The sequence below is a fragment of the Glycine soja genome, chromosome 2, assembly GCF_004193775.1.
Source record: "Glycine soja cultivar W05 chromosome 2, ASM419377v2, whole genome shotgun sequence".
Classification (NCBI taxonomy): Eukaryota; Viridiplantae; Streptophyta; class Magnoliopsida; order Fabales; family Fabaceae; genus Glycine; species Glycine soja.
The window spans coordinates 47,173,403-47,296,229 of NC_041003.1; the positions used below are offsets into that span (position 1 = coordinate 47,173,403).

The following is a 122,827-nucleotide window of genomic DNA, read 5'->3' on the forward strand; positions in this document are numbered from 1 at the left end:
GAAATATTCTTCTTTTAACCTTAGCTAATCAACAACTACAAAGAGATTAATTTCTTTATTATTTTAATAAAAATAACAGTAAAATAAAAAAATTACAATCATTTTTAACCAAAATTAATTATATATCCAATTAACTCAAATTCATAATTATCAATGATAATTCATAAATTATTTGTATAATAGATATTTGAGTTTACTCTTGAGCAATGTACAAACACCAATTTATTTTAAATATTTTATCAACATATTTTTTTCTATCTCTTTCCTATGACATCATAAACTCTATTTAACACTTATATTTTTCTTTTCTTTTTTCTTCTCTTTTTAAGTGTCTTATACAATTGGTGTTTATGAAACATTTTTCTTTATTGTTAATCTTTGTTCTTAAACTTGTTATTCGTCACACTGGCACAATGACGTACAAATTGATCAACAATGATTGTTGTTGTCACAGGCCAGTTCTAGGGCGCGCGTTGACGACGAACTTCTGGGCAGCAGTATTTGCAACCTCCCAACTCTGGGATCCGTAAACAACAGCCACAACGGCAATTTCCAAATTCTTTCTTTGGAGGAAAATCGTAAACCTCAAGACTACTGATAGGTGGACAAATTATCTTATCATCAAGCTCAAGCTTATCCCCACCACCAACTAATTAATATGGCATCACCTGCAAACACATCAGCTCTTAACACATGCATGAACCACATTTACCATAAAGAAAGAAAATCATACATTTGATTTAAGATACAAAATGATAATAATTAATTAAAGTGAACATAAAAATTTAAGTTTATATGAAAAGGTTTAATGATAATAAATTGGGAAAAAGATATAAAATGCCGACAGGGTCGGGGATGTAGTACTACCTTTATTATCAAATGAATAGGATTAAGAAACCCCTTAAATATGTTGTTAGTTTTTTCAATCAGACGTGTCTTTTTTTGTTTCTGAATTTTTTTTATGAATAGGATTAAGAAACCCCTTAAATATGTTGTTAGTTTTTTCAATTAGAAGTGTTTTTTTTTTTTGTTTCTGCAATTTTTTTCGCTTTTGGTACTCATTTTTTTGACAAAGCATATCATTTTAGTACTTTCCTTTAAAATTCTCTTTTTTTTTTCTTAATTTGGTTCTTAAAAATTTGTTCTAGACCTCCAAATATGTCTAGCTTTCCATTTTGTTGTTGTAATTAATACCTGAAAATTTTCCTTTTAATTTTTAATATCCGATTTAATCTTAATTTTAGTACATTAACTACTTGCATCTAATTATTTGATTATCGGGCATACGGATTGAATTGTATGTGAGCTATGATATTATTCATAATTTATTAGGCATTTTTAATTAGGTGGAAAATGAATGCAGCATTGACCTTGTTACTTAGCTTGGGCTTTCTAATTAAGTCTTCTGGTTTCTGAATAAATAGAAACGATTTGTAAGGATCGTGGATCATCTCTCTCTATATATATAATAGAATGAATGATAAAAAAAAGATGATGACATATACTAACATATAAGTAAGTCACGAGCATGACAAACTATTACAGTATATATTTGAGTTTGGTCTTAAACTTGTCACACCGGCACAATCGTATTATTCAACATTATTTCTGTTTTTGAAATATATCTCTAGTGGTAAGAAAGACAGGCCTTGCTGTCTATGCATGCCTCTCACATACAACACCAGATTTTATTCATGAAATATATTATTTAGTACGTAGAACTGTATACATTGTCTCAATTGTGGTGCATTACTGTACAGCAATCTATGCAAACTTCCGGCTCTGTGGTCCACTGACAACAGCCACAACGGCAACGTCCTATCCACTTTCTAATGGTGTCGTAACCCGGACAATAATCAAGGTCACCACCACCACTACCGGCTAATCTGGCATCACTCTCCTCATTAGTCTCTTTGACAACCTCACCTAGCTCTTAATTAACACATGAACCATTTACAAAACAAAGAAAATGGTAAATGCAATTGAAGATGAGATCAGAAAGAAAAATAGCGATAGGAAAAAGATAAAGTGAACATCAAAATTTAAGTATGAAAAGGTTATATCATAATAAATCGGAAAAAAAATACAAAATGTTTTAAAATGAATTATGTGAGAGACTTAACTGAAAGAATAAAGGTTGTTCTTTACTTATATATTTTAATTTGATTTTATTTTTAGACGATAAGAGATTTGATATTTCTCATTAAAATGTCTGCCAAGGATGTAGCTCTTTATGATCGAATGAATAGGATTACTTAAGAAACCCCTCGTGTTTATGTAAACATCCTTTAAATTTAAATTTCCAAAAACTTATGTATCATGATTCGTGCCTTTATATAGGGAGAAAACGTATGACTCTACTAATAAACTCCTACACAATTATATATATGATAAAGGGGATGGAAGGAAAAGAAAACGATAAAAGTGTTTGAGGATGAGATGAAATAGAAAAAAGATATAACTGAAGTATAATAATATTCCATTACTTTAAAATATTCATGATCAAAATACATATATAAGGCAAAACGATGTATAGCTCACCCTCTTTGAAATCCCTGCATGCCACCTCTTGGGAGATGAAAAGGAGCACGGCGAACAAGGCTACGATCACTATTGCCATCTTCGAACCCATCTTTCAAATAGATATGTTTGGTAATACGATGGATGAGAAAATTACTGGGAATATTTACACTATCAATGCAATATATATATATATATATGCGGGCAAGCAGGAAGTAGGGACCTTTCTCTTAATTGGACCGCTGCATATTAGTTCAGTCTTTCCAACAACTAAGAACCGATTTATTCTTATCAAAGAGTATCAAAGGTGTTATATAATAAATTTGTTTTGAATGGCGGTGTTATATAATAATTATAACCTACAATTCTACGATATCCAAATTATATATAATCGTATCATTTACTAGGGAACCGTTAACGATAGAAAAATGAATTTTGCAACTCATTAGGTGCATATAATGAGGGTATTAGGCTATTAGATATATAAGGGTGTGTTTGATTTATATTAAATTATTTTCATTTTCAAAGAATTCATAAAATATGTTTGACTTGATTTCTTATTTTCTACTTTCAAGAAATAAAAATATTGAAAATACGTTTTCAAAGTAAAATGTATTTTTAGATTTGCTTAAAATTACATTCTTTATCATCGCGTTTTCATTTTACTTAAAATGAGGTTCCTGATTTCAATTGAAAACATTGAAAATGAGATTTTATTGTTTCCAGTTTTTGATTCGTTTGGAAAAATATTTTCACTGAAAATGTTTTCAAATATCCAACCAAACGCATTTTCATCATTATTTTTTATTTTCAATTAAAATGAAAACAAAAAATAATCAAACCAAACAGCCCCTAATTGTTTACGGATTAGGATTCGTTTACACCATATGGAAAAATATTATATTTACACCAATTCTCAACCACTCAATTTAAATTATTTAAAGCTTAAAATTGATTTACTTAAAAAATAAAAAAGTTAACTAACAAGTCACATGAGTTGAATTTATCATTTCTAATTAAACTAATTGATCAAAATCAATTAATAATAACTCCAGATAGTATTTGTCATGAGATTTGTTAATTTTATCATTATCAAAATGATATTTTGAATTCCATAAAAAAAAAAAAACATCTCTAGACAATTTTTTTCTCTTCTGAAAATCGTGGCTAAAAGCCTCTAATTTCTAACTGAACGGGCCAAAGGTTTGCCACAAGACATTCACACAACTAGGGGGTTGTTCATTGAAATACAATAAAGACTTTTACGATAAGAAAGCATCACCATTGAAAAGGCTTGAATCAATCTTGAATTGCCAAGAATCTCAATTGGGTAATAATAATTGATTTCAATTCACTAATATCAGATTGACAGTGTAAAATTGTTAAGAATTTCTTAAAAAAAATATTGTAACAAAGGAAGACATCGAGAGATGGTTATTTTTTTTATTGATTTCAAAATATCATTTAATTAGTGTTTTTAATCTAACAACTAAAATTAATGTTTTCAACTTAATAACTCATCTCAGGGAATGTAATCATACATATATAATGTGAATGACCAAGGACTTTTTAAACTTGTAACATGATCAGACTAATAAAAAATTTATGATTTTTTTTATTTAAAGTTAGATTCTAAAAGAGAACACACTTGTATTTTCCTGATAATTTACAGCCCATATCTTAAAGCCCAACTTATTGCAAACATCTCTTTGACAACCTCACCCACAAGCACATTAATTAACTCTTAACAAATGAGCCATTTATGATTTTTTTTAAAAAGGGATAAATGCAATTGACGATGAGATGAGAAAAAAAAACTTTGAAAAAAGATAAAAATGAACATAAACATTGAAGCATATCGAATAGTTGACATATCCCTTTTAAACACTTCATTTAACACCCATCATTTTTTGAAATTGATTTCTTTGTTGTCTCTTTTCAAGTTATCTCCATGCTGTCCTTTCAAAATGACCTTGTTGTGAAGGGACAACAAGAAGACAACTTGAAAAGAAACAATTGAAAAGTCAGGTCCTCAATTTTTTCTATCATTCTATACCTATCAAATCTTATCAACAACTATTCTATTATACCTGGGTTTAATTATAGTTTTACCTTCAATTTTTACTTTGTGATAAATTTTATTGTAAACAAAATAATTTGTCATATTTTACCTTTGATTTTTTAAAATAAAACTTAAGAATTAAGGATAAAATTCACCACAAAATATATAAAATTGGGTTAAAAATCAGTAAAAAAAATGAAAAGTTTAGAATAAAATTTGTCATAAAAGTTTAAAAAAATTGAATAAAAATTACAATCAAGTCTTATAGTTATATGTACATCTTATCTTATCTCTTCTCTATCTCTTTTTCGTACGTACTAGATATCAAGTAGATTTATGCTATCCACAAATTATTTTTGGTAGTTTTTTTAGTATTATCTAAGCTTCGTGGAGTTAGGATTGATTTGTATGTGTAACTGTGAGTCTGGGATATTATTCACTTTATTAGGAAATTTTAAATAGGGGAATTATATGCAGCACTGACCTTGCTAACTAATTAGGGGAAATTATACGTACTAGATATTTTCAATTTTTTAAAAATAAAAAACTTGCTTGAGTGTTAGTTCTTAAAAAACTGTTCTCTAATTTTAGTTTTTAAAACTAAAGAGCAAAAACAACGTTTCCATGTTTTGTTTTTATGATTTTTCTTCTCTGAATGAGAATTGTCCATTCCAAAACCCTAATAACACTTTTACCATTAGTGTTGGGTCCCTGAAGTGTCGCACGTAAGCTCAGATATGAAGGGGAAAGCGGAGCGCAATGTCAATCTGCTGGTCGCAGGTGGCGGTGCAACTGCGACGTTGGGGCCTAGTTTGGTGTGCACGGAGGTCGATGGTGGTCAGGGCGGTGATGGCGCAGTGTGCGCGCGGATCTGGGAGAAAGAACGACGCGCGATGGTGGAGGAGCTGGGAGGGGATGTCACTCGCAGAGGAGAGAGAAAGAGAGAGAGGTAGGTGGCGGCACACAACAGTGACGGTGGTTGTCGGAGGTGATGGCGGTTTTGGTTGGTGAGGAAGGAAGTGTTGGGATCCCTCCTTATTTGGTGAGGTTCTAGAAAATTCTGGAGCTTTCTGGAAAAGTGTAAAATTTTCTAGAACGTTCTGGAGAACTCTAGAGTAGTGTAGAACTCTCTAGAAGCTTGTGGAAGAATGTGGAAACCTCTGGAATATTCTAGAGATGTGTGAAACCTTCTGGAACCTTATGAAAAAGTATGGAAGAGAGTAGAAGAGTGTAGAGACTCCTAGAATGTGTGGAGCATTAGTCTCCACCCTTGGATACAAGTAATCTCCACCATTCATTGTGGAGGTGGAGTAGTATAAATAAGGGTAGAGTGAGAAGATAAATAGCTTGAGAAGTCTCTATCCTTAAGCTTGAGTGAGCTACCGTAGAGTGAGTCAATCCAAGTAGAGAGTCTCTCTAAGAGAGAAGATAAATAGCTTGGGAAGTCTCTATCCTCAAACTTGAGTAAGCCTCTCTGAGAGAGAAGATAAATAGCTTGAGAAGTCTCTATCCTCAAGCTTGAGTGAGCCACCATAGGATGACTCAATCCAAGTAGAGAGCCTCTCTGAGAGAGAAGATAAATTGCTTGGGAAGTCTCTATCCTCAAGCTTGAGTGAGTCACCGTAGAATGAGTCAATCCAAGTAGAGAGCCTCTCTGAGAGAGAAGATAAATAGCTTGGGAAGTCTCTATCCTCAAGCTTGAGTAAGCCTCTCTGAGAGAGAAGATAAATAACTTGGGAAGTCTCTATCCTCAAGCTTGAGTGAGCCACCATAGAGTGAGTCGATCCAAGTAGAGAGCCTCTTTGAGAGAGAAGATAAATAGCTTGGGAAGTTTCTATCCTCAAGGTTGAGTAAGCCTTTCTAAGAGAGGAGATAAATAGCTTGGGAAGTCTCTATCCTCAAGCTTGAGTGAGCCACCATAGAGTGAGTCAATTTTGTAAACACATCCTTGTAACCCTACTATCTTTTTGTATAGTGGAAGAATCTCCATATTAGAGAATTATAATCGTGTGCTCCCATTACTACCTTTAATTACTAAGTGTCTATCTTAACTTCACGAAGCGGGAAAGTCTGAGTTTTTCCAACAGTGGTATCAGAGCCAGATGATTCGACTTGGTGACCGGCTCTGACGAGTAAGATGGCGGTGATGGATCTCAGCCTTGAAGATCCCTTGTATCGAAAGTCTTCCTGGTGGTGAGTTCAGGCAGCGTGTCCCGCAGATGGAGCGGCGGTGCAAGTACCGCATGTAGCTAGAGCATGTAGGCTCTAATGGCTATACTCGTGGATGATGACTTTCGCTCGAAGGGGGAGGCTACCATGTGGAAGAGACTCACACTTGAGGGGGAGATGTGTTGGATTACAAGTGTGAGGTGAAGTCCCATATTAGGAATCTCTCCGGTATTTCCTCCCATCGAGTTTTTCCCAACAGTGGTATCAAGAGTTAGGTTCATCCGGAGCCGTCATTAGCTCGTGCAGTTCAAGATAGAGGATAACGTCGCTCATGATGGAGACATGTTCAAGGATGTGTTTAGAAAATTGAAGAATGGAGAAGAGCCATGCAAGAAGAGATGCAATCCTTGCATGAGAATAACACCTATGAATTAGTGGAGTGGAGAATAGCCATGCAAGAAGAGATGAAATCCTTGCATGAGAATAACAGTTATGAATTGGTGGTGGAGAAGATCCATGCAAGAAGATATGCAATCCTTGCATGAGAATAACACCTATGAATTGGTGGAGTGGAGAATAGCCATGCAAGAAGAGATGAAATCCTTGCATGAGAATAATACCTATGAATTGGTGGAGTGGAGAAGAGCCATGCAAGAGGAGAAGCAATCCTTGCATGATGACCAAAGCACATTGACATAAGGTATCCAAGGAGTCGATTTGCTACTACCCCCCAATTAAGTCGGGAGGGGGAGATTTGTTGGGATCCCTCCTTAATTGGAGAGGTTCTAGAAAATTCTGGAGCTTTCTGGAAAAGTGTAGAATTTTCTAGAACGTTCTGGAGAACTCTAAAGTAGTGTAGAACTCTCTAGAAGCTTGTGGAAGAATGTGGAAACCTCTGGAATATTCTAGAGATGTGTGAAACCTTTTAGAACCTTATGAAAAAGTATGGAAGAGAGTAGAAGAGTGTAGAGACTCCTAGAATGTGTGGAGCATTCTAGAGAATTAGTCTCCACCCTAGGATACAAGTAATCTCCACCATTTATTGTGGAGGTGGAGTAGTATAAATAAGGGTAGGAGCCTTCATTCCTATCCATCCAAGACAAGAGTGAATCCACTTCTTAGAGTGAGAAAAAGCCTCTCTGAGAGAGAAGATAAATAGTTTGGGAAGTCTTTATCCTCAAGCTTGAGTGAGCCACCGTAGAGTGAGTCAATCCAAGTAGAGAGCCTCTCTGAGAGAGAAGATAAATAGCTTGAAAAGTTTCTATCCTCAAGCTTGAGTAAGTCTCTCTGAGAGAGAAGATAAATAGCTTGAGAAGTCTCTATCCTCAAGCTTGAGTGAGCCACCATAGGGTGACTCAATCCAAGTAGAGAGCCTCTCTGAGAGAGAAGATAAATAGCTTGAGAAGTCTCTATCCTCAAGCTTGAGTGAGCCACCATAGAATGACTCAATCCAAGTAGAGAGCCTCTCTGAGAGAGAAGATAAATTGCTTGGGAAGTCTCTATCCTCAAGCTTGAGTGAGCCACCGTAGAGTGAGTCAATCCAAGTATAGAGTCTCTCTGAGAGAGAAGATAAATAGCTTAGGAAGTCTCTATCCTCAAACTTGAGTAAGCCTATCTGAGAGAGAAGGTAAATAGCTTGAGAAGTCTCTATCCTCAAGCTTGAGTGAGCCACCATAGGGTGACTCAATCCAAGTAGAGAGCCTCTCTGAGAGAGAAGATAAATTGCTTGGGAAGTCTCTATCCTCAAGCTTGAGTGAGCTACCGTAGAATGAGTCAATCCAAGTAGAAAGCCTCTCTGAGAGAGAAAATAAATAGCTTGGAAAATCTCTATCCTTAAGCTTGAGTGAGCCACCATAGAGTGAGTCAATTTTGTAAACACATCCTTGTAACCCTACTATCTTTTTATATAGTGGAAGAATCTCCATATTAGAGAATTATAATCGTGTGCTTTCATTACTACCTTTAATTATTAAGTGTCTATCTTAACTTCACGAAACGGAAAAGTGTGACTTTTCCCAACATGAAGAACCTAAGAAAAAGGTGCAATATTGAACTGACTTGAAAACTATTTGGTATCATCTATAATGACATGATGATAATTATAGAGATGAACAAACTTAACAACTGAGAGGATAATAAAAAAGATGATGATATATAGTAACAACAGAAGTAAAAGTCACGATTTATAAAAACTATTTGTGCAGTATATATTTGATATATATATATATATATATATATATTTTATTGTTAAACTTATCACACGGGCACATTAGGACATATTATTGAACATTTATTTGTAATTGTGAAATATCTCTAGTGGTAAGAAAAAGGTCCTCCGAAAAGACACGATTTAAATCACTTGTCCCAAAAATTTGTCTTTTTTTCTATCCTACCACTTATATTATCTATACTTGATTTTTTAATTGACATAATGTAATATGAATGTTGTGATAAAAAACACATAATTTGAATCCGAAAAGACGTGTCTCTTTATTGTTTATCCATGTCTCTCAAGCTTTATTCATGCACGAAATATATTGTGCTTAGTAATAATATTTAAATATCACAATATTTTAGATACTTCATAAATAACCTTAGATTGTGCAGCAACTGGAGCAAACTCCCCCAAGTGCCCAAACACAACAGCTATAAGGGCAATATGGTCCTCCTCCATATCCTCCTTGGCCTGCATAGCCACCACCCAAGAAGCCACCATATCTAGGAGGGATGCCACCAACACCTCCAGGGATGCTACCAATAGTGCCTGGAATACTACCAACAATGCCTGGGATGTTACCAATAATGCCTGGAATGTTAACACCACCAACTAATTGGGCATTATTACCCACTTCATTTGTCTCTTTAACAACCTCACCTGCAAACACATGAACCATTTACTATGGAAAAATGAATTTTGCACAAAGATTTGGTAACATACTTTGTGAGGGAGGAGAAAGAAATTAAGTGATAAATTTGATGAGTGATGATGAGATGAAAAAGATTAAAAAAAAAGTGAACATAAAATTGAAGTATAAAAATGTTAAATGATACTAATTAATAAATTGGAAAGGGGAGTTCGGATGATCGAATGAATAGGATCAAGGGCAAAAATAAAATAAAATTGTAAGGACTGAAACAAATATAATGACTATTTAAATAAATACAAAGCATAAAAAGCACGTAATTATAAGCACAAAAGATATTTAATTAAGCCAATTAAAAAATTTAAATGTTTATAACAAAAAAATATTAATATATATAATATATCTCTTTTCCTTCAGCAAAAGAAAAATAATAATTCATCTTTTCCAAAATTTATTATGTTTTTAAATTATTGAAAACATTTATTAAGATTATCTTACATTAAATACTCATGAGAATATCAGGCAAAATGATCGATATATAGCTCACCCTTTTCGAAAGTCCTAGCTGCCATTGTCACCTCTGAGGAGATCAAAAGGAACATGACCAGCAGGCATGAGATAAGTAATTCCATATTTCAGTAGTAAACTACAAACAACCGATTTACTCAAATGAGATTAATTATATGTTTGGTAATAAAGGGATGAGAAAATAGTGATAATGTATACTCTTTATATATATGAGGGGAGGATGGAGAAGTATGGATTTTTCTGCCGTAGCGCATTGATTGAGTCTTTTCTAGAGCGTTAAAAATTGATTTGTTTTTATTTATTTATTTATTTATTTATCTCTAGCTCAATTTCATTCTCAACTTTCAATGGTAAAAAGTTGTACACTATGAAATTGAAGTACATCAATTATTGTACGTGACTAAGTGTATATGCTATGTAATGAAAATTAGAGAAGTAGACACCTCCTACTAGCTAGTTTTGATATCATTATACTAGTTTATTTTATTTACCATAAAGTATATAGAAAATAATTATTTTAAAGGAAAAAATTAGATGCAGTTTTTAAGTATTTTTAATATTGTTTTCATCAAATAAAAATGAAAATTTTATTTTACTAAACTACATATATTAAAAAAATAACAAAAAAATATTTTAAAACTATAAGTTTGACCAAATTTAAACTATACGTCAAATACTGAAATTAATTGCCACTGAATTGGTAGATGGAAGTAAAATGCTGTGGTCTTGTGGAAGATAAAAGATAACACTATAATCGATTAATTTTACTAGTTACAATATTTTTCTCTCTCAAAAAGATCATTTTATACAGTAAAACTTCAAAACTAATTGAGTTTAATTTTATGTATTAAGAATATAAAATTTATATGCTAGCAACCAAAAAGTATGATACGTATATATGATTGAGGTAGTTATTATAAAAATAAAAAACTTATTTTTTTAGGTTAATTTAAGATTGAATAACAATGTAAAAGCTCATTCCATTATTGGTGTATCAAGTATTCTTTCATTCATTTTTAGAGCAATAACTTTAATAAAGTCATATATATATTCGGGGGGGCGGGGGGTACTCATTCCCTATATTACAAGGCTTTCAAAACAAACCATAATTAGCCACGAGATATAAATTTTGTTAGGCCAATCAGTTGATGTGCGGTTGTAGTGTCTCCTCCGAAGATAATGTTATTGCATGTAAGTAAAGACTGAGACAGTATAAAGGATATAAATCAGTTGAAAATATAAGTTGAATATGTGGAAAATGATAAGCATGTGTTCAATCATCACAAAATATACTTTTAGGGAGAAAGGAATAATGAGTCTTAAATTTGATTAAACTCGATCTCAATCGAATGATTATCATTATAAAATACTTCACAAAAGAAAAAGGACCGAGATGAGACTGTACTACCAATTATTATCATTTTTACAAATTTTATCACTAAGTTATTTTTTCATGCGTTTTATTAATATGTTTTTAAACTTTTTTCTATTTTACCAATTCGTTAAATGTGTAATTAGGTGTTGAAGTGTTCAGAAGAATTGACATTATTTTGTTATAAACTTATGCAAAATGACATTGTTTGATACCAATATAATGATAAAATGAGGAAAAAAAACATGGGGTGATAAAATATGAGAAAATTAAAGAAATATGATGGTAAAATAAGCGGGGGAAAACCTTAATTTGTAAAATTCACAAATCATCATTATTGTGTAATAAAATACACAATATTTTCAATACTAAAATTTTCGAAACGATGATCGTTGAGTACTAAAATGCACAATTATGTCTTGTATTTTAAAACACGCATCTTCTCTTAGCATCAACGATCTAATTAAGAAGGCTCCTATATATCTGAAAAAGAAGCCTACAATATATAGAGTATAGACTAAGCACCCTTGTTCTTAGTTGATTACACCGTTTTAGTTAGGGGAAATTAAATGCAGAATAAGCACCCTTGTTCAAATTAAGCTTGGGCTTGTTAATTAATTAAGTTCTCTGCTTTCTGAATAAATAGATATGGTTGTAAGAATCATCTATAATGACAAGACATGATAAAAAAGGTGATAATATATATGTAGTAAAAGTAAAAGTCAGGATTTTATGAAAGATGATGTTACACAAGACAGAAAATCAAATCTACTTAGAATACACTCAATTAGACATTCTCTCTTCTCTTTTGTATGTGCATTTTACATACTAGCCCAAGAACTAGCCAAAAAAATGATCTTAAAACCATTTCAAACTATTATTTTTTAAAAAAGTTATTTATATCTCTTAATTGAATTTCAATAGTTTTATTTTAATTTCAATTATTCATTGTAAAACTATTTATTATAAATCTAAACTATAATTATATTTAAATATATTAATTTATTATGGATTTTAATTATAATATAATTAATATATAAAAATGTTTATTTATTATAAATTTCAATTATATAAAAATAAACATTTAACTTATACAATACTGATACTAAAATATTATTAATACTGATTCGCTGAACAAGGTTTTCTTATGAATTCTGAGTATATTCTAATGACCGCTTATGATTGAACTGAATCTATATAAATTTTTTCATGCTTGAACCTGTTCTTGCAGATTTATATTTTCATGTTTATAATAAGTGCTTGGTTTCAGAATAGATTATTTCTACAACAATTAAGGTTGTAAAAATTGAGATCCCTCTTAGATCAGAAAGGGGATGGGGAAGATCCATGTAATCATAAGTTTGTATGACAGCTCTAAGATGCCTAAACTGATGTATATGGAAGCTAGGAAAAAATTTCTTGACTCTTGAGTTGAGATGTCTCATTCTTCCAACTGAATTTAAATTGGTTTTCCTAGAATGCCATGTTAAAATTATTTCTCTTTTAAAGTTTAATTTCATATTACTTAACTAAACTAATTTCATATAACAAATTTTCTTGATTTTTCATTTGTGTAGATTGCATTCAGCAGGGCATTTGCTTAATATTTTTTTTGCCAAGAATAAGATTGGGAAATTTAGAGCCTGGCAAAGCCTACCATTTTCCTGATGAGTATATCATATTCCTGTTTTTTAAATCTTTTTATGTGTACTGCACTAATGGCTTAGCTATGAACGCTTAATCTGAACAGGTTGAGTCTTAAAAGTGATCTATTTAATACCCAAGCTGACTGGCAATGTGGTATTTATCAAATCATTGCTGATGTAGGATAATATTAATCATGATTGAGTGGGTTTACTAGAAGTCTAACCCTTATATTCGTCACCCAAAGATTAGCGTGGTGACACCTTAGTCTTGTAATGATTTTTTCACTGGTCCTTTATAAGGATGAATTTGGTGATGTTTAATTAGATCTTTGAGGGGACTTGCACGGTTAAAATAATCTTTAGAAGACTAATATAATGAATAATATATGGAAGACCAAATTAATTAGGGGTTTACTCAAAGAAAGATCTAACCTTCACTAATCAATCTCCTGCTGTTATACTCCCATGAGTATTCCATTGAAATGTGTTCAGAAGTTCTAAAGTTTGCTCCGTACTTGCTATTGTATTGTAACTATTGTTTCCTGGCCTTGGATTGAATATAAAGGTACAATTTTACAAAATGAAATGCAGAGTAAGCTAAAGGATTTAGAGCTCGAGGCCAATGCATTAATTTTCGTGGGAGGAAAAGTAAGTGACCATGTTGACAGATTGCTTTTTATATGTAGCATCAGGTTCTGAAAATCTTCACCTTGCCATGTAGGTTTCCGTTGATATATTACCGTTGATGAAGCTGTTAAGCTTTGCGGTGGGTGTTCTTCCTGATCATGTTCCCAAGGTCAGTCTATAAATGATATAAAGATATAACCTTACAGCTTACTGCAAATAATTTCCTTTGTGTTCTTTATACTGAACTAGTTGTTGGCTTTGCTATCACCATAATGCCTGTGACATTGTTATCTGACAAGGTGCCTTCCAGTGTTTGTACAGAACTTTTTTATTTTATTTTGGATAAATAAATAAACTTCTATTAGATTTTCTGTCAAAGGTCCAGTGACAACATTACAGTACTTTATTTTGTATCCCTTAGTGTAGCATCTAAATGGTGAAGTGGCACAGTTTCTGATGCCAGTGTTATCCTTTTTCTTTTCTTTTTTTCTTTCTCTTGACCAATTTAAGTTAAGAATTTTCCAATATGTTTGTATTATTAACTATTTCAGGTCTGGAGATTCAACAACTCGATTTTGGAAAATTGCTGATGGAGCTTGTGACTCTAGTGTGCAAAATGAACCAGTAAATGTTGTGGTGCTGCAGCACTTCAAAGAAGGCACCAATGAGAAAAGCAAGGAACTCTCAACGGTGTTGACGTCATCACCGATATAGAAATATCATATTTCAACATCGTTTCTTTTTGAAAAATAACTTAGAAAGCGCAACATATTACATCAGTGCGTACATCAACACCGATGTAGAAAATAGGGGATCAACATTGTTTCTTAATTAAAAAATGATGTAAAAACTAATTTTATTACATCGGTACCTACGTCAGCACCAATGTATAAAATAGGGGATCAACATCGTTTCTTAATTAAAAAACGATGTAGAAACTAATCTTACTACATCGGTGCTTACATCAGCACCGATGTAGAAAAAAAATAACTTACTACAATGTTTGCTTATGGACTGATGTTGAAATTTTTAAGTTTTAATATTATTATAATAAAAAATGGTCAAACACCGTTGTTGAATCACAATTTTGACCGATGTAGAATACACGTTTTCTAATAGTGGTGCAGTGGATATTTGAGTTTGCTCTTAAACATATCGCACAGCCACACTGACATGTTATATTTTCAACATTATTTATAGTTACGAATCTCTAGTGGTGAGAAAGGTTAGGAGAAAAGACAGTCCTCTTTATATCCACGCCTATTACCAGAGAGATTGGTGGTAAAAGTACGAGGAACGATACCTTCACTAATAAAAATGAACATATTAATAATTAATATTTACTAATAAAAAATAATACAATATTTTATTATATTTTTAAAATTTAGGGGGTGGTTCATTGAAATACAATAAAGACTCAAACAATAAGAAAGCAATATCATTGAAAAGGCTTTAATAGCAAAGAATCTCAATTGGGTAATAATAATTTATTTTAAATTAACAGTGTAAAATTGTCAAAAATTTCTATAAAAAAACTATTATAGCAAAAGAAAGACATTCAAAGATGGTTATTTTTTTATTGAATTCAAAATATCATTTAACGAAGATTGACCAATATCATAAGAAATATTATTTGTGTTGTCATTAATTTTTTTATGAAAAATTATTAATTGGTTTTGATCAATTAGTTTAATTAAAAATGATAAATGTTAGAAATTTTATAATTTCTAATTAATTAATGTGAGCTACATATTACATTATAACCTTTATATTAGTTATTTATATTTTTTATGGATACAAAAAATTGATATGAATTTAATGAGCGGAAATCAATTTCACCCATTAGGGGATAATAAGAACCCTAATAAGTTTAAAATCTGAGATACGGTTATGGTCCCTAATATATCAAAGCATAAACAGCCTTTTATTCTCCCATTTGAAGAAAAAACAAAGGTCTCAAAAGAAATAAAGAGATTTGATCGAGGAAGGTCATCAAACCAATTATTTATAATTGTTCTTTGGATTCTGCTGCATCTATTTCATTAATCATTACTAAAACTTTTTTTGATAATCTAACATAATTTATTCCTAGTAATTATTAGTATTTTATTACCATCCCTAAAATTCTAACAATAAAATCATCTCACTTTAGTTTAGTTGATAGTTAACATTTTTAATTTTTAAGTAAGTCTTTAGACTATTTAATTTGAATGACTGACATTTGGTATGAGTATAATATTTTATATATGCTGTTAACGAATCATAACCCTTGTTTAGGAGATTATGTAGAGTGCTATTAGTTTGTTACCTATATAAAAGCACTATATATTCCTTTTCTATTCTCGTAATTATCAATGCAAACTTTGAGTTCTATCTTGAGAGACTTTAAACTTGTTTCAGGGTTGAAAGTAATTTTTTTCAGAAGTAGCTTGGCAGGTATTGGAATTGAACATGAGGAGTTGCATAGGTACACCTCGATCCTTTTGATGAATTTACCATTCTCTTATTTAGGTATGCCTGTTGGGGGTAATTCTAGGAGGGAGTGTTTTTGGGAGCCCATTCTAAATAAATTGAGAGGGAGGTTGGCTAAGTAGAAACATAAATCACTTTCATTGGGTGGCCGGATCACACTTATCAATTCAGTCTTGTCTTCTCTCCCCTTGTTCTTTTTGTCCTTTTTTTTAAAAGAAAAATCATCTTGTGTTGAGAAAAAAAAATCATTAGTATCGAAAGGAATGAGAGGTGGGGGTAGAGGGTGGGAGAAAGATTGTTTGGGTGAAGTGGAATGAGGTGTATTTACCTGAGGCACAAGGAGGTTTGAGGATTAAAAAAAATAGATTATTCAATATGGTTTTACTTGGCAAATGGAGATGGAGGTTAGCTTCTTATCAAAATGATTTATGGCTAATAGTGCTGAAATCGAAGTTTGTTAAGAGGAGATCCGGGAGAGATTCTACTTGATGGAAAGATTTAGTTGATGTTTGTGGGGTTGATGTCCGTAGGCAATAAATGGTTTGATAATAATATTGTATGGAAGGTGCGGGACGGTAAAAAATTGAAGTTTTGGGATTTTATTTAGCAGCGACAAATGGAAGAATTTGATCAATCCTAATCTGTATATCCTGATGAATTGAATTAAAATAATTCATTAATTCATTTTGATCCATTAACACTATTTTCATAGATTGTATTTATCCATTCCATTTACACAAAAAAAAAAATCTAAAATTTAATTATTTTTAATTTAAAAATTTAAAACATAATTGTTTTGGTTGACCTTGATCAAGATTAATCTTTTGTTGATATCAGTCAAAACTATTTTTTAGTCAATTCTCGTCTCATAACATTTTTTTGCCGATGTTGACTCAAATTATTTTTTTGTTGAAGTCGACTAAGAATATTTTGTTAGTCGATATCAACAAAAAATAATCTCAACTAATGTCGATAGAAAAATCCTAATTAGTATTAACGGTAAAAAAGTCTCAACTAACATCAACAAAAAATAACCTTGTGAATGTGAACAAAAATTAGACATAATTAATGTTGATCAAAAATCCTAATCTATGTCACCAAAAAATAACCATGACCAATGTTACAAAAAATTTTAGTCCATGTTTGCAAAAAATAACCACAACCAATGTTGGCAAAAATATAGCCTTCAAAGACATCGACCAAAAAAGTTCAATTAAGCTTGGGATTGCTAGTTAAGTTCTCCGCTTTTAAAATAAATAGATCGATATGGTTGTAAGGATCTTATTATATAAGACAAACCTAACAACAGAATGATAAAAAAAATATATTATGAGAGTATGATATATAGTAATAGATTAAGTAAAAGTGATCCAGATTTATGACATATTTAAATGTGGATATTTTATTTGTGAGAAGCTTAATTTTTAACAATTTGCTACTTGTGAAATATCTCTAGTGGTAAGAAAGACACCGTCATTGTTGTCTATCATGCATGCATCTCACGTACAACATGAGATTAGTTTTATTGATGGACTACACCGTCTCAATTCCGAGTTTTTGGGCAGCAATGTACGCAAACTAACTGCAGTACTATATACAACTTACAACAGCCACAGGGGCAACCAATGGTCGGGTTTAAATCCACAAATTTGTAACGCTCACAATTGATATTTTCATAGATGTCATCCCCACCACCAACTAATTTGGCATCATTCTCTTCATTAGTCTCTTTGACAACCTCACCTGCGAACACATGCATTAACTCTTAATTAACACATGAACCATTTATGATACAAATAAAATGGTAAATGCGATTGAGGATTAGATGAGAAAGAAATAATAATTAAAGTGAACATAAAAATTGAAGTATGAAAAATGGTTATATGATAATAAATTGGAAAAAAGATACAAAATGCCGGCAGGGGGATGGAGCCCTTTAAGATCGAACAAATAGGATTAGGAAACCCCTTGGATTAATGTAAACATCAATTTAAGGATATTAATTATCAATAATAAATAAAAAGGATTTAATATCTTGTTAGTTTCTTCAGTCAGGCTTTTTTTCCCTACAATTTTCTTTTTTCAAAGTGGTGCATAAATTAAGCAACAAAAAAAGAAGAAAATTTTAAAGGGATCATCTTAAAAATAATACACGGATAAATTTTTTAAAAAAATGTATAACTACATGGACAAAAAATATTTAAGTCTTGAAAAAAAATTAGATGAACATTTGTTACAAAAATATAATAGTAATATACATTTTTTTATAAATTTAATATATTTTTAAGTGTTTAACTAGTGATTTGAAAGAATTTATAGATATTCTCTATTTGAAATATTCGTGAGTAAAATGATATATAGCGCACCCTCTTTTAAATCCCTGGCTGCCACCTCTGAGGAGATAAGAAGGATCACGGCCAACATTCCTAGGATAACCCTTGCTATCTTCGTCTTTGAACCCATCTTTCAATGGCAAACTACGACAGATTAACTCAATTCGGATATATTTGGTATGAAAGATGAGAAAATTAGTGGGGATGTATTCTCTATATATAGGAGGGGAGGAGGGGCAGTGCCAATTACGCGTATAGCACATATATTAATTTAGTGTCTTTTAAAGAGTTAAGGAATCAATTTATTGGTAACAAAGACTCAAAGAGTATCAAAAGGTGTTATACTAATTGTAACCAATTATTCAATGATATCCAATTTTTACCAGAAAATAATCTTATTATATTAGTTCATGGGCTTAAAATATTGTTAAGGCATGAACAAATCTTGTACGTCTTTGTTGTAATAGCAGTCGCAATATAAAAGCTAATAATGTTTTCCAGGCGACGTGATTATGACTATTAATATATTATTAATAGTGATCTTTCAACAGCCAGTTCTCTCTCTCTTTATATATATATATATATATATATATATATATATATATATATATATATATATATATATATATATATATATATATATATATATATATATATATATATATTTATATAATTGGGGCGTTGCATATTAGTTCAGCCTATCCAACTGCTAAGAACCGATTTATTCTTAACGAAGAGTATCAAAGGTGTTTTATAATAAATTTGTTTTGAACGGCGGTGTTATATAATAATTGTAACCTACCATTCTACGACATCCAAATTACATATAATCGTATCATTTACTCGGGAACCATTAACGATAGAAAAATGAATTTTGCACACCCATTAGATGCATATATAACGAGGGTATTAGGCTATTAGATATATAAGTAATTGTTTACGGATTAGGATTCGTTTGCACCATATGAAAAATATTATGCTTACGCCAAATCTCAACCACTTAAGTTAAATAATCTAAAGGTTGAAATTAATTTACTAAAAACATAAAAAATGTTAATTAGCAAGTCATGTGAGTTAATTTTATCATTTTCAATTAAACTAATTGATCAAAATCAATTAACAATAATACCAGATAATATTTCTCATGAGATTTGTTAATTTTATCTTTATCAAAATGATATTTTGAATTCCATAAAAAAAAAACCATCTCTAGACAGATTTCTTTTTTTCTCTTATGAAAATCGTGGCTAAAAGCCTCTAATTTCTAACTGAACGGGGCAAAGTGACCCCTACAGATTGTCTTGCCACAAGACATTCACATAACTAGGGGGTGGTTCATTGAAATATAACAAAGACTCTAACAATAAAAAAGCAACACCATTGAAAAGGCTTGAATCAATCTTGAATGGCCAAGAATCTCAATTGGGTAATAATTAATAATTGATTTCAATTCACTAATATCAGATTAACAATGTAAAATTGTCAAGAATTTCTTAAAAAATTTATTGTAGCAAAGAAAGACATCCAGAGATGGTTTTTTTTATTGAATTCAAAATATCATTAAGTGAAGATAAGATTGACAAATATCATAAGAAATATTATGAGGTGTTGTCGTTAATTTATTTTTTTTATGGAAAATTATTAATTGATTTTGATCTATTAGTTTAATTAAAAATGATAAAATCATCTCACGTTACTTAATAGTTAACATTTTTAATTTTTAAGTAAATTTATTTCAGCCTTTAAAATATTTAAGTTGAATGGCTGAGATTTGGTATGAGTCTAATATTTTATATCTGATGTTAACGAATCATAACCCTTGTTTAGGAGATTACGTACGTAGAGAGCTATTAGTTTGTTGCCTATATAAAAGCACGATATATTCCTTTTGTACTCTCGTAATTATCAATGCAAGCTTACTATGACTTCTATAAAAAAAGTGATAATGAGAAAAGTCGAGTACAAAAGGATTATATCATGCCTTAATTATATATAGGAAACAAACTAATGACTCGTTACTGATAAACTTCTAAACAATTATATATCTAATAGAGGTGATGGAAGAGAAAGAAAATAATAAATGTGTTTGAGGATGAGATGAGATAAAAAAAAAAAAATAGAACTAAAGTGGACATAAAAATTGAAGTATGAAATTAAAACCTTCAATAATAATAATTAAGTTGGAGAAATATACAAAATGCCAGAAGGGGAGTCTTTTATTATCGAACGAATAGGATTAAGAAACCCAAGTACTGTAAATATATTTTAAATTTAATATTTCTAATTTTCTGTCGAATAACATTTTAAGGATATTAATTAAAAATTAATAAATAAAAGGAGCTTAAATATCTTGTTTGTTCCATTAAAGCTATCTTGAGAGACTTTGAACTTATTTTGGGGTTGAAAGTTTATTTATTTTTTTTCAAAAGTAGCTTGGCAGGTATTGGAGTTGAACATGAGGAGTTGCATAGGTAGGCCCTCGATCTTAAATTGGCATTTTGATGAATTTACCATTCTCTTATTTAGGTATTCCGTTGGGGGTAATTCTAGGAGGGAGCGTTTTTGGGAACCCATTCTAAATAAATTGAGAGGAAGGTTGGCTAAGTGGAAACATAAATCACTTTGATTGGGTGGCCGGATCACACTTATCAACTCAGTCTTGTCTTCTCTCCCCTTGTTCTTTTTGTCCTTTCTTAAAATTTCATCTTGTGTTGAAAAAAAATTATTAGTATCGAAAGGAATTTCTTGAGAGGTGGGGGTGGAGGCTGGGAGAAAGATTGCTCGGGTGAAGTGGAATAAGGTGTATTTACCTAAGCCACAAGGAGGTTTGGGGATAAAAATTGTTAGATTATTTGGTATGGCTTTACTTGGCAAAAAATATTCTTAATATGACTTTTTCTTAAAAAAATTAAAAATTAATGGTTCTAAAATGATTTTCTCTAAAACTGTTTTAGAATGTAAATCATTTAAGATAATTTTTTAAAGAATCGTTTAACAATATTATTTATTGAAAAAAAATATTAAAAAAAATGAGGATTCTATAATGGTTTTTCCAAAAATTATTTTAAAATGTAATTTTTTTAAGTTGATTTTTCAAAGAATTATATTAGAATATTTTAAAAAAATTGACTAGAAATTAATTACAACTATCCAAACATATTTGCACGTATATTTATGTTTATTTCTTTATTTAAATAATATAATTTTACTGAAAATGAATAATAATAAACAATTAGCCTGAAAAGGTCTATGACAAAATGCTTCCATAATAATAATAAACTATGCTACCATAGTGAATCCCCACTGAACCTAATTAGCAATATACAAAGTTTTGAAATTAACTTCCATAGGTTTATAGATATGACGGAACAAATCTTCAGTCAAATAGCTAATTATTTTATACAATAATTAATAAAAATCAACCAGTTACAGCAAAGTGACACTAACAGTTGGTGTGCTAAAATTTTCATATAAGCATCATATGGAGGAAGTCATACTTGCCAGTTGTTCTCAGATGACTGATCATCCGATCGAAAAATGATGAATCTTCCATTTCACAGAGTAGTGCAACAGGTTAAACCATCCAGTCCCTGCAACATAAACAAACGTTATATCTAAGTGTTGGTTACATTAATACTATCTACCTTCTTATCCATAGAAAAGTACTAACCAACAAATTGGTCAAAATGTCATACTTCACTCCGTATCATAACTAGCTCAGGGAACTAATTCCTTAAGTTGATTACATTAAGCACACGATAATTCTAACAGTGCTGCAATATTCTACCTAAAGTGAGAGAGTAAGGTAGGTTGGTACATTTAAAAAGACCAAAGCATTCTTACTTCTTTATAATTCAGTTTTTGTTAAAGATATTTATGTTATTTTATAATTTATATATAATACAGGTAAATATTTTTTCCTTTCATTCATTTTCTTTTCTATATATCAAACACCCTACCAAAATCACTTGGTTTGACACTAACTTGGTTTTCCTTTTTTGTCCTTTCCCTGTCTTTTCTTTAGCTGTCTAAAACGCATAATAATTAGTATATCACAAAAGGTAATGGTTGAAGGAAGAGGGAGGAAAAAAGAGCATGCCTTTCAACCAAAAAAGGATTCATAGGTGGAGGCCAATTCTTGAAAGTAAGGATTCATAACTATAGAAGGCACACACCAGAAAGCAGAGAAATGAACCACAACTGCAAATGGACCAAAAAAACATAGTTTATAAATGATCTTTGAATTTCTTAGCTAACTAATTATAATAATATATGAAACCAAAGAGATTTAAACTAATTGAATTCATATAAAGAAAAGAGACTCGCTGGGTACTTTTTATTGGTGGCATGAGAGATGTGGTGTTCCCATGATTTTTGAGAGTCTATTTTGATAACCTTAGACTTTTGAGCTCTTTTTTCTCCTCCATTTCTTTCTGCTTCTGCTGCTTCTTTAAAAGGGTCTACGCATACAAAAATGCTTCGGAGAAAATGTGACTGTTTGAGCAAGATAGCACAAACAAATGCTGATTTATCATTTTCTAATTAATTGTTTTTGTTGTTTTGAATAAGACATTTTTTAGCTTGATATATACGGGATACAATAAAAATAATCTAGCGGGGCATCTAGATTAGCCAATCCAATGGTCATGGTTCACACATGTGGTTCATACAAATATAACATAAGTCCAACTTTTTTTTCTACGAAAATAATAGTATTAATATTTAGAAATTTTCCAAATTAAGGTAAATGGCAATTTTCCTAAGTTGTCAGCTTTTCTTGATGCCTCGTGGTATAAAAACAATCAATGCTAGTTATGGCTTAGCCTCCAAGTTTAGGAGGATGGATATGCTCTTAATTGGTAATTTGATAGAGTAAGAAAAAGTGTATATCATTTTAGTCATGACATAAAAATTTATAATTAAAGTAAGATATATTTGTGGCCCATAAGTAACAGTAAAACACGTTGAATAATAGTAAGAATACTAAGATCCCAAAAGAACAGAACTAGAGGTTGTGAGAGAAGACATCTCTATGTTCATCACTCCCTCTCTCACACAAAAACAAGCTTTTGAAATGACAAAGAGACCGAAGGATAATTAATTACTATTTCCTAACAATTTTTTTTTATGGATTCAAATATTTTTAACGAGTTAACTGCTTTCTTTTTCTTTTTCTTTTTTTGAACAAGGAGGAATCATTAGAATTCAGTAATTTTTTTATTGAAAAAGAGATCATTATTATGTACACAGTAACGTTTAAAAATCTGGAAAAGAAAACACAAATTACATAATGCAATGGCCGGAAAAAATTAATAGTATAACAGAACAAAAATTTAACGGTTGGAAAGGGGTTTGCACATTATAAATTTGTGCAAATAGTAACAATTTGAACAACTAATTGACATTCTCATTTTTCATTTGTGACCTCTAGTATCCAATTTCAAGTTCAGTTAATTTTATTTTCCAGATTCAAGGTAAAAAAAATATTCAAATTCAATCTTAATTAATTTTTTTTAAAAAAATTCAAGCTTAGTTTTTTTTATATTCAATCTTAGTTAATTTTTTTTTCATATTCATTCTCAAATTTTTTCTGGATCAATTTTTTTTACCGATGAATCCAAATCAATTTAATTGGCAAAGTTATATGAAATTTTTATAAAATTGCAACATGTCTCTTTCAACTCAAAATTTATAAAATCTTCAACTTCACAAGATTTGTGGATTTGACATGTATATTTTTGAGTTACAAATTCAAACAATGATATTAATATGTTAAACCAGTCACTTATGTCTGATGACATTTTGCAAGGTTGAACTCCTCCAATACAATTTACAATTAATGAAACTCCATATAATATGGGATACTATCTTGCAGATGATATTTATCTGGATTGGTCAACATTTGTGAAGACCATAACAATGTCACAAGATCCTAGAAAAAAATTATTTACAAAATGTCAAGAAGCAGCCAGAAAGGATGTGGGACGAGCATTTGATGTGCTCAAGTCTTGATTTGTAATTATATGTGGTCCATCACGTGCCTGAAACATAGATATAATGAAGGGTATAATGTTGACATGCATAATATTACATAACGTAATTGTCAAAGACAAACAAGATATGTTCAATGGGAAGGTAGATGTTGATTATGATCACGTAGAAAATGACATTTCAAATGTTAAAATATCTTGTAGTATTCCTCCTAACATTGTTACATACTTGCAAATAAGACGTGTTATGCATAAAAGAGGAATTCATCAACTTGAAGTCGATTTTGTGTAGCATATTTGGAAACGTTACCGTTATAACAATAATGAATTTTTTTTACATTAATGTTTTTTAATTTTTTATTATCTAATTTATGCATTTTTCATTTCTTTAACATTTAGTCATAAATAAAAATTAAACTTATGTCCATTCTCCTATTTCTTAATATTTATTAATTTTAATTGGTTAATTTAACTTAACAAATAATTAAATAAAATATTAAAATATAGGGTCCACAAAAAATTGTCTAAGATCCCAAATTGAGATCTACCACTAAAGATGGTCTTAGTATTCTCTCTAAATTGATATATTAACAATAATACAATATCTGTTATTATAAAATTATAGTAATGTTGTAATATTGTTAATTGGAAATTAAATTATAATATTATTTACAATTAATAAAAAAATATTTAAATAATATATCAATAATATTTTTATTACGTCAGCTAATATACATATTTAAATAATCCTGATTTGCAAAGGCATTTTCATTAGTAAATTTCTCCTAATGGGGTTCATTACACTTCAGCGAATGTACAAATTAACGAGTATAGGTTGCATTTTTATTACGTCAAGCATATAAACGAAAGCTTGAAATTGTTACTTTGGTGCAAACCCTAGTTCTTTACTTGGATGTTTATTGAATCGTGTACTTATCAGTAGTAAAATGATCAGGATCCAAGTAGCAAATTTGATCAGGTTCGCCATTGTTCCCGGTAAAATGGACAGGCATTTCTAAATTACTCAATATAGGTCCTCACACACACGTGTGTGTGTGGATATAACAAATTACATATCATACGACATGGTTCGGCCGACAGTGTTTCCACCTTACAATTTACTGGTCCACTATGTAACAATTTGGGGCCAACATTATCTGTCATAAGTTCCAACTTCCAACTCCCTTCCTCGCACGCAATCTCGATCCCTAAACCAGCCACTCAAATCCTATACCCTATAATAGGTGAGATGCAAGACACGCTCCCACGTACCCTCATTCACCTCAAACCCTATAGCAACAAATTAATGCTATTCTCCTTACAATCCTAAAATCTCCCTCAAAAACAATAATAGAGAATGGAGGTAATTTTGTACAGCATCACTTAATAATATATATATATATATATATATATATATATATATAAGAGGTGTTTCTGTAATTGCCACAGATGCAGGAATATTATCAGGTATAATGTAACAAATATTAGGGAATGTTGAAGGAATTTATTTTAATAAATAATAATGAATATTCAGTTTTTGTATTGGAGATTAAAATCAATTTGATCATTTGGGTAATATTAAATAATTGATATTAATTTACCCCGTGTCTCATGATATGAAAATAAAATATAACAAAAAAGATGATTTTGTTTTGTTACTTAATTAACAACCACACTATTAATTACGGAAAGACTTTTAGAATCAGTCATATATTTGACAGACTAGGATATTTATGGATCATACTCGGACTAAGTGAATAATTCATTTCCAATGAACATTTTACATGTCAATTACATTATAATTTGTTAATTGATTGACCCTTCATGTGTACGAGAAAGTTTTGAGTTTTATAATAGTACATATTTCCTTATAGTTAATGCTTTAATTTAGTATCTTTCTTATTTTATTTATAAAAAAATTTACAAGCTATATACGTCATTAATGCAGTAGAGGGTCTAATACCACGGGAGGAATAATGTGAAAATTCAAATTTTTTTTATATAGATCACGTATATTTTTTGAGACATAATCTCATTCGAGTTGGATAGTAACCCGCCGGCTGACCTCAATATGGAGGTGTATTTTAATTATATCAATAAAATTTTTATCAATCAATCATGAAATCATAAAAATAAATTTAATATTATATTTTAACTTAAATTCTTAAAATTTATATTTATGAGTCTTATTAATGTTTAACTTTCTCATCTCTTTATATGATGAGGTTTCATCCTACACTTAAATTTCAACAATTATCAACAATAAACTTCAAACTTAAACTTACGCGTTTCAAGATCAGATTTAACTGTATATTTAAAGGTTATTGGTCAATCATACATCATATTTTATTCATCATCACGAATTCCACTTGTGAAATGTTTCTAGTGGTATGGAATGTCGGGAGAAAAGACAGGCATCGTCGCTAAATATCTATTCATGCCTCTCATAACATGAGATTTTATTCATGAAATATATTGTAACATTATTAAGTACGTAGAACTACATTGCCTCATTATTTATTTGTGATTCTTAATTATGTTGAGATTGAGCAGCACCTTAAGCATCTTCCCAGTGCATTCTGAAACGCTTGACCTTGGAAGCCACCACCAATATTAGGGAATCCACTACCACCAATGCCTGGGATTGCACCACCGAGGTAAACCCCACCAATGACTAGGTAGGATGGAACCACACCAATATAACCACCACCAATATTGCCTGGGACAACACCACCAATGAAATTCCCACCAATGCCTGGGATGCTAAGTTTGTTAACATCATGAATACCACCAACTAATTTGGCATCACATGCAAACACATCAACTCTTCACACATTAACTAACCATTTTGAATAGAAAAATGAATCTTGCACTGTTATGACTTTGGCAAGTGCACCAAATCGTGACAAGTAGTAAAGCTCGGAAGTCCGAGTATCGTGTCCACAGGGATTTTATTGCACTTTTTCAATACCTCTCAATTTGTAAGTGGGAGTAAAGTAGTAAAGTAGGAATAGTAAAGAGTGCTATTACTAAAACAAATAAGTAAAAGGAAAAACAATTGATAGAAATGCCAAGACCAGACAAACCCAATTGGCCTATGATGCATGTAAGTATGATATTCATTACCAATGAAATGGTGTTAGTTCTACCCACATCTGTTGACTACTTGCCCCTGATGCCTCACGTTAGCAAGCCTATTTTAACTACCTATCTCCCAAATGCCTTTGCGAAGATTCAATAATTAAAATGCGTTAAGATTAAGTTCTAGATGTTGCTTAGATGCATGGGCAGTGAGTTATCATTCTATGCCTAGCAATGCTAACCCAATGATTCTTTTCTTTAGATGTTCTATTAGGTGTTACCCTTTCCCAAGCGTATAACCCCTAAAACTGATGCATGCATTGAATCTTAAATATTATTGAGAATTACCCTCTCCCGAGCGATTAAAACCCAAAAAAAGATCTAAGAATGAATGCAAGAATAAAAGAAAAGAAATAGAACAGAAAAACCTGGAATAAATTCCTTTGCATTGATAACTCTTTAAAGCTCATTGTACATCGTTGGCTTTTTAGGCCTGCCAGGCCCTAGCTAGGGGTTTAGCCACTCATGGCCATTGAGGGCTTACAACTGGGGATGAAAGAAAGGCTAGGCTAACAAAACAAAGAATGTAGAGAGGGAAGAAAACTCAGGCTTGGAGTACTGAGAGTGATGTTCTGAGATGGGATGATCTTTCCTTGGGACTGCCTCTCTATTTATAGTGGCTGAAGTGGGCTTACGGGCCTTCGTAGTTGCGCTCAGCGCCACACCTCGCGCTTAGCGCGTTCAGATCGCGCGCTGGGCGCGCCATGCACGCTGGGCCTGTGCTTCTGTTGGATCGGGCGCTGGGCGCCTGTGCGTCTGTTGGATCGGGCGCTGGGCGCCTAGCTGGGCTTAGCGCGCGTAACGGTTTCTGCCACGCTCAGCGCCTCCAGTTAGTTGCTCGCTTAGCGCCTGATGCGCGCTGAGCGCCCCTATTGGATTGGGCCTGCTTCAGAATTTTTTCTTTTTTTCTTCCTTTCTGTGCCACTTTTGCTAAATGCAACCTTATTTTTCGTATCTGCAACCAGAAATTCAATTTAAATTAATTTTCTCACTTTTAATTATAAATAACTGCTAAATAATTAATTTTAAGCCAAAATTTGACTATTTAACTCTATAAATTCACAATTATTTAGCAGTTATCATGCACACCCACTATATTAGGTGTATATACTTTGTTAGGAAAGAGAAAGATAAGAGAGGAAAAAAAAGAAAATGATAAATGAGATTGATGAGAAAGAAAAAAGAATTCAAGTTTAAAGTAGATAAATAATATTCAGTTTAGGGATATAGAAAAAAAAATTTGAAGGTGCCACATGCTAATATAACACCACATATATATACTAATGAGCGTCAATTGACCATCTGTCAAACAAATAAGTAATTAGCATATAAGTGACACATGCACGACAATAAGGACAAAAAGTAATAATATTGTATAACTTTTTAGAGATTAAAATAAAGGAAATTATTTTAAAGGGAAAAAAAATCCAATTTCTGGATTATGTAGGAACTAAAAACATATTAGACATGAAAATTAATAAAGAAAAAAAACTTAAATATTTTGTAGCTTATGTAATTATATTTTTTTTATTCTTTGTAATTTATTTTTGAATGGTCATTGTAATTTTATTCTTTTTCTCATTATTTCGTTTTAACTCCTCAAGTATATCTGTTTTCTCATTATTTTGTTTTAACTCCTCTAGTATATCTATTTTTTTCTAGTCCCTATAATATATTTAGTTTATTTTCAATTAGTCCTTGAGAAAAAGAAACAAAAAAGGAAGTAAAAAATAGTTAACAACTTAAAACATAATACATAACATAATAAACTAAATAATAATAATAATAATAATAATAATAATAATAATAATAATAATAATAAAATAAACTAAATAAAACAAAACATGTAATATGATAAACTAAAAAAGAATAAAATTTAAATTAGCATGTTTTACAGTGAAATTATATTAACTTGTGATATGATTTTTGGACCATTTTTAAAGTAGGTCATTAAATTTTATTTTTTATATATATACCATATTAAATTGGGTCAAATAGTAATTTCCTGGTTGGACTAGGTCAATGATCAGACAAATTTTTACTACATTGTATTGTATAGGAGAGAAAAAGAAAAATTAAAATTAAAAAATCTAATTGAGAAAAACAAATAAGCAAAATAGGATTTTTCATTCAATATTTGCTAAAATTCATTCTAGTGGTGGATCCTATTTTTAGCTTTGCACATAAAATTAATAATAATATTTTTTATAAACTTAGTTATCATTAATTAAATAACTATTTATTAGAAGTTAAATATTAAAATAATTGTATAAAACAAAATCCATCCCTTTTAATACATGGGAGGCTCTGTCAATTACTATTCTGGAAGAAGAAAACAAGGTAGGTCTAGAGAGATGTAAGAACAATCTCCATGGTAGGTTGTTGCTCTCCAAAGGGGATTCTTCTCCCAAGATATAGGTTTTGCGCGAACAACTTTCCAAGTTATGGGTGCATCTTGGTCGGTGGCGAATGATCCCTCTTGGCAAGGGATTCTTTGAGTTCTCTTTTGCTTTTGTGGAGGATTTACGTAAAGTCTTGGCGATGGGTGTTGGGTGAATTGGAGGGGAGTAAACCTTTTATACCAATGAGTCATGAGTAATTATATAAGAGAACTTAACACCACACTTTAACTTAAAATCTTAAGATTCAGATCATCTCCTCACTCATATGGTGCTCAACTTTTCCACTTCGGACTTCACCTCACACTTGTATTCCAACAATCTCCCCTTCAAGTGTGAGTTTCTTCCACATGATAATCTTCTCCTAGGGCGGAAGTCATTATTATCCACGAGTATAGCTATTAGAGCTCACATACACTAGGTACTTGCGGTACTTGCACTCTATCCACGGGACACACCATATGGGTCTACCACCAGAAAGACTTTTGATACAAGGGATCCCCAAGGAAGTAAAGGATCCATCGTCATTGTCTTACTCGTCTGAACTGATCACCTAATCAAACCATCAACTCTGATACCAGTTGTTGGGTAATTGAGGGAAGTAAATACCAAAAAAATTTACACTAATGAGTCATGAACAACCACATAAGGAAACTTGACACCATACTTTAATCCAAAATCTTAAGGCTCAGGTTTATGAGTTTTCTTCTCACTTATATGATGTTCAACTTTTCCATTTCAGACTTCACGTACTCCAAGTCTTGGACTTTTAATCGTGGAGCACTTCGTCTTTTCTTGTGGACTCCAAATTTTCAACACGACTGTGCGACAATCCAATGTAAAATGTTGGTTGAGGATCCATGGCCCTCCTCAAGAATATTGGAGAGACAATATTTTGTTTGCCATTGCCAGAGGCGTGGGTGTGCCCCTAGCCCTTGATGTGGCCACCACCAATAGAGATTACGGTCACTTTGCTAGAGTTTTGGTGGAGGTTGACCTAACTCTCCCTTTACGTGAGCATTCTCTGGATAAATGTAGACATAAGCACGGGGTTATTCTTATCCAGCCTAGAGTAAGCAATAAAGAAGGTAAAGAACAGGGTACGCGAAACTCCTCGAGGGGGGAGAAGCAGATTGCTAAACAATACGTGCCTAAGGGCAGCCATATCATGACTTGCCTATTCCTATCCTGGAGCCAGTGCTTTGATCACTCTATCTTTGTTCAAAGTCAACAGAAGGGTGGATACATGGGCAGCTCCCTTATCCTCCTGTGATGAATCGCTCCACCCGGAGTCGCCTTCTGGAGATGAATTGGTGATGGATTCCATCAATGAGGCCGTGCAAGTCCAGCAAGATTTGCATGTCCTGGCTAAGACCTGGGGCGATATGGCTCAAGAGGATAGCTGCTTTACTCCTTATCAGAGTCACAGCACACAAAACTTAACAGGAAAAAGGGCAAGAAGGTTTTCTCTTTGCGGGATATCAAAGCCCAAGGTCGGCGCTGTTTCACACTCGTTGGTATGATGAAAGCTTTATTTTGGAACGCTAGGGGTGTGGCCAACCAGCTCAGGATTTTCTTAAAAAGCTCTGTACTCACAATCTAGATTTTATGGTTATTGTGGAATGCTAGCCATAGTGAGAGCAATGACGAATATCATGTTAGTGACCATGACACTATTCATAACACAATTATAATGATAATGATGGAAGTATCGATAACAGTGATTATATTGTTGGTAACGGTTTATAATAGTGATTACTAAGTTAGAAGTATATTAAAATGATATAAATTAAATTTTTAATAACTCAACAAAAAAAAAACCACAAGTAGGTTTTTATAAATTTTTTAGATATTTTACCGTTAAATAAAGTTTTTATTTAAATTTAAAATATTTTAATTTTAATCTTTCATTTTAATTAATGTAATAATTGAGATTGATTATATATATATATATATATATATATATATAAAATTTTATTCGTGTAACTTCAACAATTACTACACTCATTTAGTAATTTGATATATAATATGATTTATATAAATTCAATCATTGTATTATATTTATATATTATTAAAATTATTTATTAAATTTTATCAAAATTAAACATTGATAAATAAATAATCAAATGATTCATATTTTTTAATATTTTAAAAATTTATACTATATTAATTTTAATTTATATAAATAAGATAACAAATAAATTTCAATTTAAAAATAAATTTTAATAAAATATTACTCAATTCAAATTATTAAATGTTATAATAATTACTTAAATTATGCCAGTACCATCTAATCCATATATATAGATAGTAACATTAGAAGTAATAGGCAAGATTTATTATGTGACAAATTATTTTACAGTAGATAATTGAGTTTACTCTTAATCTTAATGAGGCAATTAAGCGCAACGAACGACAAAATATATATCCAACAGTAATTCTAGTAGTATCCCTGGCGGTAAGAAAGGTCAGAAGAAAAGACAGGACTTGCTGTCTATCCATATGTGCCTCTCATAACACGTACCGGATTTTATTCATGAAATATGTTATTATGATAAGTACGTTATGTATCCTCTGATAGCTAGGGCATCAGCCCATTAATAAAGCAACATCTCTCACTGCAACTCACAACAGCTTGCCTTTACGGCTATCCTCCTCCTCAGATGCCACCACCAACACCACCAAAGCCAGGGTTGTTGAAGCCACCGCCCAAGCCAGGGTTGTTGAAGCCACCGCCCAAGCCAGGGTTGTTGAAGCCACCGCCACCAAAGCCAGGGAAGCCGCCGCCACCAAAGCCAGGGAAGCCGCCGCCACCAAAGCCAGGGAAGCCGCCGCCACCACCAAAGCCAGGGAAGCCGCCGCCACCAAAGCCAGGGAAGCCGCCGCCACCAAAGCCAGGGAAGCCGCCGCCACCACCAAAGCCAGGGAAGCCGCCGCCACCACCAAAGCCAGGGAAGCTACCAACACCAAAGCCAGGGAAGCCACCACCAAAGCCAGGGGAGCCACCACCAAAGCCACCATAGTTGACCCCACGACCACCAGACAAGCCAGCACCAGTGACTGGAAAGCCACCACCAAGGTAACAATTATTATTATGATCAAAAGAATAACATTAAGAAAACCCTTATATTGTAAACGTAACATCCTTTAAATTCAAAGGCTCGGTTAATGAATGTTTTAAGGATATCAAATAAAAATTAATCAATACAAAAGTCTTAAATAATAGAATTTTGTTAATTAGTATATGTAACTACACTTCTTTTTGTTTTTCATTCCTGACTTTTTTTTTAAATGGTCATCCTATTTTTTTTTTCATTTTGATTCTTTATATTTGGTTTTAGCCCTTAATATGTATTATTTTACTTTTTTATTATATTTCCTGTAATTTTTAATTGGTTGGTAATATTTAGTGTATTTTGAATTGGTCTCTTTGATAAAAAAAAATGGATAGAATTGCAAAAGGATAGTTTAGGGGGGGGAAATAAGAACAAAATTAAAGAAAAAAAAGAAAAGAACATATAATTATAGGACAAAAAACCATATTCAAGCGAATAAAGAAATTAAATCATTAAACGTTTATAACAAAAATATATTAGTAATATCTTTAGATAAATTTATTATAGTTTAATTACTAACATTCTCTTAATTTAAAATACTGAAGAGAATATGATGCAAAATGATATATAGCTCACCCTCTTTCAATTCTCTGGCTGCCACATCTGAGGAGATTAAAATGAGCATGGCCAGAAGGCCTGAAATAAGTAATGCTATCTTCCTCTTCGAGTCCATCTTAGTTGAGTAGTAAACTATAATAGATATACTCAAATGAAATATATTTGGTAATGAGAAGATTAGTGGGCATGTATACTCTATATATAGGAGGGGGAGGGAGAAGTTGGGACCTTTCTCTTAATTTGCGCCGTAATGTATTAATTCAGTTTTTTCTAGAGTTAAGAACCGCCTTGTTTTTAATCATCTCCAGCTCGATATGCATCTCCATTTTCAATGGTAAAAAGTTGTAGGCTATGAAATTGAAGCACACAGCAATTATTGTACGTAACTACTTGTATCAACTTGGTATGTGAGTAGACACCTACATACTGTAGTTTGCTGTCATATATAATATCATTTTTTTATATATATACCATAAGTATAAAATAATTTAAAGGACTAAATTAAATACATTTTTTAAGTATTTTCGATTTTTTTTTCTAATTAAGATTAAAATTTTGTTTTAATAATCTATATATATTAGCCTTTCATTAATACGAAGTCTTTAAAAGGTGGATTACCAAAGTTAAATTTTAATTTTAACAAAAATACGTAAAGAAAACACTTTAAAAACTGTAAGTTTATTAATGAGGTTTAGCCCAACTAGTTAAATAATGTCAAAAATGTACCTAAATTATCATTATGATAAATTTATTACTTTTTATAATAATTATTTTAAGAATCATATCAATCGTAATTTATAATTATTAAAAGATAATATAAAAAAATTACACTACCAATATACAATTACTAAACTCTTGTTATAAATCCTCGACACTTGAGTTTAATTTCTACAAATAAAAAAATTGTAATTTTTTTCCAATTTAAATTAGATTTTAATATATATTTTGTCTTTGTAAAATAAGAAAATTTTAGTTTTGATCCTTGTAAAAAAAACTATTTGATTTTTATTTCTTAAAAAAATCATTATTTTTCCCTATTGTCATGTTCAATTTGTTAAATGTTTATATTTTAATGTAATGTTAGGTGACTATCTTGTGGTGAATTTTGGATCCTTAATTAATGGAATAATTTAATTAAATAATAATAATAAAGATAAAAACATATAGGTTAAAATCAAAATTTTAATGTATCTAACCAAATAACTTAGATATCTTATAATTATGATCTAGTCATCTCTTGTTTTGAAATTGCTGACTCATTGTCATTGTTGTTGAACTAACCACTTGCCAATTTGCCAAATTCATTAAATCAAGATGGACAACATTTTCTTAAAAGAATTTTAAACTTTTCTTTGAGGAAATTAAGTTGTGTACGTTGGCATGATCTTCTTTGTAAATATGTTTTAGATATCTTACTTTGATCCTTTGGATGATATGTTGAAATTTTAAAATGGATAAAACACTATTTTAATTTCTGAAAGTGTAAAATATGAATAATTTAGTCTCTGAAATTTTTAAAAAATCAAAATAAATCTCTAAGATGTAAAATAAACCCTAAACTTAATTACATATTATTACCTTAGTTCTTAAATATAGGTTAATATTATCACCTAACCACAAGATTTTTAAAATTTTGGAGTAAAATTATTGAGATGCACTATGAGGTACGTTTTTTTTATATATATAATTTTATTACTTTTGAAGATCTAATGTGATAACACTAAACTTTTAGGGACTCGAATTTAAATTCCTAACATATATAATATTTATCTACCTTAAATAGTGTACGTTAGGGATCAAACTTAGTGGTTTTATATTTTAAATAGATTAAAATCAAGGAATTTGTATTTTACCACAATAAAAATTCACTAATTTTACGTAGACTAAAAATAAATATTTCAAATTTTAGGGGAATAAAAACAAAGATAATTAATAAAATCAAAATAATATATAATTCTTTCAATTATATGTAAAAGGCTGTTGTTAATTACCACCGAATGGATAGATGATGTGGTGTGGGCAATCAAAACAAAGAAAAACAATTGGGCTTGCAAATACTTATATTGGCTTTTTTTAGGGGACTTATATTGGTTCTTAAGAGTATGAAACACTGTCATTTTAATCCAGGAAAACAATAACATTAAAAAATCCAAAAATACAATTTGCTATTTATTTTAGTTTAAAATATTTAAGTAGTTAAGTTTAAGGACAAAATAATAGCACATACACTTATTTTGAATTTTTTTACTTTCAAAGACTAATTTGATTATTTTTTATTTTTTTTAGGAATTAAAATCGTGGTTCATCCAAATATAAAATCAATTAAACTTACGCACGTTGCAATATATTTTCTTCAAAGGTTGTTTTTCCATATTCTTCATTGTGATTCCTCTTAAATATTTTATACAGTACAACTTCAAAATTCATTTTAGAGCTGCTACTTTAATAAAGTCGTCATTTACGTATACGACTCAAACTAGTTTTTTAACGCACAAAAAACTAATTATTTAACACAAAATCATATATGGTCTTGAATAATGAATATTACAGGTAAATTATTTTTCATTAGAAATTTCTCAATCCTAATCAACATTAATTAGTAAATAATTTTTATTATTTTACATGAAGTCCAGTACGGAAAATACTTGTCTCAGTGTGTGTGTATATATATAAGAACCCAAGTTAAATTTTCATTTTTTTAAGACAAAATTGTGGCTGAGTCGTTTGATAGATTCTGATATAAATTCAACCGCGTCCTATATTTATTCTTGGCAATTACCTCGCTCTTCCTCCAACAGACTCCTCTGACATGCCACAATATTGTCAACTCGATAGATTTCATCAACCAACTTGTTAATTTGTGTGTCCCCAGGTTCCCGAAGACCTCCACTCCACATTCCACTTCCTTTCCTTTAACTTAATTGAAGCCATCCCAACGGCCAAAGTTTTTAAAGATGGAAGCATGTCTAGGCTTATTGTCTGTCTTCACCCTAAATTGGAACCTACAGTAGAAAAATGTGGAATGTGGTGAAATTTCATAGTAGAATACATATACCTAAGTCCTAATATAAGAAACTTCTTCGATTTAGTTAATTACTCTTTACAAAAGGACACAATTTTTAAAAGGAAAATACCATTTGCATGCAGCGTTGTCTATCTTCACCCTAAATTGAAACCTATAGTAGAAAAATGTGGTGAAAATTCTATATATAATAATAATATATTTAATTTATGATCTCTAATTGAGAAATTATATAGTCGTGATGGCAACTGGATTGAAGTCAATGTTCTTTGGCAACATGTTAAATCTATTTAAAACATCTGGTGAGAAACTTCTATGGTTTAGTAAATACCTCTTCACCTTTGAAATATATTTAGAAAGGTTATGATATTAATAACTAGTTGTAGTTTGAAAAATTGGAACAATGAGTCAAGGAATTACAATTGGCTCTCTTGCTTGCAACAAGCTTAAGCGTATATAGTGGTCCTAGAGGATGTTACTTCTAACGAAAATAATGGAAACTGCAAACTAAATGGTCATGGAAGCGCAAATAAGAGTAATAGGAAGAGAACTAATTTAAAAAGTTGGTTAATATCATTTAATTTTATTAATTACAGTTAAAAGTTAATTTTTTTTTCCTAAAGTTTATTTGAAACTTGATATCAAAAATAAATAAAATCATTAAAAATAGAATCTCAATTAATTGAAAAAAAAAATTAAAATGAAATCATTAAATATAACTAGTAAAAATAATTAAAATTTATTTATAATTAAGTTCGTTATAACTTTTTCTGCTGTTGCTTGTAATTGAGTCCAGAGAGTATGTTTTGAATGACGGACGAGTTTTGTAAATGCTTGCTCAAAGTTTACTGCAAGAGAATGCTAACTCTTAACTAGAAATATAAAAAGGCTCTTATACATAGACTAAAGGTTAGGATTGACTTGTACGTGTGGCTGTTATATATATTATTCATAGTTTATTAACTTGGTATTGTTAATTAGGGAAAATTAAATATAATAATGCAGCATTGACCTTGTTCAATTAAGCTTCGGTTTCTGCTTTCTGAATAAATAGATATGGTTGTACGGATATATTATTTATAATAACAATAATTATATAGAGAAGTAAAAGCTTAACAACGGAGAGGATGATATAAATGATGATGATAATGTATTGTAACAATACAAGTAAAACCCACGATATATGACAAACTATTTGTACAGTACATATTTGATATTTCAGTTTTCTATAAAACTTATCACACTGCAGGCACAATATGACTTATTATTCAAATTTTGAAATATCTCTAGTGCTAAGAAAGGTCGGAAGAAAAGATGGGCTTCCTTGCTTATCCATGCCTCTCATGACATGAGATTTTATTGATGAAATATATAATATTACTAAATACGTAGAAATTCTACAGTCTCATTTTGTGGGTCTTATCTTCAGAATATAGGGCAACACCTAAGGCAACCTCTGAATGGATTCCCAAAACAACATCCTCTGAAGCAAAACCTTGGGTTGAAGAATCCACGACCAGGGAGGAATCCACCACCACCAATGCCACCACCAGGGAAGAATCCACCACCACCACCACCACCAATGCCACCACCAGGGAAGTATCCAGCACCACCACCAATGCCACCACCAGGGAAGAAGCTACCACCGCCAAATAGTTTGGCATCACCCCCATTATTAGCCTCTTGAACAACGTTTCCTGCAAACGCCATTAACTCTTAACACACGAAATATTTATGATAGAAAAATGAATTTTTCTCACCCATTATCTGTATCTACTTTGTGAGAGAAGATAGGGAATAAGAGGGAAAGAGAAAGAAAATGATATATTAGATTCACAATGAGCTGAGAAAGAAAAGGATATAAAGTGATCATAAAACTTAAAATAAGAAAAGGTTAAGTGATAATAAATTGGAAAAAGACACAATGCAGGAAGGGGAGTCCATTATGATAGAATGAATAAGATTAAAAGAAGAAAAAAAACTTCTATTCTAAGCATCTTTTAAGTTTAAAGGTTAGGATGACGAATGATATTAGGATATTGATTTAAATTTAATAAATAGAAAAGGCTTGCATATTTTGTTTGTTTTGTAATTATGCATATTTTTTAAATGATATTGGTAACTTTAATTTTCTTCATTTTCATCCTTTAATTTATTTTGTTGTAATCCCTATTAACGTATCTATTTCTTATTATAGTTTCTATATTCGTTGGCTTAATTTAAATTTGATGGTGTGAAAAATGCTAGAAAATAAAACAAATTATTCATATATTATAAGGATAAAAGAAAAGAAAATGGGCATATTACATAAACTAAAACAAAATTACAAAAACTAAAAATAAGATAGAAGAAACATTTCAAAATAAATATAGGGATGCAAAAAAGAGTAATTGCAACGATTAAAAAAATGTTATTGATGCAAAAATATTTACTAACTTTATCAATAATTAATTTTTATCAAAAATATGTTTTAAAATCTTTAATGAAATCTGTTGTTTTAAATATTCAAGGCTGAAGACAAGACCTTGATGATAAAATCCGAACTCAGTTATACTTGAACTAACGTCTTAGTAATAAAAAAATATATTTAAGTTAATAAAAAAATATAACACAAGTTTATAAAAAAAACATTAGTAATATCTTTTCAAACATTTATTAATATTCTCTTATTTTAAATTACTCATGAGAGCATGAGTATAAGGCAAATTATATTGCTCACCCTCTTGAAAATCCCTGGCTGACACCTCTGAGGAAACAAAAAGGAGCATGGCTAATGGAATAATAAGTAATGTTATCTTCGTCTTCAAACCCATCTTTCAGTAGTAAACTAGAACAAAATCCACTCAAATAAGATATATTTGGTAATGGAGGATGAGAAAAATTAGATGGAATGTATAGTCTATATATAGGAGGGGATGAGGGAATAGTTGGGACCTTTCTCTTAATTGGCGCCGTATAGCGTACTAACTCGGTCTTTTTTAATCGACTTCTTCTTCATCTCCTTCTACATTTTCAATCGTAAAAAATTGTAGGCTGTGAAATTGAACCACTGCAATTATTGTACCAGACCACGTGTGTGTATATATATATATATATATATACAAGTGACTACGTGTATATGCTATGTAATGAAAAGTAGAGATGTAGATACCTACCGCTATTTTGATATCATAATATTATTTTATTTATACCATAAAGAATAAAAAAACTTAAAGGACAAAGTAGATTGATTTTCTTAAATTTTTTATTTTCTAATTAAAATTAGTAACATTTATATTAATCCTTTCTTCAACAAAAAAAATTATATTAGTTTTTAATACAACTTTTTATAAGATGGATTATCAAGATAAAATATCAATTATAATTAAAATAACCAGAAAAAAACTATAAATTTTGCAGTAATTTAACCTATACGTACGTCAAATACGGCAATTGATTACAGCCGCTGAATGGGTACGTAGAAGCAAATGTAGTGGAAAACAAAACAAGAAAACATAAAGTCAATTAATTTTACTCGTTACAATTTATTTTGTTCAAAGGTTGTCTTTTCACTCCATTGTGATCCCTTTTGAATTTTTTTGTTACAGTATATAACCTTAAAATTAATTTTTAGAGCAGTAACTTTAATAATTTTTTTAGAAGGGACTTTAATAATTTCATGAATTATATATAGTAACTTTTTAACGTAAAACCATGGTTATGAACAATGAATATTATAGGTAAATTATTTTTTATATGAAAATTTCACAATCTTAATCAAGATTAATCAGTAAATAGTTTTTATTAATTTCTACAAAGTCCAGTACGGGAAATACTTATGTCGGGTCTTTCATCCACTAATTAATTTTATATTTGTACTCTCAATGGAAGTCTTACCTCCGCCATTTTAAAGATTTTTTTAAAAAAGAAAAAGAAAAAAAGAAAAAGTCAAGAACACAACTACACAAGTTTTATTTTTCGTAGAAAATTGTGGCTGAGTTGCTCTGTTTGCCAAAGTGGCGGTGCTAACCTCAAATGACATTACAATATGTGGCTGTTAATTAATTTTCATAATGGTTGCTATGCCCCATCCTCCACGGCTTTGCCAACGCTGTATCTCTTTTAATTAAAAAAGCTATTCTTATTAAAGTTTGTTTTTTAGGAAAAATATTGGATTTTTTTTTTTAAAAAAAGGGTCTTTGAAACTAAATTTTACATTCAGAAATAAATTACGTATAGATATGTGTTGCATCTAATTAAATATGCACAAGTAAAATAACTTTAAAACATTTATTTTACCTATTTTTATAAATACATAAAATAAAAAAATAAAAAACTAAAGACAAAAGTCACTACAAGAAAAACTCAATTTAGCAACCGGATTTAGCCACCATTTCTTTTTCAAGAAAAAATTATTTTAGCGATCGTATTAACGACCTATATATATGTCTCAAAAGAATTAAATTAACTAACATTTGTCGCTAATTTGTTGGCAAAAAAAATTAAAATTAACATTTATGATACTTTGCGATTAAAAAAAATGGTCTCTAATTCTATACAATATTTCAATACGGATCTAATCGGTGGCTAAAGTTTATTTATAGAGGGGACAATAAACCAGTGAAAGTAACTATATAGTATTAATTATATAACACTTTGCAACCGCCTTTATCAGTTGCTAAAGTCTTAAAAAAATCAATGTCACAAATATAAAATTGGAAATGTTAATATTATAAATAATAATAACATGTTAAATAAACAATTATTGTACTATATTTTCTTATATTATACTGTATTTTTTACATTTTTATTTAAATAGAAAAAAATCATAATTAATGACGTTATGGTGTTCACCACCGGATACAAAAATGTAGTGCGTGACTCCATTTGTTGTTGTTACTTGTCATTTCTACTTAGAGTTTTATGATCGCGTTGGATACCCTGTATTTTGGATTAATCCTACCGGCTAGAATGATGCTCTTTATGTTGAAATTAGGTTAAGTGTTGATGCCGGAGTAATCCCAGAACAGGTATTAATATATAATTACATGTATATGTTGTAAAGCGTCGCATGATTCCACTTAGAATATTTCATCATTTATTGATTACACAAGGTATGTACTCCTACGATTCTTATAAACATATGAAGATCGATAGTACAGACTACACATCAACGTTGAAAGATCATTGCAAGAACTGTTAAATAGAACATTTTTATTATTCGTTATTTTTGGTGGAAGTCATTCAATTTAATTAATAATCTAACAATTAAACCTATATTAACAAAATAATGAGCGGTTAAGCATGTAGATCAAAAACCGACAAAAAAATCAATTAATACTAACGTTTATTTTACAAAGAAGGATGTCAATAAATAACGCAACAAAACAATAGTAAAAACAAAATGAAAACTTCAAAAAAGGGAGAACATGTTAATATTATTTTTGCATGAATGGACTTTTAGTTTTTGGGATTAATTCACATTATTAATCTATTTTAATAAAAAAAAACTAAGAAAAAAATAATAAGCACAAAAGATTAGTAAGAAAAACAAAATAATATTAGTGTTTCAGTTCAGAAGAAGAAAAGAATTTATCAAACTCTTTATTAAAAACAAGTGGGATCCACATATAAACCAAAACATGAAGGGAAGAAAACAAAGCTCTGGGCCGAGCCCAACGTGACAAAAGCATCAGACTAGTACACAATATAAGCAAGAATAGGCCTTTTCTTCCTGTAGCCCTAGTTTTGCTATTTGCGCCTCCTAAAATTTTAAAATATCAAAATTATCCTTCTTTATTATAAATTGCTCTCTCTCTTTCTCCTCAAACCTACTCTCTCACTTTCTTTATCCGTCAGTCTCCCTCCTTTTGTCTTCCTTCTCCTTCTATTGAAGGTGAAGCTATTGATAAGGATTTTTTCCTGCTTATATTTATGGATTGCCTAATCTGTAAGAAAAAAATTACTTGGTCCTGTATGTATCAGCCATTCTAGAATTATGTTAGCATATATCCAGATTGAGTAATATGAAATGCATGTTGTGTTTTAGATTATTCAATCTAAAATAATGCTAATATAATTTCAAAACTGTAGATCTAGAAGTGATATAACATAATTATGGATTGAGTATTCTGAAATACAACATGAATTTTGGATTACTCAATCCAAAATTATGTCGCATCACTTTTGGATCAACTGTTCCAAAATTATGCTAACATACTTTCAAATTGAGTAATTGTTAGCATAATTCTAGAATTTTTGATCTAAAAATGATGTAACATAATTTCATATTGAGTCATTTGAAATGCATGCTCTGTTCTACAATACTTAATTCGAATTGAAAAAAATAAAACACCTTACCCAAAATGGAGGGGACAAATTTCAACACAATGCTCCTCTACCTTCAATGTAGTGGTCCTCCTCTACCTTCAATGACGTTGACGACAATGCAAAGGAGCAAATGGAAAAGGAAAATGGAGGGCAAGAGGAGAAGGGGAATGAGGGAAGAGAAGGATAATGGGAGAGGTGCTTCGGCAACATAGAATTAGAAAAAAGGAAAGAGGCCATGTTAGGGTTGTGGGGGTGCCTAATGAGTTTAAGAGAGACCAATGGCATTTTTGTTCATTTTGGGTGTTTTAACTTTTCCTATTGGGTATAGAAAGAAAAACTAGGATGTGCAGGAAACAACAATCCCGCTTAAATAAACCATCAGTTCCATAAAATAGGATTTATTATTTTAATTCTTTAAAGTTTTTATTTTAGTCCTTTAAATATTTAAAATTCTTTGTCTTAGTTTGTGATAAGTAATAACATTAATTCAGGTCATAATAATAATAATAATGTTGACAGTCCATTGAGTTGGCACATCATGAAAAAATATAATAGAACAATCACTTACAATTATTATTCAAACAACACATGATATTTACAAGCTTTTTTTGTATTTTAATTTTTAGAAATATTTATTTTTTATAAAACACAATTCAAACAGCTCCTATATCTCAGTGATTTGGTTTTGCTAAGGATTATGTCAAGCTAGGAAGTCTCCTATATATATAGACCAGACTAGACTAAAGGATAATATGTACAGGTTTGGGTTAGGGTCGAGTAGTTGTAAGTCGTGTAGCCAAGATATTATCCAGAGTTTGTTATCCATATTTTAGTTAGGGTTTAATTACGCTTTAGATTCCCTTGTGCTCTATACTTTCTGAAAAAACAAAAAAGATATGGCTATAAGAGTCAATGGGTCCGTCATCTATAGTGGAGTAATATTGTAATAATTATAAAAAAACCAAATTTAACAATTGTGAATTATATATATTAAGAAAAAACAGTGGATATGGTATCTATAAAGACAATTGAATGCTTTTTGTGTATATATTTTTATACTTATTTTATTTTTATTAGTGAAAACATAGGCATTGGTGTATTTATATGTTCGTATTTTTATTATGTTGTTGTATTTTTTTTTGGGGTTAAAATTGATATATTTTTTTTAAAAAAAGTATTATAAATTGACATATGTATTCTTGCATTATGCTTTCCGAATACATATTTATATATAGGATGAGGAATCAAACCTAGTTTAATATACTGGACTTCTACTGTTTTAATTTTTATGTCAGGACAGACTTTAAATCAATAAAAAATTAAATTTATTAATTATTTTTTTGGTGAAGGTTAAACTAAATAATTATGAATTTAATTTAAACTTCCAATTCCTTATCTGTTCGCATTATTATTTTTTTGTATTAAATGTGAAATATCATATCAGTACTTCTTACTATATATTGTGCATGTTAGTTTTAATTTATTAATTGTTTTCCTACTCTATATATATGTGATTGTGTTTTTCAATTTTTTTAGTAAAATTTAAAATTTGATATATATTTTGTAATAATTTCTTATTATATATTGATGTATGTGTTAGTTCAAATTAATTTTTTTTGTCAATATGTACAACTTCATATTTTTTTTTATAGTTATTATATACAGGAATTTCATTTTTTTACACGTGAAGATTTAAAAAGATATCTCTCTGTTTGTTTATTTTTTGGTAAAAAGACGGTAAAGATGAAGAATCTCATTTTTTCTTCAAGATCTAAAATTATAACTGAATATGCTAATATAGAAAAATTGTGTGCTTAGACAAAACTTGGATACAAATTTATACTTTTAGGAGATTAATTTTTAAAAAATATAAAGAATTAATATGAATATACCTATATTTTTAAGAGACCAATATAGTAAAAAAAATTGAAGTATTAACATGCATACTTAATTTTTAAATGAAATCGTGGGTTTATTCTTAAGCAAAAAAAAAAACTGTTATTTTGATGTTTTTTTCCCTTCTGAATATATTGTGAATTTAATAAAAATTATTCATGAATGATATTCAATATAATTTCAAGGTTAAAGGTCCTGTTTTGCATCAAGAGATTCCAAAACAAAAAAAAATGACAAAGAATCACTAATTACATGGCTTACATTCCATTTTGTACTATCTGGCACCAAGGTAACAAAAAGGGGATATCATGAGGTTTTTGAGAGTTGAGTGTTCATAGGTGCCTTCCTTTCCATTTTATCATTTGGCAATTGGTAGACGTAATGCAAACCTCAATAGTCTCATCTGATTAATAACAGATGTGGACACAGTAACAAAAGCTTTAGATACAAATCTTATTTAGATATATGAAAGGTGATAAAGTTGAAATTCAATCTAAAGGGTCAATATCGATTTTGAGTAAAAACCAACATTAATATAGCATTTCACAATATCAATTTTCAGAATATCAATGTTAACTTAATTCTTACAATATTGATTTTTTAAAATGAATATTAACATCATGATAGCAATACTAGTTTTCAGAAAAAGATAGTGTAGTTTTACGCATTTCAATTTAAGGGTATTCATGTTTAACATTTGGCAAGATGATTAGAAACAACTAATAGTTGAGATTGCCAATGCCACCCTCTTTTAATTTCCATTATTTTATTTTCAGAAAAAGAATAAATTAAACTCTGGGAACAGAAACCAAAAAGAATGTAGCGGCAAGCAGTTATGCTCAATTTCGTCCAATAGATTTTAGCCATGATGCAAGATGAATTTTTGTCCCTAAGCAACAAAATACGAATAAACCAAAGCATATACTTTCCTTAATCTTTGAGCATTCAGTACCCTTAATTATTATTATAGTGAAACATAAATGAGTGAAAATAATCGGCGGGTACCCTAGTTTTGGACTACGGCATATCGTTTATGTGCTCCTAGTTCCACAAATTAAACTCGTTTCGTTCCGCGTTTCACTCTTGAATTTGCCCACGCTTTTCTCCGAAGACTAAGGGTCCTTTTTTTATATTTAGAAGACTTCCAACAAAGTTCAACTATGCGTTGGCCAACCGTTTTGAAGAAAACCACTGACTCAGAAATAGTCTTTGCCATTTGACTGTTTTGGTAATACAGTGCCTATTATAAGCTTGAATGGTTTATTTGTGCTTGACAATTTCTGATTGATTAATACTTTTAGTATGCATATACTATTTTCTTTTAGTTATTATTATATTCATGCAACTGTATTGTTATTTACATTCAAGGAAGGAGGATCATAATTCATAAACCATGGTCATAAGCACAATTAATTAAATACTTGAAGTTGACCAGTTGAACTTATTAGGAGTATTTAAAATTTGATCTAATTATTTTTTTTTTTGTTTTTTTTACAATAACAGGATATAAAAATTAAGTTTATTCTGTTACAAAGACTTATTTTATATTTTTGTAAATGATATATCAATTGTTAGTTGATTTATCATAAATTACAGAAATCGTGTATGCTGAAGCACACAATAATCTATCCACAATTTAAATGAATAATAAAATATACATACACTTATACACATGCATATTATTCTATTGTAAGCAGTATATACCTAAAATTTAATGTTAAAGCAATATGAATCCTAGTGTTCTAGAATAAACATTTTCCTATTGGCATGCGTGCCAAATAAAAGAACCCATTATTCAACTTCATAAAGACCACATAAATTACCAACAAACCAACTTGGTTGGCAAGCATTTGAATTCAAAATCTACGACTGAAAAGCAAACAACTGTCACAAAAAGCGAAAGAAATTAAACCATTTCTCACTCATTCAAAATAAACAACCACTACCCATTGCTATATATAAACCCTAATTAACCAACACAAGTCTCATCGATCCAAAACCAATCACATCAAATTCCACTCAGTACTACTAATTTCTCTTTCCGTTGTTGTTTGTCCCCTTAAGAGAAGAAAACATGAGTGTGGAAATTCTTGACGGTGCAACCATCGTAGGTTTCGTGGAGGACGAGGAAGTCTTCAACGTGTGCGTGAGCGACCTCTTTTCTCAACTGGACACCGACAAGGACGGTCTTCTCTCTTACGCGGAGATGCTGAAGGAGTTGCAGAGGCTGAGGGTGTTCGAGACCCACTTCGGCGTCGACGTGAAGCGTGACCCAGATGAACTTGCACGTGTGTACGAGTCCCTGTTTGTGCAATTCGACCACGACTTGAATGGAAGGGTTGATCTCCAAGAATTTAAAGAGGAAACGAAGCAGATAATGCTTGCCATGGCGAATGGACTTGGATCTCTCCCTGTTCAAATGGCCCTTGAACATGATAGCCTCCTCATGAAAGCCGTTCAACGAGAGTACTTTCCCAAAATTGCCGCTTAATTAAGAATTAATAGAAGATAATTATTACTATTCATCATTTATACGCTTTGTTACGTTTTAATTTTGTGTCATTAATTCAGTGGTTTATTGTAAGTTTGTGTTTTGATTATTAGTTTTATTTTATTGTAGTTGTTGGCCAGTTGGGTCAATGTCATCGATCAATTAGAAATGAGAAACTAAAATCCCCTGGAATATTATTTTTGTTGGTTCTTTCTTCTTCTTTTTTTGTCATGGAGAGGAGAGAGTTTAAGCCATGCATGCACGCGAATTAAACAGAAAAGGAACTTTGTTATATATCGTGTCCGTGTCTTCTATCAATTTGGGAGTCACTTCTCAAGTGAACTTGACCTATCATTTTTTCTTGTTTTTCAACCCACATCGCACTACCATCCTTGCCAATATTACATTTTGAATTAATAAAAGTACATTATAAATCATCAAATTTTAGACAGAAAATTAAATTGTAAAGAGAAAAAAAAAGTCATCTGAAGTCAAAGTTGACTTAAACATGATTTTTTAGTGCTGACATAATACTAGGGGTGGACCTAGCATAAGAAGTAAGGGAGCCAAAATATATTTTATATATTTATACTTAAAAAAATTAAATCGAATATAAAACATGAGGTTAAGTCTTTCAAAGAGAGTATAGTCAGTCCACGCGCGTTCTTCGGTTTCACCTATCTACTTTTCAGTCATTTGCTTTCCTTACGTTTAAATACTATTTTCAATTTCTAACCAAGCACAATATTTTAACGCTAAACGTAACCTAATTCCCCATCACAAGCGTAAAATGGAAGAAGGATTTCAAACTAAAAATATAGAAATTAGCTAGTTTCCATGGCATGGTGCACAAGACATCTACTTTGAGTCAACAAAATTATACAGAAAAAATAAAAATAAAAATTTCATGTATGCATGGTCGGTGTAAAGATTGCACCTTGCCTGAGGTGGATAGAGATATTCTGAACCAAGCTATAACACGGCAATTCTGAACCAAGTCTATCATTATTGAGTATATATAGAGATAAATTGATTGATTATTATATTTTTTTGGGCAATTGCTTCCTGCACCTCCAATCTTTCTTTCTGCATCCTAATCTGAAACATATTTCAGATTAGCCATTTCAAAATGTAAAAATTTACATTCCAGATTACATTCCGAAAAGCCTAATCCTTAATTTAAAATTATATTCCAAATTAAAATTTCTGGAAGGTTAAAATAGTGCAAGAAACACTGGCCTCATTTTGGGTGTGCCAATGTCAACAAAAAATTAAGAAATGGGAAATTGAAACGCTTGTGTAAATGTGATGTGACTGTGAGAATGCATTAAAACTTCCTTAAGGTAAACCATAATTGACACAAGTGGTAAGAAATTATATCTCTTAATCAATTATTTTAGGATTTGAATCTTGATTAGTTGTTGAATATAAAATAAATCATTGAGAGAAAAATATTCATATTTTGTGCTCATGATTTTCAACGAAAATTAATCATCACTTTTCATGAGAATTACTTCATACCAATGTTAAGAAAAAAAAATATTCTAAACGTCTCAACATAGAAACTTTTCTATACTAAACGTGATAAAATTACAAAATTATCATTATCTCATAATTGAAAGCATAACTTCTTGTTCATAGAACTTTTTTTAATTTCTTCTTCTTGTAAACACAGCGTTGTGCTCTATTCAATTTTTTACTTCTAATATTATATAAAATAATCATCATAACTTTTAATAGAGATCCCTTCACATCCCTCCATCCTCCCAATCCCTGACTTTGTCCCTCCAAATTCCCTGTTGCGATGCTTTTCCTATGCTTAATACTCACATAATAGGTCAATATTTCATCATCATTTCCTTGGTTAGCCCTATCCATCAATTTTCCAACCTGCCACTCCTTCAACGTTGCCTCTATAAGTCTTTTTATTCGTCCAATTCCTCCTATTCACGGTGCTATCAGAAATTCAAGTCTCAAATAGTGAACTAGGTATCTTCATGTGTAACATCCTACCGAGTGTTTCTAGATAAACGGACCACAGCCACTTTCTTCTTCTTGTCTCTTTGACAGCTTTTTTTTTTTTCTTCTTCTTCTTTTCAGCCCTTCTTCGTACACATTGTAAGTTGTAACACTATGTCCCCGCGGTTTCAACGGGGACCACATCACTTTCGCCAACGTTGGGCCAATGTTATGCAAACCAACTCATGCATGAAAAAAAGGTGTACATTAAGGCTTCTAACCCATTTACCCAATGCAAGCTGTATTTGATATAATGAATTAACATAATTCAAATTCCCTTAATTACACTCATCAAAGACTCAAAGTCAGCAATTTTCGCAATCATTAACAGTGCTTCTATATATTTCCTCCCCATTAGAGCCGCAATCACCCTCATTATTCCTTCCATCCACACACATCTATATCAATATGCTAATCCCAGCCAATTTCAACTACAATATGTTCGATATGAACACGATCACTTACATGCTTTGGAATCATAGGATTAGTATAGAAAAGTGAAATTAGTTAGAGCCGAGAACATCCAAGAGGCATTTAGATATCGAGTTGAAAGGTGTGCTATGCACATTGCGTTAATTTCAAGAAGATGTCTCTGAAATTTATGCTAAAGCACACTTTTTATATATATATATATATATATATATATATATATATATATATATATATATGTATGTGTGTGTGTATTTTTTTAAGAATGAATGAATGTGTTTTTAATAGTTATTTATTTTTAAACTTATAGAAATCAGGGAAGTAGAAAAAATAAAGGTTAGTAACATTTAATAACATAATACATGAAAGGTTTTCTTGGTTTGTGTAGCAAGGCAAAGGTTTTATCTGAAGAATGTCCAAAAGTTATATTCAATTCAATCAAACCTCTGTTACTAAATTTTGAATAAATGAAAAACATTTTTTCTCACATCATCGTCACGCTTGAGCTCCATACGATCGTATTCAACACAACCATCACCTACGTAAATTGGTTGATGGTAAAAAAGATTAAGTAAAATTATGCAACCTCCGTTGGCGTTAAAAATTATTTTCCTTAAGGCATTAAGTGTCAAAAACTATCATTTCATATGATGAAATCATGTCACCATCATAATACACAAGAGTGGATATACTTTGCATGTTTTAAGCAATATGTTGTGGGATTTCACCTCACAGTTGTACTCCAACAATCTCCCTCTCAAGTATGAGTCTCTTTCATATGGTAGTCTCCCCTTTGAACAGAAGCTACGAGTATTCCATGATGGCCATCAGAGCCCACATGCTCTAGATACTTTCATCGCTGCTCCAACCACGGGACACACCGCTTGAACCCACCGTCAAGAAGACTTTCGATACAAGGGATCCACTACTCTGATACCAATTGTTGTGTAATGCAAGGAGAGTAAATATTGGAGAGATTTATACCAATGGGTTATGAGCAACCACATAAGTGAACTTGATATCATACTTTAACCCAAAACCTTAAGGCTCTGGTTTATGGGTCTTGTCTTCACTTATATGATGCTCAACCTTTTCATTAATATTCTTACACGATATGAAACTTCACCTCATACTAGTATTTCAATAGATGCAAATAAAGGTATGTGCATACTTTGCATGTATGCATAAATAGATTCCTATGTTCGAAGATTTGTACCTACGAGATTGCTCATAAAATCTTCTCTGATAGCATTGAAGAACTACGGATTGTACCCATAATCTTAATGAGGATGTTGTTGTGGCATGAATTCATATGATTGAGGAGGTGTTTGTAGTCATTCAGCATACATGTTGGCAACAATTGATGAGCTTTGTTGTGGAAGATGTTGTTCAGTTTCCATCCCTAGAGTTGAGCAAGATGTGTCAGTAACATTTGGATGAGTTGTAAACTGTGTTAGACAAACTTTTGAATTTGGTCAATACTAGTTCATGTAATGACTCATATGTTCAAGATGTCATTGAATATGTTGGTTGAATAACACATATTTACGTCTTTTCTTTCAAATTTCAACCCATTATTGATGATCCTTTATCCAATTTGTGTCATTGAGTCCTCTCATATCAATATGATGGAGTTTGTCAAGATTATGCAATGAATTTGGTATGTCTTGACAAAGTCTAAATTGGAGCATGACCATGTCAGTTTGCCGTCATAGCACCATTAGGAAACAAATTAAAGTGACACAAACACTCCATATTTTAAAATTTTTGAATGCATGTTTTGGTAGAAAATGACTCAAGCCCTCTATAAAGACACCTAATGGAATTGAAAAAATAATTTTGTGTGAATAATTTTAAAAACAATGTAATTAAAGATTGAATAAATAAAACAAAAATAAATGGTTCAACCTCCTTGTTACGCACATTATTGAATCTTAATCTATAGCTTATAACATCACTGTGTGAGATTCCAGAAAATCGTAGCCCTCCGCCACTTCATATAGTGAAATGTAATATGTTAGTGTCAAATACATTATAAAAAATGGTCTTTGATTAAGTGAGAAATTTTTGTTTACTTAATTGCAAATAGATATGACAGTTGGCGCTCAACCCTTGATTGAATAAAAGACATGAGATACCATGCCCAAAATTGTAACAACACTATACATCCTTCCATTTTTTGAATGATAGATAAATTGTCCTACACATTTCTCTGTACTAATGTGGTAAACATGCCAAATCCCAGCTATACCGTCCAGCCCATTCAAGATCTTCTAACATAGGTAAATACATCAAATGAACTTTATTTCCTAACTTTTCTGGCATCAAAACCCCACCAATCAACCTTAAAATGTATGTTCAGCAATGTATTGCTAATTGTAGTTGTGTGGGTTCCACTAGGAGAGTCAACATGTTACCTTTTAACCATTTTAGTTTCAGGATTAATCTCACTAGTGTATTCTTTTAGGGAACAACACCTATATATTATGTGCAAGTTTGTTTCCAAACATAATATGTTGAGTTGGTAACTGGTTTTCCATCAATGCGTAAACCCACTTGAAGAGCAACATTTTACAAAGTGATTGTGCATTCACCAACTGAAAAATCAAATGTGTGTGATTCAAGTCTTCACCTTTCAACCAAAGCAATCACTAAAGTGTTGTTGATTTTAATCAGTTTGAGATTTATAACATTTGAAAACTCAACTTAAACTAACAAAGATTTTGCCTATTGAAAAATATTTGAATTTATTCTCGCATAAATGATAAGAATCTTTCCACACATTTTTTTTTTATCAGCTAACATGTTTCAACACATATGTTCGAGCTCTCCAATGGCCAATGAAAGTATAAATATTTTTTAGCACCCTCTCCCACTTCCTAATTTCATTATGCTTATTTATTGTGTTTTATTCCTAACTTTGGACAACATAATATTATATATATACTTAATGATTTTTATTTTATTTTATATGGGGTGGGGGTAGGAAAGAATTAATGGCTGAAGAACATAATCAAGTTGAAAATAGTATGAAAGTCAACTCAAGGTGAAGAAAGTGATCCATTAACTTCATACAACTACTGTCATGTAATATATCAACTTGACGCTTTTTGCATGAACAGTTTCAGTCACAAATTTTAAAAGAATAAAATTTACCTGAAGTTGTTGTACCTAGAAAAAATTAATGGCTGAAGAACATGATCAAGTTGAAAATATATGGAAGTCAACCAAGCTGAAGAAACTGCTCCATTATACAACTAATGGCTACTGTCATGTAATATCAACTCGACGCTTTACGAACAACAGTTTCAGTTACAATTTTTTTTTCTTGAGAAGCGTTTCAGTCCCAAATTTTAAAAGAATAAAACTTACATGAAGCTGTTGCACCTTGAAAAAATATTATATTTAGTACAAAATCTTTATGTATATTTTTATACTTATACATATATACATATATATATATATATATATATATATATATATATATATATATATATATATATATATATATATATATATATATATATATGTTATCAAACATTATTCACAAAGCAATGACAACTTGTACAAAAAAAATGAAAATGAAAAGTCAAATTAAAGATAGGCTAAAAGATAGCTAGCCAAGCAAAAAATGGATGAATGAAGCACTTCTAATATTAATCATGTACGAGGGTTTCTTGACGCTGTTTAGCTAAGCCTAAAAGCCTCTAACCCTAAAAGGGAAAACAACTACAAAGTCCACGCTCTTTAGTGGGCTGCACATGCTCATCACCACTTTTATATGTAGCGATTAAGTATTTAAATAATAGTAACTATTAATTCAACCATCCCTTCGAAAATGGATTGGCACAACATATTGCATGGTCTCTTATGTGTTGCCCACATGCATGTGTTCAGAAATAATCATTAAGGCATGTGTCAATAGAATGAATTGTTTGCCACACAATTATACAAGTACTTCAATTCTACACACAATATAATACAAGTACATGTATTTTTCAACCTTTTTTCACTCGTGTAAAATATATAATCAACGGTTCACCATTTCCATGCCAAAGTATACACTTGCAGATAGAGTATGATAGCTAGCTACGTATTGTAAATCTCTTCTACTGGTAGAAAATTTGGGTTTCATTCACTCTAAAATTAAAAGTATGAATTTAATGAAAATTTTAAAAAAATAAAATAAAGTGCCATATACTCTAATATGTGAGAAAAGGAAGTATAAAGTTTAACACAAGAGAAGAAAAGAATGTATTATTTACATCTTTAAGAAATGAGAGTGTAATTTACTCAAGATTATAACATGACTAGTTAAATATGAGTTTGAAGTTTTTTTTTTTGTCAATTTACATAAAATTCTCAATAGTTGATATTCTCTTTTATGACCTTTTTCATATATAGATTGATATTCTCTCTTATGACTATCATACTTTTAATCAATTAGAAATGGGTAAAATATGTTTGGAGTTTATGTAAAATTTAAAAAGTATTAATTTTATCTTTTATAATTTTTTTGTATTAATTTGATTCATGTAAAAATAAAATATATATTTTTTGATTCTCGATGGTAATTTTGTTCAACGATTTCCTGATGTAGTTAATAGATTTAATTATTATTTTTATACTTTTTCAAACACACTCCGAAGACTCCAAAACACATTTATGCTTCATCTTCTCTCAATCTCATCTAAAAGTATGAAAAAATCATCTATGAAATGACAAAAAATTATAATTTTTTTTTTTGGGGGGGGGGGAGAATTAGCCGTAAGAAATTGTTTAATTTATTTTGGAGGATTTTAGTTACTAAATTCATTTGTAATCAAATCACACATGTAAGTCTGTTAGTTATGTGAAATTGTTGTCTAACGGAATTATCACTGAAAATAAAAAAAAAACTATTTTACTTTTTATAAGTACCAAATTAATAAAAAAAAATTATGAGAACAAAATTAATATTTTTCAAATTTTACATAAACTCCAACAATATTTTACCTATTAGAAAATTATTGTTGATATAACTTTTAATATAATATTATAAGTTAAAGAACATATCACGATGATTTGTAATTGTGTCACTTATGTAAATAATTATTGGTAATTAAATTTTTAGTCATCAATCTTTCCCAAAAGCTTCGGAAAAAATCCGTTATTTTTGGTAGAGCAAGAGATGGGGAAGCAGGGGAGCAATACCTGATTCTCCAATTACCATGTAGATCTGATGGGTACTATATAATTTCCGGGGATTTTCACTAAAGACGGTCATGACAATTTTTATTTTCATTTTTATAGGCTTTCCATCAACTTCCTCATAAAGGCACCCCGCATTAAAAAAAAAAATTGACTAGTGAATTATGACTTAGGAGTTATCACTTATTACTTATTAGCATGTCATATTTTTCTTTATGCAGGGCCAGAAGATATGAATGTGTATTAACTCGTTAGATTAAAGACTAATTTTATTTTTTATTTGTTATGCGTGATTATTATTTAATTAAGAAAATTTTATATTTAGAGAAAATTAAATGTAATTTTTTCATTAAATAAATTATTTATCTTCATATGACTATAATAAAATTTTATATTATTATGTGAGTTAGCATGTGTGTCACATATTGCACCTTTGCCATTTCATGAGATCATCTAAAATAAAGAAACACACCTCACCTGCAAAAGCGCACTACAAAATTGATAGGGAAGAATCCTTGGAAAAAATTTCTAGGCTTCCTAACCTGTCCCCAAAGCTACTGGCATCAAACTAAAGTGATAAAAAAAATAATTAAAAAGAAAAGCCAGCCTTAGGACAGGAAGCAGTAACCAGAAAGGAATAATAGACATAACCCCAGCAACAAGTAAGCTTTATGATAGCCTATCATCTGCAAGCCATGTGCCAAAAGTATATACAAAAGCAATAAAAAATATGCACTCAACTCCATTCCCCCCCTTTTTTTATCTTTCTTTTACTTTTGCACAGCTTCTATTATTTTCTGATTTAGAGGGTACCCTTACAGCTCTGCACACAGATCATCATGATCAAGCTTATTTCTAGCTAACATGTGGTCTCTCCCTATATGTAAAAAGTTAGCAGTTTCGTGTAACGTTTAAAATAACACCACCAATATTATTTTTATTTAATGTCTAATATTGTTGATCAAGTAAGAATGTATCACTTTCCTTTTTATACTTTATCCAATCCTAATAATAATGTAGCTTACTACTCCACCTACGTGCATTGGCATATATTAATATGGTTGAGGACATCTCGTGGGGAATTTGTGAAGGCTTTTACTTGTGGAACTTAGAAAACAGAAGATGGGTTTCACTGGGGAGTTGGTAAGAAGTGTCTTCTCCAAAAATCGTTCTGATGGGTCTCATGAAAACAAAGTGAGCCTCTATTCTCTATATGCTGCACTTGTTATCTAGTTAGTATCTACAAATTTACAATAGAAAAAGAATGAATGCATAATACAATTGTCTTGGCTCAATTTAAGTTGCAATAATGTTCTTCATTCATTGGTCTTAATTTTTTATTATATCCAAGAGTGTGAGAAGGTTTACATTTACTCGCGCACCCTATTCAACCAACTGAATTAGACTTCCTTAACATTTGTTGGTCTTAATTAGTGTCAGAGAAGAGTCCATTGGTTAGTATTGCATTAACCAGCTTTGAATCATGCCATGCTAATTAACAGGTGAGGCGCAATAGTGCTGAAAATAGAAGATGGTTATCTGTGAGGTCATACTTGTGTGGCGATGAATTCAACTCAGTGCTTGCAGAGAATGATTCAGCTTCAGTTAAGAGCTCTGAAGTCACGGTTTCACAGTCCGTAAATGAGGACTTGTTGAATGATAAAGGAGACACCAGTTGTGAAGAAACTGTGGAGAATGTAACACAGAACAGAACAGATTCAAACTCCAAAAAATCATTGAATGAGGAAGAAGCAGCTATTCTTATTCAATCAGCATTTAGAGGCTTCCTGGTTAGCTCCCCAAGCTTTAATTGCATCATTTTTTCTTATTCATGTAATATATATATATATATCTTAGTCTAAGGAAAGATTGTATTTTAAGTGAAGGGAATAGTTAAAAACATATTCATGTGTTTATCTTAATAGTTGTTTGTACCAAGTTCAAGGAGTGCATGAGATGAGTGAAAATTGCAACACTGAACAGAGAATTGAGGAAAATTAAATGACCATTTATCTACAATGTAAATTTTCACCCTTCCAATTTGATAATTTCTCCCATTTCCATTACTGAACCCTTTTTAAATTTTTAATGAAAAAATGCCAATGGTTACTTTTTAGAATCTTAGCATATAATGGTATGTTATGCTTAATATATGATTCATAGTTTGTTTATTAATCATAGCATATAATCTGGCTTATTAGCATCACTAATATGCTGCACGTTACAGTTGAGGCATCAAAATGGAGAAATCAAATCACAAACTCGAAAAGATGAGTTCAATTTAGCAACAGAAAGTCCAGACAGAAAGTCCATGGGCACATCAATTGAAGTCCAAACCGCAAACTCCACAGAAGTTTTCTCTTTTGAAGGAGAAAAAAAGGGCATTTGCCACCGTATTCAGCACAGGACCAGAACTCAAGCAATAAAACAAAAGGTACAACAGAAGACAATGATGCACTGTGAAGTACTAGCACTCCATGATTTTGTTTAAAAGAGAAAAAAAATTAAAATTGAGATATGCTCAAGAGAATAATAAATTCAGAAGAAAAGGACAAAGAAATTAGACAGAAGTACCATTTAAGACATCTTCCAGAACATATTTTAAAATTTCAGATGATTAACTAAAAGAGTGATTAATATTTAATCAAAAATTTCTTCTCAAAAAAAGAAAAACAAGAACCAGAAGAGTGATAAGAAGGGTGTAAAGAAGATCAACATGTTAACTTAATAAATAATCTTTTTAGGTTAATTTGTTCCACATTATAAATGTGTCTAGGGTCTAGGCCAACTAAGTCACTAGCTCAATTGGTAGTACCACAAGACTGAGTGTGATATTGATGTTGAAATTTAATCTTCCACCTGGCCACTTTTTTCCCATTTCTTGTTTGCATTCTCCAACATAGCCAAAAGTTAAATATATCAGGATACACCTTAATTGGTAATTCTCACTTCTCAGCAAGGTATTTCTAGTCCGTACAACCAGTTTTCTGGCACACATGGTTTTTTCTTGTTTTTAATTTAAAGTCACAACTAAAGCAAGCAAGGTTCGCTAATTTTATACATAGCACATATTGTTGGAGCATTTCTAAGAGTTTGAACTTTAACTGGTACCCATTAAATTGGCTATAGTTTACAAGTTCAAACCAATCAAAATTCTGTTAAGCTGCATAGTAACATAGACATTTTCAGGAAGATTGGGATGACAGCACAGTAAGTAGCTATGTTTCAAAAATGAGGATGCAGAATAGAATGGAGGCATCAACCAGAAGGGAAAGAGCATTGGCTTATGCTTTCTCACAACAGGTAAACACTAAAGAGTAAATAGTATATATATGCACGGATAAAGTGAACAGTATAAACAAACTTTACACTACCATCCAATTACAAACAATTACGCATGATAAGTTTGTTGATTTTTACGATAATTAACTTAAAGTCATCATAACAATAATTTTTAATTAGTTGACAGTGTAAAATTCTTTACCTGGATGGTACATAGACATTAAATGTAGATAAAGGATACAAGGCTGGTAACAAACACTCCTGATTGTTGCAGCTAAGAATCTGTTCAAAGAGAAGATCTCCAAAATTTGATAGAATGGAGTCAAATATGAGTTGGAGCTGGCTTGAACGATGGATGGCAACACGCCTTCCTGAGACCTCATCAGTTGAAAGCCATGCCATGAAGCAGTATGACCCTTCTAATGGTAGTCACAAATTCACAATCATGACAAGATTTTTGGATGCTGCTGGGGAAGAAAAGGAGAGCTGCGGGTCAAATGAAGTGCCCCTTCATTTTGATAACTATTCCATCAATTCACGAGAAGAAAAATTTAGCTTCAAACCACATACACCAAAGACCAACTTCAAAGCTAGGAGAACTGTTTCAAGGAGGAAAACAGTGCCAAGTTATCAATTCCATGAAGAGCAGCCAAAGGTCAGAACTCAGAATCTCTTCATTAGTTCACATGCCATCCAAGCCAAGCATAACATATTCATGATCATGTCTCAGTGATTTTACACGAGTAAACAAACTACTATTTTAGCCTCTGTTGTTAATTTGTTATATTAGTTCCTGAAACATATGTTTATTGACTAAAATGACAGTAACCTAGTAAGTTTAGAGACTTGGATATAACAAATACAAATTTCATGAACTTATCCGCAATTTTCTTAATTTTAGAGACTAATGTGATAGTTCTTTACGTTTTTAAGGACGAAAATAATGATTTACTTTTTTATATTATATAATGTCATGATCACGAAAGATATGATTAGAATGCATGAACATGTTGCTTGTGTATCTCTACCATCTTCTAAATATAGATTTCTTATGCTTCCACAGGTAAGCAAGAGAGATGGTTCAGGCAATGCTAGCAAGGATATTAAGCAAAAACAAAAGCAAGTGGGAAACAGGGATGAAATTACATTAAGCACCTCGAAAGCTTCTAATGTGTAACTTGTAACCAAATAAAGTCAAATTATGTGTCTAGTATTGAGATGTAATGGTTGGATTCTCTAGTAGATTGTTGATTCCATAAATCATATGTGTACATTGTACATAATATCAAGTGCAAGATTGAGATGGTTGTTCTGATGATTTGCTTTCCAAAAATTCATTCATTATTAAGCAGAACCAATACAGTGCTGATTTTTTGGCCAACCTGATGGAGTAAAAAAATCTTTAAAAAACTAAAAACAAAAAAATAAGATTTTTTTAAATGGATTAAATTGTTATTTAAGCCTAATGAATATAATTGTACGTATGGCAACTAAGTATTTATTTAATTTAGAAGCATCATATATTATATTAACTTCATTTTTGAAAATTACTCCTGAATAATACAAGAACCATGCGAACCTGCTTTATTCAGTATAACTTAGACCAACTTAATCATTTTTTCGGTTTTTCCAATCACTCAATTTTTTACAATATAAAACGTTAAAAATAATAATCATAATTCAAAATGAAAATCATATGTCTATAAAAACATAGTTAATGTTAATGGCCAGTGAGGATGTAGACAAGTTGAGTATAACTCAAGTTTTTCTTGAAAAAAATTATATTTCTTTATGCTTAAGTTTAAATCACTAGAAGAAAATGTTAAAGACTATGAATTTGTGAAACGGCACATAGAAACAATTACCCTTGAATTCCTCGTATACTTATCTCTTACAATTATTCTTTTCATTTTTAAATTCTAAAATAAATTTTAATATTTTATTTTAAAAAATAATTTTATAACACAATATAGATATTTATAACAAAATCTAAAATACAAATTCAAGAATAATCATTTAATACAATTTTTAATTATGATATAATTTAATATAATTTTAATTATATAAAATAAACATTTATCCTTATACTTATACTAATCTCTTACAAATTAAAAATTTACACTCACCTCCTTTTTTATTTTTCTTGAAAGCCTTATTCCCAAACATACTAAGTTCCACATTTTTCTTTTCATTTATTTTTTTTATATCTATAAATATTAGTTTTTAATTTGTTAATTTTTATAAATAAAAAATTCGAACACAGTTCCTTTCTTTTTCCTAAACCACCGAGCCTTATAAACCCTTATCCGTTTGTTGTTAGTCTATTTAATTTCAAGTGGTAAGCATTTTCTATAGGCATGCCGTCTAAAATATAAATAAAATAGTTGTATTTTATTATGATAATATAATTCATGAATTGGTTTCTTTTGGAATGAGAATATTGGTACAGCAGTAATGTTAAAAAAAATATTTTATAAATTCATTCTATAAATAAATGCATATTTTTTTTCCAGTTTGCTATCTAATTTTTTTATATTTATTTTACTACTTATATTTATAAATTTTTACTTTTAATATTATTAATCTTGATCCATTAAGTTAAATAATGACACGACAAGGATATCAGCTTATCGGTTAAGCGATAATACAATGAATTAACAGAATATTAAGTTAGTTAGCGAACTTAAACTAATATCATGTATTAAAGGTAAAAGTTTGAGATGTCGGATAAAATGAAAAAATAAATAAATAACAAACTAAAAAAAATATTATAAATATGAAAATTATATTTAAGTCATAAAAAAATATTTTTTTTTAAAGAATAAATCATGTTTTTTAAATTAGCCGGCGTTTATTTTTCTACTGGATAAACTCCCAATCAAAATGGACACTTTGGACTTTTCACTTCCCTCACCAGTGTTTGAGTCCTGGGAAAGATTTTCTCCCTGTCTTTGCTTTCCCTATGTTCTCTTTGTCCCAGCAGCAGCAACAGATGATCAACTCCAATTTTCGCGAACCCTAAACCAAAATGGCACTTTTCTTTGTTCTGTTTCTATTAGCCTCTTCATTGACTCAAGGGTATGCTCAATTTCAACTCAAAAACGAAGCTTTTATATCCCTGTTGATTACCCAAAATGGCCTTGACTTTATGAAGGAGTTGCTGGTGAACAAGGCGATTTCCTCACTGGCCTCACTTGGATTGCCGAATATTGAAAAGACTGTGAAAATCCCAGTAGTGGGTAGTGTCTACATGGTGCTCTCTAACATCTCAAGTTATCATATTGATGTTCCTTCCTCGCATGTCAAGCCAGGGGAGACTGGAATTTCCATAATAGCTTCTGGGGTTACTTGTAATTTGAGCATCAATTGGTATTACTCTTATAGTACATGGTTTGTGCCTGTTAAGACATCTGACAGAGATAGGGCAGAAGTTCAGGCATGAAATTGATCCTTTATTTTTTTTTTATTTGTTCAGGACGTTTTTATTTATAAGATTTAAATTTAAAATAGGGATGATTCTTTTTATAAAAACCTAATTTATAACATTCCTTCAATTAATCATTTTTAGACTAAAAATATTTTTTATTAAAAGACCAAGAAAAAAGAAATGTATCAACAAATCATTAAAAAAAAAGAAAAATATTAATAACAATGATAATTTTAAAAAAATTATAAATTTAAGATAAATTTATTTTATCAACTAAATTAATTATTTTTCTTTACTTTAATAAATTAGATAATTCAATTTTATATACATGAATATGGAAAGGACTATATGTACAGAGAATTTAATTAGAATGTATTTTAAAAGTTATTACCCGATTTTCATGTCTTTTAATGTTTACGTTTAAAGTTATTACCTACAAAATTAAGAAATATGAAACTAAAAATTCTTATATTTAAACTAAAATGATTTTATTTAATACCTTTATTTTTTAAACTTGTACTAGTGGTAGGTATTAAATAATAATATATTTGAGAAAAAAACACATTAATTAGACTTTGAAATTCTAAAACAACAAATATTGTGGAGAAAAAATAAAAAGTTAAAACATTAAAAAATATGAAAAAAGGTAGTATTTTATACCATTTCAATTATAGATTGTTATAGTGATTTTATTGATTTCTATTATAATTAATTTAAAAGTCATAATCAAGATGATTTCTCATGAGTTGACAATGACATGCATTAAAATTAAATTCAGATGTATGTGTGTGTGCAGAATTATGTTTAGTTAAGTTGCAAATTTGTGTTGTTAGTTGTTGTTTGAAACATAATCTCTTTATGGGGGAGGGCTAGTTTCTTTGGTTCACTTGTTGCTTGTTGTTTCATTGGAATTTTAAGAGGTGTTTGTTGTAAATGGGATTGTTAATAAGTGATAACTAGTTTTCTGGTATGCTTTGTGATTTGAAGGATACTATGTCATTGTCAGTTGTGGGTTTTGGTATATCTAACAATGTTAACTTGTTTAATTATAAACCTCACTATGGCATTTATATGTGGTATTCTTGTTTTACTTATTTTATGGAATGTAAATACTCTTATTTTGATATATGATTATTCTTGTCTGCATGGGATCAAAATGATATCTTCTTTTTTTAATTATTATTTCTCTTTCTGTCTGTTCATCTTCTTCACGACTGTAATCAGAAAGGAATTTGATTAGTGCTCCTGCTGGAAAGGTTGTAGGCATGGAAGTAGCACTTACATTGGGTTTGGAGAACCAGGAAGAGTCTTTGAAGCTGAAACTCAAGGACTGTGGGTCTAATGTTAAAGATATTTCAATAAAATTGGATGGAGGTGCATCTTGGCTTTATCAAGGGTATGGAAATATCCGTATTAGATTCTCATGAAGGATCATTGAGAAAGAGGATATTGAGAAGACCACCTTTTGGAAACTTGCTGAGTATCATAATTTTATTGAAAGCCCTATATAGTCCACACAACATCTCCGCTCTTCATCCTTTTTTCTTAACTAAAAATTGTACAAGAAATACCCAAATCATGACATGAACTGGAATTTATCTTTATCTTCTCCTCCAGTTGTGGAGATTTCAAAATCAGAAAGCAGGTGCCAACATATTTGCATACATGACAATTGATGTTTTGGAAGAAGATGAAGTAATACCAATGGCATGCATATCATTGGTAAGATCATTAGTATTTAAATTAACTACATTTATTATTATAGTTTATTTATGTGTATGTTTTATTCATCACCATTCTGAATATTACTTGGTGTACTAGATATTATTTTATGATAAATTCTACGGGCTGGTGTGGATGTAAAATGGAGTTCAGCAAGCTTAATTGTACAACTTTGAGAAGCTCTCTTTCATACTCTCTTTTTTCTATAAGGAAGCTAATCCATATCAGTCTTTGTTAGTACTGTCATTTATCTTAAAAAAATACTTGGCTAATCAATCTTCCAGTCCAGTGGATTGGCTTGTTGGTCAAGTGGTCAACAGTCCTTGCTAGGATAGTAGGTTGTTTTGGCTGCAGACTATTTGTGTTTGCCCTGTATGTCAGACTCGTGAATATTTATCAGTTTAAGGGATTGCTATCAATGATTGCTTCAACTCAATAATATATTTTTGAGTATTCAACTACAATGATTGCTTGGTAAGAAATAGGCAAATTTTGGTTTCCTCTACCTTACACTAGCATCAGGAAAAGCTGAGTTTAAAGAACCAATCATTTTAGCAGTTTAGTTTTGTAGTGATGTTGCAACTGATTGTTATTCAAATGAATTACTGAAGTTTGTCACGATTAGTGTTAGTAAGGTGCTACTTTGTTTTTGTATATTTGTGCAAGGTATATTTTATCCAGATACTATGTGTATCTACTCAACCACTGGTGGATAGGGGGAACATAATTGAAGAATAGTCAGCTTAAAAATAATTAAAGCTAACATTGTGTGGTAGACTATGTTAGAATATTAGGAAACTCATTGTGTTGGGAATCTTATGATGTAAGTATTGATGAATTATTAAGTATAAATAGGTATTGGTGCTTGCTTTGCATCACGTATGACATAACATGCCTATATTTTCATCAGATGCCAATTATTCAGAATCTCTTACTCTCCTTTTCCTTCTAACCCCCATAATCTAAAATTGGCATTGGAGCAGTGCCACCCTCCATGACCAAATCCTGCCACTAACAGAGCTGCCGAATTCCCAAAATTTATCAGATCATGTATTGCCCCTGTTTGTTGTTGTAATGTATTGCTCCTTTACAATGAATGACTGCTATTGTTATATTGCATCCTGTTTACACAGGTAATTCAAGGTACTGGCCTGGTCAAAATCAAAGGAAACAACTTCGTAGGTTCTATCAGATTGAATGACTTTCAAATGTCATCGAAATGGAGCAACATTGGAAATCTGCGGATGTACCTCATTCAGGTGTCTTTCTGTTTCATGTTTGTACAAGAAGCGTGATAAAAAATACTAAAATTTTAATTCTAAAGTTTCTCACGAATGATGGCTGTTCTCTTTTCCTACTGCAGCCAGTTGTGTGGACACTTATTGAAACCATCTTCTTGCCATATGCAAATGCACGCCTCAGTAGGGGGTTACCTTTGCCCATCATTCATGGTTTCATCTTACAAAACGCAGAGATAATCTTGTCAACTTCAGGACTTGCAGTTTGCAGTGATGTAGCTTTTGCAGATTCAAACAAGCGTTTTCTTCAATTAAACTGAGTACATAAAAAGAGTGTATGGTTATTGATCATGGAATGTAAATAGTTCAAATCAGAAATCAAGATGATGCATCTACTTGTGCATTCTTATTTCATTTGTTAATTGCTACTTGCTAGGAAATTGGGCAACCATCTGTACAAACTTTGATTCAAATACTTGCACCGCCAGTTATCATGTAAGAAGTAGAGGTTTATCAAACCTTACAAAAGAGCATGTGCACATTTGGATTAGAGTTAGTATTTGAATAAATTTGATGTTACAAACTTGGTTTTGATTATGACTGAGTAGATTAAAATCATTCTAGAAAGCACAAAATTTAAAGAAAAAATCATAATACACCATATTATTGCAACATTAATATGGGTCCATAAAAGAAGGAGGCAGGCATCTCCGATGGCAAAGTGAAGGTTCTTATGTAACAAAAAAAAAAGTGAAGGTCTTATTACACTCTTTGGTAAAGTGGAATGGAAGTGAATTGATGAATATAGAGCGTAAAAGTGTAACTCTTTTTTTTTATTATTGTTTACTTCACTTGTTTTCGGCTCCCTTTACTATAGGAATATATAAGGAGTTTAACATATATGTAAAATAATTTTACATCGTTATTTAATTATAAATTATTATTTAAATTATTTTAATATAATTATTTTAAAAATTAACAAATTTATTTTATATTAAAAATTTTAATTGAATTATGTGTAAAAAAATTATATTATAAGTACAAAATCCTTCTTCTCTTAAGAATTTTAATAACTTTTATTGTAATGATATAATCATTTAATAACTTAAAATAGATTTAGCATACTATGTTGCAAAATAATTTTAATCATAGGAACTAGTTACTTATATAAGAACTAATTCTTCTATTTAAAAGCCGTATCAAACTCCTTCATCGGTAATTTCTTACAACATTGTGCAACAGTATTAATTATCTATTTAAAAAAATTATTTATTTCTAAAATAAAAAGCTAAAAGAAAGTAATAACCATATATAAAAAAAGTAATAGAATATGTAACTTGACCTTTAAACAATATCACTATTCATAAATTATAATAATAACTATATCAAGTTATTCCAGAAGAAAAATCATATCAAATTATCAACTTTATCTCAACTCAAAAAGATTAAGAGCATCTTATGTTCACCAAGGAAACATCTATCTGACGGGAGAATCCTATTTAATTTTCTCTCTATGCAAAAGTAGTACTAAATAAATACATTGTCAAAATTTGAAAATGAATACAAAAAATGTTCTTCAGAAGTTAAACGACAGTGTTTTGCAAGTTAACCTTATCCTCCAATTCCATCAAAAACGTACACAAGGTTCAGGCAGACACCAACGTTGTTAAAACCCAGATTAAACCCTCCATTTTCTCTCCCTCTCTTTCTATCTCTCTCTGCTCCAATTCACAGATAACAATGCAAATTTCTCTTAGCAATTTAGCTTTCAAGACCCCTCAACTCTTCCCAATTCAGCACCCCATTTTCCCTCCAAAGGCACCACTGTACCACCACCAAGTTTCAACGCAGAGCCATGTCAACAATGTCCTGAAAGGGTCGTCGGGGTATTTGTCAGAAATCAGCAAAGCGATTGATCACGAAGAACAGTACCGGTTAGCCCGGTCGCAGGTTAACCGGAAAGTTTTGGACTTGGAAGGTTATTCCATAGAGGGTCTTTCAGTTGGAGGCCAAGAGACATGTATCATAATCCCTGAGTTCAAGTGCACTTTTGACATTGGGAGGTGCCCTAGTAGGGCTATTCAACAAAACTTCCTTTTTATTACTCATGCTCATCTTGATCACATTGTAAGGTTCTCCACTTTTGTCACCAATAACGTTTTCTGTGTTGGTGTTTTTGTTTTGTTTTGTTTTGGATTAGTAAATGAGAAAAAAAGTTATGCGCTATGGAAAAAGCTTTACATATTCATTCAATCACAACTCATATTGTATGATAAGTTTGTTGAATTTAAAATAATTATCTTAAAATAATTTAAACGGTGATTTGTGATTGAATGATTGTGTAAAATTGGTTTACACTGGCAGTGCATAGACATTAAACTCAAAGTCAATTCATAGTTGATTGACATGGCCTGAAGGCTGTTTGGTATGAAAAAAAAGAGTCTTGTTTTTGTTTTCTGTTTTAAGTATATATAGGAAATAATGAAAACAAATTAATAAAAAGCTATTTTCGCTGTTTCTTACAGTAACTTTTGAAAAGAGAAAATAAAGTCAAGACACTGACATTTTTTTGTAATTAGGTGTGAAAGTAGAAAGTGAAAGCAGAAAATGAAAATAGAAAATGTTTTCTCAAACCAAACAGCACCTTAAGTTTTTTATGTTAGAACTTAGGCCTATTTGTGAGGGATAACTTAGATGGCATACATAGGCATGTTGAATGCCAATTCAATGTGAGAGGAGGTTTGGGTTTAAGATGCATTGGAAAACGGGATTTTACTAAGCCAGACACACTCTAAAATCAACTTACGTAATCTAATGCTGGCCTTTCTTTTTGGGAGGCATCAAATACCTGTGAATGTGCTTTTGCATCCTAGTAATGTGTTTGTAAGTTATACGCATTCTGTGTATCCTGTAAATTAGATGTTAAGTTAAATTAGCCTAAGGGTGTGATGATTTTGAATGATTTAGGGAGGGCTGCCAATGTATGTAGCTAGCCGTGGTTTGTTCAATTTGAAACCTCCCACTGTGTTTGTACCTCCTTGCATCAAAGAGGATGTTGAGAAGCTGCTTGATATTCACAGAACAATGGGCCAAGTTGAATTGAACGCTGAAGTGGTCGCTTTGGATGTGGGTATGTGTCATTTGTATATCTTTGATGATCAGGATATATCTTCAAGGAAATGATGTGTGAAGCTTCATTTCAGGGGAGACGTATGAGATACGGAATAACCTTGTTGTCCGACCATTCAGAACACAACATGTTATACCCAGCCAGGTATCTTTTGATCAGCATTCTGTAGCCCTTGTCTTTTAAATGAAGGGTAAATTAAATTATATCAGTGTTAGTAGTTACCTCATTCCTTGTACAAAAACTTGTCCAAAAAATTAACTGGTTTCAGCTTACCATACTTTTGTTGCCATCTATAGTATTGTCTTCTGTTTCTAGATATTTTCAGTATGAATTCTTTTGAAGAAATGCCATCTGGCCATTCCCATGCTTTGTTTGCTGAAAACACATACTTATTTTATGCAGGGTTATGTAGTCTACTCAATCAGGAAGAAGTTGAGGAAACAGTATGCCCACCTGAATGGGAAACAAATTGAGAAATTGAAAAAGTCAGGCATTGAGGTCTGTAATATCTGTAACTCAATTCTGATTTATATCTTCTTTGATCTTTACCTTTAATGAACTCTCCTTTCTAGATTACAGACATGATATTGTCGCCTGAGGTGGCCTTCACTGGTGATACAACATCAGATTTTATGCTTGACCCATGTAATGCTGATGCATTGAGAGCAAAAATTCTTATAACTGAGGTATGGTACAATATTTTAATGAAATGGGTACAATTATTTCATCTCCCAAGTTCAGCGGACTTTGAGAATTGACAGCATGATCAGCTGAAATCCTTAGAAATAGAGAATAGCTATAGAGGTTCAGATCTCAAGTATGGGACAATGTCTTAAAATATATATATGCAAGAAGTTTAGCATAAAATTATAAAAACTGCCTTCAAGTGTATTTCATTCCATGAATTAAATGGACCTTTAATTCAACCGTTCCTTAACTTGTTCTTTAAGATGATCATGTTTACAACTTGAGATATTATAATGGGAATTTTCAGTTAATTCTTTTGTGCTTGGTTAGAATGAAATTGGAAGGAATGAAAACAAATAGTGAAAAGGATGAGATTATAATTTTTTATGGTTTTCAGTTTATGAATTGAGGTGGTTTCTTCCTTCCTGCTTGCCATCCTTTCCTCTCATATATATATATATATATATATATATATATATATATATATATATATATATATATTCAAGAAAGCAATTTTTGCTTGCCTATGCAAATGTGAAGATGAGAGAATGGGTAGAGGCTACAACTAAAACTTCTTGAAGATATTATTACCATTCTTTGTAGTGTGCGCTGACTTCTTTATTGCTATCTTAACTTTATCTTTGTTGTTTGATCGCTTTTCTTGTTGAAACTCTCTTAATAGGCAACTTTCCTAGATGATTCATTCAGCATTGATCATGCTCGGCAACATGGTCATACACATTTATTTGAGGTATATGACATGTTTCATCCTTTCATGGCTACTTTATAGTTAGCTTGACAAAATCAAATATGCTCAAAGGTCAACTTTTGCAGCTTTGTGCTTGTCCTTCCTCTTTTGTGTTACTGTTTTTTTTGTAAGACTGATGCAGTGTTCATGTTTATCATAATCTTTTTATCATCAACAGCTTTTTTGTGGCCAAATGTTACAGAATAGTTCCACCAAGTACATAACTGATTACACGCATATGCCATGTTGCATTTATGATTCAATCTCATGCCATTTCAAAATGAAAATCTAGAGTCTCTATGGCTCTACCTTCTCAGTCAAATTCACTCCACTTATTCTTGTATTTGACTGATTCTCAGAATGATGACTCTACCGCATATTATATTGAAGAGTTCCTGATTAGTAAGCTTTGTTAATTATGTAGATCATTGCAAATGCACAGTGGATTCGCAACAAAGCAGTTCTGTTGACTCATTTTTCACCAAGATATACTATAGAGGTAATGTTATAGTTTTCCTTTTAGTTTTTTGAACCTGCAAGTTGCATTACCCAAGGGTTCATATTTTCATGAATTCCAATTAGAAGCAAAACTCCAAGATTTGTGAATTGTCTTGACCTTCCACTTGGAGGAACATATATGCATTTTATAATAAAGCCAAATTTAGTTGCAACTCCCTAAGTGTTTTTGTTGGTGTTGTTCAATCAGAATTGAAGTTTTACCTTGATAATTTGCATAATAAACATCTGCGTTGAAGGACATCACAGATTATTGAAATGAAATTCCAATTCTGATCAGACAACACCACCAAAATCTCTTAAGAAATCACATCTAAGTTTTGTTCTTGTAGTAATGTTAAGAAATTTGTGCCTCTTTCATAAGTCAGTGAATAAAATAGGCATTTACAATTTTTTATCCTCAGGATATTCGTCAAGCTGCATCAAAATTGCAGTCCAGGTTGTCTGCTAAAGTGGTTCCTCTCACAGAAGGCTTCAAATCTATGTACTCTTAAGTGTTAAAAAAATGTCACTAGTTGTATCTCCGTTTCATTTTTTTTTATGCATTGTATCTCCGTTTCATAGTTTCTTGTAAATTAGGTATATTTGTTTTCAGTTTTTTTTTTATTAATTAACTTGTAAGCTTTCCATACATTACTAAGAAACGAAGTAGCACGAATGAGTAGTCAGTACCCTTATGTAACTTACAATTTAGTAAAGCCTTAAAAATTATGTTTCGCCCAACATTAAAATCTGCTTCATATGTATATGGCTATAAAGCATTGGTTTAATTGAGTGTTTTTGGACTAATAATAAGTTTGATTTGGATATCTAAATTGTCTTTGATTAACTCATTAAAGTGATGATTTAGTTCGGTCCCTGTTAAAATATTAATTTTTATTTTTAACTAACACCTAAAATTACTTATTATTCACACAAATTATTTTATTCATATTTATTTTAGAGAAACCATTTTTGTGTTTGTGATAAATCCAAACTCGACTTACGCAATTAAAGTGTGTATGGAGAAAGTTATCATAATCTCTTCCCTTTGAAAAAAGGGAAGTCATAATCATGTCTTCGTTACTTTCCAATCATCTAGGCTTATATTTCAGAAGTTATTTTACTCTATTAAAAAAAGATTGATATTCATTTTACACGGTGAGAATTAAATATGTATTTTTTATTAAATAAATTATTTTTACTTTCAAGTTTGATACTTGTTAATTTAATATGTAAAATTAGAATGTAGGTAAAGTTAATTACATAGTTTTGAACTAAATTTGGAAATTAATATCCAAAATTTAGAAAAGCTCGACTGCTCTTGGTCCACTGCATTAATTTCATTCATATTTTTTATAGTTTTTTTTATAAAAAAAAAAACATTTTTTTATTTTATTTTTTATGAAACTGTAAAATTAGTTTGACTATGATTTATGTTAAAAAGCGCTTTTGAACCCTGTCGATTCCACTGCAATAATTCCATCATTTATATATGTATGAAATCATAACTTATTTTTTGGTGAGTATTTGTAAAATTAATTTTAAATAAAAATAATTTAGTAACACTAATTTTGAAGTTATATAATTTATGTTTGAATATATTTTATAAATAAGTTAATGACAAATTCAGTATAGCTTTTTTATTTAACAAAAAACTATTTAAAGTTATTTTAATATAAAATTCGTTTTAGAATTAAAAGTAATACTCAACTTATAATCAAACAAGTGAATATGCGCTAAAAATCGTAATTCCGGAAAATTCAATTTTCAACCTAACAAGCACTTTCAAAATTCATATTGAAGAAAATCATCATAATTTGACAAAAATGTTTTTATTTATCTATATAAGCTGCGCCAAACTCGTGTAGACATCCGCATCTAATCTAAGGAGTCATTTTTGTGGGCCAAAGGCACCGAACTTGACCCCTCAATGAACAGATAATTGACTATGATATGCCAAAAAACAACACCACATCACAAATGGATAAACCTCTCCACAAAGTCGGTTTGATAGATAACCCAATATCTTATGTGAATTGATTAACATTTTACTATGACTATGTATGTAAAAAGGATTTTTTTTAGGAGAGACAAAATACCTATTTGGAAAAGAAACTTTTCTATCAAGTTAAAATTAATTTATATATATATATATATATATATATATATATATATATATATATATAAGGAATTTTTATCTAAAATAAAATCTACTTTTAGGAAATTTAAATATATATTTTTAAATTAGAACTTGTATAAGTCAAATTTCTTGGTACTATATTTTTCTTTTTGTGCTATATTTAAGAGGTTGTCATATCTAACATATATTTTTTTATATACATGAATTTAGAGACTGAATCACTCATTATATGCTTATTATCTATTAACTATATTAATTCATATGTATTATTATTAGATTAATGGTTTTAAATTAAATTAAACAGAAAATGTGATTATATTACTGATGTCATAAGTTTTCTTTTTCTTTGACTAAAATACACATAGACATAATCTTTGAAATAGCGATGTTAGGATTTACAAATTCTAATCGATGACGTTACATGTAAAGTTTACCTGGAATACTAATTCGCTTTACCAAACATATTAGGTAAATAACTTGTTTGTTTAGCTTAACTAATTGCCAAGATGCTTTTATAATATAATAATAGTATAAAACAAAATGAGCTTGCTCGTGCTTCAAATTAAATTATTCTAACATTGACTTAACGTGTATTTGGATCTATTTTTTAAAAAAAAATTACAACTATCTTACGTAATTATTTTAAAAATATATTATTTTCTACTTCAACTATATTTCTAAAGATACATAAAAGAATTTAACTGTCACGCAGTTACAATTAAAAAAAATTCATTGATATGACTTCTAACTTTATTATTATAAAATTCAACAAACTTATCTGAATAACAATATATAAATTATTAATATTATCAAACTATTACCTATTTCTTTTCAAACTTAAAAGACTTTTTACATTAAAATTAAGCATAATACAAATCTCAAACAAAGTTAGAGGTACAAAAGTAGTTTAACTTTATTAAAATGCTCAAAACGAAAGTATCATTGCTTAAGAACCAAATCACAAATAATTTGTTTTTTCTAATAAAAAGTACAAACAGTTTTTTTTAAAAAAAAAACAATAAAAATTGGGGAGACTTTTCTTTCAGCCCCGTGAAAACTTTCTTGAAGGAGAGAATTTCTTTCCAGCATAATTGTTAATATGGATTGGGCACATCAACCTAGCTAATCTGATTTCACTAAAATGGTAGTTAGGTTAAAAAATGACTCACCAAAAATAGGTAATATTGATTTAACTCACTTAACATGCATATTAATTAGATCTGAATTGGGTTAATACGATTGAAAGAAATTGTAAAAAATAAAAATAGATTAAAACTATTTGGGAAGACAATAATCCTAATACTCTTTTGTCTTTCTAGAATGGTGCACGTTGGTGTAATGAAATGAGATGTTAGTTGGCTTCAAAGTTGACTCTCTCACAATGATAACCCCATGCAAACACTCTGATAATTAAGTTAGTAGTGATTTTATCATATAAAGTTTTGCTTTAATTTGGATGGGAAAAAATGTATTCATATGAAGTCTTGGGTGAAGATACTTATGGGGAAAGGGAAGTGACATGAATAGATAGATCATTAGATCATATTGTTAGTCTTTTATTGCTTTTCCATTAGCTTTTGAGTCAAAAGTAGACCATCAATGCATGTATGTGCAAGAGAAAATGCTATATATAAATTATATTGCCAAGTCCATTCTTAAAAAATTGTACAATTTGGTGTCTCGGATGATTTAGTCATGCACCAACAAGATTAACTACAGATATGCTATCCAGGGTGTTGAGATGAAAGTGAACCCTCTTTGATTAGGCTAGGTCCTTAGACCATTTTTTGGCCTAAGATGGTACCATAACATATATTTTTTCCACTTAATTACTAATATTTCCTTCTTTTTTTTCCTCCCAGTTCACTATTCATTGATCATCCATCATGTTTCATTCATCATCAATGAGAGGCAAGAGCTACTTGAAGAGAGGTGAAAACAATTATTATATTTCAATTTGAGTGTTAGTTATATGGTGTTTAAAGATTTGAAATTCTGGTAACAATATGTAGGATTTGAGTTTTGATGGAACCATGAGATTTGAACTAAAGATAGAGGATCTCTCTCAAAAAAACTAAAGATAGAAGATGAATGAAATAATAGAAGAAATAAAGAAAATTCCTAAATACTTACCCGTTATATCTTACATTGATTTCAATCTTATCCCTTATCCAATATTAATATTATTAATTAATTAATTAAATGTTAACAATTCTTTCCTACTTACAGCAAGACCTTTTCTATATTTTTTAAAGAAAAATCCAATTTTGTTAACTCGTATATACTTCATACCATTATCACTTACCACACAATACACTTTATATACGAAAATACATGAATCTATATCATTTTGTAGTATACGATACTATTTTTTTAACTGGAAAGGATCCAAGGCTTCTATTGAACCAATCCATTTTAGAGTAAAGAAATATCTTTATTCACTGTGCAAGCCAAAATCGAATCTTAAATTTTGATTAAAAGAATTAAGTATTGAATCCCTTGTATCAATTGTGTTGAATTACTTATTTACATATAATATCTTTAATACTTTCCGTCTTTCACTATAAGAACTTTTTTGAGAAATTTATTTGTCCATTTTTTATAAGATTTTTTTAATAATTTTAAGATGCATTAATATTTTTTTACATATTTTTATTTAATTTTTTTTCAAACATTAATGAAAAATAAGTAAATCGATAAAAAAAATTAAAATGATAATAGAAATAATTAATAGATCGAATATAATTAATTAAATTAATTATTTTTTCTAAAGACATGAATTAATTGAAAAAAAAGATGGAAGAGAGTAAGATCTAAACAAATCCCTTGTTGATTGTGTTATACACAATTTACTAAGAGCATGTTTGAATAGAGAATTTTAATTAAGGAATGTAATTTATTAAAGAATTTAAATTTCTTTAATCTAAAATTCATTTGTTTGGATGTTTTTTTAAGAAAAATTTAAATTTTTGGAATTTTAAAACAGAATTTTAAATAATTAAAAATGAGAAATTTTAATTTCCTTCTAAAAGTTGAGAAATTGAAATTCTTTTCCAAAATATCCGTTTATTTCATTTATAACATTCATCCTCTCTTCTACTTGAAAGTTTCTAAATTTCATTTTCGAACTCGCAACTCTTCTCTCAGGTATATCCTTTTCTTCAAGAAACATAATCCGAGCTCGCGAAGCGTCGATTGAGTGCAGATGTAAGGGGACACGCAGCACTGTATCTGTCAAGTCAGGGGAGCAGTTGTCGCTACCTATCACAACCCGAAGGGCTTGGGTCAAGCGCACGACTGAATGATGTGCTCGGATGTGGTGGTGTACGCTGCCGTATCTGGGTTATCACGTGAGACTACTCATGCCGCATCAATATTATTTATTTAGTTTTGAAAACACACAAATCATATTTTCTCTTCTCTTTGTATTCATTTTCTTTCACCCTCACAATTTTAATTTATTTTATCGAAACATAAAAAATTAAAAATAAAAAATTTCAATTAAAATTTTTAAAATTTAAAATTCCTAAATTCCTTCCTCCAAACCCATTCTTAAAAGGAAAGTAGAAGAGAGAGAGAGAGAGGCGAGAAAAGGCTTTTGAGTTATGATGATGAAAGAAATCATGATTATTTATCTGAAACTAAGGGGGTTGAGTGTGAGGCAAGTTGTGCTTTTACGAGATTTAGTCTAGGAGAATAAGAAACCCGGATTGTTCACGTGCCAACCAAGAATCTCGAAGCTCCCAAAATCCAACAGCTAAAAAATTCACAGCTGTGTCATCCATGACCATGATTCAATCCCATCCAAATCCCTCTCTATAATGCCTTCATCAAGATCCAGTAGTAGGAACGAAACAACGATTGAGTAATCCTCACTTGATGATACTACTAGTCCTGAGATGATAACATCAAACTTCGCAATAACAACGAAACTTCCTTATAATTTATCTTTCTCTCTTTCTTTCTTTCTTCCTTCCCTCTCTTCTATTCTCTTCTTGTCTTTACATCACACCCTCTTTCCCCCTTTGCCAAAGCTCTGATCTTTTCCCTCTCCAATCCCCGTTTCTCCACTTTTCTTGATCAGGGTGCCTCGTTTTCTCAGTTTCTGAATCATTTTTTGTTCTGGGCCTCTCTCCACTTCGGAAAAAGATCTGATTTTTCGCCCCCTTTTTTTTGTTTCGAATCCCTCGTGAACCCTCTTTTCTCGATCTGGGGTGTGAAGGAAACCGCTTTTTATCGTTTCAATTATGAGGAAAAGGGAGAGGGAGAATCCTTGTGGCGTGTGTGGCCACTATCACAAATACGAAGAAGGGGAAGTGTGTTCAATTTGCGGTCACCGGATTCCGGTTGGATCGGAGAAAACTTCGATACAAGTCAGTGCTTTTCCTTCCGTTGTCCTGCCGGAATTTCTTTACCTAGGAAGCTACGACAATGCGTCCCGCTCCGAGCTTCTCAAGACTCAGGGGATTTCTCGTATCCTCAATGTAAGAGGGGTGTTATTGTCTTTTGAATCTGGCATCTTTGCAATTTCATTTTTTCAATGATCATCTATGAATGTACGGATGCCGGTTGGTTAAATGTTGTGTGGGGGGGTGGGGTTGTTGTTTGTGGGTTATTACGTGTTGTTGTTTGAGGTTTCGGTTTTTTATTGGGTAATTGTAGTTGGTGTGGTTTAGGTTATTAAGGGTTTCTTCCTTAACAATACTCTAATAGGTTTCTTAGTGGCAAATGTTGTTTGAGTGTTTATTTTCTTATACTAATACCTTTGAATTTTCTGTCTGTGCAGACTGTTCCTTCTTGTCAAAATCTCTACAAGAACTCGTTTACCTATCACTGCCTTCCAGATGACAAAACTTTGCCATTTGATGAAGCAATTCAGTTTCTAGGTATGTTCTTTTTTGTCCATTCAAAATTTATACTGCTTATAAATTCACTTGCTTAGGTGCTTCTTTAACATGGATTTGCATTTTTTTTATTAATACCTCTCAAACATGATACTTGCACATTCTATTGGAACTATTGGAATGTCAGTCTACTCTTCATGCTTTAATACAAATAAATGATCTGCTTTGTGGTCTTTTTACCTTTATTGCATTTGGTATTTCTTATTTTTCTAAAAAATAAAGGTACAGGATATGTTGTATTTCTGTCATAGTGATTGATTGTTCTTCTAAAAGAATGGAATGGACACATTTTCTTTTACGATGATTTTTGCACTTCTACTTTATATATTGCTCTATGAACCATCTAGTCAATTTATGTACTATTAATAAGCTGTAAATGGGAAAGAAAAGGCAATTGAATCACATAGACCTGGGAATCTTGGATGTTTGTTCTTCTGTGAGTATATGATTTCAATTTCCCTTTCCGTCCACTTTTACCTATAGACTTAGGTGGTTTGGGCATGTAGAGAGAAGACCGGTAGACTCTGTAGTGAGGAGAGTAGACCAGATGGAGAGAAGGCAAACAATTCGAGGCAGAGGAAGACCCAAAAAGACTATAAGAGAGGTTATCAAGAAGGATCTCGAACTTAATGATTTGGATAGAAGTATGGTACTTGATAGAACATTATGGTGGAAGTTGATCCATGTAGCCGACCCCACCTAGTGGGATAAGGCGTTGTTGTTGTTGTTGTCCACTTTTACCTATCTGTGAGTGTTTTCAAAAGAACCTGCTTAAAGTTAATGTTGAAGAAAGCTTCTTCAGCAATTTGATTATTTGAGAGCATCCGTGTCATCTATCAGTGTATCACGATGATTTGTTATATTTTTTTCCCCTCATCATCATCAGCATCTATACCCATGACTTCAGGTTCTTGACATATTAAAGATTCTTTCAGGGGCTTAAACTTTCCCAACAGTGCATTATTGAGTTGGAGTAAAGGAGAAAGCTCTAATCTATTTTTCTTATCAGTGAGCACCATACTGGTTGTTGTACTGAGATAAGTACCATGTTGAATAGTGGTGTGGAGCCCCCCCCCAGATAGGAGCACCATACTGGTTCTTCTACTTGATAGGAGGTGAATTACACCCTAGAAATATATAGTAATTAATGAGAGAGAAAATTATGGAGCCCCAAAAATTAATGTTCATGAAAAGGAAATAAAGATATTATTTATTTTACATACATAATTTTACAAATTTCTGTTGTTAACTGTATATTTTTTATGTTGATCACGAATCTTATGGTTTGTGATATGTTTTGATTCATGATTCCAAGATAGGTCTTTTTATTCACAATTTGATAACCAGTACCTGGAGGCAATTGTTATGCTATCCTAAATTATCTTTCAAAATGTCTAAGCCTTAGATTGTGATAAAATTGGTAATTTTTTGTGGTTTTTCACCTTTTCCCTAACCATGTTCTGCTCCTGCTTTCTGCTAATCTGCTCCCATCTTTTCTCCTCCAATATTGTTAATCGTGGATGGGGAGACATGTTTGTGTGGACTTGTATTGTAATGTATTTCCATCATTGGATAGTTAATCTCTGAAAAAATTCTCTAGTGTATTAAGCTTTATTTGAAGTTGCTAGCTCTCTAAATTTTTTTCTCATTTGGTTTAGTTTAAATGACTGTCATTTATTATAACATTCCCTGTTGAAGTTTAGTTTTATATTCTATTTTGCATATATTTGTTTTCCACAATATAATCAGCCTAAAATGTTGACAACATTAACGCACTATTAAATGAGTAAATGCTGTTATTCCCTGCATTGAATTATAACATTTGATTTGGCTAATTAAAACTAACTAGTAATCAATAGTTTGATTAGTTTCTTCATTTTACTATTGGCAATACTTTTTTCTCCAATATGTCTTCCTATTACCCTTGATAATGAAGTGAGTGCTGTGTGCTTCCTTTGCAGAGCAATGTGAGAAGGACAAGGAGCGTGTTCTGGTTCATTGCATGTCAGGAAAGAGTAGGTAAGATATTGCTGCAACATGCTATCATAAGCATGACGGTGACATTTGGCAGTGATTAGTTTCATTTGAATTAGTTAGTGATAACCATCATAAAATAAAAGGGAATTGATATAGGTTATTGTACTGCAGCCTTTCAAATGAGGAATGCAGTATATAAATGTTATTATTTTCTCTGAATCACATGTATTCTACGGCAGGTCTCCAGCTATTGTGATTGCATACTTGATGAAGTTCAAAGGGTGGAGACTTGCACAGAGTTATCAGTGGGTAAAAGAACGGAGACCTTCTGTTGAATTAACTCAAGGTATGTTTGTTTACTGTTTTCATTTTTGCTTTCAGTCTCCAATAAAGCCATCAGATTGAAGTGTGGGTAAGTTTATGACTTTTATCTGGCCAAGTTATTTATTTGAAGACCATTATGGAAAACTTGATCAAATTTAAAAGGAAAACATTTGCACTTCCATCTGTCCACTTGTTCCACCATCAATTCACTAGTATTTTTCCTTTGTTAAGCCATGTGTTTTCCGGCGACCCACTAATGCTGTTGGTTTGGTTCCAACAAATCTTATTCTTTGTGCCCATTTCTGTGATATGTCTGATTTATGCACATCACTGTTTCAGTGTTTCTGTTTCTCTTTTTTTGCTGTGTTATGTACTGCACTTCACAGCTCACAAGCTCACATTGCATGAGTCTGGTCTTATTGTTCCATTTTGTTTTTCTATTAATTTCCATCAACTTTGTTTCTTTCCCTTATTGATCCCTTATACTTCTTGACTTTTGCCATTATATTATGCTCTTTAGATAAATGGTGTCCGTGTGTGTGTCTGGAGTCGGGGCTATGTCTTTTTTTGACTATTAATTTGGATTGCTTTTTACAATTAAAAAGGAGCATTTATATGTGTGTAGTATAATGGTAATCCTGATATTTGTTTTCCCAGTCCCACTATATTGTTTTTGGAATCATCCAGGATTGACAAATGACAACTATGTTTTCACATGCATGATGATTGTTTCTTCAAAATGAAGCTGCCATCTTCAGTTTGTTGTTACAGTAATAGAATACAAGGTTTTTGCCCTTTGGTAATAAACACACCATTCTGAATAGTTTCTGTTAGAATTGGTGTGATATTACTCGTTTCCACTTATTTATGTTTTTCTGTATCAAGTAGTGAATAATTTCAGGGTTTGGTTGCCTTTCACGAGGCTAATTATCATCTTTCTAACATGCATACTTCCTCTCTTAATGTAGGTGTGTACCAGCAACTGCAGGAGTTTGAGCAAAAGATCTATGGACCGATTGATAGTGGCAGCTCTGTGCCGCCTGGTTTCTTGCCTACAGCACCTTCAATTAGCTTTGGTTTCCCAAAGATCAATGATCCAGCTCAGCTTCCTTCCTTCAGCACTGCTGGAACTCCTTCAATCTTTGCGCGAGCACCCCTAGATATTGCTCCAACCGAGTTTACATTCGGTGCCGGTCAGACTCAGAAGAATGTGGCTGGAAACCCCTATAATGCAAATCCAGCAAATCCAAATGGCACTGATATCCAAATGGATGGTTCTTGATCCTTCACCAGCCACATGTGTGATTAAGCTGCTTGACAATTTGGCTTGTGGTGAAGCTTGCAAGGTACCAGGCTGCCATATTTCAAGTCAAGTTTGCAATAATCATAAGTGACTTGTCTATTCTACACCAACTTCTTTTTTCCCTTGTATTTCTCAAATCTTTTCATAGTTATCTCTGGTTGTAGTATTGAGTTACAGCATAATATTCTTACTGGCCTCAGTAGATCTGCGCGACAATATCCAGTTTTTAATATTACAAGCAAAATCTTGTCTATAAAGTCTACAAAATAGTAAACAATCGAGCTGTGGAACCGCTGTTCTGAAATATAGAAAAATTCATGGATAAGCTTTTGAAATTCACTATCAAGTTTTTCACCAAAACCATAAGATGCTTGTTATCTGGCGACTGAATGTGATTTTCTGATCGTGCTTTCTGTCCTATTACGTAAGCATATTAAGTTATTCACGTGGAACTGTCAACATTTCACCACTTATGTCTCAGTCTCATCTCACCCTCAACATCAACATTATTATGTACTCTATCATTCACTTATGCTTAATCAGGCCCAGCTCAATAATTTATGGTCGCATTAAAGTCATGTTATACCTGAGTTCCATGCAAAAGCCTTGCCAATTCATTTAATAGTACTTAGCAATCACCATTTTTCTGTGGTTTCCCTCCTCTCATCTCTAATGTTCGATGAACAGTAAAATTCTGTGATATTTTTACTTTTTATTTTAATTTAAAACTTTTTTTTTCACTTTCACATTTTTTTTTCTTTCTACTTTACCAAACATACACTAAAGCTTGAACAGATATTTCTTGTCCTTTCAGCCTTTACTCATTCAGTCATTCTAGTGTCCACATAGCTTTTCAAAATTAGACCAAATTGAAGTGTGTTTTCTTTCTCCTCTAATACTAAATTTGCATTTCTCTGTTTTCTTTCAAGGGAGGATGACCCTTGATACAATGATTGAGTGTGTTTGGTTTTACATTGAGAGGTTTTTAAATAGTCATTGAATTAAAAGTTTTGAATTTTTATTTCTCATAAAATATGTATGAAAATGTGTAGCTGTTCTAATATTAAACCAAACTAATCCTAATCCTAAGTTGTTATCTTATGATTTGAATCTCATTTGTTTAAATCTTGAAAATAACCTTCCGGTTTATAAGAATAATAATAAGGTTGTGTACATTTGTTTTCTCCAAATCTTAGTAATCTTTTGGCTCATAAGAAATAACCCTAAGTTGATAGTTTTTTTTTTATGATCATTGATAAAAAAAAAAAGTTGTATGAAAACTTCTTTGCTCTTATTGTTTTTATAAAATTGTGAAAATGCAAAATAAAAATATAGCTCCTTATCAAATAAGTTCATTAAAATAAACTTGTTTTTGCTATCATTTTTTAGTTGGAAGCTAATATATACTTGTCGAGGTTGTCTATCTTCGCAAAAAGTCTTTCCATTTTGAGAATAGGAGAAAACATTTATGAAGGGAGTGGGGAACCGTGCATATAAATAGAGTCTTATATCTAAAATAATAGAGGAAAATCTAGTATGATTAAATATGAAAAAGAGTGAGGATCATTAAAAACAATTTTGTTATTTGTATGGTACATTACGTGTTGCATATCATTTCTAGTTAGAACAATCTTATCTCAATTTATTTATATATTTAATGTTTTTTTTCCTTTTATAAGCAAATGATATGTATATCAGTACTGACTTGTCCCCATTAAGATTTTACACCAACACTAGGGGAGTGACTCAATATAATGGCTAACCTTAAGCTCACTTGAAGCACAAAGATTTTTTTAATTGACAATGTTAGTTGTTAATATTGTTAGTATGATGATAATGACAATCATAAAAAGAAGCATAGAAGCCTTTTAATTTTGCTGCCAGCCAAGACCATGATGAAAATTTGATAGAATCTAGAAGTCATTGTGTATTTATGTGGCGTGACCTTTTCAAACCCAATCATCACTAATTCCTTGTGTGTCAGACGTACACCCTCCAATCATTATTACATGAAATAACTTTAATAATATTGGTTCCCAAGGATTTCAACATCAATTTAGGATCGATATTAAATCGACCATTATTGAAAGTATGTATTTTTCAACATTAATTTTAAAATTGATGTTATAAATCATTATCTATATCGATTGCTGGTTAAAATCGATATAAAAATGTGACCAAAATTTTATATTTTGAAATGTTTTTTATAATGATTTTAAAATGTTAATGTTTAAAGGCGTATACAATATTAATTTTTGACAAAATTAATATTATTTTTATAATTTTTTAAAATATTTTGTTTGCTTTTACAATGAATAAATTAAAACCAGAATTAGTCGAGATAATTTTTACAATAATGATATATATATATATATATATATATATACTCAAATTATTATGGAATAAATAGCTTGCAAATTAACAAAGACTACCACGATGGTGATGCGAGTCATCTATTCTATCACGCCCTTCCTTTGGAAATTTAACCTGCAAAGGAGTTCTTTGGTCATACCCAAATTGAGATCATGAGCAAAATCATATATATGTTGCGGGTACAAATGGGACTGTGCCATACATTGTTTTTCACATTCAATGTTAATAGGTGTGAAAGTTGGGACTGTTATAGATAGAATAATTAACTTAACAATTACAACAAATACAAAAATGGAACTGAATGCTACAAACTCCATGGTAGTTTGATTCAAAACTTTGCTTACAATGAAGGTTGCAAGGATCTTCGTTATATTTACAAAAACCATACAAATTTTACCTAGACATCTATTAGGTACTACCATTTGCACGATTTCCTACAACAAATTATATATCAACTAGTCACATAAATAATTAATCTCGTAAAATTCAATGCACACAAATTAGAATTGAACATCTAGAATTTGTGGAAAGTAATGCTCATCATCAGAAACAGTGTGGCTGCGAGTGTTGTAGCTCTTTATGTTGCTTCTCAGCCTATAGTGGTTCACAATCATGGCCGAGAGAGATGGTGTTGGGTTGAACAAACCACAATTCACCACCGGAATGTCAATGTCCTTCGGATCAATCCCCGTTTTGGCCAAAAGAGCATCCAGGGCATTGAACATGACGATGTTTTCCTCTAGATGCACTTCGTTCATGCAAAGCTTGGGCGGGCAAGAAGTGATTCCTCTGGGAAGGTAGGTCTTGTCGCCCAAACCCGTCCTTGTGGAAATCTTCCTCTGGAATTGGAGAGACTCTTCCTCGAACCCCTCACTCTCTTTGGTCATCTTTAGAAATCCTTCCATCGATATTTTGTGTTCTTTCTTCGGCTTGTAGCACGCGAAGTCCACCAGGTACACCGTCGGGGAGCGTTTCCACCGGTACAAAGCGCCCAAGGAGAGGAGCACCGTCGAAGCCACCGCCATAGTCTCAGCGTCGAGAAGGTGGTTGTGGATGGGAGTAGAGTTTGGAGAGCTTGAGACAACCGGTTAGAGAACATAATGCTGGCTGCAAGTGAGAAGAAGCTCTATGAGCAAATCTTCAACGGAGTCGAAACTTCCATTGACGATGCTGGCTTCATGAAGACGGTGAAAGGTCCCAAATCGTGAATGGTTAGGGTTGGGGTTGCGATGAGTGGTTAGATTTGAGGTAGAGGTGAGGGGTTAGGATTATTAGAAATGTACGGTTCACATGTTAAGGGATCAATTATAATATTAATTTTTATAAAATCGATATTAACCAATACTAATAACATCATGAGTTTATAACAACTGATGTTAAATTATTAAAATTATTGCTAAGGACATCAGTTACCTAACTAATGTTAAAAATGATATTTTATTTATAAAAATGTTAATATATATTTTTTTAAAGTTGATTTTTTTAAAATCAATATTAAATAGGTGATGTTCTAGCAGTGAATTTTGCTTGTAAATTTTTTAACAAATCCTCCTCCCAAACACGTTCCATGGTACACGATGCATATAATTAAGTAGTCTTATACCTATAATATTTCCCAAAATTAAAGGAACAACTTTTCTTATTTTATTTTTGTTGTCCTTAATAAAACCCACATATATAATATAACAAAGGTTTCATCCCCAACAAAGGTTACCCATTACCCACACAATCTTGTTGGTTGCTGTTATCTTAACAATTCCACATATATTCACTTTCTCCCTTGCCAAATAAACTATAAATAGTATAAATGATATAAAACTATATATAGCTAATGAGTGGGAAGCTATATAACTTCATGTAGTATGCTCAAAAAACGAAAAAACGTATCACAGCAATCCTGCCACTTTCACAATGCACTGTAAAGTACACTGTTTATCAACTATGAATTTTTATATTAAAATTAAATCGATGATTTTTTTAACAATCATTTTAAAAATCATACTTAAAACGTCACCTAATTAATATTGTAAAAATGTTTCCAATAACATTGTCTTAAAATGAAAATCTATAATTGTTGCATATGAATGAGAACAAAAAAAAAAGTAACAAAAATTGGACTCTAGACTTGGCAAGAACTTGAAAACAAATACTTACTCTAGCTAGCATGTTTGGAAATTCGATGGAAACAACAAATTAATCACATTTAGGACGTGAAAGCTACAACTATTAGCTTTGGAAAAACACATCTGGAAACATGGATCTGAGACATGAAATCAAACAGGCTAGAATCATATCAATGTCCCAAGACATTGACATTGTTGTGTGCAACATCTGGAGAGTCATCACCATGGCCATCATCATCATGATGATGGAAACTAGAAGCAACTTTCCTCACTGCAGCCTTGAAAGTGTCATCAATATCACCATACAATCCAAGAGAGTCATCTTCCTCTGTGCATTCTTCCACTCCTCCTTCCGAGTGGTGGGATCCGCACCCTTCAGGCGGCTCTTCGCGCCTCACGGCATGAATGGTTGGACCATCGTCGTCGTCGCCGCTGGCCTCAGTGCCCTTCATGCACCACATGCTAACAATGAGAACTCCAAGACCAAACACGAGCATTCCTTTGGTATATTCGGCCATTGCTAGCACAAGATATTGGTTTTAGTTAGTTTAGTCTTTGAGAGTGATGCACAAAGCTAGGTAGAAAAGAGAATGTGGGGCAATTTAAAGGCAATGTTGTTTACAATTATGGGAGCAATATTTAAGGTTGTGGTTTAGAGAGTTAGAACTGGTCTTAAGGTAGATCCACTTGAAGCTGGAAACATGTTATGGTGTGCGTAGTACAATTCTCACTACAAACGTGGGAAGTGAAGATCGGCTATTTTTAGTTGAAACGTACGTGTAATAATTATGATGGTTAACATTGTAAAAATTGCAACAATATGCAGAAGAAGTTGCATCGAACTAAGGACTGTGTCACTGTGTGCATGTTGAGCCACTTGCATATTTGTTTCAACGTGTTTGGGAAAATTTATTTGAGAAAAATAATGTTTTATTTCGGAACTTTAAAATTTGTTTAGAAGATTGATAAATATAAATTATTTTTTTTCAAAATAAACTAAATTAAATGATACGCGTTGAGGATGTAAACGAATATATAGTCTCACAGAAAACAATGCTTATCGCCATTGGTACATCCATACTATTATTTTGATGCACAGCTCTTACATATATATATATTACCGATCATGATTTTTTCCCTGTAGAATATGATACTAAGAATTTGCAACATTTGCATATTCTGTTCAAATAAACTATTTGAGTTAAACACTCTTAGTCCGTAATCATAATTGTGATGATATTTTTCAAAATTTAAACTTTAAGTATATGTCTTATATGTTGAAAAGAATTAAATTGCAACATAATGGTTTTCATTAATTATTTTATAAAATAAATTCACCTCATTTAATTTTTATTTTAATAGAATAACAAACGGGTGCCAGAGATTTTGTCCTTGCAACCTCTATATCACATCGATCACAAAGTTAGATATAAATACTACCTATACCCAACTTAGGTTCCACCGTTCCAGCATCAATTTTACTCAAAATTTGGTCAAATTTGAACCCCCTTCCATAAACATATAGCAGCTAAGTGAGCAAACTGAAAGTCACAACGAATTGAATCGCTGACCCCATCTCATTTATATATTTGTTATTATTACTTGGTTAAGTTAGGATAGAAGAATAGTGGCTTGGTAGGTAGAAAGTTGAACTTTGGCCCTTGGCCCTCGTTTTGCATTTTCTGTTGGGCCTTTGGCCCTCATTTACACCCCAAAAAAGAATGGGAAACTTTATTAATTTATGTTTCATTATATTTTGACCCAAAAGCTTTTCAATGCCACTTATATTGTAGGATATAACCAATTTAGAAGAGACCGGGGAGTTGGTTTGGTTAATACTTAATACTTACTACTAAGTAGGTGGAAGCTACTGCATATATTTAATAATTTTTCATATCCATGCCCCTACAAGCTGTAGGAGGCAGTTGGTATATCTATCTGATAGTTGACACCAAAGTACCTACCCAGTTGTGTGCCATATATGGTGACCACACCCAGCTGGCTGGGTCTTCCATCAACCTCATGATTTTGTTGCATCTATTATGCTTTAATGTTGGCAGTTGGAATTCAGTATAATGTAATGGCCTCTCTAACATGGCTTTAAATTTGCACAACATTTACCATTAATTAGCACCATTTGTAACCGCCACATGCTCACATAATTAATTGACTAATGATATGTGATCCATCATAATATCAAACATTTCATTAACACTTTTTTTTTCATATTTTATTAATATGATGTGATATAATTTATAAATAATTTTGTTATGAGTATGTATAATTAAGAATTTTATATTCAGATTTCTCGGTAAGAAAAAATATTTAATGAGAAAAATCAATTTTTATTGATATCAGTATCTAAAAAAATTAATCATTGATTTTTGGTCAATAAATATTCTAAAATTACAAGATAAAAAATATGTCATCTTTTTTCTATTTTCTTCTATCTCAGACCATATTATCAATTATGATGAATTCTAAGATGGACTATCATCATAGGTAATTCACCATGTACCACTATTTATAGTCCTTAGATTGATGTACGATGTACATTGTAAAAGCTTGTTGTAGACCTAGCTCATTAGCTCCCTTACTCGCAAATTCACATACTTAGACTCCACTCTCTAACCTAGGTGAACCCAACCTAGAGGATAATTAAGAAGTTTAGAAGTTGAAGTAGTGACAAAACAACAAATCATACTTGCTAAGACATTGGGTCAAGGACAGAAATGAAATTCCATTCATTAGACTGCGAGATTTTATCACTCATACAATTCAGGAGATGAACTCATCTAACCATTTACCTTCTTCGTTGCCATCATCAACTACACCTTACCCAATATCACACTGTTCATTTTGTCAATTTTTCCTTAGCACATATTATGCTTTTCTTGCAATTCTTGATTGTGATAAAGAACAGATACCACTTATGTTGAGAAAGTAAATGACCTTAAATGAAACGGAGGCTATAGGGTGGGAAACTTCCTTAGGTCTACCACCATGGATAAGTTTATTTAGACTGTTAGATCTTATGAATTTAAAATTAAGGGTGCGATTTTTCTTTTTTTTTTTTTTTTTTGAGTCTCTTTTTGAAATTATCCCTTGATGTCCACCTTTTGTGTCATCTCCCTGGACTCTCCACCGCTTCCTATTCCAGGCCAACCAACCAAAAAAATCCTTGAATCCCCAGCGACCCAGATTCAAGAAAATCATGTACATGCTATTGGGCGTTGCAGCCAAAGAAATGATGGTCAATACTATAACATCTTCGACGAAAAATGCAGATCCAAAAAAAGAGAGAATTTTCTACGTGCGGACTGTCACTCACCACTTCAATTCGTTCACATGATGCTACCACTCGTTACTTCGTTCGCATGACACTAGTGTGACCTCAGAGAAAAAGGGACCTATTTTTTCTCTTATTTTTATTTTGTCTATATCTATCCATCTATTTATCCATTGGTTTTAAAAATTAATTGACCTAACAATCTAAATAAACTTTCCCATGGTGAAAAACCTAATCCTAGTAGCATTCATCCCTTAGTCTAAAGGGAAAATGAATAAGAAAAATAGAAACTTGTAACCCAACATAAGGAAGCTTGACACCACGAGCCACCACATAAGGAAGTTTGACACCACACTCTAACCCAAAACCTTAAGGCTCAGGTTTATGGTGCTCAATCTTTCCACTTCTACCCGATGTGGGACTTCACCTCACACTTGTAACCCAACAACATTAACCTCCAATGGAAACCTCGAAATTATTATTCATCTAATGAAATATTATTTTAACTATTGCGAACAATAACTAGGATCTTTAATTTTTTTTGGTTTTAAAAAAATCTTTAACTTTTCGATGAGACATCAATATATTTCCAAAAATTGTTTGTATTAATTATGATTAATCTTCAAGCAAGTGTTCGATCCTCTCCAAGATTTTTTTTTTAAATCGAATTCAGGTCTATTTTCACAAACTTATATAGTGGAACCAATTGAGCTACAATTGGTGGGTCGATCTTATGACATACGTTCTTGTCATTCCAACCAATTTAATTTCAAAATTATCTCTAACGATAAGATCATCATTAATTTAAACACCTATATATATATATATATATATATATATATATATATATATATATATATATATATATATATATATATATATATCTTAAATCGGACAGAAAAGGAAATTTTATTTAAATTTTTAGGTAAAATCCTTAAATTTATCCAAGTAAGAATAAAAAATTTAACCTATAGATCATAGTTATTATTGTTTTCTTTTTTAGGCATAATTGCATGATGATATTAATAAATAAAAATTAATTATAAAAAATTTATAATAACTCATATTTTACTGAATGGATTAAACTCTTGTAATATGATCATCCTAGTATAATTTAGTAATTGCAATATCTAACTCAGTTATATCTAACTTATAAATGATGTGAACAAAGCATTTAATTTAGAATCAGTAGCAGATTGACTCTCACCTCTAAGTACAGATTTAGATATCCATGCCCCCTTCTTAATTAGAACAATACAAACAATTTAACTACTATGAACATAATAAATATGATACTGATTGGGCACATATCGCACTCACGCTATTACTATCATATAAAAATGTAACTATATTGACACGACAAATTTTAATTTTGCCGGTGAACTGTCTCGATAGTCTGAATTATGAAAGGAATTTCTTAAAAGCACCAGGTGCATGTATCATGTATGAGTAGACTAATACCTGCAAATTACAATATTAATCAAAATGGAAAACGGACTTCTAAAATAAATGAAAATGGCGATCATGTCAAGATCGATAAAACCTAAACAAAAACACTAACGGACTGTTTGATACGAGGGTAACAGTAAAATAGGTAGAAATATTAGGAAAGAGAAAAATAAGATGAATGAAAATAAATGAAAGACAAAATAAATTTTAGAAATATTTGATTTGGGAGAAATTAAAAATAAAGAATAGAGAAATAAAAAGGATAAAGAAAAATAATTTGTTAATAATTTTTTGTTCAAAAAGTGGATTGTTATTTCTGAAGATCAATTTTTTTAAAATAAATTATTATACATTTATGACAAATTTAAAACATTAGTAATGCCTAGTCATAAATGTGCAACTTTTCACGGTTATCAAACTAACATAAGTAAAACTGCTAAAAATGTGCAACACACACCCTTTCTTTGGGGATTATTTATTATTATCATAGAAAATAATTTAAGATTTAGTAGAAACAATAAAATTTAAAATAGAATTATTTACTATGATAGAAAAATCATAATTAACATAATTATAAAAAGATGTATTAATGTTAATTAAATTTAAATTAGAATAAAGATATATTTATGTTATTTATTAATTTGAATTAAAAATTATAATTATTTATTAGTTAGAATATTTTAATCATAATGAGTTACTATAATTAGAATAATTACTTTAATTTGAATAAAAATGTATATTGATGTTATTATTTTATTTTAATTATAATATATAATTATATTATTAATTTAGTGGGAATTATTATGGTGTTGCCACTTGACATTTGCCAATGTGACAAAGTCTTATTTTATATAATAGTAATAATAAATTTGTAAAATAAAAATTAATCAAAAAAATTATGAATTAATATCTAATTAATAAATAATTTATTGACATGAATCTATTAATTAATTAATTAACATGAATTTACTATATAAATGTTAATTGATTGAAAAATTAGACAATTTGTCATCCAAAAACTAAAATGAATGTATTATACTAACTAATTATTGAACTAAGAGCAATGATTTTAATAAAGGATTTTTGAAAAAAAAAATATTAATCCACGTAAAGCATTTTATATTCAACCTTATAGAGAGAATCAAATTATACTTTTAATTTAAGCCTTAAGAACCGGAGAGAAATATTATTTTTTATGATATATTATAAAATATAAAATGATTAATAATATGTCCTTACTCCATAAAAGCTTTTTGAAATATGGTAGATAAAAAAATGTGCATAAACCCACAAACATGGAAAGTGGAAACCCATGCAAAAAAGCGTTCATTAAAATCCGCAACCAAACTTTCTCAGCCAATTAATCACATACATCTAAACTCGAGCTACTACTATAAAGCTTGATCTGTTGTGTATCCAAGCTTCTCCACTTATTACCCAAAAGCTTCTGCACAGTATCATGAGTCCCGCATGGCTATTATTGTTGACCCAAAGTCTTCTGGTGGCGGTGACTACTTCGGAGGCCAAGAACAATGTCCCAGCCGTGATTGTTTTCGGAGACTCCTCGGTGGATTCTGGGAACAACAACGTCATAGCCACTGTTTTGAAGAGCAATTTCAAGCCTTATGGTCGTGACTTCGAAGGTGGTCGTCCCACGGGACGGTTCTGCAATGGTCGTGTCCCTCCAGATTTCATTGCTGAGGCTTTTGGCATTAAACGTACGGTTCCTGCATACTTGGATCCTGCTTATACCATTCAGGATTTCGCCACTGGGGTTTGCTTTGCCTCTGCTGGAACTGGATATGATAATGCTACTTCTGCTGTACTAGTAAGTGTAGCTTCTTAGTTGGTTACTTTTTCATCTTGCCTTTGACCCTTGACTGTTTTTCTATCATCGCCAAATAGAGTAATCTTATAACGTTTCAGGACCTGTGGGGGATTTATAAATAATCACTTCTTTTTTTTTCCAAATGTTGCAGGAAATTGTAAAAGTTATTTGATTTTTTTTCCCAAAATAATCAACAAGTCATTAATTTTGAGTAATACTGAATTCGATACTTAAAGTAAAGTCTAATGTAACAGTCGTTTTGTCAAAAACAACATCCTTGTTACGTCTATGTTCATGCTTAAGAAAGTGTGTTTTTTTTTTTTTTCAGTTGAATGGAGTTTCTACGGATATACAAACAACCACTTAATTGTTTATTAGAATGTGTCAGTAAACTTTGTTGTACATCTTGTTTTTCACCGTTTAAACTTCTCTCTACCCAGATACTTACATTTAGTATTTGACTGTTTTAAACAGGGTTGTGTTTTATAAATTAGGAGTTGTTAGGAGGAATCTCAAAGTGAATATACATCTACCTTAATATTTTTGTCGTTTTTGTGCCGGAGAAACAGACACGGCTGGAGACAATCCAATATGTATTTTTCTTATTTTCTGTAAAGTAATTGACACATGTGTTGTTTCATCTTACACAGAATGTGATACCACTGTGGAAGGAGATAGAGTATTACAAGGAGTATCAAGCCAAATTAAGAACCCATCTTGGTGTAGAAAAAGCCAATAAGATCATAAGCGAAGCCTTGTACTTGATGAGTTTAGGAACCAACGATTTCCTCGAAAACTATTACGTGTTCCCAACGCGAAGACTCCACTTCACCGTGTCACAATATCAGGATTTTCTACTGCGTATTGCGGAGAATTTCGTTAGGGAATTGTACGCACTTGGAGTTAGGAAATTGTCCATAACTGGTCTTGTTCCCGTAGGATGTCTCCCCTTAGAGAGGGCCACGAACATCTTAGGCGACCACGGTTGCAATCAGGAATACAACGACGTGGCTTTGAGCTTCAATAGGAAGTTGGAGAATGTGATCACGAAGCTTAATAGGGAGCTTCCACGGTTGAAAGCGTTGTCGGCAAATGCATATTCCATCGTCAATGATATCATCACAAAACCTTCCACATATGGTACATACGCTATCTAATTTTCTTGTTCTTTTAACTTCTATGCATGATGATATTATGATGCTTTGTGCTGCTCATTTCTTTAATTTCTTCCTCTTGGTGTGCCTATTTCCTATACTATTTTCGTTTTGCCATCAATTTTTAGAACTTACAACTTTTTTTTAGAGTAGAAAAAGTTGAAACCAAGACTTCTACAAAAATATTCCACAAAATAACTGAAAGGATAGACATCGTATAAGATCCTTGTGTCTTCGTATAAGTAAAAATAATCTATTTATCACATGAAGAATTTGTGTTCAATGAATTATATGTAAAATATTTTAACCTAACGATAATTACGTATTACAAATAAGATTAATCTTTAATCCAATAAATAAGTTAAAAAACATTGGTGCTTTCATAAAAAAAAATCTCACAATGGTTGAAACTAATAGGTGAAATATGATCAATAAAAATAATACTAGTAGGTCAAATACCACGACCAAAGACAAGAAAACAGAAATCCGTAGAAAATTGATAATATCTTACTTAAATTACCCGTCTCATTTTTTATCTTTATAATTAAAAATGGCATCTAATTCATAACTTTTTTTTTATATTAAAAAAACACTTTTTTTTTCCTTTTATTGTGTAGTAGCTTCCTTTTTTAAGAAATGTGTAGTAGCTTTTAAATTAATGAAATTTACGCATCATACATGTGATGTGCTTTAACTTCCGTATCTACCTGTGCGAATAACATAAAGCACTGCAGTTAATTGCATAATTAATGCATGTACCAAACAAGGGGTACGGTGACGTTCTCCTTATTGAGACAATGCATGTCAAAACGGTATGCATGTTTGCAGCAGATGTTCCCCTTCTTCAAACTCCATTTTGACTCTTCAAACAAAAAAATATAAAAAATAAATAAAAATTCCCACTATATCTCATAAGCATTTGGTCGAGTTCAAATTTTATTGTTGTTGATGTGAGAACACTTAACTTTATTAGTGGATAACACTGTAAATATTTTTAAAAGCATTCTTAAAATCTTGAGAACTGATCATGATGAGCTCTAGGAGTACTCATCTAATTATCTAAAGTTTTATTAAAAGAAAACATAACATTTAATTCTAAATCTTTAATTTTTTATGGCCGCCGAAGCTCATCCAGTACATATTTCGTGCTTTAACTGGTGGAAGTTCATAAGAGTGACCAGTAATGGACCTCGTGTGTAATACACAACTTTTAGGTTTGCTTTTACTTCTCATCATTAATACTAATTTATGGAGGCAGAAAAGCTCCAATACACAAGGACAGTGTGTCAGTGAGGCATATCAACCAACCAGAGTGGCGAATTCCGCAGGTTTAATTTTGTACCCAGAGTTCACACAACATTTATTAACAGAGTTACTATACATGCATATTTTTTTTCAAGAGAACATAGATATGCACTAACAATATGTAAAATGTTGTTCCTCTTTCAATTTATATAAATTTCGTGATTTAATTCAATTTGAAATTGCTACCACAAAAACTGCATGAAATCTTGACCTTGATGTGGATATTATTAATTTCAGGATTTGAGGTTGTAGAGAAGGCGTGTTGTTCGACAGGAACATTTGAGATGAGCTACTTGTGCAGTGACAAGAATCCACTTACATGCACAGACGCCGAAAAGTACGTGTTTTGGGATGCATTTCATCCTACGGAGAAGACAAATCGCATTGTCTCAAGTTATTTGATTCCAAAGCTTCTAGAAACCTTTAGATGATGATTATCCATTATTTTCCATTTGAAAAATCACATAGTCTTGCCTAGGGCGACATGAAAAAAAAATACATTTAGCGAGATTTAATGTCGGGTTGCCATGCTTGATATGGATACTTTTTTTGTGTGTTCAATTGTTATAACAAATAAATTTACACCTGAAATCATGTAGTCATGTACACCCACATTTGACCTTTTGTACCTTCCCATGCTATACTGTGCTTGGGTTTTTTCTTCCATTGATTCTTGTTTAGCTTTGCCAACTATTGTCTATTGATGTTTGGCTTTTTTTTATATGTGGATAATTAGTGGGTAGTAATTAAGAAAAGTTTTGAAGGAACTTTAATTTACTAAGAAAATACTAAGTTTTATAATTTTAGTATTATTATTTAATAAATGTAATTTGTGAGTTGATTTTATTTATATAATGTTGAATAATTTACCTTTTTATCTAGCATTAAGTTAAAAACAAATTTTATGAGAATGTACGTATTCAGCATAACTTTTGATGATATAAGTATTTTTTTGTTTTTTCTAGGCAAATTACTAAATTAGTTATATTACGAGAGTGGAAGGGGGTATTACAATCTTAATATAAAAGAAGAGAACCATAGGAACCTGCATAAAAAACAACATAAATCAAATTTGTGGTTAACCTAAGAAATTAACCAGAAAAGGGAAATTAAATTAACCGGTGTGAGCCTAACACATAGAATACTAATGAACGAAAAAATAAATAAATATCTGGCCAATTTACCAAACAACCATGACCATGATCTGACCTATATTAGTCTCAAAAGCGTAAAAAAGTGGATCGCAATCAAAGACAAAGAGATCAACTAACTGCATGCCAAAGCATTTGTCCAGCTTGTTTTGCAACCCAATCAAGGAAAAAAAAATGGTCACATGCACCCAATATTGTAACCCTAACACTTGACCTTGAGAATACCAAACTTCATATATGAAACAAGGTACGTGTATGTTAGCAATTTAGCATGATGAGATTGATGTGTATTGTGTAGTACTTTATTATGAAAGGCAAAAACAAAACACAAGATCAATCCTGCTAGACAATCGTCACATTCCTTTTTGAGTAAATTACTTCTAGTCAGGATTTGATTCCAAATGATTTGCCAAGAGAAAGCTTATAATTAAGACTCAAGAAGGGGCATAGCATTTCTAAGACTTTCTAAATATGGTAAACTCAGAATTAGAAAAAAAAAAAAAAAAAAAGCTGAACAAGTATGAAAACCCATTTCGCAACCACATATATGTGCATACATTTAGATGGAAATTTCCCACAGATTTCCAAGATCACACCCACATTTCATATCATACTTATCCCTGGCTATAGGACCACATACCTCAATATGTAAAGCAATTCAGACATCGAGATTTCCTCCTATAAAAGATGGAGCCTGCCTCTTCCAATTAAGCAACCAAACTCAATATTCAACAAACCACGTACCTCTCATTACCTTGCATCTAAAATCAGAAATACGATGCAATCTAGGGAAAAGATCTTCAAAGTAAGCATTTCCGATCCCAATCAAATATCATCTTAGAATCTAACATAGGTACCGCAACCATTCCTTTTCAAGCAAGAGGAAAACTAATTACCAAATAAATTAAATTTCATAACTGTTCAGCTTGCATACATACATACATACATATATCCCACCATCAAATGGACAGGCTACTGATCAACACAAAATTATAAGACACAATGTACCACCAGAAAAGAGACGTTTACTATTCCAAAACCAACATTTACCTCAAATTAAGCATGAATAACAGGCTTCTCCAAGACCTCAAGAAACCATCATCCACATTCATATGAATTAAATTACTTTTATATTATGTTAAATTTTAGATATAAAACTGGCTCAAAGCACCTCAAAATAGAAATCTACCTAAGACATCTATAAGTGAGTGTTTCCTGTGTCATCATGAACATGTATAAGAAAAACTCTACCTAAGACAAAGTATAGATTAAGGGGTTTAAGTCCTACCATTCTTTTCGTGGAAGCAACATAAAAATAAGGACCTCGATCGTGAGTTTAAGGAATTTTTTTACGTTGGCAGCATAATTTACACTATCACTATCTAAGGATCGATTCGCTAGCTAGCAATACCTGCAGGTTGTTGACAAGAACAGCATACATTATTTTCGTTGAAAAAAGCTAGTTAGTTCCTCTCCTATAAATTACCTTAAATTTTCACTGTAAGGTGAAATATGTCAAAAAGGTCCCCTATATCTTGTGAAACAAAACATTCTTCAAGCCAACACATTTCACTTAGATTCAATTTGGCGCATGGAGTTTTAATTGTAATTTAAAATTATAATGTCAATTCCAATTCTCTGAGAATTTGAATTAGTTTAGAATAATAATTCGTATTATTGAGTTATGCAAAAAGAAAAATAATTATGATTAAATTTAGAGTTAAATTTTAATTTCCCTTTAACATCTCAGTAGTCATACATAGGGGTACATTACATTGGAAATGGCAGTAATGCGCAGCCCAAACAAGACCCATTTAATATTTAGTAGGCCCAAAGTTCAAAATAGGTACAATTACACGCAATTGCTTCCTGCATTTCCCAAATTTCTTACTGTACTAGCCATATTGCATGCACTTCCCATATTACTTTCAGAATGATGAAAAGTGCAGGATGCAATTCCATAAGTGCAGAAAAAAACACCCACAATTACAACCAGTGCTCTGGGTTTGAGGCCCAAAAAAGAAAACGCAAAAAGGTAGCGACATATGGTCCTAAAATGTAACGACATAAACGGAACTTATATTACATAATAGTGTAAAGAATATTTGCACTAGTCATTTTTTTAAATATTCACAGATTAGTTAATTTATAATTATAAAATTTCAGAAGATAGTTTTTTGATAAAATAATAAATTTTAAGTCTTGAAATTTTTTTAAGAGCATTTAGGTTTTTTAATGTAGGTTCATTCATCTTAACTCGAATTAAATAGAGATAACTACTAGATAGATAGGAATAAAAAAAACTCTAAATTACTATTGTTAATTTATCTATTAATTTCTTTCATTTCTTTAATGAAAACCTATAGCCTTGCCTAAGTGTGTAATGACTTATCACTAAATCTAATTATGAAAATTAAATATGAATTTGGAGGTATCTGTTGACTTGTCTTGACTTTGACAAAAAAAAGTTAGTTTTAATCAGGTTGGATTTGGTTTTTTTCCTAACATGTAAACGGAAGGTTGGAGTCGAGAGTGTAAACTCTGCCCTCGAACCCTATTCGTTGTGCATGTGTGTATTAGAGTTAGGATTTTTTTTTATAATTACTAAAAGTATAAATTAATTATTTTATAGTTGAATGATTATAATAATTGAGTGACAAAGTTAAATGTATATACATTTGACTAAAAAAATAATTTGATATTTAATTTTTTTATTTATTAATTTTTATAAATTGTTTAAACTAAAATGTGTTTGTTAAATTTATATATATAATTTATTTTAAAAACATATAACCTTTTTTAAAAAGTATATAAGATTAATTTCTTACGAATTTTCCTGTATGCGATCAAACCCAATGACAATGACGTTGGGTTTAAATTTATTATTCCCTCTTTTTATAAACCCAACCCAATCTCATTGTACATTTCATAAGTACAAGAGTGGAAAGAGTCAAATCATCATGGGAAATTAAATGGATAGAAAGGAACACACCCTTAAGTGAATGAATTTAGAAAAATGTTAGGAATAAACTCCCATATATTCTTTTTTCTTAATTAAAATTTATTAAAAATGATAAAAAAAAATTGATTTTCACGTCTTATTTAATAATTAATTTTCTTAATTTTATAATTTCAACTAAATAGTATTCCACTAACAATAATCATGAATTTAATAGCATTGATAAAATTGATCGATCGGGTATCAGTTTACCTATCTTTGGCCTGGTTGTTCAATGCATTTCCTGATTTGTCTAATAATTAATTCAATTTATGATCCTCTAAAATAATATTTTCTTACAAAGACTCTGGTCGTTATATGATGTCTGAATTATATGGATAGTGATAGATTCCTATACATATAAATGTTATCTAGAAGGCCATGTGCAACTAGATGGGGTTGTTGACATTTTCGTGCATATGAATGACATATCTCTTTTTGTTTTTTCAAATGTTAAATTAATATTGAGGTGCTTATATTTGGCAATTTTGAATTAAGTCTGAATATTTTAAAAATTTGTGATTGAGACAATGTTATAATATTTTTAACGTGCTCTAACTATTAATTTTCCTTTTTTTTTCCGCGATCAACTATTTTAATTTCCAATAGTATGCTACCCGTGTGTATACACAGGTTATCTAAGAATTGAGATCTGCTAGAAATGCAAAGCAAGTAGGGATCGTGTACAAGATATATTAAACATTTTACCAACTAACCATAGAATCTTTTTCATCAACACGACTAGATATTTTTAAAAGAAATCAACACAAGTATTTAAGCAAGTTTTGATTTGAAAATTCTGCATAATCCCCCAAAAGGAAAAGCAAATTACTCCTTTAATGATATTTCAGTCCTATAAAATTTAGTCCATTAAATTTAAAAATGTGTAAAGTAATGGTGTAATACTTAATATTTATGAACAATATATAAAACAAACCTTCGAATACAAAATAAAATAACAGTTAATACATAAAAATACCTTTACATATGTAAAGGTGCATCATTCTTCCACCCGTTCTTTTAACTTTGGTTCCTGCAATAGTAAGTAAATGCTTCACAATCATAAGTTTGCTTTATAAGTTAACGTGAATTTCATCATAAATCCTACGTCAATAACTCACTGCTAATAAAATTTAGAAGAATAGAGAGATAAGTTTTTTTTTTTACTGAATATAGAGAGATAAGTTGTAATGTCAAGTAAAAGTGCATCATATTTTGTAATAATATGGATTAAAAACAAAAATTATTATATTTACCGATGCTAAAAATAAAAATTAATAACTAAATTTTGCAGAAGAAAAATATTATATTTACAAGACGAAAAACATATTACTAACTAGAAAAGTGATAATGAAGATTGTAGGAATAAAAAAATGGAAAGATTAAAAAAAATCCTTATATTTAGATGAGACGAAAAAAAAGACAATGTATTCTAATGGTTCAAAAGGTCAACTCCAATCCCCGAAGTGTCCCTATTATTCACCCTCGTTGTCTTCTAAAAGGCTAAAACAAAGCTATGGTTGAGAATTATTATGACAACGGTAAATTAACATATAGCACCTTCTAGTAGCAAGGTAGGGTCCGTACTGTTTGGCCATTCAAGTAAAAATATAATTTGACATTTGAACAATGTTAAAAACTTTTTAAACAAAAAATTATTCATACGAACTGGATTACAAATTAAGGATGCTTGATTCAGACCTGATCCCACTATGGAGAAGAATGTTTTCAGCTTAATCATATATAATCTTTTATTATACAAACATGATAGCATTCAATTATAGTATATTGATATTATAAATATATATATATATATATATATATATAAAATTATGTATGATAAATTTATTAATTTTTATAATATAATTATTCTAAAAATTATATTTAGATTACTTTTAATTGATTTGTATTATAAAAAAATAAATGATCTTTATAATGATACATGTAAATTAAACTCTTAAAAAATTAAAATTTTCCTAATCTTATTCTTATCATGTACCTTATCAAGGAGTTTTCTATTAGTAATATAAATCATGTCAAAAATTCTTTTTTTTTTCTCGTTCTTTACATGCATGTTCTTTACATGCAGATGATGGTGAAGACTTTTCTATCTATATTACCAATGGCCAAATAACTAATGAGAAAGTCCACTCTAAATATTAAAAGTGACATTGATGAAATCATGGAAAGACTTTCATGCAATTCTTTATACATGTAATATATTTACGAATTTATTAACTGTAGTCACTCTTGAGAATATATATATAGAGAGAGAGATTGAGGAAAGGATTGTGCATAATTGCTGAGTACGTAATACTAGTATGTACTTGAGTTATGCATGATTTATGATACTCACTAGCTTACTGTTAGTGGTTTCTTTAGTGAAAAGAAAGAGCAAGCAAGGTCTCATTTATTGAGAGCAATGTATACATAAATCTTGTGACCTCCTTTCTCGTTGAGTAGCATTGAATTAATGGCATATATAGGCCAAGAGCGGATCAGGAACTAACTTGTCCCTTGGGCAGTTGCAACTACACATGGCTGCCTAATTAATAATGCCGTCGCGTCTCTCTCTCTTTCGGTGGTAGTTGGTGCTGGAATCAGTCAAACATTCATTCCTAATGTGGAATGTGAGATTGGAACAATGTCTCTTGTATGAATGAACAGGTGGGATTTTTTTAGTAAATTATCAATTTTATGATGAGCTGAATGATTTTTTGAGTAAATATCAATTTTGATCCCTCAAAGTGTGAGAGAATAATAGATTAGTTCCCTAAAAGATGAAAATTTTGAATTTAATCTATAAATACCTAAAAAGTGTAACAAGTTATTAATCATGTCATTAATTCTTTTTTGTTATTCCTAACATGCATACCTACATGACACATTCAATGATGACTTAATAATTATAAGTTGTCAGTGTGATTGTCACATGTCTAAAAATTGATTTTTCAATTTAATCTCTAAATTTAAAAACTTGTTATCATTTTATTACATAAATTTAATCATTTACAAACATGTTAATCTCGGAATTTAATTACTTAATGTGAGTTTGTTTAAGTTTAAAAAATACTCTAAAATATGTGTTTTTTATATAATTTTTTTTAAGAAACATATAAGATTTGTTTTTTAAAATAAGCAGAATTTTTTTTAAGTAGTTTAGGAAACACACTAAATGTCTTTTTGGTCCCTGGAAGTATTTTTGAATTTTGAATCAAATCTCACAATGCAGGTAAATTACTATAATAGACATTGTCATATTTTTGTACTTTCATTCTATATCTCTTATATTTTTCCATTTCATAGTCGTCACACAAAAAGTCTTGAATTTAATTGCTAATTACTGCTATGTATATAATCACTCATAAATTAATTAATTTTATATTTATAGTATAATTTAAATGATATAATTGATACGAGGAAAGTGAAAAAATATGAGGAATAAAAAATAGAAGTAAGTGAATATTTATCCATAAAGTTACTTCCTTTATCTCATCTTATATATGGCTTTAAGTATTTTATTTTGTTCTAAATATTTATAATTTTAAAATATATAAAAGTAGTTTTTTTCTAAACATATATTCATTTGTTAATATCTCTCTTCAATTACAATTACTTTTAAATTTCTTAACAAGAAATCCATTTTATCATATAATTTGCGATGTATATTAACTTAAAGATGTTTTTAATCTATACAAACATATTTAAATTTAGATTTAGTCTTTTAATTATTTGACTTAATTCTACTTTTAATTAGTCCATTAACTATAACGGATGTGCAAAATTGATTCCCCATTTTCAATTGTATAAATTGAGTCCTAGTTACTTCATTAATATACAGTAGGAATAACGAGATGAGTAAATTAAGGATAGGTTTGGTTTGAATATCCACATACTTGACCTAGAGTGGACCAGTTCGAGAGTAATTTTAAAAGAGACAAAAATCGAAAATCAAATCAAATCATGTAGTCAAGAAACTTACAAGCAATCTCCCCATTTTTAATTTTTATAAAAAAAATACTTATATATAATTATAAATAAAAAATATATTAAGTTATTAATTACTTTTTAATTCAAATAATATACACAAATTAATAAGCAACACGAATCATGAAAAATACGATATTTAAAAATATATAAAAATTTAAGATTTTCCTTTGTCAGGAGACGAGTTATAATATAATTACAAATAGCTGCAGAGTTTTCTGATACATCATGACCTTGAAATTAACAAGAAAAGACTCTTGTCGATCACCTGAAAATTTTATAGAAGAATATAAAAATGTGGTGATTGCGGTCTCGTGCAGCTACTACCATTTATTTCCCACCATTTTATTAATGTACGAATTTGGTTGAATGTAATTCATCAATCCACATGCAATGGAAGTGGACAACTCGAACTCACAAACTTATTTATGGTTTTGCATGGTGAGTCATGCATAAATGTTCAGCTTTACACCAATTCAGAATGACTCTCCTTTGTAAGAAGGCTCTCCCTCTTTCTGACTAGGTGACACAATCTAGAAGGATGACCAAAAAGAAAATAAATTTTGATATGTGACAAATAAATGAAATAATTCATTTTTTAAGAAAATATTTCTAAATATGTTGTAAATATGTGTAGGAACATGCTTGCGACTGTGCCATTGCTTTTTAACCCTCTTCTCCTTAGGTCTTGGAGGATCGTTTTGAAGATATATATTAATTAGCTATTATTTCTTGAAATATTTGTATTCCAAGAATCTTTTTCACTGCACTAGATCTTTTATGACAAATAATTTGCTCGATGTTTTCTCGAGAACAAGTGACCTCATTTTTATTTTTCTCAACAATCAACGTATTACCAACATGTAAATACTGGTTCGATGGACTCACCACTTTTATAGATTTTCACAAAAGTAGTGGTAAAGTCTTCTAAAAATTATGTTAGACCATAGAAAGTTCGAAATTTTTGTAGCATTATTTTAGAGCTTGTTTCATACCATAAAAGTTTTACTTCACATAACACACCAAATGCTGTTGGCCATGATACTATGAAACCTTCCTGTTGTTCTATATAAATACAGATGTGATAATTAAGTATAGTGTCTTAAAATAATGATAGATATATAATTTAATTGTTCCCCAATAGAGATCTCTATAATATTTTAGCTCTATCATGCATATTTCTCTAACAAAATTGTGACATGTATATAGTGTATATAAATGGACTCTCTAAGTAAATTTTGTACGTTGGGTGGTCATCCTCGTGCATCTAGATAGTTCTATTCTCTGCGGAATTAAGACTTTTTCGTGTGAATTGAACGTTATACGTAAGTCTTGTACATGGTGTCATGAGAGAAATACCAATACATTGTAGGATCTAGTGAGAATTTGTAAGATCTGTTCATTTAATATGTTTGTATTTATTTTTCCACTCACATAAATTCATCACGTAAAATCCCGCACTATAAGATTTATGATATACGTTGCACAAGTCCATCTTTTCTCCGGGTCATTCACATGATGGCACGCGTCATATTTAGCATAGGTAGGTGGTATTCAGCTCTTTTGCTTAATATATTTTTAATGCTTATAAAAATATATTATTTTCACCTGTTTCTTAATTTTTTTTAAGAATTTAGTAATAACAAAATTTTATTTGCACAATTTCTTTTATAAATTTTCTAAGTTGGAAAAATAAAAAAATTAAGTGATGTTTTTTATATATAAAAAAATTAAGATGAATTGAATTCTAGAACCTCGATAGAGTCAAAATAAACATCAAGACTCAATGACAAATGTATTTATAGATTATTTACTTTTTTACATCAATAACAAAAATTAAACTTATGAGATATATATGAGTATCTTCCTTACCAACTATGCTAACATTAACATTTATTGAAAAAATGATTTTTTGTTTGTCAAATTTTCTATTTCGAAAACTGTATTATTTAATTCATAAGCAGATAAGTTAATTAAGTTCTCCACTCTTTACTTAGGACATCTAAATCTTTTTATGTTTGTCCTCAATTTTTTTATCAACGTCTTTTACGTATCAATTGTATCTTAATTTCATTCAGTATGATTTAATATAATTATCTCTTCTTTGAAAAAAAGGTTTTATTTTGTTATATATATTTACAAAAATACGTCAACTGTTTTTCCAAAAAAAGAAATGTAAAATTTAAACAACCATTAATTACCCCACTTTGAATGCTCGTCCCATCCCTAGATATCTGTGGTCTTGTCTTGGCAATTATGGTTTCCAACAACTTCTTCACCCAAACACCAAAAGATCAAAGTTCCATAAATAGTCCTAACCAATATTTATTTTGTCACAAGCTCACTTCCCTAGCACACTCCGAAGTCACCCTACAACAACACATACACTCACACAATAATGGAAAAAGGGCAAAGAAAAACAACACCACTACTACTATGCTCTCACATTGTGGTTCTCCATTTGCTCTCCCTAGTGGCCGAGACTAGTGCCAAGGTTTCCGCGGTGATCGTCTTCGGTGACTCCTCCGTCGACGCCGGCAACAACAACTTCATCCCCACCATTGCACGGAGCAATTTCCAGCCATATGGGCGTGACTTTGAAGGTGGAAAAGCCACTGGGAGGTTCTGCAATGGGAGAATACCTACGGATTTTATATCAGAGTCTTTTGGGCTGAAACCTTATGTGCCAGCATACTTGGATCCTAAGTATAATATTTCAGATTTTGCAAGTGGGGTCACTTTTGCTTCTGCAGCAACTGGTTATGATAATGCAACTTCAGATGTGCTGGTAACTCGTGTTCTTTTCAAGAATGAAACCATGCATGTTTTACTTTTTCAATAATATCTCTCTTTTCTTTTTCTTGGTGGCTGGGATATTGCCGTGTTTCAAATTTATTATTTTTGAAAAGTAATGATCTGTAGACACTCCATTCTCCTTAATTTTATTTTGTTTTTTAGGATCATTCTCCTTAAAATATTAGTCAATATCTTTCATTTTTTTATTATTTTTTATCACATAATATCATCTTTTTATGTTTTTCTCTCTGTGAATAACATGATGGTTATTATTGTTATGGATCTCTATTTAGAAAATAATATTTTGTTTGCTTTGAATAAATGAGCAAGACACGAAGTTTTTTTAAGAGACATATAAAATTAATTCAAATTACATAATTTTTTCCCTTGTTTTGCTTCAAAGGAAAAGAAAGAGAGATAGATAAATTTTGAAATTTAAATTAAAACAATTTTTTTATAGAAATTAACTTTATTTTTTGTTATTTTACTTCCTTTTTAATAAAAAAAAATATCATCACCTATATTTTTTTCTTTCCTCTCATCGATCCAAATAGATCACAACATTTTTATGATAAAAAATTATAACATATGTTATTAAAATTTTGACCGTTTATTAAAAAAATCAACCATTATAATTATCATTTTTTTAGAGGAATTATTATTTATTCACTGAAATGCCTTATCCATAATTTAGAGAAGCTAAACCCCTTATTTCCATTTTATTAGATATAGCTATTTTTATGTTTGTTTAAATTATTTATCTATATTCTATATAAGCATGTTTAGTTTAACTTAATTTTAGTGAATAAATAAAATATATATTTTAAAGTTAAGTCAAATTTAAAATTATAAACTAAAAGTGTTAAAAAAATCAATTACGATTAAAATATGCATTTTAGATTAGAAAAATCTAAAACAAATAATATAGATTAAAAAATTAACATTTTAAGAAAGATGTTTAAAATTTATGTAAAATATTTAAATTTAAGAATGAATTCTAATATAAAAAAATTAATTTTTGAGTAAAATTAATCTAAAAAAATAATGTCACTTTCAAAAGAATATATTTAAATTTGATATACAAGATTGTACATATGTAGAGTTACATCACATATAATTTTTTCTCGATCTTTTCAACTATCTCCGCACTGCTACTTCCTCTTTGCGTCTCCGATGTTTCTCTTCTCTGTCAAACTAATAGGAAATTTTTTTTAAAAAATACTTTTTGTTTTTAATTTTTTTTTGTTAAAATCTGAAATTAAAAAATGAAGCTTATGAGTCCATTGTCCAACATATAATATAATTATGCAAATCACAATTTTGGTTGCAGTCTGTGATACCACTATGGAAGCAATTAGAGTACTACAAGGGATACCAAAAGAATTTAAGTGCATATCTTGGTGAAAGCAAGGCAAAGGATACCATAGCTGAAGCATTACACCTTATGAGTCTTGGAACAAATGACTTCCTTGAGAACTACTACACCATGCCTGGTAGAGCATCTCAATTCACACCCCAACAGTACCAAAATTTTCTTGCTGCCATAGCTGAGAACTTCATAAGGAGCCTCTATGGTCTTGGTGCTAGGAAGGTTTCCCTAGGAGGGTTACCTCCCATGGGATGTTTGCCTCTAGAAAGGACCACAAGTATTGCTGGTGGGAATGATTGTGTTGCAAGATACAATAACATAGCATTGGAGTTCAATAATAGGCTCAAGAATTTGACCATTAAGCTCAACCAAGAGCTCCCTGGACTCAAATTGGTGTTTTCTAATCCATATTACATTATGTTGAGTATCATAAAAAGACCTCAACTTTATGGTATGTTGTTATCCTAAACCATGCATGCATGTTTAAGATAATATTGTCTCTTTCTCTCCCTTTTTCTGTTTCAGATAATTGGCACCTTCCTCCTCCCAAATATTTTTTTTTTCACTATGCCCCCTTACAATTTTCCACTTGATTCATTCTTAGTTTTATACACTGTTTCTATCTTTAATAATAACAATGACAAAATCAATAAGATATGAATAAATAAAATATGCATTGAGAATGTAAATTTTTTTTTTTATAATCATCTAGTAATTACAAACTAGGTTCAGATATTTTTAAGATATCTCGTAAGTGAAATTTTATTTTGATCTCTAATAAAAAAATTATTATTTCAAACTTCTCATATATTAAAATTTTTGGTGTAAGTTTCATTTATCAGTAAAGTTATAACGTAATACTATTAATTGATGATAATGTTTGAAAGATTAACTTATAAGATAACACGTTATCACTTATGATGATACTGACTCAAAACAAAAATTTTAATATATTGAAAACTCAAAATAAAAAAAACTTTTATTAAGCATCTAGAACAAAATTGAGTCATTTATCGATATCTCAAACATATTTAAGCCTACAAACTAAATTCGTTAACTTTTAAATAATTAATTTAAAACTTTTACCAAGTTTTGATTAGTTAATTGTATAAAAACCTATACACTGAGTACACATCTCTCAAACTCTTAATATAAAATTGATTATGAGATGTGCATTAATTCATTAATTTTTCTCTCTACAGGGTTTGAATCGACCTCAGTGGCGTGTTGTGCTACTGGAATGTTTGAGATGGGTTATGCATGCAGCAGGGGCCAAATGTTCAGTTGCACAGATGCTTCCAAATACGTGTTTTGGGACTCTTTCCATCCAACTGAGATGACAAATAGTATCGTTGCAAAGTACGTGGTGCTGCGTGTTTTATATCAATTCTTACAATAAATAAATTAATAACTACAAGTGAAATTTTATTTATGTACTAGTATCTCTTCATGTTTGCACATTCATTATAAAGTGCCATTTGGGCTTTCTATGAATGACTGCATGTCGATGTGTACATATATAAAAATGTCAATACAGCACATCCACCATATGATATGATGTGCTGATAATTAGAAATAAGTCGTTTTGTTTTGAACAATATATATAGTATTTATACTTTTCAGGCACTTTACTAGATCCAGTGTCCTCCATGTATGTTTTCCTATATATATATATATATATATATATATATATATATATATATATATATATATATGTCCTATTATGATGGGTCTATAGTTTGTAGCCTATAGTTGTAATATCTATCCATGGTTTGGAAATGTCAGATTCCGAGAGAGATAATTTCCTGTTTTTACTTTGAGGTGAAATTGTTTATAGGCAAAATCAAATGCCTACCTCATTGCCAAATTCACTTTACAGAAACTATCTAAACCTAATTAATCAATTTACCATGAACTCACTTGTTAAACTTAAATTCATCCAAACTCAGTTTCACAGCTGAATGATAATTACTTCATATTAACACTTTATTATTTATTATCAGTATCTTAATAATTAGATACCATTTCTAGGGCATCTATCACTTTTGAAATGTAAATGTTCTTTAAAAACCAAAACGGTACATGAACATTTCCTCAAAGTCATAATCGCTTGTAATTGCAAGTTTATTATGCTGTCATACAACTTTTGACTTTTGAGAAAGTGCATTAGTACAACCAACACCTAACTATGAAACTAATAAAGCCAATTTTTCCGCTTTCATAACAAAACTAAATATAAAACTGCTAGCAAGCAAGCCCAAAAGTGACCAATGAGAGTTTATATGCTGCAACAAGTTAGGCTGCTTAACTCACAAAATTGTGATGAATCATATACATGACTAAATGATTGAAAACTCAACTGGCCGCCCACCATCCATGATTAACAAATATGGCTTATAATTTGAATTTAGGAATGTTTTGGTGTATGCAACCCTTGGACTGAACCAACCTCTCTCTCTCTCTCTGTTGTGTAAAAAAAAGGAATGAAAATGTGGTAATTAGATATCCATCTGTTAATATAAGGGACTCAAGTTATATTGCACAAATAAATCTTCAACAACCAACTACAACTTTTAAAGCTTACGCACGCAAATGAGAAGCAACAATCGTGTTAATTTTTTTTGTTGGATAAATAATTGCATGTTAATTTTTATTATTAATTTATTTTAGAAAAATATATTCAAACAAAGATTAGATGATTTCAAAATTAACTTTATAAAAAATAATTAGTCATTCAAAAATCATTAGTATTAATGAGGAAGTTAATTTCCACTATGGGCCAGGCCCGGTTGGGTCATACCGAGTCAGGCACATCAAAAGCAAAAGTCCAAACGCTCCCATCTCGCCACCGTGAACACCCCGACACAAACACACTCCAAGCGCACGTTAGCAGTCTCCGCCGTCTTCGCCACCGTGCCATCGCCGTCGATGGAGTCTCTCTTCGGCTCGATCAACGTTCGCGACCTCCTCTCGGCGCAGGACCTCTCGGACCCTAACTCCCCTCTCTCAGCGCCGGATCTCCGTCTCCTGATCCAGCGCCTGGAGTCGCAGTCCTTCCAGATCCGTTCTCAGGTGCAGTCCTACCTTGTCTCGCACCACGAAGACTTCGCGCGCCTCTTCTCTCTTTGTAACGACACCGTTTCGCAGACGCGCGAGGTCTCCGATGATGTTTCCGCCATCCTCGGCCTCCTCTCCGACCACCCGATCGATGCCGAGGTGCGCGAGATCGTGTCGGAGACGAAGTCGAAGAAGGAGGAGCTGAAGATGAAGAAGGAGCTGCTGGGATTGGTCGGAACCGTTGTGGCGCTGAACCAGAGATTGGAGAGTGTGATGGAAGCGTTGAAGAGTGGAAGATTCGAATTCGCGGCGCAAGGGTTGAAGGAGTTGAAGGTGGCGCTGAGGATTGGTGATGAGGATGATAGGGAGCCTTTGGTGTATGGCTTGTTGAGGAAGGAGTGGTCTCAGTGCTTTGAAGAGGTGCTGCTCTACTTTCTTGTTGCAGTTTTTTGTGGTTCGGTTTGGTGCATTAGGTTTGTAGTTATGTGTTAATGCGTGAATTTGGTGCTTTGAATGTGTACCGATTGAGATAAAGCCTTTCAGAATGTTGAAACTGAAATAGGTTTTGGTAAGTGGTAATTTCAAATGCATTGACAATGGAGTGTTAAAGGAATGGAAATCAGCATTGATGTATGGGAATGTGCAATAAAAAAAAATAACTAATGGTTTTGTTCATTTTTATTTTTTTTCATATTTCAAGGCTAAGTACTCAGTTGTATGTAAATAAAATGCTTAGTATCCTGTGGTTACCATTGGTCTGGGAACTTATTTATGAAGTTTGAATTCAGCCAAGTATATTTTACTCGGAAATTTTTCAACTAAACATAATGATGATGATAATGATCATATAATGATGTCATTGGTGATGATAAACTGTGTAGGAAACACTTTATGCGATTTTGTGGTTGAATTATATTTTCGTTGATATGTTTGACAATACAATCAATTCATGTGATCTGTGCCATAGTAAATGATGGTTGGATAGTTTGTGATTGTTTTTAGAGGAATTCGATTTGGGTTTGTAGATTCAAGAGGTCCTCGTGAACTTTATGGAAAAGGCAGTACGATTTGATGGGGATTTGAATCAAGTTGAAATCAAGTATCACTTAGAAGTTGAGAATGTGAATGGGATTCAATTACAAACAGTTCTGGAGGCAATGGATGTAAGTTAATACATTATATTCCCGTACTCTATTTGGAACATTGTATTCTATTCCTGTTGTGCTGTTGTAAAGTTAGAAATTGATGAGCTCTGTTGAATTTATTTGTTCTTCCTCTAATTTATGTCATTTTTTAGGTAGTTGGTATTCTAGAGTATGGGCTTGCTAAAGTTGCTGATTTGATGATCAAGTATGTTATTACTCCTTTTGTAAATCATGGACGACCTCTTTCATTTCTCGAGGAACTGCATCAAGAATTGGCTTTACTGAAGATAGTTCCATCACCAGATAGTAAGGTGAGTCCGTGAGTATGATATGTTAGGGTCATAAAATCAATTCTATTGCTCATGCTTTGCCATTTTATGACAGAGACACCCGCCTGCACCTTTGGCAGGGGACGGTGTTGCTTGCCTAGTTGCCTTCCTGTGTTATTGGTTTATTCATGGACAGCATTCTCAATTTTTTAGTTGGGATTTTCTTAAATAAATTAGGAAGCATTGTCATTTAACTGGTATGTTATTTCTAAATATCTAATTTTCATTTTGCAGTTTGAATATTTGGATGGAGAGTTTCTCTATTCAGGGATTCTGCTGTTTATCAAATTTATTTACAGAAGTATTTGCTTCCAGAAAAGTTCTTGGATGCGATGTTTTGGACGGTTGACATGGCCTAGGATATCAGAGCTAATAATATCTAGCTTTCTTTCGAAGGTTTACTCTTCAGCCCTATGCCATTAGAAACTTGATTGAACGAAGACCGCATACATGCATCCTGTGCTTTGAAACAACTCTAAGGATGTGTATCCAATATCCATAAAAATACCATTTCTTTGATTTCAATTGAAATTGGATTGAATGCTGTTGTTGCCTTATAATATTCAAGTGCATTTGATTTCTACCATCCCTACCAACAAAAAAAGATTACTCTGAATCTTGTCTATCTTGTGATCTAGAACAATTATTAGTGGTTAGTTGTAGTATCTGAAAGCCAGAGGGAAAGTGCTGTGCGTATCTAATAATTTGCAGATAGTCACTCGAGATGTCTGATTTCAGGTTGTCCCAACAGATGCATCAAAACTTCCTGACTTTCAGAAGATCATTGCTTGTACATCTAAATTTGAGATGGCTTTAAAAGAGCTTATGTACATTTCAGAATCAGATGACAAAGATAACAGGCTGAGCAATTTTGCTGAAAATGTTGAGGTTCACTTTGCATTTAAGAAAAAGACAGAGATCTTGGCTAACGCTAGAAATCTGCTTCTAGAATGTGACTTTTCAATTCCTCAAGTGAGTTTCCTGACTGGGAAAATTCTTCTTTTTGCTATTGTGATTTTTAATTATTTAAGAATGTTTCTGTAGGAGTATACAAGGGATGGTTCTGTTTGGAAGAGTGATGAAACTTCTGCCCAGTCATCCAGCCATGTGGTAGATTTGCTTTTCTTATCACAGAGGTGTCTAGTATCCAAAGCAGCCAAACAATTGATGGAGCTAGTTCATCAGACGCTACAGGTATACCATCCAGAATAATGAAATATTTTACACTCTGCAGCATATTTTATTTGAAATATAAACTGTGGACTATATATATACTGTTTCAATCAGTAGATGTACGCTAGTTTTACCAGGTCTATCATGATCGAGTTATTTCCTATAGAGGTCATTCTCATTGCGGCCTGACTGTAACAATTGCTGTACAGCTGATAAATTGAAAGAAAAGTATACAAAATGATAAACTCCACCTCCCCAGTTAGTTCTAACATGTTTTAGAATAGTTAGAAGAGGGATCTAGAATTGGTCCCACTGAAAAACACCTGTGAATGGTATATAGTTAAGGGTGCTGATGGAATATTATCATAACAATTAGGTTTCAGCCGAAAGTCTCTAACCTGTTACTTTCGTTCGAGGTTCATAGTGCTCTTCCAGTAGCTCAAAACTAGGGGGCCTGCTAACAATATTATTCACCTCACCTATTAACCTGCAATGGTGTCATCTTTGAATATAGGGATTAGACAGTTGATGACAAAGTGCACTCTTTGTTTTTCTTTTCTTTCATGTTACTAATACTGTAATGTTAATTGTTTGATTATTGAGCCATACTAATACTCTTAATTTAATTAACATCCATTTAAACATTTTCAGTTTATTGGCCTACAAATATTTTAATATTAATAGTGCAGCTGATCAATGCAAATGAAAATTTGCCCAGGATGTTTGCCTGTCATCTACAAGAGTTGCTTTTGAATTTTATCACACAGCTAGAGATGCTGTACTACTTTATGAAGTAGTTGTCCCTGTCAAGGTTAGTCCATGTAAACCAGTGGCACTACTTCTTAGTATTTCTTTCATCATGGATTGATTTTATGGGGTGAATTCTAGAGTAATGCAAGTTTATGGCCAATATAATTATGAATTCTAGAGTAATGTCATTTGTGCTAATATTAATACCTTTCCTGATCTTTGGTTGAGATTACCTATTACCTATAAATGATATCCATTATCCAATACATGTGGAGGATTTATGTTCTTTATGATGTTAACTTGTTGTATATGTCAAGGCTACCAGTGTATTTGGGTTAGTTGTTGTCTGTGTATACTGTCAGCTTACAGTAATAACTTTTGTTTTTGATTTGTGAAGCTAGAGAGGCAGCTCAATGGCATCAATCAAGTAGCCATTCTGTTGCATAATGACTGTCTTTATCTCTCCCAGGAGATTCTTGGGTTTGCATTTGAGGTATACATGCTTGAATAACTGAGGATGAAGTAAATTTACAATATTTAAATAATTTACTATTCTTTAAGTTTTAACCAAAAAAAAAAGTTTTTCTTTAAATTCCTGGTTTATTTTAATGTTAGTTTGTATTATTTGCTTAAAACATTACTGGGGTCAATGCCTCAAATGAGTCAAGGAAAACATACCTTGTTTATTTTTTGTTAGGTTTTTTTTTTTCTTGGCTCATGCATTATGCTCTTTTCTCAGTATCGAACAGACTTTCCAAGTTCCATGAAGGAGCATGCTGTGTTTGTTGATTTAGCTCCAAGATTTCAGCTGTTGGCAGAAGAAATATTGCAGAGACAAGTTCACCTTGTTATTTATAATTTGAAGGAGGTACTTTCTTTATTGAAATGCTTGAAGCATCTAGCGATATCTTACTAATAGTTGACACTTTGCCTTACTGACCTGCACTTTTCCACATGTGCCCATGTTATAGGCTATAGATGGTGCTGATGGATTTCAGAATACTCATCAGATGAAACAGTTTGAGTCAGCTAAATTCAGCATAGACCAGGTAATTTTCTTGTCTGTATAATATGTCTACAATACATTACCATTTGTTATCCCATATTTTTTTTTATGCCTCATTTCCTTTGTTCCTTTTTTTGGAGAGATTTATTACATAGGTTACTAGTATTAGTTGATGTCTTTCTAGTTTCACAAATGACATGACTGAGTGTACTTGATTAGGTTGTTTTCATTCTGGAAAAAGTACATATCATATGGGAGCCACTTTTGCTGCCTTCAACTTACAGGAGAAGCATGTGTACAGTCTTAGAGTCAGTTTTCTCAAGAATTGCTAGAGATATACTTCTGTTAGATGACATAGCTGCAGAGGAAACTTTACAGGTAGAATGTATACCATAATACAACTAATTAATGCTTGTAGTTGCACCATTGTATTTCATTTGTTGGTCTAAGCATTATTCCACTCATATTTTCAGCTACAAAGACTTATTTATTTAATGCTGGAAAACTTGTCATCATTATTTGAGTCTCTGGCCCCTGGAGAACAGAATTTACATGAGTTCCCTGCAGAGTCTCTTGAAGATCTTATCCCATCCTTACATAAAATCCGTAAACTATCAGGCATGCAAAGGCATCTTCTTAATTATTTCTTTTAAAGATGTTGGTTTGATTATCATTGACTCATCCATGATCTTTCATTTGCCTCAGAATTATTAGATATGCCTTTAAAATCCATTACAGCATATTGGGAGAATAAAGAATTGCTCTCTTGTGGCTTTACAATAACTGAGGTATCATTTGGTTATTGATGACTTTATTTCTTGGTCTTATTGGGACAATATATATATTTTTCCTTCATTTATGTTAATTATTTTCACTGCCCTTGGATTGTTATTTTATGTCAGAGCTTCAATTAGCCAGTGACCTAAAATGACAATATATATATTATATATCTTTTTGACAAACACATTATGTAGATTCTTCAATCTGATTTTCTCTTTCCCATTATTCCTTATAACGTTCTACTTTGTTTGGACAAGGCTCCTCTAAAGAGCTTATCTTCAGTTAATTTAAAGTGAATCGCAATTTAACTTTATATAATTAACGGATGAATACACCCTTGCTTACTTTAGAGACATTTTCATTTTAGAGAAGGTTTATCCCATTTGTTTCACCCGGAGTTTCACTGTATATTCATGCGATGGGACTCGTTATTACACTAATTCTTTCTTCATTTTCCTTTATTTGATTTTTTTCCTTCTCTTTCCAGTTCAAATACTCCTATTTTTAAAGGGAAAAAAATTGTGAACCAAATTGCTACTACAGGAAAAAATAACTGAATGGGTTATTACATATGATTGACCAGTATTTTTTGTTCTATAAAAAATGATTTTGAAAATGCATTCATGTTATGCAATTTTAAAAATATTGTATTAGAACCGTATTTGATAAGCTTTTTCTTCACATGCATTCTCACTATGTTTCTTACATATCTGATTGTTGACCTTTTTTGCAGGTGGAAGATTTCATAAAAGCTATATTTACAGACTCACCTTTAAGAAAAGATTGTTTATGGAGGATACAAAATGCGAGCATTTAGAATTCATCTAACTTCCTACTAAATTTATAAATCACGAAGAACACACTGGAGTTTGAGAGTCAGAGATGATCGGTCACCTAGGCAAAAATCATGCGAGTTTGAGCTGCCACTCCAAATATTACAGATAGCAGAAAGTACAGATTTGAAGCAGTTTCGAGCTGCTGATGAATTTTCTGATGAGGAGGCATCCCCATGAAGATTTTTTTGTCTTTGCTGAAGAAGTAATGGTCTCTTTTTTCCATCCCTTTCCGTTTAAAGCAAAACTGGGGAGGGGTTTGGTGCAGAGTTGTGCCTCGTTTCCATTATACAGCATCCTAGTTGTTGTTTATTAATAGGAAACACGGATATATACTTGTAATGCTACTACTACAAGGCAGATTTAGTGAGACCATTTTTAGATGCTGATAGATAAACGATTGTGGCACAAATGTTGGAAATAGCATTTTTCATTCAGGTCTTGTGACTTGTGATTCGCATTATTACGTCAAAAATGTTGCATTTGGTTGCAGTGTACAATTTCCTACATGACAGTTACACCACTATTGGAAGACTTAGGAAGACAGCATAACCTAGGGATGGAGGTTTAACAGAGACAATTATTAGTTAACAAATAACACTGCATAACGAACCAAAAACCTAGTCATAGAACATACAATATAAATACATTTCTAGTGGGGATGCAAAGGGGATCGCTTTTAGAGGTGTTTAATCCGACAAAATTTGAAAAAAAAAATCAATATAAAAAATTTGAAAAAAAAATTCTGAATTGGATCAAATTTCAGATGTAATTTTAAAATAAAAATCCAATCTAAATTGAATTTATACGTATACATACCTTTATAAAATTTAATACAACTCAGTTACATTTTGTTTTTTATATATTTGTAAAATTATCATAACTTAATTATGAAACGCATTTTTAAAAAATATATTTAATTAAATATAACTCCTTAATAACTACTCGAATATAAATATATCAATGCAAAATTATTTTACTATATATTTGAAAATCTATTCTACTATTAAATATAGATGAAATATTTTAAATTTTTAACATTTTAACTTTTTTTTATCATGTCTTACAATTTATTTATTATATATATTTTACCATTCAATCCAAAAGGTTCAACTATTGTCACTTTAAATTAAATTAGATTGGATCAAATTTAACTTTTAAACTAATCCTAATTTCTCTTTAAAATCAATTCAATCTAATTCGCAAAGATATACTACTTAGTACTTAGGGGCTACGATCCGCCAGAGATTTAGGTCAAAATAGTATCTTCACCATACTTATTAATAACTAATGATTTGTACACAAAAGGTAGATAAAAAATAATTCCTTTGTTAAGAAGGTTGAACCTGTTGGCTGAATGCTCATTGATAGGGAAAAGAAAATACCAAAACATGCTAACATTTTCCTGAGATATATCAGTACCACTAAATGACATCAAAATCCTCATAAGATCACTCATCACTAGACTGGTCTTTAAATTGGAACATGGAAAAACAGAACAGTGATCACAATCATCATGAGAAACAAGTTGCCAATAATGTAAAAATCGGTGGTTGAAACTTTAATTTGGTATAAATTTCTTCTAAATTGATCATAGCTCATCCTTGCTTGAAGCATCTTCCCCCATTAGTTCTTCAAGAGAAAACTCATCCTCCTCAATTATTTCTCCATCTTTTCCATCCCATGGTTCTGTCTTTACAATTGTTGGAGTTCCTTCAATGGGCAAATTCCCTTTGCCTCCACGTCCAGCTTCTTTCACAAATTCTCTGAAGAAAGTAAATAGGTAAAATTCAAACACTTGTTCATCTCAATAGAGTGTTTAGTATTTAGCATATAGCTAGATGAACAAACTTACATAATTTGGTCAAGTTCAAAAGCACTCTTGAGAGGAGCATAAACAGCTTTCTTAAGGTTAAGGGCCACTAAAGCTGGATAACCATACCCTCCAACACCCACATTCTTCTCAAGATCTGGCTGCTTCCCTGCAGCTACCCAGACGTAACTGTCCACGACACAAAAATTCAATTAATGTTAAGAATTTGTCAACAAAGATTTATTAAAATATGCATATATAAAGGATTGGCAACATTAACAGAATCAACAATTTTAGATGTGATGAGATTAACTGACAGAGTGATATTAAGGTGTGGAATCTAAGCAAAATGTTCATTTTTTACTTGCCTGTATGGACTCCTTTTAAACTTCTCTGCAACTGATAATAACTGCTGAAGATATCTGTTTCTTCCCTCAGCCTTGGAATCCAAAATGTCAGGAAGGAAGGCAACAAAACAGATTGCAGCAGAACCACATTTCTCTTCCAAAACATCCTATAGAGAAGTTTCATGTAAATTATCTTAGGCAAAGCACATGTTAGGGAAATAAAATAGAGCATTTATTATATCAAAAACACAAATCAGTAAATAGAGCATCTATTTTAATAATCGAAATCATTTAATAGAAAGATCCGTTATCTTGTATTCCTCTCTTTTAAACCAATGCACAACCAAGTAAAGTAGGTAGGAGAGAAAATGCTTACTGGACTGTATAGCTCTGTCACTTCGGGAGGAGCAATGTTTGTTTCCAGCTGCTCTAATGCAAATGATTCAATAGCCGAGGCAGTTCTTGCGCCTTCATAAGGAATAGGACTATCTTTATCAGCACCAAATACCAAGATTGTAGGGAATCCTTGAACTTTGAACCTGCTCATTAGAGACTGATAACAAATATCCTGTCAGAATAATATAAACAAAAGAGCATAATAAAAAATTAAAAAATAAGGCTGCAATTAAGAGTCTTACATTGTTACCCTTCCTTATCAAGAAATAAGAATATATAAATTAAAAAACATGCAGTGACCATCTTGATCCCCACCAAAGGAGTTATTATTGGTTCTTATCAACTATTTAGGCATATAAGATTACCTTTTCAGCATCACAGTCAACATGGCCCAGTTTAACCTTCCCTTTCAAATTATTGGATGCTTTCTTCCACTCAGGAGCTAATTTTTTACAATGTCCACACCTTTGGGAAATAAAAGAGGATGAATGTTATTAGAGCTACAAATCTGAAGTAGGAACACTTTAGATTCAGTCAGGCAATAGATCATGATATCGAAAATTAGATTTTGAAACACAGGCAGCACTTACCAAGGTGCGAAAAATTCCACAATCCAGAGTTCTTTGCTTTTGATCACCAATTCATCAAAGTTGCCAGAGTTTAATTCTACTGAAGAACTGGTTTCTGTCTTTTCACTAGATCCTCCTGTTGCTTTTCCACTTAACCGATCCTTCAAAAGAGCCTTTACCTATACATGAAGATAATGAATGTATAAGGAGGCAATATTTTGGAGTGATGGTATTAAAGTTTACTACCAGAAAAAAAATGCATATTAGAAACATGGGAGAAAGACTTAGCAATGAGTAACAAATCACAAAAATTAATTGGTCAATTACAATGTGATAGTCTGCCCATTAAGATTTTTATTTATTATTCTGATAAAATTATAAAAAGCTTTCCATTGAGCAACAACGTATCAAACATCAGTCAATCAAACATGAAATCATGAATTATAACTCAAAACTGAATGTGAGTGAATTTTTTTATTATTATTTATTTAGACCTGCATTTACAAGTAGTCACACAATGCTCAAACCCTAATCCCAATACATCCAAATCCTCACCCTGCTTAGATTTTCTACACTACCAAGTGGTGTGTAAAAAGAATTTCCCTTTCAAATTTTTAATAAGAATCTCATTTACTTTGTAGTCATTAAATTTTTCATAGAAATACAAGAAATTGTTTTGTTTGTTACAAAAGAAGACATCCATATACTCTATCCAAAGTCCAACATGACACATGCAATAACACTTCTCATAAAACATCATAAATATTAGACCACGTTTGTGGCAAAAAGGTTAAAAAAACCACAAGAGATCCCAATAAACCTGTTGAAGTGCAAATTCAGCAATTGGTTTGACATCTCTTGCTCCTTGGTAATCAACAGGTGGCTTTCCAGGTGCAAACACTTTTATAGTTGGAAATCCTCTAATTCCATATTCCTGTAGAGTACGGAATCAAGAAAAAGTTACACACTCAAACACATGTGAAAATCTAAATGTTTTTTAGACTTCCAGATTCAAATATAAAGTTATAATGAAAATTGAAGAAAACAGCCCATAACTGAAAATACCTACAAGGAGTACATGAACCTCATGTAAATATGCAGATGTTAAGAAGAAACAGAAAAAGAATGTCCAAAGAGATATTATATCTTGTACATGTAATATATTCTTTGGTTGCTTTACATACAGAGTGGGGGCTAGATACGAAAACTTTACACATACAATATTCTTGCATGTAGATATGCCATAAAACAAACAACTAATCCAAAATGGCTGAGGTGATCAGATCCAATTAATCATATTCCAATTATTTGAAACAGTTCCAAGGGCTCAAACGATTATGAATAACAAAGCCGTGTTTTGCATCATGCTTGATCCACAAAAAGGTATTTCCAGTGTACATTATACACAAAAGTTAAGCATATAATAAAGAATCTTCGTAATTCAGAAAAAAGCTAATTACAAGAACCAAAGAACACATACAGCATAGTCTTCATTTAATAGATTTCAACATTTCATTAAACATAAAAAATGTCATCATTAATGAAGAAATGAACAATAGAAAAACCTGAGCCAAAGACGGGTGAGCATCAGCATCAATTGCTGCCACAGTAACAACACCCTTCAACACAGTAGCTGCCTTCTCCCATATAGGAGTCAGAGCCTGACAGTGTCCACACCATGGAGCAAAGAATTCAACAAGAACAACTCCATTTGAATTCAGAACCTGCCAAGTACCCTTGATTTCAGTCATAAAAAAACTACAACCACAAAATATCAAACTTGATATCTCTACATGCCCAGATGGATTTCAAGAGCGAAGATGCGAAATTTAACGTTTCCACGCAATACCCATTTGAAAAAAGTGTCAAAAACAGTGAGATCACGAAACGGGGCACTGGAGAAAGGGTTAAAAAAATTAAACTTGATTCACCTTGGACTTGAAGTTAGAGGGAGTGAGTTGAAGCACGGGTGTGGATGCTCCATAGAGTGCGTATGAAGGGGTGAGGTTGAAGATGAATAACAAAAGAGAAAAAGAAACAAGAAATGGGGTTCGAAATTGAGACTTTGGCATTTTCTTTCTCTCACACTTAGCACTCTGAATCTTCGCAGGGAAGAAAGAACCCTTCTTGGTTTTTCTGATCGAGGACTCTCTATTGCTACGTGTGTCATCCAATCATATATTTACACGTCAGACTCCCATGTTAGCAAATCAAATTTCTTTCTTGCATACTTGAAAGTTAAAATAAAGAATTTGATTAATGTTAAAAAAAATCTTACCTTTAATTCAATCTATTAAAGGAAGCATATTACCATGGAAAGTTTTTAAAACCATGGGCATTTTTTTATCTGTATGGTAAGAATATTTTACATTGAAAATACATCAGTATTTACATGAAGAATAGTATTTAAATAAGAGTAAAAATATATTATAGGATAATAAAAATCCCACATAAAAACACTAATATTTTGCATATACCCTTATTAATATACTTAAATGATAAAATAAAAATGTATTGCACGCATAAAAACATTTTATATGAAAGTACATTTATAGTCATATAAAAAACTATTCATATAAAAACTTATTAAGATTTAGGGATCTATTTTTCTAGAGATACACTTTATAAGAATATAAAAACTTATTAACATGAATTTCTTTTTCTTTTTAATTTTTATATACAAGCATGTTAATATGCAAATTATTATAAATGTTTATATTAATAGAAATTTCACATAATTTTTTCTACTATATAATACTTATAAACATTTTTTATATGTTCACAATAAAAGCATGCAAACATTCCTGTATGATATAGAGGTCAATAAATCTAGTTTATTTTAAAAAGTAATTACTCTTTAACACTTTTGTCTATACAAGATATATCAATAGTTGAAGCATAATAAATAATTTACATGTAAAAAAAATTCCTACTTATTTTTCATAACATAAATTAAGTAACATGAAACATACCCATATTCTAATTAAGAGCAAGGTTCTTATTTTCTAGGTACTCAAGATATATAAAGATATGGAAAGATAACCTATATATATGGTTATCCCAACTTTGAGATTGGCAACTCTGGCCATTCTGTGTTTCTAAGGACTTTTCCTTAGTATTAATATCGCCTTGAGTAGTTGATAAACCCTATACATTAATGCATATATCTGCCATTGACTATAATGTGTTACTCGTTGAGGGAGAAACATTGGGATTGCTCGAAGCTTTTACTTGGATGACCGATCTCAGCCTTACTCATGTTATTTTGAAGTCAGATAGCAAAATAGTTATAGATAAAATTAACAATTTTGCTGCAAATGTTACAGACATAAGATATAATTGCTGGGTGTAAAAACATACTTGTGCAGAATCCAAATTCCAAATTATAGAGTAGACTTTGTAAAGAGACAAGCAAATACCGTTGCACACTTGCTAGCAAGGAGAGCAACAGATCACACTTGCGCTTCATCTAACTTTCATCAATTCGTTCGGGATACCTAAAGATACTGATTCAATTAAGTATCACAGACTGCCACTTTAAATTCGAATGTGCAGGATGCATCTCCATGTATTTTATAAGATCGTTTACTTGCAACTTGTGCAAGTACAACTATGACATCAACACCAATACTTATAGGTTACATATTACCTTTCAAGATATAACATGGAGAAAATAACTGTGGAGGAGAAAGTAAACTATTGGAACAGACCACATTCCAACTTTGATAGATTACGCAACCTTGAACCTTGGGTTCATCATTTGTTGCACTTTGGAATTTTTGTTTCACGTCTTTCGTACTAGTTGTCTGAATAGATTCAAGTAAACCATTACACCACTCGTTTTATGTTCCACCATAAAGAACTCCCACCTCGTGGCTGAGACAAGCCCCACATCGACTAGGTTTTAATACAAACCATTCTTTATAAGTCTCTGACATATGAGTCAGTTTGCCGAGCTGGGTAACGCTAGCATGTAACCTAAGTAGGGGCATCAAAGTGATGGAACATGGCTTGGGCTATGCTCGGTTGGGCTAGTAGATGCATAATGCTGGCCTGCCCACTCCAAGTTAAGAGTTGGGTCCTGGGACTCAGGCGAAGGCTCGGGTCTCCTGGCTCCTAAACTGGAGGGCACAGCGTGAGGCTGGCTTCACAGAGCAGCGATCACCTCCGGCTCTTAACAGTGGAGGGATAACAGGCTGCAGCACTTCTGGCCCACCATGACCGGGTGTATCAAGCTCCTGAACCATCATTTTTTTTTCTGTAATGAATCAAGT

The 122,827-nt window shown here is 31.1% G+C and overlaps 15 protein-coding genes across 18 annotated transcripts; 9 read left to right on the forward strand and 6 right to left on the reverse strand.

The window, feature by feature from the left end:
• Positions 1–1,430: 1,430 nt before the first annotated feature.
• Positions 1,431–2,738, reverse strand: LOC114399933 (nodulin-16-like). Of its 2 annotated transcripts, none has more exons than XM_028362173.1 (2): positions 2,542–2,738; positions 1,431–1,926 (listed from the first exon to the last, which is right to left on the reverse strand). In XM_028362173.1, the coding sequence occupies exons 1-2, from the start codon at positions 2,630–2,632 to the stop codon at positions 1,736–1,738; spliced, it is 282 nt and encodes a 93-aa protein (XP_028217974.1). In that variant the 5' UTR covers positions 2,633–2,738; the 3' UTR covers positions 1,431–1,735. The 2 variants fall into 2 exon arrangements, with proteins under 2 accessions (XP_028217974.1, XP_028217968.1); XM_028362167.1 differs by having other exon boundaries at positions 1,431–1,932; positions 2,542–2,696.
• Positions 2,739–9,345: 6,607 nt separating this feature from the next.
• On the reverse strand, positions 9,346–10,187 carry LOC114376903 (glycine-rich protein 3-like). Its single transcript, XM_028335228.1, has 2 exons — positions 10,163–10,187; positions 9,346–9,626 (listed from the first exon to the last, which is right to left on the reverse strand). The coding sequence occupies exons 1-2, from the start codon at positions 10,185–10,187 to the stop codon at positions 9,346–9,348; spliced, it is 306 nt and encodes a 101-aa protein (XP_028191029.1).
• Positions 10,188–17,646: 7,459 nt separating this feature from the next.
• Positions 17,647–18,811, reverse strand: LOC114399927 (nodulin-16-like). Its single transcript, XM_028362158.1, has 2 exons — positions 18,627–18,811; positions 17,647–18,003 (listed from the first exon to the last, which is right to left on the reverse strand). The coding sequence occupies exons 1-2, from the start codon at positions 18,721–18,723 to the stop codon at positions 17,804–17,806; spliced, it is 297 nt and encodes a 98-aa protein (XP_028217959.1). The 5' UTR covers positions 18,724–18,811; the 3' UTR covers positions 17,647–17,803.
• Positions 18,812–32,439: 13,628 nt separating this feature from the next.
• On the reverse strand, positions 32,440–33,973 carry LOC114399902 (acanthoscurrin-2-like). Its single transcript, XM_028362128.1, has 2 exons — positions 33,816–33,973; positions 32,440–33,183 (listed from the first exon to the last, which is right to left on the reverse strand). Exons 1-2 carry the CDS (start codon positions 33,910–33,912, stop codon positions 32,783–32,785), a joined length of 498 nt encoding a protein of 165 aa, XP_028217929.1. The 5' UTR covers positions 33,913–33,973; the 3' UTR covers positions 32,440–32,782.
• A 3,951-nt stretch (positions 33,974–37,924) lies between these two features.
• On the reverse strand, positions 37,925–39,692 carry LOC114372018 (glycine-rich cell wall structural protein-like). Its single transcript, XM_028329392.1, has 2 exons — positions 39,539–39,692; positions 37,925–38,516 (listed from the first exon to the last, which is right to left on the reverse strand). The coding sequence occupies exons 1-2, from the start codon at positions 39,630–39,632 to the stop codon at positions 38,245–38,247; spliced, it is 366 nt and encodes a 121-aa protein (XP_028185193.1). The 5' UTR covers positions 39,633–39,692; the 3' UTR covers positions 37,925–38,244.
• A 7,232-nt stretch (positions 39,693–46,924) lies between these two features.
• Positions 46,925–47,725, forward strand: LOC114399950. Its single transcript, XM_028362182.1, has one exon. It carries the CDS (start codon positions 47,099–47,101, stop codon positions 47,513–47,515), a length of 417 nt encoding a protein of 138 aa, XP_028217983.1. The 5' UTR covers positions 46,925–47,098; the 3' UTR covers positions 47,516–47,725.
• Positions 47,726–56,164: 8,439 nt separating this feature from the next.
• Positions 56,165–59,753, forward strand: LOC114399959 (protein IQ-DOMAIN 1). Its single transcript, XM_028362189.1, has 6 exons — positions 56,165–56,347; positions 56,656–56,943; positions 57,381–57,587; positions 58,343–58,456; positions 58,710–59,090; positions 59,499–59,753. Exons 1-6 carry the CDS (start codon positions 56,276–56,278, stop codon positions 59,610–59,612), a joined length of 1,176 nt encoding a protein of 391 aa, XP_028217990.1. The 5' UTR covers positions 56,165–56,275; the 3' UTR covers positions 59,613–59,753.
• Positions 59,754–61,293: 1,540 nt separating this feature from the next.
• Positions 61,294–61,903, forward strand: LOC114399969 (putative BPI/LBP family protein At1g04970). The gene has a single exon (XM_028362200.1). The coding sequence runs from the start codon at positions 61,464–61,466 to the stop codon at positions 61,875–61,877; it is 414 nt and encodes a 137-aa protein (XP_028218001.1). The 5' UTR covers positions 61,294–61,463; the 3' UTR covers positions 61,878–61,903.
• A 1,237-nt stretch (positions 61,904–63,140) lies between these two features.
• On the forward strand, positions 63,141–65,340 carry LOC114399978 (putative BPI/LBP family protein At1g04970). 2 transcript variants are annotated; one of them, XM_028362212.1, is made up of 3 exons: positions 63,141–63,584; positions 64,718–64,843; positions 64,948–65,340. In XM_028362212.1, exons 1-3 carry the CDS (start codon positions 63,528–63,530, stop codon positions 65,140–65,142), a joined length of 378 nt encoding a protein of 125 aa, XP_028218013.1. In that variant the 5' UTR covers positions 63,141–63,527; the 3' UTR covers positions 65,143–65,340. The 2 variants fall into 2 exon arrangements, 1 of the variants encoding a protein (XP_028218013.1); XR_003663880.1 differs by lacking the exon at positions 63,141–63,584 and adding an exon at positions 64,476–64,634.
• Positions 65,341–66,409: 1,069 nt separating this feature from the next.
• LOC114399986 (tRNase Z TRZ2, chloroplastic-like) lies at positions 66,410–70,645 on the forward strand. The gene is made up of 8 exons (XM_028362228.1): positions 66,410–66,949; positions 67,790–67,952; positions 68,026–68,096; positions 68,355–68,450; positions 68,525–68,638; positions 69,322–69,390; positions 69,812–69,886; positions 70,308–70,645. The coding sequence occupies exons 1-8, from the start codon at positions 66,563–66,565 to the stop codon at positions 70,395–70,397; spliced, it is 1,065 nt and encodes a 354-aa protein (XP_028218029.1). The 5' UTR covers positions 66,410–66,562; the 3' UTR covers positions 70,398–70,645.
• A 4,969-nt stretch (positions 70,646–75,614) lies between these two features.
• Positions 75,615–80,872, forward strand: LOC114399997 (protein-tyrosine-phosphatase IBR5-like). Its single transcript, XM_028362236.1, has 5 exons — positions 75,615–76,509; positions 76,812–76,911; positions 78,891–78,948; positions 79,146–79,252; positions 80,199–80,872. Exons 1-5 carry the CDS (start codon positions 76,273–76,275, stop codon positions 80,510–80,512), a joined length of 816 nt encoding a protein of 271 aa, XP_028218037.1. The 5' UTR covers positions 75,615–76,272; the 3' UTR covers positions 80,513–80,872.
• Positions 80,873–91,069: 10,197 nt separating this feature from the next.
• On the forward strand, positions 91,070–94,775 carry LOC114400005 (GDSL esterase/lipase At2g42990-like). The gene is made up of 3 exons (XM_028362248.1): positions 91,070–91,595; positions 92,246–92,735; positions 94,292–94,775. The coding sequence occupies exons 1-3, from the start codon at positions 91,227–91,229 to the stop codon at positions 94,483–94,485; spliced, it is 1,053 nt and encodes a 350-aa protein (XP_028218049.1). The 5' UTR covers positions 91,070–91,226; the 3' UTR covers positions 94,486–94,775.
• A 9,739-nt stretch (positions 94,776–104,514) lies between these two features.
• Positions 104,515–108,169, forward strand: LOC114400012 (GDSL esterase/lipase At2g04570-like). Its single transcript, XM_028362256.1, has 3 exons — positions 104,515–104,978; positions 106,317–106,806; positions 107,558–108,169. Exons 1-3 carry the CDS (start codon positions 104,589–104,591, stop codon positions 107,752–107,754), a joined length of 1,077 nt encoding a protein of 358 aa, XP_028218057.1. The 5' UTR covers positions 104,515–104,588; the 3' UTR covers positions 107,755–108,169.
• Positions 108,170–109,093: 924 nt separating this feature from the next.
• LOC114400021 (centromere/kinetochore protein zw10 homolog) lies at positions 109,094–115,903 on the forward strand. 2 transcript variants are annotated; one of them, XM_028362267.1, is made up of 14 exons: positions 109,094–109,832; positions 110,438–110,575; positions 110,710–110,868; positions 111,121–111,282; positions 111,625–111,858; positions 111,931–112,080; positions 112,778–112,870; positions 113,207–113,302; positions 113,549–113,677; positions 113,781–113,858; positions 114,035–114,193; positions 114,289–114,433; positions 114,521–114,603; positions 115,329–115,903. In XM_028362267.1, exons 1-14 carry the CDS (start codon positions 109,284–109,286, stop codon positions 115,410–115,412), a joined length of 2,259 nt encoding a protein of 752 aa, XP_028218068.1. In that variant the 5' UTR covers positions 109,094–109,283; the 3' UTR covers positions 115,413–115,903. The 2 variants fall into 2 exon arrangements, with proteins under 2 accessions (XP_028218068.1, XP_028218073.1); XM_028362272.1 differs by lacking the exon at positions 111,121–111,282.
• An 834-nt stretch (positions 115,904–116,737) lies between these two features.
• LOC114400036 (protein disulfide isomerase-like 2-3) lies at positions 116,738–120,688 on the reverse strand. The gene is made up of 9 exons (XM_028362284.1): positions 120,485–120,688; positions 120,119–120,277; positions 119,374–119,487; positions 118,575–118,732; positions 118,350–118,449; positions 117,965–118,141; positions 117,610–117,755; positions 117,284–117,430; positions 116,738–117,194 (listed from the first exon to the last, which is right to left on the reverse strand). The coding sequence occupies exons 1-9, from the start codon at positions 120,623–120,625 to the stop codon at positions 117,020–117,022; spliced, it is 1,317 nt and encodes a 438-aa protein (XP_028218085.1). The 5' UTR covers positions 120,626–120,688; the 3' UTR covers positions 116,738–117,019.
• Between the last annotated feature and the right edge of the window lie 2,139 nt (positions 120,689–122,827).

What these genes read in the sequence shown, in the direction of transcription:
- LOC114399933 (XM_028362167.1), bottom strand. Translation starts at nt 2,632, where the DNA reads ATGGGTTCGAAGATGGCAATAGTGATCGTAGCCTTGTTCGCCGTGCTC. An exon ending in ATGCAGGGATTTCAAAGAGG is followed by an intron (nt 1,933 to 2,541) that starts GTGAGCTATACA and finishes GTGTTAATTAAG; the next exon opens with AGCTAGGTGAGGTTGTCAAA.
- LOC114376903 (XM_028335228.1), bottom strand. Translation starts at nt 10,187, where the DNA reads ATGGCAGCTAGGACTTTCGAAAAGG. An exon ending in AGCTAGGACTTTCGAAAAGG is followed by an intron (nt 9,627 to 10,162) that starts GTGAGCTATATA and finishes ATGTGTTTGCAG; the next exon opens with GTGAGGTTGTTAAAGAGACA.
- LOC114399927 (XM_028362158.1), bottom strand. Translation starts at nt 18,723, where the DNA reads ATGGGTTCAAAGACGAAGATAGCAAGGGTTATCCTAGGAATGTTGGCC. An exon ending in AGCCAGGGATTTAAAAGAGG is followed by an intron (nt 18,004 to 18,626) that starts GTGCGCTATATA and finishes ATGTGTTCGCAG; the next exon opens with GTGAGGTTGTCAAAGAGACT.
- LOC114399902 (XM_028362128.1), bottom strand. Translation starts at nt 33,912, where the DNA reads ATGGACTCGAAGAGGAAGATAGCATTACTTATTTCAGGCCTTCTGGCC. An exon ending in AGCCAGAGAATTGAAAGAGG is followed by an intron (nt 33,184 to 33,815) that starts GTGAGCTATATA and finishes GTGGCTTTCCAG; the next exon opens with TCACTGGTGCTGGCTTGTCT.
- LOC114372018 (XM_028329392.1), bottom strand. Translation starts at nt 39,632, where the DNA reads ATGGGTTTGAAGACGAAGATAACATTACTTATTATTCCATTAGCCATG. An exon ending in AGCCAGGGATTTTCAAGAGG is followed by an intron (nt 38,517 to 39,538) that starts GTGAGCAATATA and finishes TGGCGTTTGCAG; the next exon opens with GAAACGTTGTTCAAGAGGCT.
- LOC114399950 (XM_028362182.1), top strand. Translation starts at nt 47,099, where the DNA reads ATGAGTGTGGAAATTCTTGACGGTGCAACCATCGTAGGTTTCGTGGAG.
- LOC114399959 (XM_028362189.1), top strand. Translation starts at nt 56,276, where the DNA reads ATGGGTTTCACTGGGGAGTTGGTAAGAAGTGTCTTCTCCAAAAATCGT. An exon ending in CAGCATTTAGAGGCTTCCTG is followed by an intron (nt 56,944 to 57,380) that starts GTTAGCTCCCCA and finishes TGCACGTTACAG; the next exon opens with TTGAGGCATCAAAATGGAGA. An exon ending in CTCAAGCAATAAAACAAAAG is followed by an intron (nt 57,588 to 58,342) that starts GTACAACAGAAG and finishes AGACATTTTCAG; the next exon opens with GAAGATTGGGATGACAGCAC.
- LOC114399969 (XM_028362200.1), top strand. Translation starts at nt 61,464, where the DNA reads ATGGCACTTTTCTTTGTTCTGTTTCTATTAGCCTCTTCATTGACTCAA.
- LOC114399978 (XM_028362212.1), top strand. Translation starts at nt 63,528, where the DNA reads ATGACAATTGATGTTTTGGAAGAAGATGAAGTAATACCAATGGCATGC. An exon ending in CAATGGCATGCATATCATTG is followed by an intron (nt 63,585 to 64,717) that starts GTAAGATCATTA and finishes CTGTTTACACAG; the next exon opens with GTAATTCAAGGTACTGGCCT. An exon ending in TGCGGATGTACCTCATTCAG is followed by an intron (nt 64,844 to 64,947) that starts GTGTCTTTCTGT and finishes TTCCTACTGCAG; the next exon opens with CCAGTTGTGTGGACACTTAT.
- LOC114399986 (XM_028362228.1), top strand. Translation starts at nt 66,563, where the DNA reads ATGCAAATTTCTCTTAGCAATTTAGCTTTCAAGACCCCTCAACTCTTC. An exon ending in AGTGGTCGCTTTGGATGTGG is followed by an intron (nt 67,953 to 68,025) that starts GTATGTGTCATT and finishes GCTTCATTTCAG; the next exon opens with GGGAGACGTATGAGATACGG. An exon ending in GTCATACACATTTATTTGAG is followed by an intron (nt 69,391 to 69,811) that starts GTATATGACATG and finishes TTAATTATGTAG; the next exon opens with ATCATTGCAAATGCACAGTG.
- LOC114399997 (XM_028362236.1), top strand. Translation starts at nt 76,273, where the DNA reads ATGAGGAAAAGGGAGAGGGAGAATCCTTGTGGCGTGTGTGGCCACTAT. An exon ending in TGCATGTCAGGAAAGAGTAG is followed by an intron (nt 78,949 to 79,145) that starts GTAAGATATTGC and finishes ATTCTACGGCAG; the next exon opens with GTCTCCAGCTATTGTGATTG. An exon ending in TTCTGTTGAATTAACTCAAG is followed by an intron (nt 79,253 to 80,198) that starts GTATGTTTGTTT and finishes CTCTTAATGTAG; the next exon opens with GTGTGTACCAGCAACTGCAG.
- LOC114400005 (XM_028362248.1), top strand. Translation starts at nt 91,227, where the DNA reads ATGAGTCCCGCATGGCTATTATTGTTGACCCAAAGTCTTCTGGTGGCG. An exon ending in ATGCTACTTCTGCTGTACTA is followed by an intron (nt 91,596 to 92,245) that starts GTAAGTGTAGCT and finishes CATCTTACACAG; the next exon opens with AATGTGATACCACTGTGGAA. An exon ending in CACAAAACCTTCCACATATG is followed by an intron (nt 92,736 to 94,291) that starts GTACATACGCTA and finishes TATTAATTTCAG; the next exon opens with GATTTGAGGTTGTAGAGAAG.
- LOC114400012 (XM_028362256.1), top strand. Translation starts at nt 104,589, where the DNA reads ATGGAAAAAGGGCAAAGAAAAACAACACCACTACTACTATGCTCTCAC. An exon ending in ATGCAACTTCAGATGTGCTG is followed by an intron (nt 104,979 to 106,316) that starts GTAACTCGTGTT and finishes TTTTGGTTGCAG; the next exon opens with TCTGTGATACCACTATGGAA. An exon ending in AAAAAGACCTCAACTTTATG is followed by an intron (nt 106,807 to 107,557) that starts GTATGTTGTTAT and finishes TTCTCTCTACAG; the next exon opens with GGTTTGAATCGACCTCAGTG.
- LOC114400021 (XM_028362267.1), top strand. Translation starts at nt 109,284, where the DNA reads ATGGAGTCTCTCTTCGGCTCGATCAACGTTCGCGACCTCCTCTCGGCG. An exon ending in TAGTTCATCAGACGCTACAG is followed by an intron (nt 112,081 to 112,777) that starts GTATACCATCCA and finishes AAATTTGCCCAG; the next exon opens with GATGTTTGCCTGTCATCTAC. An exon ending in GTGGCTTTACAATAACTGAG is followed by an intron (nt 114,604 to 115,328) that starts GTATCATTTGGT and finishes CCTTTTTTGCAG; the next exon opens with GTGGAAGATTTCATAAAAGC.
- LOC114400036 (XM_028362284.1), bottom strand. Translation starts at nt 120,625, where the DNA reads ATGCCAAAGTCTCAATTTCGAACCCCATTTCTTGTTTCTTTTTCTCTT. An exon ending in CTGAATTTGCACTTCAACAG is followed by an intron (nt 118,733 to 119,373) that starts GTTTATTGGGAT and finishes CTTCATGTATAG; the next exon opens with GTAAAGGCTCTTTTGAAGGA. An exon ending in GTGGAATTTTTCGCACCTTG is followed by an intron (nt 118,450 to 118,574) that starts GTAAGTGCTGCC and finishes TATTTCCCAAAG; the next exon opens with GTGTGGACATTGTAAAAAAT.